General features: G+C 41.0%; 3 protein-coding genes across 3 annotated transcripts; 2 read left to right on the top strand and 1 right to left on the bottom strand.

The window, feature by feature from the left end:
* Nucleotides 1-23056: 23056 nt before the first annotated feature.
* Nucleotides 23057-34215, top strand: LOC124275260 (serine-rich adhesin for platelets-like). Its single transcript, XM_046710741.1, has 9 exons — nucleotides 23057-23101; nucleotides 26285-26454; nucleotides 27392-27506; nucleotides 29454-29617; nucleotides 30485-30684; nucleotides 31584-31886; nucleotides 32604-32684; nucleotides 33230-33580; nucleotides 34208-34215. Exons 1-9 carry the CDS (start codon nucleotides 23057-23059, stop codon nucleotides 34213-34215), a joined length of 1437 nt encoding a protein of 478 aa, XP_046566697.1.
* Nucleotides 34216-45025: 10810 nt separating this feature from the next.
* LOC124275344 (histone acetyltransferase KAT6B-like) lies at nucleotides 45026-72348 on the bottom strand. Its single transcript, XM_046710839.1, has 8 exons — nucleotides 71630-72348; nucleotides 55188-55356; nucleotides 54188-54300; nucleotides 51654-51735; nucleotides 51408-51512; nucleotides 50265-50364; nucleotides 47784-47955; nucleotides 45026-46198 (listed from the first exon to the last, which is right to left on the bottom strand). Exons 1-8 carry the CDS (start codon nucleotides 72227-72229, stop codon nucleotides 46058-46060), a joined length of 1482 nt encoding a protein of 493 aa, XP_046566795.1. The 5' UTR covers nucleotides 72230-72348; the 3' UTR covers nucleotides 45026-46057.
* Nucleotides 72349-86047: 13699 nt separating this feature from the next.
* On the top strand, nucleotides 86048-140745 carry LOC124275343. The gene is made up of 8 exons (XM_046710838.1): nucleotides 86048-86197; nucleotides 131603-131744; nucleotides 133762-133981; nucleotides 136989-137107; nucleotides 137692-137831; nucleotides 138462-139005; nucleotides 139627-139994; nucleotides 140369-140745. Exons 3-8 carry the CDS (start codon nucleotides 133904-133906, stop codon nucleotides 140488-140490), a joined length of 1371 nt encoding a protein of 456 aa, XP_046566794.1. The 5' UTR covers nucleotides 86048-86197; nucleotides 131603-131744; nucleotides 133762-133903; the 3' UTR covers nucleotides 140491-140745.
* The last annotated feature ends 3434 nt before the right edge of the window (nucleotides 140746-144179 follow it).

Here is a 144179-nt window from a genome sequence, read left to right as displayed (position 1 = left end):
AGAGATTTGCAATTGTCGTTTCAGATGACCATAGATTTTGTTGGCCGACTGACCAAAGCCATCTACTGTCCATCACGTCGATTACCATGAGGAGTCACACTCATTTACTCGCCTCTGTTCTCATATAATGTGACAGGTGCCTCCAGAACCCATGGTACTGCCAAGTGACACAACCGTAAATAACATGTACCCGGATACCAGTCATTCCATCTGCTCTGTTGCGCCTGTCAAGGAAGTTCAAAGTAAACCTTGATTCGTCAGAAAATGTTACGTTTGCCCAACGACGATTGGTCCAACGCTGCGGCCCTTGATACTACCTACATCTGGCACATTGCTGTAACGTCCTTCAACCGTGGCACAACACATGGACGTTGGGCTTGCAGGTTCCATCTTTGTAGCCGATTACGAATCGTTTGTCTACACCTGTAGCTCTGTAAAGCTCAACTTTAATCTGAGTGGCTCTTTGTCCACGGTTTCGTACCGCAGACGTTCTGATGAAACGGTCTTCAGGGGCGTAGCTACCGTTTTTTTTTAAAAAGCTCGGGCTTACACATGATTGTTGTAAAAAAGGTTGGACAAGCCCTCAATACTATCTTATTTAGAAGCTTGCAACCTATCGGGCTTACACAAAATATTGGTTTGCTACGCGCCTGGTCTTGCACGCCCGTTGTCGCCATTGGTGGACCAGAATCACATTTATCTTCACCCTTATTTGTCAGTCGATATCGCAATTGTTGTCTGCTAATCACTGACTGTGAAACGTAAACAGCTCGTGCCACAACGTTCTGTTTTGTTCCAAGTTCCAACATGTCAATTGCACGAAGCCGTTCCTAACCCGCCAGAAGCCAGATGTAAAAGTTTCATCGAGTTTAAAGCAATATCAGAACAACTTTCAGACTTCTTATCACTTTACAGTACTGCAACACACTGACACGTGTCACTGTAAATTTCGAATTTGCCCCGAACATGTTTACTTGTACGAAATTGGCGTGTTTGCACGAAATTCATAATATGTTACAAATGGAATAACCATTCTCTAAATCCATTTGCAATTACAACTTGGTTCTCAAATAATATCACCCAAAAATGGAATGTCCCCTACTTTGTTAATTGTTTATTTGCTTTTTTATGTACATGCGTAATTCATCTTCCTGTTTAAACAGGGGCGGTGGGGTAGCCTAGCGGTTAAAGCATTCGCTCGTCACGCTGAAGACCCCGGGTTTGATTCCCCATATGGATAAATGTGTGAAGCTCATTTCTGGTGTCCCCAGCAGTGATATTGCTGGAATATTGCTAAAAGCGGCATAAAACTAAACTCACTCACTCCTTTATATGTCTAAATACATCAGATGATATACTTAATTCAACAGTCGATTAACAGAATGTGCTGATACACCGAAACTAGACGGCTAAAACCATAAACCTGATATTTCACACAAACAGAGCCCTGCGATATTGGACAATTTCCCTAGGAGGGTGTTGTAAGCGGGGTGGGGTGGGTGGGGGTTTGAAGCCCAAATCCGCCATTTTGTTTTTATGACGTAACATAGGTGTGACCCTTGTGTGACCCATCCTCCTTCGGGAGTCCCCTTCCGGTGTGTGTGTGACCTTCAGGTTGACCTCATTTCACAATGAGCTGACCGTGGTACTTTAGAGACAGACAAGACAGAGCTACAGCCAGTGGTAAATTCCAAATGTCCAACATGATGAAGTGCTTAGTAGTCGAGCGTAGCGAGTCCTGGGATATATTATCAAACGAAGTAAAGAGAAAACGATACTTTACCTTATTATATCCATTTCCTGTCAATCTTCAAATTATGCAGAAACAAACAAAGTTTTGATTAGGTGTCGAATGGTGGGTCTATTATCTCCTCAAATCCTGAAGAGATATTTACACGTAGGTACAACTGCTATATACATTAACAAGTTTATGATATCGTTTCGAGGTCATTAAGATTACAATTCACACTAAAAGAATGCCTAGCCAGTAATCACTATCATTAGCAATTCCACCTGTAATCATTCTCATTAGTGATTCCGATTAATACACGACGGTTGATGTGTCAGATAAGACGATAGGAGTGACAATACACAACGCGACGCGGTTTGTTTGCCTTTTCCGGAGAGCACCGGACAGCGCTATCTAGAGTCAACAAGATGACAATACCTCTCGCGACGCGTTTTTTTTGCCTATTCCGGCGAGCGCTATTTTAAGTCAACGAGATAAGATATAAAGAAAGGAAAGAAGGATCAAAGTTGACACCGCCGGCGGAGCTCCCATAGGTTTAACATAGGGCAATTAAAGACAGGAAATAATAAGCAGTTGAGGACTGATGGTCACTGAATATCTCAAGTAGTTTGATTGTACAGTGATGAAATGATTTAGCATTTGTCATATATATTACTGAATAAGAAAACAAACCTGTTCTCCTGTAAAACTTTCACTGTTACTCAACATTTTAAAACTTTACTCTCAAATAGCAAACATAAAAAAACATCTTATGTCCATGTTTATGACACTATTTGACATCATGTGACACATAGGTGACTCACATACCGTTAGCCGCTCTTATTCCACAGACAGTACAATGAAATACTGGTGTAAGCTTCTTGTGACTGTATTGTGTGGGGTATGAAGAGGTTAGGACCTCCTGGTTTTAAGAATTGTATTGTAGCTTAAATGTATTCAGTGACATAGGGAGGATTGTTTATCAGTTGTAAAACAAAGATTTGTACAACGAACAGTTGTACAATCCCCCAGCAATGCATTAAATGAGTGAGTGAGTTTAGGTTTATCTTGCACTCAGTAATATCACAGCTATATGGTCTGTAAGTAATCGAGTCTGGACCAGACAATCCAGTGATCAACAGCATGAGCATCGATCTACCCAACTGGGAAATGATGATGAGATGTGTCAATCATGCCAGCGAGCCTCACCACCCGATCCTGTTAGTCGCCTCTTACGACAAGCATGGGCTACTGAAGGTTCATTCTAACCCGCACATTCACGGGTACAATACATTAGGAAACAAGAAAGATATACAGATTTCATTGTTTATTAGCTCCGTTTCAAATGAGTAGGCTTTAGGATAGGAGCTCTCCCAAATGTCTACTTTACATGTTGTGCTAATTGTAGTATTGCCCTTCCTCAACGTCTTGTCCTTCACTCTCTACATCAGATGTCATGTCTTCATAATCATTATCAATTAAGTCTTCTACCCAAGATTTATATTGGTACAGTTTGGAAAACAGGTCATGATACAGATTATTCGTGTCTTGTACTCGTTTCAGTATTCCTTGTGTCTTTGGACCCAACTGCATATGATACAGATAAGTAATAAATCGAGCATACGTCTCTTTAAACGTGCTCCAGATGAATTTCTTCAGTTTGGCTTGTATCATGTCTTCGTATAACCCTCTTTTCATGTACAGCTGTCGTTCCTCATCCAAAAAGTCTTATTCAGCTCATGCGTCCGTGAATGCATTTGTCTTATACCTTGCTCCTCGAGATCAGCTATGATATTTTTCCTGTTGCCGTGTGTGACATCGTTTAATAATTCATCATCATCATCAGTTTCCATTTCAGGACATTGTTTATCGTGTAAATGTCTTTGTAAGTTGTGGTTATTGCTAAACACTTGACCACAATAGTCACAATCTGACAGAGGACGTGGTCTCTTCACAGCAGAGAAGTTGTCGTCTTCCTCCCACTTCCTTTTAACTTGGGGTATCCCCGGTGGACCCACTGAAGACTTTTCAGGACACCAGTTTCTTCTGTGTTTTTGCAAATCATGCACGTCTTGAAACACGAGTCCACAGTCATCACAAGATGGCATTGTTGGGAGGTTTTCTTCACACGTCTGCTCACTCTGAACGTCTAACTCGGACTGAATTGTCCTAGCTTGGAGGCCTCCTTTTAAACTGAATGCGTTGGGACAAAGTCGCAAATGGGGAGGTGTTTGGGGTTTTAGATCAACCAACAAGTATCCATAAGGTTTCTAGGTAGCCCTTTGAAATGGCTCCATGAAATGGTCTGTGTTACCTGGAAACATTTGCCTCGCCAAAGTCATGATGGGTTGTTGGTCAATAGGGTTGTTGAACAGAAGCAGATAATGACAGTTTCTTCGTTGTGTGGGGTCCTTACTGTAATACAAATTCTGGTTCAAGGCTATGACTGAGAGATTACGATGATGACTCCCTTCGGTAAAAAGATCTGTAATGTGTGGATAATTTGCTGGCAGTAGACGTTAAGTCGTCGAGGATAACCACGTTCACAACACTGGGGTTGTGGTCGCTGCGTTGCTCGTCTGTGTTGATTCCTGAAATGTCTAAGCATGGCATCCCTTCTGGAAAAAGTCTGATTGCACACGGGACACGTTGTTGACTGCATGGTGTTCCGAGTCTAAATGGCAGGGAACCATGTCTACAAGCTGCTTTTATCTAAAAGTCGTCTTCCATTTCTTCATGGGAATCAGGGAGGAACTTCCAGCTTTAGATCCCCCTTTCTTCTGCATCTGAATAGGAGCCTTGGCTTGTTCGACCACTTGTTGAGTAGGGGTAACAAAATTAATCTTAGGTTGCTCTGAAGTTTCTTTTGGTTTATCTTTCTTCCACTCTGGGTCATACAGTTCCAAATATCGATCAACAGACATCATGGCAGATTTTTCTCCTCCACGCATTATAGAATGATAAGGATCTCCTTTCCCTTCAGCCTGGAGCATGTAAAAGCGGGTCCATTTATCGGCATCGGGTACGAAGAGTTTGTATTGTGGATTATTCATGATGAAAACGGGAGCGACTTGAGGTGATGTGTCACTGTCACTAGTCCACTTCTAAATGAAGCTAGATAGCCCTCGTGGCCTGTTATATATAGATATCCACGGTTTGAATTGACCTTTCATGGCTTGGTGTAGCTTTCAACATCGCTGCCAGGATGGTCATACATGCTCTTTCCCCGGACTGACAAACTAAACCTAAGCGGGGTGTACCAGATGTACTAAGCCAATGCTATATCAAACAACCAGGCATTTTGAATGGCCTCATCTCTAAGTGCATTGACAAACTGTGGTTTCAAAACAAATGCGACGATAGGCATGTAACTGGCAAAAAGACTCTTCCACATACTGTCTGTCGTCCACAGGGGGTGAACTAATCTTCGTAACACAGCTAGATAGTTATTTCTATCATTTTTCCTCAGGAAACGACGCCTTTCATATCGAGTTTTTTCACTGGTAATCTTCCCTTTAATAATCTATTGATAATGCCATTAACGGCAAGAATCTGTTCTCTGTTCATTTCTAAGATGTCTTGTCGAATCTCCTCAATGTCTTGAAACATTAACATGAACCTTAAAAATTCGTAATGTTTCAACACGTACCTAGTCATAATAATTCTAGCAAACAAGCTCTTATCGTGGTTGGGATCTCAATGAGATTAGTATTTGAGTAAACCTCTATTTATACATCGACATAAGACTATACATAGACAACCAATGCAGATGTACTCTTAACATTGATTTATTTCTAATATTCACACATTTTACATCACACTCTTGGTTGCAAATCCACATGACTACCCCAGCGGGCCATATTTTTCTGAGGTACTCACACCAGGGCCAAATACGGACAATCTGGAGACCATTTTTCATGTTCGACCCAGGGATCGTCATCTACTTCCCAGTTCTTGAGAACGAGACCACATTGAAAACACTTGCAAGTGTCCCCCTCTGATTAAGTACACAAATCCTGCCTGGGCCATGCGACTAGGACTCTGTTTCATCTGCACTGGCCAGTCCTTAAACGAATAGAAATGAAGTCCATTCAGTGCTGATTGCACAGCAATCGAGTGTCTTGTCGAGTGGGTAGTCCATGATATCCCAGAGCAGTGGTAACACGTCCGCACAGTACAGTGTCTAAACCAAGAATGGCTTTACACCCAGCGACTGTAGTCACTAGGGTTACAGAAGGAACACATGAGGTACCCCATCTGGTTTTGATGATCCTCTTGTCCCATACGATGAACCATTTCTTCAGTTCTGGCACAAAATCTGTCATCACATCACAACAGTCTCTCAGTTTCTGCCATTGCCCACACACGAGTCTAAAAATACCTCTTGGAAAGTACCATGGTCAGCTCATTGTGATATGAGGTCAACCTAAAGGTCACGCACACACACCGGAAGGGGACTCCCGAAGGAGGATGGGTCACACAAAGGTCACACCTATGTTACGTCATAAAAAGAAAATGGCGGATATGAGACAGGAGGGCCTGCTTCGTTTAACCAGGCATTCGTGGCCTTCTGCACACTAAGGATTGACGGGTTGATTCTTTTAGTAATTTGCTCGTATATGAGCTCTTTGCGTGTTTTCCTCATGAATATCCGGATTAGATTTGATCTTAATCAAGTCGTGCTTGGTGTAAGAGACGACTAACGGAATCGAGTCAGGGCCTAGATTTTCGAAGCTCTCTTAGAGCTAAGATAGTCGTAAGTGCCATACATTAACATTATCTTACGACTATCTTAGCTCTCAGAGAGCTTCGAAAATCTAGGCCCAGGCTAAACTGGGTACTGGTACTTCAATGGGTAGCACTATAAAACAAGCAGCAACCACATACACACACACACTCACGCACGTGCGCGCGTGCATGCACTTCACTACTATAGTGAAATAACACAGAACCCGACGATAAACCCAGCTTCCTCTTCAACACACCTGTGAATAGTTATATATTCACACAGGTATATCGACCCGTGAAGGTCCGGGTTAGAAAGAATCTACAGTTACCCATGCTTGTCGTAAGAAGCGGGATCGGGTGGTCATGCTCGCTGGCTTGGTTGACACATGTCATCGGTTCCCAATTGCGCAGATTGATGCTCATGCTGTTGAACACTGAATTGTCTGGTCCGGACTCGATTATTTACAGACCGCCGCCATATAGCAGGAATATTGCTGAGGGTGGCGTAAAACTGAACTCACTCACTCACTCACCCAATTGCGCAGATCGATGCTCATGCTGTTGAACACTGAATTGTCTGGTCCGGACTCGATTATTTACAGACCGCCGCCATATAGCTGGAATATTGCTGAGTGTGGCGCAAAACTATACTCACTCACTCACACAGAAATATCAAATTAACCATACTGTACTTTAAAAAAAAAACCATACCGATTTGCGTACGATGAACGTGGTTACCAGCTACCATGCTTTTGAACAATACCAAAGAATTTCATTACAACAGGACAGGTGAATAACATCCTGGCATTAAGATTCCGAAACCTATCCCAGTTTAAACAAACATTGAACTTTTGAATCTTATCCCGTGACGGGTCACAACATTTTGCAAACATCCTGTCCGGGGAACGTCCGGTAAAACGGGTGGGCATTTTTATTAACGCTCTAGTTGCTGTGGTGACGACATCAGTGCTATGAAGGTAGGGGTCTTCAGACAATGACCGTATGCTCCACGTTGTCCGTTATTTAAAGCGACGCTGACTCTTTGGATGCAAACTTTGTCGTATCAAATCTATCACTAGGCTAGTCAATAAGCTATGGGACATGGAACGTTCTTATTTGGTATGGTGGCTGATTAGGGCCATAGCATTCTCGCCTTAAAATTCGGAGGCGAGAAAGCGAGAAAGCGATATCACGAGACGAGAAAGCGATAACACGAGAAAAAAAAGCGATGGCCCTAATCAGCCACCATAATTTGGTCATAAACGCCTTATCACGTTCGGGGCGGTGGGGTAGCCTAGTGGTTAAAGCGTTCGGTCGTCACGCCAAAGACCCGGGTTCGATTCCCGATATGGGTACAATATATGAAGCCCATTACTGGTGTTTTCCGCAATGATATTGCTGGAATTTTGCCAAAAGCGGCGTAAAACCAAACTCACTCACTCACTTATTACGTTCGTTTTTCAACATGTTAAACTTGTCGAACAAATAAATGTTCGTTTAACAAACCTGTTTATTAGGGAATGTTTTTATGGCAAAAGAATAATAGAACTGATTTGCCTTGTATGTTGATACTACACCTTAGACACATTTAAACAGACATCGAGTTGGCCGGAATCTGATTTATCCCCTTAAAGCTGAAGGTCACGTCGGGTAACAGGAAGCACACCTGTACAGGCATCTAAATCCGCTTGGTATGGCACTCTCTCTGGCGACGGGGACGGCCGTAGTTTAGAAACACCCCCCTGAAGATTTACAACTTCAGTACCATGCATGGGGTAATCCCGTAAGTTAGACCTTTTTAGATCGAGGTAAACATCATTTGATGTTTGATGTTGTGACAACGGTGTTGTTTTAAGGGATTAAGACACTGGGTTTCTACAAAATGTAAAATGTGTTCACTCAGGAAACGAAATAGGACATGTGTACCAGTATGTGAGTGAATCCATGTAAGCGAGTTAACCGAATGACTTTGATTAATAAAATGAGCATTTAGTTCACACAATTCATTAGTAGTGAGTTATTCAATTTCTTACATAAGAAGCATTGGAAGCTGGGTATGCATTGCGTTTAGAAGCTGTGTTTGGTCCGTGTATACCGCTGTATAAGATTCAGATTCAGAGTCTCTCCACATGACTGCATGACAAACAAGATGACTTCACCCTCTCCAAATGTGACCTATTAGCGGCACAAATTATGGAAGATGCACTTCCCTATATTGACTTTATACTTGTTTTGAGACATACACCCGCACACCTTCACACCTTCACACCTTCACACCCGCACACCTTCACACCTGATTGTACCTCTGTGGGCAGCGGACTATTTTGTCACGCATTCGGATGTTTTGCATCGTTATTTACATGCTGAAGTTTAGTCACTCTGGGTTGTAACTCATTTGCAGGGTTTAAGATAGATTAAATCCTGCCGTTCTAAATAAATACCCGTTTTATCACGCACCTCACACAAGGTTAATTAACACGTCGATTGTTATTGATCGTTATATCCACCAATCTGATCAGCTTTATATCGACCAGTTGTATCGAACAACGCTTAATTTGTAACACACTCACTATGATCCGCCTCCAAGTGAAGCCTCGTCATATGAGCGAAATATTCTCGAGCACGACGTAAACCCAATTTCACCAATTTCCAAGTGAAGCCACCCTGATCGGATAACGTCGGACAAACGTCCCAGCATGTACCATTGAGGGCTACTTGAACTGTTGGGGCGGTGGGGTAGCCTAGTGGTTAAAGCGTTGGCTCGTCACGCCGAAGACCCGGGTTCGATTCCCCACATGGGCACAATGTGTTAAGCCCATTTCTGGTGTCCCCCGCCGTGATATTGCTGGAATATTGCTAAAAGCGGCGTAAAACTAAACTCAGTCAGTCAGTCAGACTTGAAATCTTCCATTAAACTTTTCATTCACTGGGGAAACGGGGCACAATTTGTGCCTATTGGGCACCATTATATGCTACACAATACAAATGTCATTTACAATCTATACTATGTTTGTGGTAGAATATATACACTGGACAAACCTCGATTATTTTAGCGTTGACCTGAAATGCAAAATAGCTTAAACCTTACTGACTGTCAAGCCACGTTTTTAATTCCTACCAATACCCATTTCAACAAGAATGAACAATCCATATAACAAGAGATTTTACTTAAATATATTCTCTCATGATAAATATTTCAGCTGCCAAGACAGAGCAAGGAATGACATCAAATGATCGAAACTATGCGTTGTGCCTTAAGACAATCCTCTTTCCCCAGAGACAGGGGGTATAACGCCCCTTCCCACCCGGGATGGGTTTATGTATCCAGCCTGAAATAAATCGACACATGATTGGACGGCTTTGAACCACATGTATGCTGCCCCAACGTAACCTAGATCGTCTGTACCGTAGCCTACTACGTCTTAAGACAGGATCAGTATTGACTCGCCCGGTTCTTATCGGTTCATGACGTAAAGAAAAATTACTCTGATTTGTAATCTTTGATCTTCTGATCTTCTGATCTTCTGGATTGTTACTGTTGTGACTGACGGCGATCAGGTGCTTTGATATTACAGTCGTGGTCATACCAGATGTGTCACTGAATGCTGGGCATACTTTCAGAACATGACAACAGATATATCATAAGAAATGATATACTGCCCACACACTGGAGTGAACGTTCCCGATAAAGGTGAAGGGTGTTCTATTTAACCGTCAAGAAGAAAAACGTACCGCTCACATTGCGCATTGCAGATGTATTGTCATTTGTCAGTTTAAGGTACTGGATCAGCGAACCTAGCGGATTGGTGAAGGGAAGACAGACTGAAAAAGATTGCTCCGTGCATTCATCATGTTCACCTGGTTTATGAATAAAATCGACAAACCGTTTTCATATATATTATAAATTTTTGCTAAAAACCCGTGAAGATCCGGGTTAGAATATTGATCTTCAGTAACCCATGCTTGTCGTAAGAGGCGACTAACGGGATCGGGTGGTCAGGCTCACTGACTTGGTTGACGCATGTCATTGTATCCCACTTGCGCAGATTGATGCACATGCTGTTGATCACTGGATTGTCTGGCCCAGACTCGATTATCTACAGACCGCCGCCATATAGCTGGAATATTGCTGAGTGCGGCGTAAAACTAAACTCACCCACTCTTTGCTAAAAGCTGACTCCATTATACAGTCGCAGTTACAAAAAAAAGAACAGTCCGTTTGAGTCAGAAACGGACCGATGAATTGCAAATTTTATCATTGTACAAAATTGCAAAATAAATATAAATAGTACACATGCTTATCATTTACTAATACCCAACAGTTTTCTTATATTTGAAAATTTTCCGGAATCCACCAAAAAAAGTTGTTTAAGAAACTATCATCATTGAAAACGCAAAAGTTGTGATCTGTCGCGGCGGGGTGAAATCGCAGAAACGGAACAGCCACTATTTCGTCGTGCACGGGATACACATGCCTGATGAAAAAAGAAGTTGAATGCTGACGTGAAACAGTTGATGATTAAAGTGTACGATTTTTTCCGTGCTGAAGCCGAAAGGGGCAAACCATTTTATGAATTCCGTAAGCGGGCAGCAAAAGCTTTAGGAGTATCAGCAAGGGTACTGACAAATGTTCTGGAACACAAACATTGTGAGGGTGATGCGAAGCAGGTAGGGGGTCATGTCAAAATCACACAAATTAAAACATTTGGACAACTTTCAAAAGAACCTTGTAAGGCAGTCTATCAACAAGCTCTATTCTGAAAACAAATACATGTCGCTGAAAATTTTTAAAAAGCAGTTGAAGCAAGAACACAACCTCAGAGTATCAAAGTACACACTCTGGCGACTCTTACACTCTTTCGGGTATCGTTATAAGAAAATTTCGGGGGAGAATTGGTCAGTACTCTGTGAACGCCCTGATATCGTTCGCTTGAGAAATAATTTTCTCAGGGTAATAAAGAAGAAGCGCGAGGAAGGGTTCGAGCCAGTGTACTTGGACGAGACCTGGGCCAATGCCAGCAGTCAGTGGGTACCCGATGGGTCACGTAGAAAGCTGCCTCTAGGGAAAGGAGAGAGACTAATCATTATCCATGCTGGTTGCTCCAGCAAAGGCTTTCTCCCAGGCTGCGACTCGGTATTCAGGGCAAAGTCAACAGATAACAGAGACTACCATTCCGAGATGAATGGTGCGGTTTTCCTCGATTGGGTTAAAAACAAGTTGGTACCAGCTCTACCAGAGAAGTCTTTTATCGTAATGGACAATGCCCCATGCCACAGCGTGCAGGACCCCGACAGTAAAGCCCCGACATCGAACAGTCGAAAAGGTGATATGATATCATGGCTCGACAAATTTCAGATCGCACGGCCTTCAAAGGCAACGAAGCCTCAGCTATATGAGATCATAAAACCTACAAAGTGAACCTTTCTACAAAGTTGACAGTTACATAAAAAGTAAGGGTCACGATATTCTGCGACTTCCACCCTATCACTGTGACCTTAACCCCATTGAAATGATATGGGGTATTGTCAAAGGAGATGTTGCCAGATCAAACACAACTTTTAGATTACGTGACGTAGAGGTTTTGGTTAAGGTCACATGCAACCAAAAAAATCAAACATAATTAAAACACAATTATCACTTCTTCATGACATATAATATGCATTGCTGATTATGAAAAAACAAATAAACAAAATTATAAGCGTATAATCGCAAATCAAAAGTGCAATATTTTGTACTTGGGTTTACCTCCCTCGAAACGAAGCAGCCGGGATACCGAACCCAGTCAGAGCGGGTGGGTGTGCACTCAAGTGTAACGGCTGGTTCATTTGCAGATGCCGCCCTCATGCACGGCTCATTGTGTGTGTATATATAGAGATGTTTGGTTTTGTAAATACATGCTCATTTTTTTGTGTATAACATTTTGCAATCAACAGACATCATAACATGTCATGTGTTCAAGTATCACACCTGCCTGTCTGTGTAATTACATAATGTGACAGAGACCGAACTCGGACCATAAATCAATGCATTTTGTTTATGGTGTATAGCCTGATTGGTGTTAAGTTCAAATTGCATGTGGTCTGTGATCGCAGTTGTGTATTGAATATTGTCATTAGCAGACAGGCAGGCAGACACACAGGTGTCAATAAAACAAGACATTGAGTTTTGTCTGTGACAACGACATATCTATATCACAGTTAGAAATTCTGTCAACGCTAAATAATGACATTGCTTTTAAGTATCGAACTGAGAAAGTGTCTCGGTAAGAAGAACGTGTGGTGAAATAGACAAATGAAATTATATAAACAGTTAATTTACTGTCATAACATATAAAAAGCTCGCGCCTGTGAGATATCAACAAAACATTAGAAAAATAGCTCACACCAAAGCCTTCACCGAGTATTCACCCGACAACCCGCTTCCAAGCTGCGCGAACCTATTTACTTGCGCATGTGCTATGAGCGCAGCCCAGCTGTTGAAACCCGTTTTCCCCAGAAAAGTCGGGGGAAAATTAGTGAAACGTTTGAACTCCGATTTCGCGCGTTTTTTTTCATCGCGTTATTTTTCAACTTTATAAGTTGAATTTGCATTTTTGACGATTTGTTTCGGTAAGTCCATACCGAAAGGTATCGGAATCTGCAAAGTTGTGTTTTACGTTGCATGTGACCTTTAACAAAATCACGACTGAAACTTGGCAAAACTGTGTCAACAAGGTAGCTAACGACATTGAACAAGGTTACTGGTCTCGGGATGGCTTACAACAGGCAACTGTGGCACCACTTGTCATCCCTTTAAGTCGTGACTATGACACTACGACAGACGAGGAACCGAGAGGTCTCCCGGAATAGATTTTGAGATGTCCCCCGCCATGACTGGCTGTTCCGTTTCTGCGGTTTCACTCCGCCGCGACAGATCACAACTTTTGCGTTTTCAATGATGATAGTTTCTTAAACAACTTTTTTGGTGGATTCCGGAAAATTTTCAAATATAAGAAAGCTGTTGGGTATTAGTAAATGATAAGCATGTGTACTATTTATATTTATTTTGCAATTTTGTACAATGATAAAATTTGCAATTCATCGGTCCGTTTCTGACTCAAACGGACTTTATATCATTGTCATGTGATCATGAATCACTGTGGAATAGTGATGATGCTTGTTGTTCGCGGAGAAGTGGGCGTATGCTGCACCACCGGTGCAACCCACCCAAACACATGCACTCTCTCTGTCTGTGGTTTATGGCAAAATAGGGAATTGAATGGGACATAATTTTAGTAACTTTATCAAATTTGGAAATGTTCTAATAGTGAAATGTTCTAATAGCCTGCCGGAAACCGGTGGTTAACAGCTCTACCAGCCTCCCAAACCATCGGGGTCCTTGACATCCAAACAGTCGCGTCGGATCGATACCGGTTCTGATATTCTATACAGAGTGAGTGAGTGTGGTTTTAAGCCGCTTTTAGCAATATTCCAGCAATATCATGGCGGGGGACTCCAGAAATGGGCTTCACACATTGTATCCATATGAAGAATCGAACCCGGACCTTCGGCGTGACGACCGAACGCTTTAACCACTGTTCAACCCCGCCGCCCTTCTTCTATACAGATCATGTAACACACAAGCATGGCACTTTAGTCTGATAGGGTCAAGTACTAGCCTCAAGTGTTATCTCTCTCTACATAGCGGATCTGGACAGTACATCAATATTCACACCCTTGCCATTTATCGATTAGATTTGTCAACTGATCAGATTCCTGTCATAGTTCCTATCTTATCTTATAAAAGGTGATAAGGACACACACACACACACACACACACACACACACACACACACACACACACACACACACACACACACACACACACACACACACACACACACACACACACACACACACACACACACACACACACACACACACACACACACACACACACACACACACGTCTTAAGCAACCTGACTGACTTTTGTGCATAAAAGAAAGTCTATTTTTACTTCAGCTGACGTCTCATCGAACTTACGAGAACAAAACAATTATAATACAATCGATGGCTACCGATGGCTTGAACGTTCTAAGTTTAGAAACGTATTCCTTTAGAAAGGCCATTCCCATCTTTGTAACACACAATCTTGGATTCGACTTCATGAGAGGATCCTGGAAGGACTTATGTAAGCAACACAACACACTTGATTACGTCGCATTAAACAAATCGCCCACCTTTTCTCCGTATGGAACATATTGCTGATCATGCAATTGAGGGCAATACGACGCACGTGGTGGGACAAAAAAGCCCCTCAACCCTTCACTAGCAAATATGGAGCAATGTGAAGAGCCTAAGTATATGTAAGTTGATAACCTGTCATACATATGGGTGAACATAAAAGTTAACTGTCTGTGTTCCTTGGCAACCTTTCACAGATGAACCCGAACGCAATATGGGTGTGCGGCAGGGGTGTGCTCTAACTCAGAATAGTTTTAGTATTCATTATGATCTTGCTGTTGACACAAAAGCCTGAACCTCTTGTGTAATTCAAACACGCCCATAAGTCATAAGACATAGTTCTACAAGACTTATGGGATCGTGAACAGTGCTGACAGGCCGCTTGAAGTAGGAGATGTGTCCTCACATGGGTACCACGTGTGAAGCCCATTTCTGGTGTCCCCCGCCGTGATATTGCTGGAATACTGCTAACAGTGGCGTAAAACCATACTCACTCACTCACTCAGATATGTATTTGGTTGTTGTTTCATTGACATGAAGTGTATTTGTATTGGCGTTAACGGTTCTACCTGTTCCTGTGGAAATAAAACTAGTTGGCTTTGAAATCGGAATATTTCCATACCGTCTGATGACTTAGCGGAAGATGGTGGATTGTGTTTAACATTTATTTATTAAAGCAATAATATGTGTTAACCAAAGTTTAACCATACTATTCCATCTAGGAAACATTAATGAAAAATAGCAGTGTGAAGAAAACAAACAAGGGCGTTGTTGTCCTTTTTCTACCAAATCCGTGAGTTTATGAAACTATGACTAAAGTTGACAATATGTCGACAGAATGCGTATCTACATGGCTTCATCTTGACAGTACTAGTTGTATGTTTTTTACTCTTATCCATTGATCAAGCGAAATTACATTTCTGACACTTTGTCAATAACACTCCTTAAACTCTTAACCCTCGATCAATCAATTAAGTATACATGTTACTGACACCCACACGCCTGATTCTCCAGCAGGAACTTCTTCCAAAGCAGGTTATACTGCGAACCCCTGGTTCATCCGGACACATTTGTTACCGAACCTTGACGACTATGATAGAAATATCTGCATCGTGGAGGATTTGTTACGGACGAATGTAAAACTTACTTTAATAATTTTCAAATTGTAATTTCTTACACTGTCAGAGAAAATTATGTATTAAATATATCAGAGGTACTCATACATGTATGTTTTATAAGAATTGTCACCACCCGGAAAATCTGGTCAAATCAAATCTCCATGCAGTGTCATACTGGCAGGCGTCGCGCCACATCCATATCTTCCCGATTTGCGGAGATGACTTTCTGGAAGAACATATAGTTATATATCGTGTTTGAATAACAGAAAATGTATAATTACCTTGTAATATTAAATCCTAATCGGATAAAGTAACTTTCAATTAGTTCACCATAAATAAGTCTCGGATATGTATCGTTCCTTTGGGCGTAAGAGGCAAAATTGTTGTGGAAATTTTGTCCATGGATTATTGAAATCAGTGGTGACACCAGGTGTCCGCGAAGAATATACTTAACCCGGTTGCAGCCCTCACACTCATTAAATGTATCAGCTTCTTCCACATAAAGAAAAAAACTGACTCGAGTCTTTATATAAGACTCACAGTGTTGATGAAATAAAAGAGATACTTTGAAATACGAAAATTGTCTAGTCGACAATAATAATATCGTATTCAGGTAGTTGGTCAAATACATGTTTCACAGTGATCCCTGTAGGATTTAAAGGGGGACTGCGCCAGGCAAATAGACAGTCTAAGCAAGATTAAATCAAGTCATCAATAGCACGTGTTTTTTCGTGTGGGTTTTTTCTCCTCGCAAAAGTTTTATCATGAATATCAGCCTAACATTTTAAGAAAACCTATTTTACTGAGTGAGTGAGTGAGTTGAGTGTTACGCCGCACTTAGCAATATCCCAGCTATATGGCGGTATTTTACTGAGACAATGTCTGGATCCTAGACATCGCACTGGTCAATCCTAGCCTGGATCCTGGCAATACACTGTGGAACAATCATGTCACCCTCTAAGATAACACGATACCAATGTTGGACAGAACGTTGTAATTATTCCAAGTGCCTCTGTCACCGACAAGGAACAATGTAGTGGTCATAGCTGGTCCGGGCGCTCTCAATATAATCTCCAAACAGGCGTGGTAGTTAAAATGAATAAAGGTGAATAATCTATGCAATATTATGACATGTACTCATCGGAACGTTTCAAATATGGTGTTTATAATGTGACAGGTGCGTGCCGCAAGGGCGTGGCTTTAGTCCCAATTTGTCTACTCTGTATATTAATGAAATTGTTTTTTGGGATTAAAAATAACCACTTCATCAGTGACACATAGTTTAGCTACGCCCAGAAGTAAACCTGCAAATATTTCTCGTAACTATCTGAATAAAAAGATTTTGAGTTTCTTTCGTTGAACCGCAAAGTAAAACTGCACAACGTCATCATGTATACAGATTTATCTATGATTTTCTCTTTTGCTCTTTACAGTGTTTCGCGGACGCCTGGGTTTTAGTGTACAGTTATACTGATTCCAAAAATAGTGTATTGTAGATTTACAGACCGCCTCCATATAGTCATCCTCAATAATCTCTGGGGCATACGTCCCGATAAATATCCAGGAGATTTATCGGAACGTATAGCCTGGAGATTATCGAGGATGCCTTAAAGCTGGAATATTTTGCTGTGTGTGACGTTAAACAACAAACCAACCAACATAAAGTAGTTTTGGTTGATCACTTTGGCGCTTGCATTATATTTAATGAAAAGTGGGTTAAAACTACTAGCATCAATACTGTGTTTTAAATTGCTTAAAGACAGGAATCACTAACTGAAGGCTCAGATCTGTGTATTAGCAGGAGGACATACTACTTAACCAGGTTCGTTCATCTTTGAACGTTCAAAGCTTGGGCGACTCCATGGGGACAGGCCCTAGGATTTAGCTACATGCCTATATGATTGGTGTAACGACTTGTTGGATGACAAGGGAGCCTTGCGCTACTTTCGCCTGCACGAAAATGGACCACGTGATTTCATGGAAGTCGAAACTTAAATGATTTCAAGGGAGGTCATTATGAGTATAAATGTGACTGTAGTAATTCATCGTGATTTATTCGGAATGATTCCAATGAAAATGCTTTCAAAATATTGTTGTTTGTATCATATTATTGTTAACTATTGCACTATCGTGACCAATGATTTCAAATCTTGGCTCGAACGTCAGTTGAACTTTAAAAACGTCATTATTGATCCCAACGTACATGAAATCCATTTCAACTGTATGTCAGCAAACAGAAGGTCCACGGGTCGATAAGGCCGAGATCAGACTGTAGACAGCCAAATGTTCCCCTAAGACAACCCATTTGATAATGACCTAGTGACAGCTGTCAGGTTGTGTACCGCCGCCAATAGCTGCCGGCATGTAGAGGGTGGGGTATTAGCTTGGTAATGGGGTAGTGTCAATATGTCCGAAATATATCAATCCCAGACAACATACGGAGGTCATGGAATGTGGACAGTAAACATCTTCTTCCGCTAGGTGGTGTTACTCTGTTATCGGGGGTAAATACCAACGGATATGGTTTTTAAAACAGACAGTTGGGCGATACAAATGATAAAACCATTACTTGAAATTTCAATTCACTCGCACTATCCTGGGGCTCTTCTTTTTCGATCACGTTAAAGGGAAATTAATAATGACGTGTTCTACATGTTTTGATAAGTCAATCTTATCAATATTTCAGAATCATTTGTTAGTTGAGGTGAAACAATACTGAGTTACTGCAGACAAAACGCAATCTTATATTATATAAACACCGCAAGACATATCGAACAGTAATAGTTCCTCAAAATCAACGTTACCGTTATAGACGAAGTTCGTTATTCAGATGAACAACTACATATGCTACGCCCATTAATTATGGATTACTAACTGTTTCGATATATCCGAAATAATCGAGTATGGAAAAGAATTTCCAGTGGTTGATATTTCAAGTCAGCTCAAGACATAACCAACTCTAACGGTACCTCAAAATCAACGTAACTGTTATGGACCAAGTTCGTAATTCAGATGAACTTCAGCAACAACAACAACATGTTATGGCCCTTTGGATTACTAACTGGTTCGATATAGCCGATATAATCCAGTATGGGAAAGACATTCCAGTGGTTGACAGCATGAACACTTACGTTTTCCTAACCCAACGTTAATCAGCTCAAATGGCAGACAGGGCTACATGTGACCCAGTCTAACCGGAATCCCCATGCAGTGGCGTATGCCGTAGACCTGCTGACACAGGACCCTACCCTCTAGTCTTACCGGGTGTTGTTTTGGCAATATGTTTACACTATACAATGACAAATTGAACAGTTAACAGAAATGGTTGCGATGTTTACATGGTGCTGTTTATGGGCGACTAAGACCGCACTGGAGTTCAGAGCCTCTACTAACTTGTGACACTATACGCCCACATGCATCACATGATACCGACGCCCAAGGCACCAAGAAAGTAATTTCAGATGCAATGTCGTAAGATGGTTGTATGATTTGTTGTTTAACGCCGCACTCAGCAGTATTCCAGATAGATGGTGGCAGTCTGTAAATAATCGAGTCAGGATCAGACAATCCAGTGATTATCAGCATGAGATCTACGCAACTGGGATATGATGACATGTGTCAACCAAGCCAGCGAGCCTGATCATCCGATCCTGTTAGTCGCCTCTTACGAGAAGCATGGGCTACTGAAGACCAGTACCGCCTCCGTGGTGTAGTGGTTAGAGCGTCCGCCCGGAGAGCGGAAGGTCGCGGGTTCGATCCCCGACCGCGTCATACCAAAAGACGTTAAAATATGTTACTTGTTCGTCCCTGTCTGGCGCTCCACAATAATGGGTTCAATAAGGACTGGTCGGCTCGGAGTCAGTATAATATGTCTGAGTGGGGTATTCATGCTTCACTGCGGCATGGTATCTCAGTGAGCTAGCACTATAAAACCAGCTTCAGTCTGGGCTAGTACAAGCAGCCGCACATCACGTCGTCATATGAGTGAAATATTCTCAAGCACGACCTTAAACCCAATTTCACCTCACCTCACCTCACTGAAGATCATTGCTAAATCGGATCTTCACGGGTCAGAGGGTCAAACGATACATGTTTGTTTATTGTTTAACAGTTGAATATGTGGAAGGTAGTTTTAGCGTGCAGAGAAATTGTTGTTCATGATATAGACACACCTTGTGAAGGCACATTTGGTCTTTAAAGAATTCTTTACATAGAGAGGACATTGTTTATTGACTCTGAAGACGTAGATTAGGTTTAACCCATTCAAAAACGTGTGACATGAGAAGAATTGGCCAATAACAGAACATCTGAGACATATGTTTGCATTCACCTCTAACACGGAATAAAGAGTGAGTTTGATTGCACCTGTGATTTATGACACCACGAGGTCGGAAGACGCCAGGAACTTATGGGATTTGCTCATATTGGTTTTCTAGGTAGGTCTGCACCCCGCCCTTGCTCGTGGATTTCAACACACTAATAAACGTCTGATATCATCATCACTTCGGTCTTCCTGCCAGATCAAGCTGAAACGCGGTGATATAACGTGAATACTGTCCAAATACTAAACCAAACATACTGTCACCATGACACCAAGGATCAATTTGTGATCTTGGTGACTTTATTCAAACACCTAAGGAGGGGGAGCGGTTATTTTCTTTTTCGCAAACAAAACGATTGTTTTGTTTCAATGTTATGTTACAAAAATGATTATATGGGAACTGCAACTCAATGTTAGAAGAGGCAGGTTTCAGTTCAGGATGACCGCTGCTGGATCGTCTTGCGAATGTACCACATTATAAATTGCATCATGATGGCTTGTACAAAATTCATAATCTGAAATACGATGCCAAACCCTAGTTTGAATTGGATGTCGTTGGGACTGAACTTTGGTTATTTTAATAAACCCAACAGCACAAGCAACAAATGCTCGGCTTGGCATCGAATATGATGGTCATGTTGAGTACACATATCTTGGTATTATTTACCAATAAAGCCTGAGTAGAGTAAATTAGACAATTTTCCCAGCCTTAATGGTGCAGCAAAAGAACGTATTTACAATATAAGAACATATTTTAATTTTCCTGAGCACCTGCATTGTAATATGTTACTACTTATAGAGATACCAACATCCTTACAGTATTATTTTTCGGAGAGTAAATTATTTCGTATGCTTCGTATGCCAGTTTTTTCGTGTAAGCCCGATAAATTGCAAAGCTTTATATTTAGATAGGATTGAGGGCTTGCCCAACCCTTTTAGCAACAATCATGTGTAAGCCCTGACTGTTTTATAATAGTAGCTACGCCCCTGGGGTTGAAAGCATTCATACAATCATGGCCTTTTGCAAATGCCAGTTATACATGGAAGATGCTGCAGGAAATACGGCGATTGTGGATAAATTAGCGCATAACGGCACTTTTATTGATTATGAATTATTTTGATATTACACGAAACAGTGTTTCCAGCGGCTACAATGAATATTGATCGCCGATAACAAATGCAGTTATAAGCAATGTTGTCTCGACGCTGCTCTGCCTAACTAATAGTTGTTTAACTGTTTTAACTAACTTTAACCGAGAGGAGTTTTGTCCTTCTAAAATATATTGTAGACAAATTAAGTGTTCTTCAGACTCTTGATATTCTCTAAATATGCCTTGATTAATGGAAGATAGCATATATTTATAGACCTGCTACAAATAACATGGTATGAAACTATATTTTCACGTTTACTTTGACCCAATTGATCGTTCAGCTGGGTCGCTTTGAGACATTTTATCAGCGCTTCATTTATCGTTATCACTGTGGGACAGGTTTTATGAGCCTACAAACATTTAGCACCTAAATTTTGGAAATATTCCCGAGTCAAGTATAATAGTATTCATTTCCCTAATGTATAGACTTCTTTAATCCATTTTGTAAAACTGAATGTTGAGGCTTAAACAGTGAGCATTGAGTATCGAACATTGAATATTGATGACATGTAGGCGATAAGCAGTATTTTAATCAATACCAAAGTTTTAAAAAATGTATTCTATTCCCGTTGAACAACAAAAAATAGTGACCTCCCTCGTTACTTTTATTCTCATTTTTATGATTTGTATTCCAAAACGTCATCTCGCATTTGTTTAAAGAAAGATAGTATCGAAAAATTACATTAGAAATTAGTTAACGATCTAAGAGGAATGGGGGTTTGTCAGCCCCGAGTCAAAGACTTAGGGGCCAGGGGATATTCGAGGGATTTACAACATTCCAAACAAACAAGACCAGGAACACAAGACCTTATAATTCCAACTGACCAATCAGAATTGGGAATTACTAAGATGCAACTGTGAAATGTAGATCCGGGTTAGAATTGGTCTTCAGCAACCCAACACGATGATGTCACACTACCCTGCAAGGCATTATGGTGTATATTTATTGATATCACCCGAACGATATATCCTGTGAAAGCCTGTTCTGGGTGTAGCCCTCAACAGAATGGCGACACTATCGAAACTATACTACGCGTTGACGAGCATATCAATGAATCAGTTTGGTCGGTCTGCAGAACAAGAAAGTCAACATGTGCTCTTGATAACTGAATTTACTCTCCCAACTTTCTTTTAAAATGCTTATCTGGACTGTAGAAGGTACATGTTTAGGCAATACCGTAGTTATCAGGTAAAATGACTTTTGATCGGTCAGGGAAAACGACTCGTGTGTATCGGTTTTGTTGTGTTTGGTGATATTTTTGTTGAGAGCTTTGTTGGCATTTATGAAGTCGAATTTACGCAAAGTTTGCAAAACCTTTAGAAATATGTTCTAATAAATAAATAAATTTAGGAAATCATGTTATCACCAGTTGCTTATTGACACACAATGCTATAGATACCAATATGAAATTAGCGACATCTTTCAACGCAAAGATGCAACACAAGCTCCGTCCATTCTATTACCAGTCGCCTAGCCAGTGCACGCTGCCTAACTTGGATTTGGTTTAAGCAAAATATTTAGCGTCCTTAACCAGTCAAATGTCATAGACTCAGTTGCAATGTATATATTTAATATTACTATGGCATTAGTTGTAATCAGGACATACCTAAAGGCGTGAAAGCGCGTTGTTTATAAAATCTGACACAATGTTTCTAAGACAATGTTTTCTATCAGATGTTCTATAAGGTATTTACGGTAAATTGTTCATGCGCTGGGAGAACCTTCCAGGTAGGAAAGGCTTTTCGTGGTCAGACCTGTGACATTAAGTCCGCCTTGTTTGAACATGGCTAAACTGACGTGTCTCCTGGGACTGATGGTGCCTGTGATGGTGAGTAGATGCAGTGTTGCCTTCAATAACAGTAGAGGGGTCGTTTTCGTATAAGGCAGTACAGACCTATTCCGTGGTACATTTCTGTATACAGAACTATATAGTATAACTATACACCAAAATACACAAGAGTACGCGAGCTTTCCAAAATGCGCAAGGTAAGTTCGTGTCGCATGTGGACAAACGGGTCGATTCCGTGTGTTGCAGAAGAGAGCGGATCTGGCGACGTACATTGCCCGGCGTGCGTATACGACGTGTATTTTCACCTCATGACACATTTCAATACATATGGCTGATGTATCACTTCATTCACCTTTTCATTCTTAAAGATTCGGTTTGTGTATTGAAATACTTGACCTGAGGACACGTGTTAACCCCATTTCTCTAGTCCTCAGAGGTTTAGGTGGACACGTTTGAAAATATACAAAACAGTTCAGTATGTGTACATTTCCTTCTGTGTTAACAGGTATACGTGTTTAGTGCCTAAAAGTCGAAAAGACCTTTAAAAATCCACAACATTTCCATTTGACATATCCGCCGTTTAAACTTATGCAGAAGTGTGAATACACAAAGCCATTTAGACAGTGGTCAAATGTAGCATATCTGATATAACTACGTGTATTTCCCAAATACATATGTTATATTATGCAGAAGTGATTTTTTCTGAAAAACCACATTATAATTTTAATGTATTTACATTTTCGCTAGTTGGCAACGGGGACAATGTGACGGTGAGTTTTTACTAGACACGAGCTTTAGTCCCTAAGAACGATATTGGCGGTAGGCGTCGGACATCGCCGGCTGAATGTTGAACGGTTAAACAATATATGATATTCTGTTTACTTCCAATTTAATTCACAATTAATTTTTTTTCTTGAAACACCACCAAAGGTGTTACATGAGAATACAAAATTAGAATATTCATATAAATTAACATGACTTTTGTCAAGATGGCAAACAACAAAGAAGTTAATGTATCTTTGTGGACTTTAATAATGCATTAATAAACTCTGTCAAAAAAGAAACGCAACCCCTGTATTTTAGAGATTTTGATCTGAAGTTTTAAGACGACACAGCATTTTTATTATTTAAGACAGAAGTCTGAAATTTGGCAGAATAATAACCAAGATGGGCATGTTTAAAATTGTCATTTCAAAAGTCATCTCACAGACACCAGTTTGTCACCAGGGGGGCGTCTTTCTCAGTATCTCGTATGAGCACCACGAGCTGCAATCACTGCACGGCATCTCCTTGGACAAGAACGGATAAGACGCCGGATTCTTTCCTGGGGAATGGCTCTCCACTCCTCCTGCAGTGCAACGCCGAGCTGTTGCAGCGTCTGTGGCGGCGGCTGACGTTGACGTACGCGTCGACCCAGAGTATCCCACAGGTGTTCAATAGGGTTGAGGTCTGGTGATTTAGAGGGCTATGGCAAGACATTGACGTTGGAATTCTGCAGAAAGTTCATTGTTGCACGTGCAGTATGAGGCCGGGCGTTGTCTGGTTGAAAAATCTGTGTCTGTTGGTCAATAATCGGGAGAAGGTGAGGCTGTAATACGTGGTTGATGTAACGTTGGGCTGTCAGGTTCCCTTCAACGATCACCAAGTCTGATTTCTGGTTGTATGAGATGGATCCCCAAACCATAACGCTTTCTCCGCCAAATCTGTCCCCTGTCGGACGCAGATGGGCGCAAAACGTTCATGACGTCTCCTATACACACGTTTTCTTCCGTCGTGATGTTGCAAAGAAAACAGGATTCATCAGAAAACCAGATGCGCCTCCAGTTTTGTAAAGTCCATATCCTTACGTTGTTGCACCACCTGAGTCGTCGGCGGAGATGTAGGGGCGTAGTACAGGTCCAACAACTGGTCTACAGGCACGTAAACCCGCTTCTTTCAGACGGTTCCTAATCGTTTGAGCTGACACTCTCCTCAAACCTGGTATTTGTGTGGCAGTCACGGTTGGTAGGGCATGCCGATTACGCAGGTGATGGACCCGGATGTACCGATCTTGAAGGGGGGTCGTGATTCTTGGCCTTCCACTTCTCGGGCGATCGTTGGTCAAATTGAAGTTGTTGTAGCGGCTCCAAAGTCGGGATATCGTTGTTTTGTGAACATTTAGGTGCCGTGCAACAGTTCCAAAACTTTCTCCGGCTTGAACACGACCAATGGCGATATTTCGGTCGGCAGCACTCAATCGTGGCATTTTTCACACAGCTTTTCATGCGACAAATGAATGAATATAATACGAAAGCACATGGGCTTTTTATACACCCCTACATTAACTGCCATTTTCATGATTTGCATGTGTTTTTTTTGTGCGAAGTCACCATGAGGGTCATTTCATGCGTTGTGACGGAATAAGCAATAAAATACACTTATGCGTACAAATGCAGTTGTTTGGATGGTAATCTTCATTAATTACGTGTATAATTTCAATACATTCGAATAACATTTAGTTTGGAAGCAATAACTTCATTCAAACGAATTTTTCATATCTGAGGACAGGGGTTGCGTTTCTTTTTTGACAGAGTTTATATTTAGCAAGATTTTTTTAGATTACGCGTTTGTTTAGACGAGAACAGTTTGACAACTTTCCATAAGGTAATTGAATTCATGTAAGAAGGTAAATATGTTTGTCTATACAGTAGTAAAGTTTCGTATTTGAACAGATAATGGAGTTAATCTCCCACTGTATGGGATTTACATGACTTACATAGACGATATTCTCTAGGAACATTTGCCCAACGACCAACTTCTACAGGTAGGTGGTGATTACCTGTTCCGAATTTTAAAATAGAGGAACAGATATGTTTTGGCAGAAAGAGATATCTCTCAAATTCTATATTGGTATTTAAGATACGGTAAAAATAAGATTTGGAGCACCTACTTCTACCGTTCTTGCTTTGTTTACAAATTATTTGGAAATAATGCCAGACGCAGATCAATTTAAACCAACTGACTATGTGAACGTCCACTTTAAAAATAAGGCTATTCCACCGCTAACGAATTGAGTGGAAAAGACAATATTTCACAATGTCTCCCAGTTGCAATCATATGTATTTAACTGATTTCCATTGTGAAACGTAGCCTTATAAAATGAATTCCGTAGGACTAGTATTTATATATTAATATCATATGTAAGGAACTTGCCTCACGTGGGTTATTTTCTACTGATACAAGATTGATACTGTACTGGGCACCGGCAAGATCGCTGTCAAGGTCACCAGGTTCCTTAACCCAAGTGGGCGAGACAAGAACAACGTCTGCTGTGATGGTTTGAATCTGCCCACCGGGTGTCCAACTGGTAACTGTGACAACAGTTTCCTGCTGTGTGGTTCCAGTGCTGCCAGGTAAGTAAACCAGATATGCTGGTACTATAGACACAAGAGTTGATGCTACTTCGAAAAATATCACTTCCGGGTATCACTTTACATCGCGGTAGGGCGCACCAGAAAAGAGCTTGCCCAAGTTTATACATGTTGGGCATAGAACCCAGGCCTTTGGTCTTGGAGCAAACGCTGTACCACTGGCCTAACCCACCGCCTCTTGATGAATAATGAATCCATTAATGAAAACAGAATGAAAACATGTGTACCCAAAGGTCGTATTGAAAAAGAAAAGGAATTAAAATGCAAAAGTGGTATCGTTGGCATCACATCTTCTAAAAGTCATTTAAGGATATGTCAATACATTTGTCCACCTGTAAATTACAATGATTCGCCTTGGATTGAAGACCAATCGATATCCAAGTGAATTGTTATAAAGTGAGTGAGTGAGTGAGTGAGTAAGCTTTGCGCCGCTTTTGGTAATATTCCAGCAATATCACGACGGGGGACACCAAATATAGGCTTCACACATTGTACACCCCTGTGGACAATCGAACCTGACGAGCGAACGCTTTAACCACTAGGCTACCCCACCGCCCCGAATGGCTATAAAGCCTATATATCACAATCATCGTATAATATTATAATTTAAAAATTACTAGACGTGTGTATGAGTGATAGAGTGAGTGAGTGAGTTTAGTTTTACGCCGCATTCTATCCCAGCTATATGGCGGTGGTCTGTAAATAATCGAGTCTGGACCAGACAATCCAGTGATCAACAGCATGAGCATCGATCTGCGCAAATGGGAACCGATGACATGTGTCAACCAGGTCATCGAGCCTGACCTACGATCCCGTTAGTCGCCTCTTACGACAAGCATGGGTTACTGAAGATCAAAATTCTAACCCGGACCTTCACGGGTATATGAGTGATAGAAATGACAACATGAGACTATTCCAGTATTGCCAGCATCACAGACTGCGACTACGGGATCCACCAGTTTGACGGTCAGAAGGACCAGAATAGCAACAACTTCTCCGACGATGAATCATTGTTCCCCTTCGACACCTGGAAGGTAGGTGAATGGTTTCAGGTAGGCACGATTACATTATTACAATTATGACAAAACCCGAGGAATGGGCAAGTAAAAAAATTTATTACACACCAGTGATACACCAAATAAGCGCAAAGAACACATAAAAGGTGTAACCAGTGAGCCAGATGAATTGTGGATCATTGTACGACCTCTTCAAACAGGGGCAGTCTGTAACGTCTTGGTTAACGACATGCTGCCTAAACCTCGACATAAAACATAGAAATTCGATATACTTGAAAATTAATATTAATTTATATATACTATTTTCTTATGAAACAAGGAATTGGAATTTAGTGTAACCATAGTTGTTTGTAGTGTCTCTTTTCACTTCCACACGAGAAAATTCGGAACGGCTGAAAAGTAGGTCATTGTCTGAATTGGTTAATGAGACTCATGTTTCGGTTTGCCTGGCCCTAAGAGGCGATCTACTATAGATCGGGCAGTCCTGCTGTGCGAAGTTGCTGATAGCTAGTCGGTGGCGTTGATTGATTCTTATGCTACCAATCACTGGTTTGTCTGGTCCAGACAGCTGTCATACAAATACATATGGTGTAAATAACAACCAACCAAGTGATTCGAGACGTATTCCTGGGCAAGACTGGATATATGTTGTCAGACAATACTCTCCCGCGTATCCACGGGGGAGTGAGTTTGTTGGGTTTAACACCGTTTCAATCGTATTCCAGTGACGTTACGGCATGTATGCTTAATGTGGGTCGAATCCAGAAGAGCATCTCCTTCTAGGGGAACAAGGATCAATAATTATTTCACTGAAACCTGTCTCTAAGAATTAACACGGCACAACCTTGCCTTTTATTGGTGGTGCCCAAGAACCAGTTACTATACACCGTGAAACACCGTTAATCCAGACGACAGCGTTCCCATTGAATTTGCCCGGAGTAATTTATGTACGGATAAATAGACTGCGAAAGGGCTTAACGACAGTTCATGGTATTCACCCGAAACGAGTTCCGGATTCACGGGGATCGGGCTGTTCATGTGTGTACCAACCCCATGAAAATCCGGATGACCATTATTTATCAGCAACTCATACTAATAAAGACAGTATATAGGCTATATTGCCCCAGTGCAGTGAGTGAATATGGTTTTCCGCCGCTTTTAGCAATATTCCCACAATATCACGACAGGGGACAACAGAAATGGGCTTCACACATTGTACCTATTTGGGGAATCGAACCAGGGTCTTCGGCGTGACAAGCGAACGCTTAAACCACTAGGCTACCCCACTGCTACCAAGGTACAGATACAATACAATAAGTAGAGTTCCAGGTGACAAGCGGGATCCTTTGGTCATTCTCGCTGACTTGGTGGATGCAGGTCATCATATTGCGTAGGTCAATACTCGTTATGTGAATCACTGGACTCTCTGGTCAAGACTCGATCACTTACAGACCGACGTCATATAAATATGAAATATTGGCGAGAGTGGATGAACTATTGGTCATCTGTACTTACAAGATGATGACTTAATATTGAAGAAAGAAATTGAGCTACATCATCATAAATCAGGCGCGGTAGGGAAGCCCAGTGGTTAAAGCGGGGTACAATGTGTGAAGCCCATTTCTGCTGTCCCCTGTCGCGATAGTGCTGGAATATTGCTAAAAACGGCATTTACTCACAACATTTAGTCATAAATCGGTTACACATAAACCCTCGCAGGCAATCACCATGAACCATTAGTGCAGCAATAATATACTGGTTAGCTTGGAATACTCTAACATTAAGACAGAGTGTGCCCGTTAAAAATAACCGCTTTTGGATTCAGCGCTATGTAATATGTGCACAGACTATCACAGATCGACGAATAAATAGATAACAGTTCTATAGAAGGGAGGGTCTCAGTATAGATCAATAGTGTACTACAGTCAGTCCCTGCTATTGTGAAATGGCTGATGATTGTTTCAGGGCAGCGTGAACCTCGGCATTAACGTCACCGATCTCGACACAGACGGCGTGATGATCATTGACAACTTCTCCGTCAACTTCACATCCACAGTATTCCCTTCCTACAACACCGCCGCCTACAGAACCCTGGACCTAACGGGTGACAGGCCTATCAACCCAACCAGGTAGCTGGGTCTTCACTATACTGACTGAATAGCACTGACAGATAGGCGTCCACGACATGCAAAGCACTTTAGCAATCAACTACACTGATTGATAACACCCTGCGTTCAGAGAAATGCAGGTCAGAGCGTTTTAAAAGGATAAATTGAACCAAACTATTTCTAAGTGCAATATATTTGACATTCGCAGTGGATCTTGATCAAAAAGGCCTTTTCTTTCCTTGACAATGCCATTTGATTTCGACTTCCAGACATTTAAAGCGCTTTGAGCACGACAGTGAACGTAGATATAGCGCTATAGAAATTGACTTTTATTTTTATATTATTTAATATTATTTCTGTGAGCCAGTAATCAAGATACAAGCTTTCAGAAATCTATATCATCTACATTATACAAGCACTGGATGACAGGACACTTAGTCAGTCAGCCACTTTCATCATTTTGATTAATCTGCGTTTGTGATGCATCCTGGTTTACACAGGAGACTGAAGTTCTATTATCCTGGGGCGGTGGGGTAGCCCAGTGGTTAAGGCGTTCGCTCGTCACGCTGAAGACCTGGGCTCGATTCCCCACATGGGCACAATGTGTGAAGCCAATTTCTGGTGTCGTGATATTGCTAAATGCGGCGTAAAACTCAACTCAGTCACTCACTCACTCTATTATCCTGAGTAATCGAGGAGGGAGTTGATGTAACAGTAGGTATTAGGTGGGTAGACCTGAAATACTTGGGCAATTCACCACGTCAAAGGGCCTAAAGATTGTCTAAACCAATTTTCGATTTCACCTGTCCATCCAGAGTGCTGACATGCGCTCAATGAAACGCTTAGCTATGGAAAATATGGGACCTGTATGTGCTGTCTTTGTTTCAGCCTGCGAGTGTTAATGACGGCTTATTGTGACAGATACTACTTCAGGGAAGACTGCTCCAAACGTTGTGTTCCGCAGGACAACTGTGACGGCCACTACGGGTGTGACAGCAGCGGCAACATTGTCTGCAGACAGGGATGGACTGGAGCGCAGTGTCGTCAGTCTGTAGCTGGGTCTATCACAGACTGCGATGTGTATGATGGTATTGAGACAATAGTATGGCATAAACTTCTGCCTAAGAAGGAAACTATAACATATTTTGTTCTGGTAACTTGTATATATGAAATAATGCTAACTCATGAAGGCCGGTTCTTTTAAACGATACGATGCCTGTATGTCAGTGTCAAAATTTGAGGACATCTCGGTCCACAGAAGGTTGCGTCAGGTGAACCCTGCTCATGCTGCTGATCACTGAATTGTCTGGTCCATACTCGATGATTTACAAGCCGCCGCCATATAGCTGGCTTATTGCTGAGTGCGGCGTGAAACAATAAACAAGATACATTTTTCGAAAACAGTTCACCGCCTCCTTCCGGAATCGTCTACATCTGCAAAAAACACTACCACAGAGCACAAACACAACCCATATAGCAATCATTATTGGTGTAAATGCAATGCTGCAACTCATCATTTATTTCGTATAGATGGCCATGAGGCCAACAGTACAACATGTGGAAAACAATTAGACAAAAACATGCATATGCGCCACACTGAGATTATAGATCTTATTACTTCAATAGGTATGACTATGTGCTCATAGAATTTATTTTTTTTGATCGAAGTACAAACACATTTTTAAGAAAGACACAAAGTCTTCAGAGTCTATTCTTATCACTTGTTCTCATCAGTTCAGGAAACATTTGAACATGAGGGTAATTACGACAGTATTCAGGTATCTAACACGATATTGCCGCACGAAGACAATGCATACACATAAAGGTGGGAAAAGGCCAACGTGCTGAGCTGTTTGGGCAATATCACTGCTATATAACGACGTAAAATTATGGTGTACTCATTCCCAGGTTTTAAAAGCCACTAACGTGCTCACGCATTACCACATAAACAAAAAATACGTTATCGAAGTTTCCCTTTCCTGTATAGGTCTGGCAAAAACGTCCTGGGCGGGGAATGTCATGTGCAACTCCACACAAGCCATCACCTTAAACATTGCAAGTCAGGACAACAATGGCGGAGTGTCAGGGTCATTGAAAACCCAAGGGGAGGTAATGCTGATTGGAGGGAGTTTCAACACCACCACAAAGAAACTCATGCTAAATGTCAACAAAGACAATACAAGTAATGTTGACATACAGGTTCTTGCCACGAGGGAAAATGACACCAGACTATCCGGGACTGTTTACAGAGAGAATGAAACATGCAAAATGGAACTTCTCCAGTCCACTGGTAAATATATTTAGGATCATTTAACGTTCACAAAAGATGATTATATTCTATTTATCATCCAAAACTGTGTACCACTGGATATAGTGCTTGTGTGAGATCAAATGGTATCTCCTAGAAGACTGACAGTAGATTTTGTACAATGCCCTGACATCGTAAATTACAATGCTATGACGTCAAACAGTTGACGACGTCACAATGCTATGACATAGCTGCACTGCAAGTCTTAAGCAGTGCCGTGTTCAGAGATGTACATTTTTCATTGAAAACTGATGAAGAGTGATTTTTGGTGATAAATAGAATCTCATCCTCTTGTATTCTGATATCAAATATATCAACACTCATTGATAAAACTAAATAAATGTGTAACTTTATCAACATGTGTTGATATAACTGATATCAGTAGACACTTGGGAGATATTCTCTATTTAAGCAACATAATTACAGCTATTCAGCGCGCCCATTACAAGTCCACTAAAAAATGATTTTGTTGTTATGTACAGAACCATCATAGAACAATTTGGTAAAAGGTACAGAGGTTTTCCGATGATGAAGTTAAACAAGGTCTCCACGGCAACCATTTTAATTCACCAATTTATCGTTTACTGTGACATTTATGTCTGTTGGTTATCGAGTTAAACGTAAAATGTATTATCTATATGGAGCATTATGTCATTATATAACCATTGTTGGCCAAGTGTAATTTGTCTCCTTTCCTAGGCTCGTTCGATGCTTGTGGGCAGGGGACCTGTATTCGCTACGGGCGGAAGCTGGACAACTTCTACTGCTGTTGTGATGACGGTACGTCAGACTGCGATGCTGTGTCATGTATAGTTTGAAGTGTAATTCTTCATATTTCAATCTGACGAGGTGATATTCGTGAAAAGGTGTGGTCGGTTACATCCTTATTATATCACGACAACCTGAAATATGTCATCGGAAATAGATCAGAAAAAACAGGTGTTGTCTGTTTGTTGTTTACCTCAGTAATCAGCGATATTGAAGTATATGACGGCGGTCTTTAAATGATCGAGTCTGGACCAGACAGACCAGTGACTGACATCATGAGCATCGGTCTACGATGACACGTGTCAATCAAGTCAGCGAGCCTAACCACATGATCCTGTTAGTCGTCCCAGAAGACAAACACGGGTTGCTGACGACCAGTTGTTACCCGGATCTGCACGGGTGCTTTCAGGTGTTCTGTCTTTTCTGGCTTTGAATACCGTTTCGCAATTACAAATACACTGTTTACAACCGTCAGAGGCTTGTCTCGACAAGGGCAGGTAATCCGAAACATAAGTATTATGAGAGTGTTTAAAAAAAGGTTCATTCTCTCCTCATAGGCAAAGCGGTAGCCAGCTGTAAAGCATCAGCGACAACGACGTTGACTACACCATCTACAGAAATGACGTCACCAACTACAAGGTCGACCGTCAGCGCAGCTAACACGTCGTTACCTATACCATCTTCCTCCATTGCTACTTCTACTGATACAACTACATCGATTTCTAATGACACTGATACAACTACATCGATTTCTAATGACACTGAAGCAACTACATCGATTTCTACGAACGCATCGACTCCAGTTTCTTCTCCTTCACCTTCACCTTCACCTTCGACTACCACTGATACTACTACGTCAACTACAAATCCAACGACATCCGCAATGTCCTCCCTCATCACACACGCAGGTATTGCCTTTAATATTGTAACGTACATTGTACGAATCAGGGCCCCATTTCACAAAGCGATCACAGCGCTAAGATGATCGAAACTCCCATTTTTTAACATAGACTTACGACAGTCGTAGCGCTACGATCGCTTTGTGAAACGGCTCCCAGGGCCCTTATTCTCGCAATGTTCGTAGCTCTAAGAATTCTTAACTTTAATTGTAGCCAATGTGTTAAGAATGGGCTTAAAGAAGTTCGTAGGGCTACGAATGTTTCAAGAATAGCTAGCCTGGTTCCCGTTCCACAAAACATTCGTAGCGCTACGACATTCGTATGCTTATGATAAACTATAGAGTTACGACAGGTCGTAACGTTACGAACGCTTTGTGGATCGGGACCCAGAATAAGGTTCCTGGTGTGTAGCATCACAGATTTTGTAATCATGATCAACGTGTAGTCTTACGTCATTGAAAAATATCTCTTTTAACACTTTGATTAGATTAACACCTTCACCTGTGTGGGTGTGTAATTATCAATTATCAACCATGAGATATACTGATCGCCTAATAACATATATTGCTTACTTTACTCATATTGTAGACGTAACACTGTTATATAATTATCCATGCCTGCTTTGTTTGTTTTCAGGCAACTAATACACAGTTTTATTCACCGAGAAGTCATGTCATTTCAGTCACGTTCATCCCCTGTAGTCATCGTCACGTCAGTCACGTCCGTCACTATCACAACAATGTTTTCATTTCTATTTTATATTTCATGCTTCACTAATCGTGTATTTTCCATCATAATTTGCTGATATATGGTGTATTTGGAAGAATCATCATTACATCTTTACACATTAAGGGAGACTTACTTATGTCTGTTTTTGCTTGCTTTGCTAGAACTGGTACCAAGAGCGGATTATGTGCTGCCGTGACAGTTTTGAAATATTATTGACTACGGCGTAAAATAACACACACTCATTCATTTAACGCATGGCGTAACATTCTGGTTAAAGTACGGAGTAGACTACTCGATTTTGTTACTAAAGCACTGTTCTCTAAACTCATACTACGATAGCATAGCTGTGTGTATGCATAACTCATAACACTATTTTCTGCGAGACATTTATTTTATTTTGCAGATGTATTGGCACTGAAAACGCGAAGCCCTTGATCTCGAAGTTAGGAGAATAAAGATATTTAAAATAATTGTTCCGTGTCACTTTCTGAGGATGTTCTTCCCACTCCGAGTAAAAATTAAGTCAGTGTTGTTCTCTCTGGACAATTATATTTCTATTCTATTCATTTCATTACTTTGTTTTGAGTTCGATGCTAAGTAGGAAGGCACGTCTACAACTAGCCGGGGACGGTGGGTAGCCAAGTGGTTAAAGTGTTTGCTCGTCACGCGGAAGACCCCGGTTCGATTCAAACACATAATCACAATGAGTAAAACTTATTTCTGGTATCCCTCGCCATGATATTGCTGGAATTATGGCTGATAGCCGTGTTAATCCATAACCACTCACTCACTCACTACAATCAGCCATAGATTCATGTGGTTTGAACAAATAGGAGGCAGGTTTTACGAAGGTTTGCTCTTCCAAACGTTTTTTGTGTGTGTCAGAACTGTTATTTTAGAAATAGTTGTCTATTCACTGACCGGTAACTAATTTCAATTCTTCGTTTCCTGAAAAAACTATCATTTGCCTACCTCTGGGTGAAACGTGCGGTTTGGTCAATACGACATATCCAAACAAACACAACCCAGACAGGCACATTGTAGGTATATCAGCAGATGTTGTTATCGACCAGTGTCCTTGTCGCAATCATCTATTGTTGTAGCAATACAAACGTCAATGCGTCTCTATTTTCCAAAGTAACGTTGAAAATTACATGAATCGATCGCTGAAATCTGCACATAAAGTCGACAATTGCCATTTTGGATCGACAATTAAAGTGTACCTCTGTTCGTCTGAAAGGAATATGAACTCTTAGTGATATCGGCCTACGTCAGCCTAGAGTGATATCAGCCTAGCCTAAGTAATTCTAGAGCGATATCAGCCTAGGTCTAAGTCATTTTAGAGTGATATCAACCTAGGTCTAAGTCATTTTAGAGTGATAAGCCAGCCTAAGTAATTCTAGAGTGATATCAGCCTAGGCCTAAGTAATTCTAGAGCGATATCAGCCTAGGCCTAAGTCATTCTAGAGTGATATCAGCCTAGCCTAAGTAATTCTAGAGCGATATCAGCCTAGGTCTAAGTCATTTTAGAGTGATATCAGCCTAGCCTAAGTAATTCTAGAGCGATATCAGCCTAGGCCTAAGTCATTCTAGAGTGATATCAGCCTAGCCTAAGTAATTCTAGAGCGATATCAGCCTAGGCCTAAGTCATTTTAGAGTGATATCAGCCTAAGTAATTCTAGAGCAAAATCAGCCTAGGCCTAAGTCATTCTAGAGTGATATCAGCCTAGGCCTAAGTAATTCTAGAGCGATATAAGCCTAGGCCTAAGTCATTCTAGAGTGATATCAGCCTAGCCTAAGTAATTCTAGAGCGATATCAGCCTAGGTCTGTCATTTTAGAGTGATATAAGCCTAAGTAATTCTAGAGCGATATCAGCCCAGGTCTAAATCATTCTAGAGTGATATCAGCCTAAGTAATTCTAGAGCGATATCAGCCTAGGCCTAAGTCATTCTAGAGTGATATCAGCCTAGGCCTAAGTATATTTCTAGAGCAATATCAGCCTAGGCCTAAGTCATTCTAGAGCGGTATCAGCCTAGGCCCAAGTCATTCTAGAGTGATATCAGCATAGGCCTAAGTCATTCTAGAGCAATATCAGCCCAGGTCTAAATCATTCTAGAGTGATATCAGCCTAAGTAATTCTAGAGCGATATCAGCCTAGGCCTAAGTCATTCTAGAGTGACATCAGCCTAGGCCTAAGTCATTCTAGAGTGATATCAGCCTAGGCCTAAGTCATTCTAAATCGATATCAGCCTAGCCTTAAGTCATTCTACAGCGATATCAGCCTAGGCCTAAGTCATTCTAGAGTGATATCAGCCTAGGCCTAAGTCACTTAACAGTGATATCAGCCTAGTCCTAAGTCATTCTCGAGCGATATCAGCCCAGCCCTAAGTCATTCTAGACTGAAAACAGCCTAGGCCTAAGTCACTCAAGAGCGATATCAGCCTAGGCCTAGGTCATTCTAGAGCAATACCAGCCTTGGCCTAACTTCATTTACAAAGTGTTTCATAATCAAACGTATGTTTTATAATACGATGGAACTTTATTTTAGAATATGATTCTGGGTCATAATTCCACACTTCGTATTCAATATTTGAATGTATATGCTAGGAAAGAGCACACCCTCATATTTAAACAGTAATGATTTTAAAACTTCGATGGAGTTTTCTGCTCCTATTCTGAGAATTTTACGAATGTGTCAAGTCAGTATTATCTTCTGGTGATAAAATTCTACGCTAAAATGTATTCATCCTGAAAAACATTCATGTCAGATCCATTAAGCAAACATATCAGTCTGGCGAAGTTACGTCATGCAAGGGTCGTCATTCATGATGTGCTTTGATGAATACTTGCACTGGGTCATATCCCTTCCCGCCATGTTAACCAAGAGATGACATTTTAGGGGACAGACATCTATGAATAATTATTCTGTTCACTAGTCATAGATGAGCTGACGAAAATGGAAGATTGTCCCTAACCTTTTTGGTCACAAACTGTCTGTAGCGCACAAAGCAGAAATACGGTCACTGTGCTGAACGACCAATTATTAGTAACTATCTTCGAAATATATTTTTGGTTGTGCAACGTGGCACTCCGCTATATTACAGCTGTATGGCGGCATGTGAGTGAGTGAGTGAGTTTGGTTTTACGCCGCTTTTAGCAATATTCCAGCAATATCACGGCGGGGGACACCAGAAATGAGCTTCACACAATGTACCCATGTGGGGATTCGAACCCGGGTCTTCGGCGTGACGAGCAAACGCTCTAACCACTAGGCTACCCCACCGCTCCGTGTGGCGGCATGTACATAATTGACTTTGGACAGGGCAATCCAGTGACTGACATCATGAGATTCGATCTCTACAAATGGGATACCATGACATGCATTAATCACATCAGTGAGCTTAACCACCCGTTCCAATAGTCATGCGTGGGTTGCTAAGTCCAACTCTAACCAACATCTTCACACGACAGTGAAATAAGAACAACACTGGTTGTAAGTGACAGTTCTAACATTTATTTACAAGCTTTAAGCATTGAAATAAATAAAACAAGTGAAACAGGACTTCATAAGCCTTTCTCTGTTATAATCATGCAACAATCGTAGTTCATTTTCTTGTACAAAAATAAAATCTATTCACATGCCAATAAAAAGTGCCCAATGTTACAGAGAGGGGTTGTGACTGACACCTCTATAATTAACACAGTAGCTAGTTAAGCCAGTAATAAACTACATTACTACATTTCAACAATTACTCTATCCTCATCCAATACATAATATCTCCATTCTATCGCCATATATGCCCTGGACCAATCCACCACCACAGTATCATTTCTAAAAGTGACATCACCTTATTATTCACACACATTATTTTCTCTCTGAGTGAGTGGGTGAGTTTTACGCCGCACTCAGCAATATTTCAGCTATATGGCGGCAATAAGCAAATAATTGAGTCTGCACCAGACAATCCAGTATTCAACAACATCAGCATCGATCAACGCAATTGGGATACAATGACATGTGTCAACCAAGTCAGCGAACCTCTTACGACAGACCAATTCTAAAGATCATCATGGATTTCCTCTTCGTAGGATCTTCATCGAGGTCTAAAGTGTCTGCACAAAGGGTTGGTGTTTTGTTCTCAGCATCATAAAGGACATTCAGAGATGGTACTTGATGTTACCCTGCCTGGTGTCGGGCAATATGTGGATAAAACAAGGTTTGTCGGCTTGTGGCAGTATATTGTATCCAAGTCGGGTATCCATGTTGAACTGTGGGTCAGCACTAAAATCGGCAGTACGCAGGGCTAGTACTTAAATGGTTTTTGTAGCACACACAGAAACCAACAGAACCCCCAACCACCCCCCAAAACACACACGCACATTACATCAGGTATGGATGTATAAGTTCAATAAACTTCAAAGCTACCTTAAACTCCATTTCAACTAAACACTGAAGCGTCCTCAGATTGAGATACTAATATATATCATTGAACTTGATGCCTTTTATGTATTTACTATCATCTGGAAAAGAAATATTTTCAGAGTAAACAAAGACAAGTCCAATTTCTGTAAAACAGGGGATCAAGTCGAGTCTAGAACTCTTGACATTGCAACTTCATTCAATAATGAATAATCAGTGAAATGTGATAGGGTGTCCATTCACACCAGATTCAAAACAGAGGGTACAGTGTCAAATGGGTTCAGGGAACAGTCACCCCCCAAAACGTTGGTGTCAAATGGGTTCAGGGAACAGTCACCCCCCAAAACGTTATGGACCACCCAAATAATTAAGCACTATATAGATCATAATATGAACTATTAAATATTTACACCTTGAAAATCGGGATGATCCTTAACTTTATCTGTTGAGTATATATCCTTCTAGAATGGAGAATAACACACTGGACATACAAGAATGTATAAAGTCAAGCCATCCGTGTCCCCATCTGTATCATCCATAGCCTACTTTCACTTTGTACAGCTTATGTACAAAAACACACAAGAAAATCTCTCAAAACAAATACTATGAAAATTCAGAGGCAATAAACAATCTCTGCATAAATTAAGTCCAAAACTTTTAAAACAAAAACATGAAAATGTGGATTAGTATTTGCCTACATATTAATACCAGCGTCAACTAATTTAAGCATGTTTGTGATATTAGGTAGTATGTGTATTTAAAATGGCAATCTTTTACCTGTGTCAGTTCATATATACAGAATCTGCCTGGATTGGCAGTGTTTTATATTATGGCATCTATTTATATAAGAAATATTTAAATTCAGTCGAATATTCATTCAGAATCACCCCTTGTAATATAGTCTTAGGCCAGACCAATTTTATTTCTTGTTTTACATATTTTTGTCCTCAGAAAACCTAAAGGCAGGAGAGGGAAAAAATATCACCAGTCAAAGCAAAAACCCACATGAGTTTTTCAAAGGCATTATTTTTCAAGTTAACACTCACTAAGGTGCTCAAATCACTGATTTCTGATACAAATATTGTTAGATAATTCAGCTTAAAGTCTCTGAAAACAGATATCAGTGTTTTAGTCTCAGACAAACTGCCTTGTGAAGTCAAAGTCTTGCTCCTGCATATCTTAACATTAGGATTTTATGTTTTAGCGGGGAAAATTCATTTTTATTTATTTTCTTATTCTTGACAAAATATGACCAGCAGATCCATAAAACAAGAAATAAAATTGGTCTGGCCTTATCTATATTTTTCACAAATAGTACAAAGAACAATTAAATAATATGATGAAGAATTATCCATGTTTGGATGAAAAATTCCATCACCTACAGATGTACATATAATAGATTAATATCAGTGCGACTCGATTCTGATAGAAGTCACACTGTCATATCACCAATCTCATTCTAAATACTTAACATTCTCAAGGTCTTTGTTTATTATAGATGGTATGGAAAACCAACTGAAACGAACATGTTACAATTACTTTAGACAAATATCTATTAGAAGATATTTCCTAGGTGTCCCACAAGGAGAGTCTATGCAACATTATTTATTGCTGTTTAGTAGAAAGTATCAGGAAAGTCAATTTTCCTCTACTTTTCCACCAAATGTTTGTGGCTGTGTTCAAAGATGATGAAATATGCTGAAATTCATGTTAAACTGTCCACTACCAACACAAAACTCCTGCCATCAAATCACTGATTAGGAGTTTGTTTGTTTTTCAACTCCTATATTTAATTTTGAGTCATTAACTAAAACGAAAATATGCAACATAAGTTCACACACATAATAATATTTTCTGAAGTAATAGACCGATCCAGTCCCGGCCGATAAGCCCCGCCCACTTCGTTTTTAACGTTAGGGGGGACAACCACGGACTAATCACAATGGCGTCACCGCCGGCGAAACGTACGTGATTGCGAATGTTGTTGATGAATTATGCTTGTTGTACTTTGGTATCCGTCGTTTGTGAATGATATTTTAAAAGGAAAGTTATACGTATTTTATTTTCAATATATTTTAGTTGACAGGTTGTATAATTGGCGAGTGAAAAAGTAGTTAGATCTACATGCCCGATGAAAAATCGTCTCAGCCAGCTGCTGAGACTGGGAAGTTTATTTTCTACCAAATAATCGATCCGCAATTCACGCTAGTCTAACATATTAGCAGGGGAAAGGTAACTGAATTATGTTTGTTGTTCTTTTCTCAAAAATTCCCATCGTAATATTATAAAACCGTGAACACAACCACATGTTCAAGTTACAGATCGTTCCGTATCTATAAAATAAATTGTCAAAACTGCGCGCGTGTACACCTTTATTTATTTATCCGTTGTTCAGCTTTAAGTCTGAGAAAACTTAGGTTTCTACCTTTCAAGGGACAACGAGGAAAGCAGTATCCCGGTCTACTACTTCGTCCATCTTGTTTGTCTGTATATATATTATCTGGAAAACGTTACTTGACCTGTTAACACAGTATGTTTCCATGGATGTATCTGGACATACCAAGAAGCAAATATTCAGCAGATAATCTGCAGCTATTCTCAATAAAATTTTCTCTTCCAAATCTGTACACCATCCTAAAATGACACTGAATATAAGGAAATCCATTTTTAAATAATCCTTTCCAATTTATTTTTCTATGTGTACTTTGTTATGGAATCCTAATCTACAAACCTCCACTATAATGGACTTCATGAACTGCCAGCATTTATCTACAGGTATGTCACACCACCATAAACACAAAGAATCCAAGATACAGTCTGCACCTGTACACTGACACATCTTCCATAAATAGGAAACGTGTGATGCAAAATCTTTGAACAGAGGATCCACAGTTATCCCAGACAATTAACTAGCATTGAAACAGAATGTTACACAACATACAAATATACTGCTTTTTCTTTAGAGATATTTAACTGCTAACTACTATTGTAAACAAGAGGCAAAGAATATATTCAAAGTTTAAAGCTATTTGTCAATAAAATTACATATTGACATTATTGCTTCTTAGACAATGATAATCTTTGTTTTATTAGATCTGAGACCATATCCCTTAGGGAAATAACACTAATTCTGATCTATTTCCTTTCCTGAGATACTTACTAGTGTCATCAAACTATATCATAGTTGCTTAAAAATTTGGTAAAAGTCATAACAAAAGTTTAGGAAAACATACATGAAAATGGCCTGAAGCTTTCACCTCCTGCAATTAAACCAGTGTGCATTTTAATATGAATTTAAGCCTATTTTCCAAATAAGCACCAACAAACCTTGAACAATTTGTCCAAAAACAACATCTTAAAAAACACTACTTTGGCTCAGTCTTCAAATATTGGTAACCTCCTCACAAGCTGATGAATTCTAAGAAGTATTACATGAAATCGGGGTTGAATGTCATGTTTCAATATCCATTCCAGTTACATGAACAGTCAACTTAGAATTCTGTAAGTTACTTGGTTCCATGACTGAATAATGCCTGGGTGTGACCAAAACGTAGCCTTTGTTTTTCTTCAAATTCTCTGGATGTTGAAATAACTTTATTATGAGTCACTCTCTGAATAAACATATTATTTAAAGACCAAATATAACTTAAAACAAACTAGCTATCTTAGTACCAAGTGTTTGTTCAGCCATGATATGTATATAGGGTTTGTTTGCCTAGTTCTGCCTTTAACTTCACATGAATCTGATATGTGAGACAGTTAAGTAATTATTAATAATTGATTGAGTATTATCTATTTTATTACCTTTCCACGCTTCCTGGAGGAGGCAAGATTCTTAAAACATACCTTGCTATCATTTCCAGTGAATAATAATTAAAATGACAGAACTATGTTATTACTCCTAAAGTGTACCAATGTACCCCCACCCCACCCCAAACCCCACCTTACAAGTAAAAAATTATACTGTGACAAAAAAAATCAAAACAAATAATGTTCTCATAGTTAGGAAATAAACTTATATTTCACTCTGTCCGATATTCCAGAAAGTCACTATTCTTCTGACATTTTCGTTTTCGCCTCCGATTCACATTTGAGTAAAGCTAAATCAATTCAAGGTCCCATCTCTTTATAGATATTCTGAAATATTTAAGACATGGTTTTACAGACACTCATGAATTAATTTTGATGTTTGATATTATGCGGATAGGCAACTGCTGACACTGACAATATTTCCGCTTTGGATAAAAAAAATATTACTCTTCGAATATTTTGCACTATCAACAGATACTGTACTGTACATAGGCCTTCAGATTGTGCTTGTGAAACTTTAAAACATCCTAAAATGTGTGACAAATTTCAGAATATCTAATCGCTAATGCAACCATATCCACCACATTGTTCTTAATGTAACAAGTTTTGCTATTTCGGCCTAATTCTAACCAAATCAGCTCGCTGTCAGATTTGTTTACATTGTGTCACGGCTTTCTCACCTGTCTCATTTCAGGTTTATGGTGTACCAACTCAATGCCCAGTAGTGACTAAAACGGAAGCAAAACAATTTTGTAGTTACAAGAATTGTCCGTGTTTATAACACTTGCAAAATCCTAAACTGCTATTTGTTGTCATCAATTGGTAATGATTTTGCACATGTGCAAAAGTGTGTAAATTGCGGTAAATTCGCGATCTGCAGGCAGACGTAGGTTTCGTGAACGATGGTGCAGACATTTACCTTTTCGTTAGGCCTATCGCATTCCTTGATCCGCCTCAATTTTTTTGTCTTGATCGTAATGGTTTTGTTAAAGGGACACATCAAATCACAGCAATATGTAATCGATATAGAAAGTGTAAATGGCATAATTCAAAGCACATCGCTTCCAAGGCATCGTTTGACCCCGGAAATAAGTCTGACAAATCCACACAGCGCGTCCGGCCTGCTGATTGGCCAAAATTGACGCATGCGCCAGTTTTGATTGACAGACTGGATCGGTCTATTGATCTGTAACCACTGAAAGTCAGTTGCACAATGTACATCCCTATATATACACTGTGATTCATTAGTTCAGACCTTGTTAATCTCAACTTTCAGATGATTTCTCCTGAGCTGGTAATATGCATACAAAAGGAAATCACACAATAATTGGAAATAATCTTCCATGATGATTTCAAAGAAGACACAACTGATGAATAACAACTTCCTTAATATACTACTCAAAAGAAGTCAGGGACTGAAATGACAGTGAGTGAGTGAGTGAGTGTCTGGGAACATAAACAAACATCGAGGGTACAGCGGCTCATGTCCCCCTCGAGACCAGTGAACAACTTATAATAGATCACTACACTGTACTTCAGCCCAAACACTGTTGTTTGGAGTAACAAGGTTGATCTGTGTACATAATTCTTCTAAATAGTTATGGTTATCAGCACATTTCTGCTTAGAAAAAGTCATTGATGCCCCTAAACAAGAAATCCATTACTTAAAGATGATCTGAATGCCATTGTTGACAGAAATCAATGTAAAGATAGACATACAAAAATAAATTCATTGTCAATTGAACGATTTCTTAGGAATGCCAGACAGTTGTTTTTCTCATCTATTCTACCGGAATTCTACAAATCTCTTTGAAAGGTCATCTGTTTGACAAAGACTAAGCCTGGGACCAACCATTTGATTTTCTGGGGGAGCCTGGGGTGTTATTGAAAAGTTAACCCATCATATAAAAATGCTGAAAATAGTAAGTACACTTCAGAGTGTTGAAAAAAGACATTGTCAGCCGCAAAAAACATTGTTACCAGATTTTAAAAATAGATCTATGTATTTATTTATGTAAGATACTTCAGCTTCCAGTTTTAATAAAAGAAATATCTTAGCTTTGAGCTGTAGCTGAAAACCTAAGTACCTAGTGTGAATACTAACTCCTTGGTACCCCTTGGTACTCAAATAGTTGGTCCCTAATTAGCAGTCACAGAAGTAAGTGAAGGTTTGATACTGCTTGCATGTCAACTATATATACTACTATAAATCATGAAGTGCACGCATTGATAGAACAAAATCATACATATATTAAATAGCTTCGTGTTCATTTTAAATTTGAATAAAAATATAACAAATAATTTACAGTGGCCTAAAATACTTTCTTCAGCTAGGCAATTGTGGAAATGTTCAACATCATGAAATTCATCCTATGACAACCTGCATTTGGTAGCAAGGTGTCAAATCTAAAGAGTCCCCATCCGTAATGTTACGCTTAGAAATTCTTTTCATGAATCCGGTGTCAGAAATAGTCATAACAACCCCCTACAAAAATGAGTGTCATCAATTGTAATTCTTGAAGTTCCAGAACACATTTCATTCGTAATTAACAAACATAAACAGCTTCCTAATAACTGGTGACTACATCACATTCTATACCTGTAATAATTTTTATAATATCTGGACAAAAAAAACTTCCCAGATATTATCGGGAAAGCATACTAAGTCCCTGAAATATTCCTGACTTCTCTGGAGATAGCTGCTGAGAAGTCCAAAGGAAATCACCTCCCAACCATCGATTACCTGGCCACACTTCACAGGCCCTGCAGCTGCATCTCGAGCACGACTTGATTCAGATGGAAAAGTATTCATCCACGCCTTCTTCACGTATTCCCCTTACATCCACTTGGTCTGGCATCAGTGACCAATTAGGAAGTGGTCTGGCATCAGTGACCAATGAGGAAGTGGTCTGGGGTTAGTGACCAATGAGGAAGTGTTTGCATGCTCTTTCTCAATGTATTCTACATCATTCCTGAATTCTCTGCGTATTATCTCACGATGGGTATTCACAACAAGATCAAGTACCAAAAAAGCGTCTATTATAAGTGGAATGCAGATGAATGAAGTAAGATTATGCAAGATTATATCTGTCAATCACTCAGAAACACCTGAGGAATGTTCACCATAATCCTCCTATACCATAGCACTAACACTTGTTCCATACAAGGTCTCGTCATATCACTGTCTTCACTATACATACCACAAGCACCTGTTCAGTACCTGGTCTGTACACAAAGTCCATTCACCTGTTGAGTACGTGATCTGTTTTTCCATGGTCTGTACATGGTACAAATATTCAGTGGATCATCTAATATTCTCCCAGTCTGTACACACTGTACAAGCACCTGTTCAGTACGTGATCTGTCTTTCCATGGTCTGTACATGGTACAAATATTCAGCGCATCATCTGATACTCTCCCAGTCTGTACACACTGTACAAGCACCTGTTCAGAACATGGTCTCTTCTCCCACTGTCTGTACACTGTACAAAAGTACATAATCGGTACACAATGCACAAGCACCTGCTCAGTGCATGTTCTGATCCTGCCCTGCTGTCTGCAGACACTCTACATGTTTATAGATCTTCAGGGCTGGTCCTAGCTTGATTGACAGACCTGTTAATACATCACTCCTTTTCATCAGGAGCAAAGACTTGCCATCAATCTCCTGAAACGCACAGAAAAAAAGAAGTGTTATGAGTGAGTGAGTGAGTGAGTGAGTGAGTTTAGTATTACGCCGCTCTTAGCAATAATCCAGCCATATCACGACAGGGGACACCAGAAATGGGCTTCACACATTGTACCCATGTGGGGAATCGAACCCAGTCTTCAGCATCACAAGTGAACGCTTTAACCACTAGTCTACCCCACCACGCGAGAGCATGAGTGATGTTTGGCAGTCACAATCAGCAATATACCTGCATTATTATGATGGCCAAAAATTATTTGCAAATGAGTCATCCACACAGTGGTTGATAGATTTAGTATCTGAATATATAAAAATTTCGATCTAAACAAAGCATTCCTCTTAAAATGACTCAGAACCTGATGAAATTTAGACTTGCTTTATTTAGGGCTTTAACATTGCAGAAAGACCAAGGAAGAGGTAAAATAATGGAGTTCAGGGATTGTGAGACAGACTAAGTAGTTGATAACATTAGCAAGAAGTTTCACACAATTTCAGCTAAGTTGACCTTTGTGTTCCCCCTAATCCTCATCCACCCACACATATGAAAGAGTTCGATTTTAAGCCACTCTAGGCAATATTCCATCAATATCACAGCAGGGGTGCACAAGGCATGGGCTTCCTTTATTGTAACCACGTTGGCATTCGAGCCAGGGTCTTGAATATGATGAGCAACACTTCAACTACTAGGTTACAGCGCTTCCAATGAGGATGGGAACAGGTGACCTAACCTGGCCTTGATTCCATACCCTCTACACTGGAATACCTCTGGGTAGAGAATTAGTTTAGTGAGTGAGTTTTATGCCTCTCTCAGCAATATTTCATCTTTATGACGGCGGTCTGTATATAATCGAGTCTGGATCAGACAATCCAGTGATCAACAGCATGAGCATCAATCTACACAATTGGGATACAATGACATGTGCCAACCAAGTCAGCGAGCCTGACCACCCAATCCTGTTAGTCGCCATTTACGACAAGCATGGGTTACTGAAGATCAATTATGACCCGGATCTTCACAGGTTCTATGTTTAGTGAACTGGTACACTGTGTTCCAGTGTGTTTTTATTCAGCTATGACAGAATTTCATTTTTATCAGGGCATTACAGCATAACTAGGGAATAAGTCAATTGTCTTTCAGGGCATTCATATTATCACACAAAAGAAACAAAGATGACTAGTGACAATGAAAACCAGTGGCTTCTGTCACAGTAGGAAGAAGGCATCCATATATACTAGTAAATGATTTGGTGAAACCCAAAAGAAGTTTAAATGTCAAAACCAGCAGGTAATGTCACAGTCAAGGGAGGTAACTGTGGACAGTGAATTGCAGCTGTGTAAGTCGTGGGGCCACTTATGTGAGAATCGGACATGACGCCAACCAATGTCTATAGAAGGCATGTATCATCTTTAACACAATATTTTCTTGGAATGCAACTTCATTTCTCAAATATTGTAGAAAAAAGTAAATTCTTGGATCTGTTCCTGTCATTTCTCGCAGACTGACAACAGTCGTCATATCATTACGTCTGCTTCGTGGACCTGGGCTCAGATCAACTGCCCCTACCTGTTCTCGAAATGCCTCCGCCTGCGCCTCGAAGCCGACAGATACGTAAAAGAGGACCACTTCGTCTATTGTCCAGTCTGAGGCATCTGGATACACGCTGTCAACTAAGCAGGGTTCTTTCGGGAGCGGCTCTGTGGATTTCTTCACTGGTTTTACCTCCTCCTTAAAATAGCTGAGAAGAACAAACCCTTTAGATGTTTTAAGTTGAACAATATGAATACTAGAAAAACTTGTTTTACCAAAATACCAGAACAAAAAGAATACTGCCATATGTATTGTTTGACATGAATATTGCAGTGTGCCAGTAATACCATGCAGCCTTGTATTAAACCACATAAAGAAAGAATGAGGACAATTTTTATGGACATACAACTTCTTTATTCTGTATAGGCGACATTTCGATATAGATTCTAAAGTCGTCAAACAAATGGACGCGACAACATTAGAATCTATGACATTAGTCACCTATACAGAGTCCTCATTCTTTATCTCCTCAACTTCTAGAATGCCAATCAAAGAAACCACATACATAGTTAACTACAAATCATCCTACATTTCTTTATCAATGACATGTAATGCATTGACATAAACTGGCCAATGATTTGTTATCTTCTGAGCATCATTAACATATCTGAACCCATGTTTTCATGTACATCATGACTGAAACAAATTCCCACACATCTGACCTAGTCAGCAGCACTGTTACAGCCAAACAATACACCTTTAGTTCATTCATTGCTTAGTTCTTAACTAATATTCCAGTTAATTCAGAGTGGACTGTAAAAAATCACTTCTGGACCGGACAATCCTGTGACTGACAAAGCAAGCCACACCCCAAGCCTTTAGGTGTAATACCACATAACCAGGAATTCTCTCATGGAGCAGACTGTGAGTTGCTTATTATCACATTGATTATTGCAGACTCTTGTAATAAAGCTCACATGTTGCAACATTGTCATATATCTCACACGTTGCAACATTGTCATGTTATATGTAGTAACCTTGTCATATTAGTTACATGTTGCAACATTGTCATATATCTCACACGTTGCAACATTGTCATGTCATATGTAGTAACCTTGTCATATTAGTTACATGTTGCAACATTGTCATATATCTCACACGTTGCAACATTGTCATGTCATATGTAGTAACCTTGTCATATTAGTTACATGTTGCAACATTGTCATATAGTCTCATATTAGTTACATGTTGCAACATTGTCATATATCTCACACGTTGCAACATTGTCATGTCATATGTAGTAACCTTGTCATATTAGTTACATGTTGCAACCTTGTCATATATCTCACATGTTGCAACATTGTCATATTGGCCACATATAGCAACATTGTCAGAATAGTCACACAGCAACATTGTCATCATTTTTGTCACATACAATGTATTACACCATTGTCATATTGGCCATATTTTACAATAATGTCATTTGGTCATTTGCTACAACACTGCAATATCAGTGACATCGTACAACATTCTAGTACTGGTGATAACATTTTCAAACAACAAAAAAAGGAGACAATAAGCTATGACTGACATAACCTGGCTGTCAGTGAGTGGTACGAGTATGAACTAGTCTATATGACCTACTTTGTGTAATATACAGTTATCACCCTTGGACCAGCTTACTTATATGTAGGTATCCTCATATATAAGTTTCAAAACAGTAGCAGAACACCAATACAAACATAGAAAATAGGAAATCTAAGAAACAAGGGCATATAAGTCATCTCAACTCGCACATGGAATTTAGAAAATCAGACCCAAAACAGAAGCAGTTATTGACAGCATGACTCCCTGCTTACCACAGTGGGGTGAGTGAGTGAGTTTAGTTTCATGCCACACTCGGCAATATTCCAGCTATATGGCGGCGGTCTGTAAATAATCGAGTCTGGACCAGACAATCCACTGATCAACAGCATGAGCATCGATCTGCGCAATTGGGAACCTATGACGTGTCAACCAAGTCAGCAAGTCTGACCAGCTGATCCCGTTAGTCGCCTCTTACGAGAAGCATGGGTTACCGAAGATCAATATTCTAACCCGGACCTTCACAGGTCTGCTAACCACAAGCTATGCATGGAAGAAAAGTAGTGCACTGTATAATACAAGTACATCTCAGGTCCTCATCTAGGTGCCCTTGGCAGCCAAATTAGGAAATATCATTACTTATTAATAATTGTGACTTTTTCTGAGTTCCTATTCTCCTAAATTCAACGTATTTGAACAATGAATTCTAACATTGCATTCAATACATAAAAGTTACATTAAAGACACTTCATCCATGCTTTTCCTGTTATCAGTGGTACACAAGTTACAAAAAAAGCCAAAGCATTTGATATAATAAGGTAACAGCATGTAAAGGGACAGGTTAAATTCCTATTCTGCTAGCAGAGCTTGTGAGATAAAGATGATTGCTGAAGAATGAAAATTTGGAAACTCCCCAGCACTGCCACGACATACCTGCTGTTGTCCACCTCCATATTCTCCACAGGAGAATCGCATGGTGTGTGGAGGAAGGACGGGCCTGGCTCTGACGTACACAACTTGTCAGTTTCATTGTCTGCAACAGATGGGACACTGACTTTACTACATGGAATATCATTCTGTGACCATAATTGGTAGCGCTGAAACGATGCATTGAACTATCGATGGATTGCCATTGTTGAGTCTCCGATGGCAGTTAATCGATGGTAGAAACGAAAAAACTGTCGATGCATCGATAGTATGTGTGACTATCGATAGTTTAGTAATTGACTTCTGTTGAGAAATGGGCAGCGCAAAATACAGGAAGTACCAGATTCGTTCACTTTGATTTACAGTTATCCCCTGTTACCTCTTAAACAAACATGACGGCAAACATGGCATGTGACTCAGGAGTTTGAAATTGTGAGCAAAAACAGTGCTGGATCTCGGTTTCAAGTTTCTTGTCCGTTATTAAAAGAGACTGAAACTACTTGTTTTTATTGCATATAAACTATACATTCATTTGGGAAATGACTTCAAATGAGACAATTCAAGGAGAAAACAAACACTATTGCAATAGCTGGTCGCAATAGAATATCGCTATCGCAATAGTATATTGCAACAGACTATCGTAATAGTTGTTTACCTTCAATAGTCACCCCTACTACATGAGATATCATTCTGTAACAAAGATATCTGCACAACAGATCCTAAACAAGTCAACATGTAGAGGCTTCTTTTCTCAAGCCTGTAGTGATGTGGCAGGAGTCAAGTCAGAGACAAGTACTCCAGGTAGCCCAGGAAGTATGCAGCATGATCAGCAATGATACTACACTACCTCCTACTGGGTACCCATTTATTGCTGAAGGGAAAACACAATAACAGCTCTTGGTTAAGTGCTTGGTCAACAACACAGTGAGTGAGTGAGTGAGTGTGGTCTTACACCGCTTTCAGCAATATTCCAGCAATATCACGGCAGGGGACACCAGAAATGGGCTTCACACATTGTACGCATGTGGGGAATCGAACCCGGGTCTTCAGCGTGACGAGCGGACACTTTAACCATTGGGCTACCCAACCGCCCCACACACTACATGTATTCCTACTGGGTACCCCTGTACTACTAGGGGAATAACTCACCTGTTTTAATAGACAGCTCCTTGCTGGCTGCCTTGGCTGCTTCCTGGGAGTCTAGAGCCTCTGCCGACACTCCATCGGTCTCGCACTCCATACACACCCACTTGCCTACAAACATGGAGTGCCTGTTGTCAACAAACATGTCACCTCTTCTTGCATGTCAGCTCAATAGGAAAATAAATTATTTGGAAAACATTAATATTCGAAATTTTATGACTATAAGAAATAATAATTTGTAATCATAAGTACCTGATGGTTTTTCTTTGACCTGGGGTTCATGACAGTTGGTGTGATAGCCCTTGTCACATCCGTCACAGAACAACATCAAATCCTGCAAATATGACAGGCCAAGTCATTCCATGTGCTACATATGAACATTTAAAAGCTACATTTAGTTACATATTACAGGGTAATTATGGGATATATTATGAGGGAGAAAATAATGATCATGTCAAAGATTAATTTTATCTTTATGAAAGGTCCACTTGTAGTTTGGAAAAAGGAATACACTGAGATTAAGATATCACAATGACCTCTCTCTCTCTTGCAGGTCATGCAGATCAATCCTTACAGACTAACCTGATTCCCACAGACACACAGACTAACCTGATTCCATCACACATAAGACTAACCTGATTCCATCACAGACAAGACAAACCTTATTCCAACAGACACACAGACTAACTTGATTCCATCACACACAAGACTAACCTGATTCCAACAGACACACAGACTAACCTGATTCCATGACACACAAGACTTACATGATTCCAACAGACACACAGACTAACCTCATTCCATCACACATAAGACTAACCTCATTCCAACAGACACACAGACTAACCTAATTCCATCACACACAAGACTAACATGATTCCAAAAGACACACAGACTAACCTGATTCCATCACACACAAGACTAACCTGATTCCATCACACACAAGACTAACATGATTCCAAAAGACACACAGACTAACATGATTCCAACAGACACACAGACTAACCTAATTCCATCACACACAAGACTAACCTGATTCCAAAAGACACACAGACTAACCTGATTCCAACAGACACACAGACTAACCTGATTCCATCACACACAAGACTAACCTGATTCCATCACACACAAGACTTACATGATTCCAAAAGACACACAGACAAACCTGATTCCATCACACACAAGACTAACCTGATTCCAACAGACACACAGACTAACCTGATTCCATCACACACAAGACTAACCTGATTCCAACAGACACACAGACTAACCTGATTTTATCACACACAAGACTAACCTGATTCACACAGACACACAGACTAACCTGATTCCAACAGACACACAGACTAACCTGATTCCAACACAGACATCCTGACTTACCGATCCTAATGGACATATACTGGATCCATAAAGACCTAACAGATCCCTGCAGACACACACTCTTACTGGCTCCCCACAGACATCCTGACTTACCGGATCCTAATGGACATATACTGGATCCGCAAAGACCTAACAGATCCCTACACACACACACTTACCGGCTCCCCACAGACATCCTGACTTACCGGATCCTAATGGACATATCCTGGATCCACAAAGACCTAACAGATCCCTGCGACACACACACTTACCGGCTCCCCACAGACATCCTGACTTACCGGATCCTAATGGACATATCCTGGATCCACAAAGACCTAACAGATCCCTCATGGACACACACATACACTTACCCGGCTCCCCCCACAGACATCCTGACTTACCGGATCCTAATGGACATATACTAGATCCACAAAGACCTAACAGATCCCTGCGGACACACACACTTACCGGCTCCCCACAGACATCCTGACTTACCAGATCCTAATGGACATATACTGGATCCACAAAGACCTAACAGATCCCTACGGACACACATACTTACTGGCTCCCCACAGACATCCTGACTTACCGGATCCTAATGGAGATATACTGGATCCACAAAGACCTAACAGATCCCTGCGGACACACACACTTACCGGCTCCCCACAGACATCCTGACTTACCGGATCCTAATGGACATATACTGGATCCACAAAGACCTAACAGATCCCTACGGACACACACACTTACTGGCTCCCCACAGACATCCTGACTTACCGGATCCTAATGGACATATACTGGATCCACAAAGACCTAACAGATCCCTACGGACACACACACTAACCGGCTCCCCACAGACATCCTGACTTACCAGATCCTAATGGACACATACTGGATCCGCAAAGACCTAACAGATCCCTGCGGACACACACTTACCGGCTCCCCACAGACATCCTGACTTACCGGATCCTAATGGACACATACTGGATCCACAAAGACCTAACAGATCCCTGCGGACACACACACTTACCGGCTCCCCACAGACATCCTGACTTACCGGATCCTAATGGACATATACCGGCTCCCCGACCTAACAGATCCCTACGGACACACACACTTACCGGCTCCCCACAGACATCCTGACTTACCGGATCCTAATGGACATATACCGGCTCCCCGACCTAACAGATCCCTACGGACACACACACTTACCGGCTCCCCACAGACATCCTGACTTACCGGATCCTAATGGACATATACTGGATCCACAAAGACCTAACAGATCCCTACGGACACACACACTTACTGGCTCCCCACAGACATCCTGACTTACCGGATCCTAATGGACATATACTGGATCCACAAAGACCTAACAGATCCCTACGGACACACACACTTACCGGCTCCCCACAGACATCCTGACTTACCGGATCCCCGGCGTCATCACAGATGTAGCAGGTTTTACAGTCAATGCACTGCCAGAGTAACTTGCGAGCCCGCCGGGCCAGGGCCACCGAGTAGTCCATGCATGATGGGTGAGCTGCAACAGACAGTAGACACAACCATCACAGGATGTCAGAGTGAACTAACACTGGTCCACAGGACTATTTCCTTGGTCCTCTGAACTCGTCATGATTAAAGGAGACAAAAAAAATTACAATTTGTGTTTTCCATCAATATTATTCCTTTCTAATGTGTGGTAAATTTAAGCATTGAGAACTGGGCCCCGTTTCACAAAGCTCTCTAGGCCTAATATAGTCAGATCTTTTTTCAGTAGCATCTGCATTCTATGTTACAGTTTAGGATGTACGAATGCTACGAGAAAAGTTACGAGATCTCAGGCTTACGAGAGCTTTGTGAAACGGGGCCCTGGTTCGGAATAACAGTCCACAAATGCTATTAGGACTACCATCATTGAGGTTTCCAAGTCATCTTTGGATTGAGAACTAGCATGAATTTATAAGACTGCTCCACCAACTGTTAAGACTGATGGAATCAAACTCGAGCATTTTGCTGACATTCACCACTGGCCTTAAGCAAATGATTCCACATAAAGATCTTCATCCAAAGACATCAAACTACTTAAAACTCAGTTGCAATTAGGTCATAATTAAACATTAGGAATCCAGCCTTTTCCCAAACCTGGAGATAAATATCTAGAACAGTTTTTTTTTCAATTTTGAGGCTCATATTGCCAGATATTACAAAAAGTTGATAATGTGTTTTGCAAGTGTTTCAGCAAACTCAACTACCTCACCTTTAGAAGGGGAGGTGGGGCAGCCTTATGGCGTTTGTCACGTCGAACGAAGACCCAGGTTTGATTCCCCACATTGGTACAATGTGAAGCCCATTTCTGGCGTCCCCCGCCATGTTATTGATGGAATATTGCTAAAATTGGCGTAAAACTAAACCCACTCACTCACTCACCTTTAGCATTACAGTCCTTGCATATGAGCAGTTTCTCGGGTCGGCCCTTCCGGTTGGTGGAGGCCGTCAGCTGGCAGAAGTCACAACGGTTCTCCAGCACCGGTAGGGTCGTGTTGACTGACTCCGCCACTTCCTCCTCAGACCCATAGCTCTTCTTCACCTTAGGAGGCTGAAATTGGACATGAAATTGGACATAATGGACCAGTCATTACTTAACAGGGAGGGGCTGGAAGATAAAGACATGTATGACAAAATAGACATTTCGTGACAAAATGTGATATGTTTTTGTGGGCTTTTGAGCGATAGAGTCATGATAAAAAGTTCTACCACTTGGAAAGGGTTATTCAAAATATGACAAGCATTACTGTGCTCACATGACCTTATTATTGGTTTGCCAGTTGTGTTGTGTAAATACAGCAAACTGTGGGGGAAATATCAGAGCATAAATGTGGGATGTAAATACAATTATTATATATATATATATCAGAGCTACAGATAACTTTTTGGGTCATTGAGTTATGTACTCGCTTGTGTTCATCTCAATTGGGTATCCCAATTTTCCTTTGAGTAACCAAATAAATTGTACCCACCTCACTCAAACTCAATTTGGTATTTTGCCATTTTCCATTAATTTTAAAAATGTAATAAAGCTTAAATGTTAGTGTTTGTTATTCATATTTGATCTGTAATATGAGAAACGATAAGAAAGACTGCAAGTTGTCAAGTTCATGTCCTGAAATAGAAACTCTCAATATACCTCAGTTATTTTATCTATCCACCAGTACGCAAGCTACACATTTTTGTGTGTACGCATGTAAGATCACATTTATTGAGTATTTACAAAAGGTCAAGTGTACTTGTACGCAATAGACTTAATAGGAATTGAGTTTTCACATAAATATTTGAGTAATTTATGCAGATACACAGCTAATCTGTACCTCTGTATATCCTGCCTATTATTATTATGTGATATATACCCTGCCTACAATATATATATATATATATATATATCCTGCTTACAATTGATATACATCCTGCCTGCAATTATGTATGTCCTGCTTCAAGTACTTTCTCACAGTCCCCTAACTACAATATTTTACGTTCCACCTACGACCCAGCCCTTACTATATTGCCTAAGCCCAGAATTAAGTCCATATTGTACACATCACCCCTGTTCAGTCCCAAGGCCATATTATTCTCCCTTCCACCAAGCCCCTACTGTAATGTTATATTATAACCTATATTTTCACCCACATTCCCTGGATTTGGCTAATACAGCCAGCCCACACTGACGCAAGCACACACACACATGTAAGCACACACGCACATATTGTCAACATGCAGCCACTAGAGATTCTATCATGTATCAACACCCAGCTCACCATGTGGCCTTCAAAACACTTCCTGAATGTTAAACATAAGAGGATTTGCAATAAACTTAAAAAATGGGTTTAACGAAAGTCCTGTTAAACTTTCTAACCACATTTCCAAGCAACATATCCCCACAGTAGTTACTTCCCTTAGAAAAGATCACCAGCCTACCAAAAAACTGTTATATACATTCACCAAAATAACAGTTTTCTGCAAAAACGAATTTCAGTTATTATCAAACACTAAACACATTTTCTGTATGTCCAAACAAACCTCAGCCATGTAAGTTCAACATTACATCTGTTTTGCTCAACCTTCAGCCAAACAAGAATTATCACCAACAAAGCCCTTATCTCTTGAACGAAACGTTAAAGTTCTTGAGTGGCCTCTCACATAACAGCGTCAGTTACCCGTTGGTCAAATCAGCTAAAGGTAAATGCTGGAGTTTTTACTTGTAAACTTTTTTTTTCTCTTCAACTAAAACATAGTGTCTCCCCACAAAACACTGCCCATACTTCAGACAAACTAGACACTAATCTCTCAAATGTCATATGATCAGGCAATTAGTAAAACAACTAGCCAGTCACGTTTCCTTGATAATAACATATTGTGTCCGCACCAACAGGATCTTAAAGTATACAAGGACCTTGGAAGATCTAATTGCACATTGATACAATAATATTCCGTCTCAGTTTCATCATAGTTCTCAAACAAAATCCATACAAGCTCCTGAAGCATAAGCTTAAAACACTGCATACATGTAATACATGTCTCTCTCAAATAAATATCTCTCGCAACAGCCACATAGAGGTATATGTATGTAATACAATGTGTTCATTCACAACAAGACACAAAGCTTAAAGTGCCCCCACCTGTACCCCTCACATCCATCACAGTGTAATGTGCCTCTCACAACAACGCTGAATCTATATGAAACAGTGCACTGAATTTCTTTAAAACCTTCGACTCAATCCTTGCTAAAAGTTGTACGTAGAATGTAAAGAATGTCTACAGAACTATATAGTGAATCGTGACTACAATTTGTACGAAAATTTCTACAAATCTTTGTTCTGAAACCACATGTAACTAACTATGCACTGAACATCTGGTACATTTGTATAAATAATACCTGCTTAACAACGATAGAAGAATCTGTATTGAAACATCGCATTGTCTGAATAAAGAAGCTGTTCATCCATAAAGAATGTCCTTGTCTGTGTCTCCAACTTCTAAAACTGCCACTCAAAGAAGTTATCTGGTAAACTTTACTAAACACTGTACCAAATCTCAACTAGAATCTGATAAGCGAGAGGCCCCATCACAGCCCCAAAGCCACTTCATCTCCTGCCCTGCTTGCATCGGGTATGGCAGTCAAAAGGTCTTACCTTCCTCCTATGGTACAGAGCATCATGGGTCTTCTTTACTGGCATGTTCACACAACTCTACAACACTGACAACATAAGCAAGCTGTACATTACACGCCTTACTTCCTTCATGTCAACTTGTGTTCTTCTGTAGGCCAAACAGGAAGACAATTCATTCCATAGCTATGAACATCCTGCTTTAACACGTTTTTTGTTAAGGATGAGTAATAAAATGTCTAAAAGGAAACAAGATGATTGGGGCCAAGAAAGTTGAAATTTGATGGATATGTTTTGTGTTTCATATTTTTTGGGATTCATTCTAGCAATACACATGCATAGTTTCATCATCCGAAAATAGGAACAACATACTGACTGACTGACTGACTGAGTTTAGCTTTATGCCGCTTTTAGCAATATTCCAGCAATATCACGGCGGGGGACACCAGAAATGGGCTTCACACATTGTGCCCATGTGGGGAATCGAACCCGGGGTCTTCTGCATGACGAGCCAACGCTTGAACCACTAGGCTACCCCGCCGCCCCAAGAACAACATACAGTCTACGTACAGTAAAAGCTACACAAGGTACTTATCAACAGAGGTGTTAAATAACTGTTTGAGTAACTCAGAACTAATTCAAATACATTGCTTCTTTTTTGTGTATTGTATGCAAATATGCACCTAATGTGCACCTCTGTTATCTTCAGCATGAGTGAGTGAGTAAGTTTTACGCCGCACTCAGCAATGTTTCAGCTATATGGCAGCGATCTCTAAATAATCAAGTCTGGATCAGACAATCCAGTGATCAACAGCATGACCATCGATCTGCGCAATTGGGAACCGTTGACATGTGTCAACCAAGCCATCAAGCCATCGAGACTGACCACCTGATCCCGTTAGTCGCCTCTTACAAGCATGGGTTACTGAAGGTTCATTCTAACCTGGATCTTCACGTGGTTTTCAGCATGACAATAAAGTTTCATCAAATAAAGGGTTTCACATTCACAAGACATGGAGTTTGAAATCACAAAACACAGCGTTTCACATTTACAAAACACAGGGTTCCACTTTCACAACAAACAAACACAACACATTCACTAACCATGGAGTTTAAAAGAAAAACACACAGGGTTTCACTTTCACACAGGGTTTTACATTCATAACACAGAGCGGTTTACATTCACACAACAAAGGGGTTTCACATTCATAACACACAGGGGTTTACATTCACACAACACAGTGTTTCACAACATACAGGGGTTTACATTCACATAACAGTGTTTCACATTCACAACACACAGGAGTTTACATTCACATAACAGTGTTCTACATTCACAACACAGGGGTTTACATTCACAACACAGTGTTCCACATTCACAACACGGGTTTACATTCACAACACAGTGTTCCACATTCACAACACGGGTTTACATTCACAACACAGTGTTCCACATTCACAACACGGGTTTACATTCACAACACACAGGTTTATATACACACAATACAGTGTTTCACATTCACAACACACAGGTTTACATTCACACAACACAGCATTGCATATTAAACAATATAGGGTTTTACAGTGAAAAAATACAGGGTTTCACTTTCACAAATTACAATATTTCACACGATGACATTTCCCCCTCAAAACTCCTATTGACAATCTGACTAGTTATAATTAGTGCTGCATACATTCATCAGTCCCTCACAGTTCCAACACGCATCCTACGGACTGCCCCAGAAATGTTAGCATTGATGAGTCATGATGATTCCCAGTTTTCAGACCTGATAATTCCAGATAAGCTTTCGACCTTCCTGCCTTCATTATAAACATTTGGTTTAACAGTACATTACTAGAGAGACTCGTTCAACCTTTGATGTAGCCGACTAGAGTCACCAGAGGCAGCAACTTCTAAAGCTGATTATGTATATTGATGTATGCATTCGAATTCCCCTAAGAACTGACTTTAATATTTATATCCAAACTTATCTTCAGTCTTAAGGTCTAAAAATTCACATATGCAAATACACACTGAAGTCAAATCTTTTAAATTAAAATTTCAAAATGAATAACTTCATAGACTGTTTACTTAACTACAAACTCACACAGAAGAGGTCAGTACAAGACAGTGAGATTGTCCAGCACAGGGGAATACCATCGACTAACATGTAGTCTATGAATATATACAGTACAACCAGAAATTATTGAGAATTTAAGATTGTAATTTGTTTAAAAAATTCACTCATTACTCACGTATTAAATGTGAATATTAGCAGAACATAACTCCAGATTCAAAGACAGGTGAACAGTTAGTATTTTGTCAAGTCACCATGGGCAGCAATGCAGGCTTCAATGCGGCGGGGCATACTACTGATCAAAGAAGTTAGAAAGTCATGGTCGATGATGTCCCAATATCAGACCACCTCTTCTTTCATTTCAGCAATATTTGTCAGATATTTCTTATTGACACTTTCCTTCATAAGTCCCCAAACATTTTCTATTGGATTTAGGTTAGGGCTATAGCTTGGCCAATCTAATAATGTCATATTTTGGGGCTGAAACCAGGTCTGTGAATGCTTTGAACGATGTTTTGGGTCGTTGTCCTGCTGGAAAATCCTAAAAATTTCCATAGAACACATGAGCAGATGGAAGTAAATGTCCCTCGAGAATATCTGTGTACCGCTCACTGTTCATATTCCCTTCAAATACACAGAGGGGCGTTGCCCCTAACACAGATATGCCACCCCACACGTTAAATTTCTGACAATGGTTTTTCAGTTTGTTTGGTCCAAAATTTCAGAGTATTAGAAAACAGCCACACGGAATTTACATCTGAGAAAATCACATTGTCCCAGTTAAAATTATATGCTGTAAGCACCAGTTCAACCTTCGCTCCTTTTGTTCAGGTTTCATGATTGGTGATGGAATTCTTTGACTTTTCTGCCAACCCATTGCATGCAGCTCAGTTCTAATTGTCTCCTTACAGACAGCGACAGTTCCTCTATCAATCATATCCAGCCTTAAGTTTTCTAAACTCCTTAGTTTGTTTTTAGAAACAAGAATACCAAGCCGCTTCCTGTCACCGACAGTCAATTTTCTGGGCCTAGCTGTGCCTCCCTGGTGCTCAGTGCCATATCCATTTGCAATATTTTTCAAAACACGATAAACAGTGGACAAAGGGATGCCTGTTCTACTTAAAATCACTTTAGCTGATCTGATGTCCTTGTTATAATACTCTAAAATCAACTTCCACTTCTCTAAATCATCCATACTGAGGATCACTGAAAATGTCTGCTAGCAAGTAAACAAAGGGGGATAACTCTTCACAAACTAATGAAAACGGACTAAAAGAGTTGTCTCTCTTGAATGAACCAAGCACCTGATAGCTGGTCAAGGTTGTTTATACTAGAAATCCAATTAAACATATTCCTAAAATTCTCAATAATTTCTGGTCATACTATATATTTTGGATAGTAACAAATAAACTCATCTAAATTGAAAAGGAGCCCCAGTAATATGAAAAATTGAGAACCTGAGGAAATCTAGACTTACTTCATTTAAGGCTTTATATCAGTGCAGGGAGGGCTAGGCAGTAGGAAAAATAATGTGGTTCAGGGACTGCGAAACAGACTAAGTAATACCACAGAAATCCCATCTATTACTATCAGCCAGTCAGGACACAGTAGTGTGTGGGCATTGCCAAATTTATTTTTTGTTTTACAGAAAAATAACCGCTCCTCCCAAATATAGTACTGCCTGGTTAGCCAATCAAATGCCACAGAGCCACTTGCAATGTATAGTTTCTGTTACATCATGACGCATGACTCAACAGAATTGAGTGAGTTGAGTTTTAGCAATATTCCAGCAATCTCACAGCAGGGGACTCCAAAAATGGGCAGTCAAAAGAAGGCCAGCAATGTTGGGTTTCAGATCCAAAAAGTCTCACAAACATTGATATAATGGATACTAGTAACTTCCTTCAGGAATAGGAATAACAAAAACTAATGAGCCGTCATTACTAGAAAGTATGTAATAACTTATCCCAAAACTAATATTTTGTGTGTGTCCGTTATGTAACATAACTCCCAGCAATATTCCAGCTATATGACCTGTAAAATCATGTTTTCACCAGTCAGTTCAACAAATTATTTACAGCAGCGTTCCATGCCGTCAAACAAGCCCGGTCACGAGGTCCATTAGGTCACCTCCAGATGTATTTCAAACCAGTTTCTCCACAGGGTCTTTTATGACATACCCTTATTGCATAATGTCTGAACTAGATCTATATCTTTGTAAAGATATAACTCAGGACTTGGAGAGAAACTGAAGTGTTGTGTATATTTGTTTGGTTTACTAAACTCTTTGTATTGCAGAAGTCAAAACTATTTCAAACAATTCAAGAACAATCATGGGATAGAAATGTGTGCAGCGAATTGCAATGTCTTAAACTGTAACATCTTTATCCCCTAATGACAAGAAGCAAAACAACGCCATTATCCTTGTACAAGTGAGTGAGTTAGGTTTTAACCCATTTTCAGCAATAATCAGGGGGACACCAGAAATGGGCTTCACACATTGTACCCAAGTGGGGAATCAAACCCAGGTATTCATTAGGCTACTCCACCACCCACCTTGTACAAAGTATGTGTGACATACAGAACATATGTACCTCATCACGTTTCTGGGTGAATATTTTTATTTGACTGACTGACTGAGTTTGGTTTTACGCCGCTTTTAGCAATATTCCAGCAACATCACGGCGGGGAACACCCGAAATGGGCTTCACACATTGTACCCATGTGGGGATTCGAACCCAGGTCTTCGGCGTGACGAGCCAACGCTTGAACCACTAGGCTACCCCACCGCCCCATTTTTATTTGAACCCTTGTCCAGATGTGTAACTATTGATCCACTTTTGGTGTATGCAACTATCCTTGTGCAACTGACACTCAGCAAAGTTGAATGAAAATATCAATAGGAGTTACCTATACTGGTAGATACATAAAGTACTGCTAGTTCACCTGGTTACCATGACAATAGACACTGGGGCCGCCACTATGAGGCGAGATTTACAAAATATATAGAAACAAATATGAATTTTTAATCATGACTACTTTATGTTTAACATCAAAGAATTAAAATAGCATGTCATGTAATTTCATAGGTTGAAATAATTCAATGACATTTTCTGTAAAGCAAAAAAGCAATACATCAAGAATAATGCGGATAATAGTCTGACGATAATAGCCTGGGAGTGTTAATAGTCTGACGATACTGTTTATAGCCTGACGACAGTGTTTATAGCCTGACGACAGTGTTTATAGCCTGACGACAGTGTTTATAGCCTGACGATACTGTTTATAGCCTGACGACAGTGTTTATAGCCTGACGACAGTGTTTATAGCCTGACGACAGTGTTTATAGCCCTGACAGTGTTTATAGCCTGACGACAGTGTTTATAGCCTGACAACAGTGTTTATAGCCTGACAACAGTGTTTATAGCCTGACAACAGTGTTTATAGCCTGACAACAGTGTTTATAGCCTGACAACAGTGTTTATAGCCTGACAACAGTGTTTATAGCCTGACAACAGTGTTTATAGCCTGACGATACTGTTTATAGCCTGACGACAGTGTTTATAGCCTGACAACAGTGTTTATAGCTTGACAACAGTGCTGTCAGGGGCCTTGGCAAAATGACACAAATGCTACTGCATTTTTTGAATTTATGCCATTTTGCATACAACACTTTATTAGCACCAAACCCGTGAAGGTCCGGGGTTAGAATGAACCTTCAGTAATCCATGCTTGTTGTAAGAGGCGACTAACAGGATCGGGTGGTCAGGCTTGCTGGCTTGGTTGACACATGCCACCGGTTCCCAATTGCGCAGATCGATGCTCATGCTGTTGATCACTGGATTGTCTGGTCCAGACTCAAGTATTTACACACTGCCACCATATAGCTGGAATATTGATGAGTGCAGCGTAAAAACTTACTCACTAGTTAACAACAAACTAGTTCCAAGTAAAAACTACTCTCTTACAACTATTCATAAATGTTCGATTCTAGTGACCACGAATAAGGAATTGAATTCATGAAGAATACAGTTCAATTCACTCGTGAATCGTAACAGCACCAAGGCATACTGTTGAATATGTATCAATATATGCTAGCGAAGTACAGGTACACTGTATCTTCAAGCATAGTTTACGTCTTGTTGGAAACTTTACAACAGTGCCAATTGACAAGTCAAACTGTAATTATGAAACCATTTTAGATAAAGAAATAATGAAGATAATGAATAAAGTGAAGTAAGAATATTTGTGTCTAGTTTGTTGTTTAAAATGTTTCTGATACCTCATCTGTTTAGACCACAACAAAATCCAAATTCAATTATGAAGCTGATAATAATCAGGGCGACAGATAATTTTTCAACATCAGGAGTACGTACTCCCTATTTTTTCAATATAGGAGTACTGGAGTACATTTAGAGTACTAAATGGAAAATAATGGTGTATCAATAATCTTGTGTTTTGTTTTATATATGCACCACAACATTGCTACTCTTGTGTAAACAGGTCAATAAACAATACTTTTTCAGATAAATATGTCTGTAAATGATTTTAAGACCATACACCATTGCTGTGGTGCGTATCTGCTACGTTTTCTAAATTATTTCCTACTGTATCGTGCATATTTTCTATCCGTACATACGTCGATACGGCCCTTATCTGGAGCCCTGATAAAATGTGCAGGGGAGTTTTCTTTTCAATTCAGTTCATCATCAATAACAGATACCATCAATTTATTGTGGTCAATGAATCATTATTGGAATAAGCTGCAATAGGAATTTCAGACCAGTATCCATCACAATCTGTCACAAAGCTTCATGGGTAATAATAATAAAAACAACATGTACAAAACACTGTCAATTATGTTTTACCACATACTGTTTTCCTATTTATTTCTATGGAAACATCTACAAAGACAGACTGGTACCTTTCAACAAATGCTCATTATTTCATGCCAGACAATCAGAGGTACCACGCCTGCTCCTTAGCCTTCCAATAAAATGTTATACCTATCCTGACTTGGGAGATGAGCAAGGAAATCCATGACGTATTTGTTTTCATTATGCATTAATTTTCCTGCTTCTGTATCAGAAAATATTGATACGAGGGTTTTACTGAGATTAGTATGTATGGCTAATGGTTGGTTGGTTGGTTGGTTTGTTGCTAAATGCCACTCTCAGCAACATTCCAGCTATATGGAGGCGGTCTGTAAATAATCAAGTCTGGACCAGACAATCCTGTGATCAACAGCATGAGCATCAATCTATGCAATTGGGATACGATGACATGCGGCAACTGCACGGTATGAAACTCCCCAAAATTTCAGCCAGACCACAGCGCGCTGTCTAAATTTTAACCTGACCATCAGGCAGGTGAATTTGACTGACTGACTGACTGAGTTTGGTTTTACGCTGCTTTTAGCAATATTCCAGCAACATCACGGTGGGGGACACCAGAAATGGGCTTCACACATTGTACCCATGTGGGGATTCGAACCCGGGTCTTCGGCGTGACGAGCGAACGCTTTAACCACTAGGCTACCCCACCGCCCTAGGTGAATGTGAGAATCTGGCAGGCAGGTATTTCGAACACTGGCTAATGCGATGTGTACACTGGTTACATCACATACCAGTAGTATCTATACTGCAAATGTATCCAGAGATATTCACATCTGACCTTTCACTCCTGGAAGCCTCCCTGTATGATCAAGACAATATAACACCAGTGGAGGTTGCAAGCTCATGTGAACCTTGAGCAAAAGTTGACCAACCAATGTAAATCAAGGCTGCATTGTCTGAGCCAATCAGATGTCAGCTGTGTTAACATATTTGGCTTCACTTTACCTCACTGATCAGGAAAACCAAGGAATGTGTTCCGTTAATTCTTGCAATGCACTTGAATTCATCAAGGTGTATAAAATTTCCAAAACAATGTCATGTTGCAGTCTTTATTATTTCCATTATGAACTTCCTGTTATGTTCACTTTCGAGACACAAAAGTAAGAATTGCTGTTTTCTTCTCTTACAGGTTATACTACAACAAATCAGAACATTTTAACAAGCACTTTTCGTGGGGAGCCTTCAGTGCAGACTGAATCACCTGACAGCAGTGATTGGCTAATTTTGTGTAAGAGTGTGTAAGTACCTCCATCCAGTAATGACCATACTTTCTTATATTTAGTGCTGTCTATTCTTATATGATGACTCATACTGAACGTGACCACAGGTATTTTCAAGCGGTTGACATTTTGTGCAGGACTGGGGTTGGCCTGTTTAGCTTCCTGTACTCGGGACAAGGAACTGGCTGAGGTGGACATACTTAAACATTATCATTGCTTCTTTAAGGCCAGATGACTGACTGACAGTATGGTTTTACGACGCTTTTAGCAATATTCCAGCAACATCATGGCAGGGGACACCAGAAATGGGCTTCACGCATTGTACCCATGTGGGGATTCGAACCCGGGTCTTCGGCGTGACGAGCCAACGCTTTAACCACTAGACTACCCCACGGCCCCTTAAAGGCCAGATGATGCACACACATGTAATAGTTGTTGATATTTCAGTTATTTATTAAAAAGTATATCGTTACAATAGAAGTCAATGGGAATGTATTTGCATTTGTGAAACAGAGAATTTAGAAGCTGAGTCACCACCTGGCCAATTTGACCCGACCTGACCTGACCTCCTGGGGTTCGTAAAATCCTCATGCAGAGCTGAACACAAGTGAACAGATCAGGTTCTAATGAGCTGGCAATAGTATCACACAGAGTTCTCACCTGTCACAACAACTCCGAAACATGCCTTTCATCACATAATTAATTATTACCCAGTAATTGAAAGGATACTATCGGACAGTATGTCTCACATGTTTAGATGTCACTAGTTAAGATAACTCGACCACTGGCAACATTTAGTATACTATTTAAGAAATTCATCAGACAATATCAGTCAACTCACCACTGATTAATTACCATGGAATATAACATCTTTACACTAATGTTTATTCTCTGAAATATATACACTTCATGATATTTTGGGCTAACTGACTTTTAAAGATACAACATATTGAAACCACAGAATATCTACAATTTCAGAATTAGAAATATAGACTTGCCAAAGTATAATGGACTTCCTATTAATTATAAAAAAGTTCTGGGTCTGTAAGTCACATTATTAAGTTTTCCATACCACTGTCCGAAATAGCAAGCCTTGTGAGAAGAGGCATAGTTCCTTCCTTTATGCCTTCTACTCTCCAGTAAAAACTTCAATTACTTATTATTGCATTCATTTGAACACTAAGAGTAGATTCACTGTATTAAGAAACCAATTGCTTCAGTACAAATTACAGTTGAATCCCCTGTCGTAATGTAGCCGATGTTTGTGAGCGCTTAAAGTTAGCGTCTCACTGGTTGATCATGGAAAGCACATCATACATGTAAAGTGATAGGAATGATATATTATATTTTTACATAGCTTTTAGCAATATTCCAGCCATATCCCAGCGGGGGACACCAGAAATGGGCTTCACACTTTGTACCCATGTGGGGAATCGAACCCAGGTCTTCAGCATGACGAACTCTTTAACCACCAGACTACCTCAGCACCCCAACAGTAGATACAATGGTAAGTTGTCCCCTTCTGTTCACAATGAAGGATTGCATCTTTTAAGACAAGCTAGTAATATGGAGGAGTCCCAACAACCTGCATGGCTTGTTGGGGCTAAAACTTTTTACACTTACATCCCAAACTGTCAGCCATTTGTTCCGATCAACTTACTTATAGACAACAAATGTCATGTTTTATTCTACATATGTGTTCTAAATCCTACAGCGTTATCTCCTGAGACATCCAGCTCGGAATTGGTTTCCAGTACCTCAAAGTACTTAAAAGAGGTGCTTGAAATTACAGTTTGAGCACTCTATGACTGGGGATTCCTGGTCAGGTCCCCTGCAACCTTAGCTGGTCGTAAAGCCATCCCTTAGTTTTTATAATGTGTTTCTCATCTCCAACCTGAACCAGCAAGAGTGAGTGAGTGAGTGAGTGTGGGAGTTTAGTTTTATGCCACTTTTAGCAACATTCCAGCAATATCACGGCCAGTGACTCCAGAAAAGGGCTTCACACATGGTTTTCATGTGGGAATCGAACCTGGGGCTTCGGTGTGATGAGTGCTTTAACCACTAGACTACCCCACCACCCTCAATCAACCAGATTCGGAGTGGGAAAAAATTTGAAGCAATCCAAAAACATTTAAAAGATTTTTAAACTCATTATTTATCACTTAGTAATAATATTTGATGAAAATCGAATTGCTTTGCTCAGGAAACTTTTCAGTAATGTATTAAGAAAGAGCAAGCTGACCTCTATCTTTATGAATCAGCAAGTGTAAGGATATAACTGTCCACAGCAGCTGGGAAAATTAAGATAAAAAAACTTTTCATTTTTTAACATTGGAATGAAAATTCAGGGCTGGCAGGACAACAGAAGCAAAGAAAACATTAAGGACAGCCTAAGAGGTGACCAAATGAATCAGGTGACCAGGTTTGTTGACCTGGTTCAGTCAGTGTCTTCATACTACAAAGATACATAGTGTCCTCACAATATCACTGGATTGTCCAGTCCAGACTCAAGTATTTACAAACAGTTGTCACATAGCTGAACTGTTGCTCTGAGCGTCGTGAAACACTTGGCTGATTTCATATTCACAGTCCCCATGGTTCGTGCTTATGCAATTAATCACTGGTTCGTGTTGTTCCAGATATTATATTTACATACACAGACTGGAACATTGGCGAGGTCAGCATGAAACAATATTTCATTCCCTCACCTGACTTTCACTTTAATTGTATTTACAACTTAAATAAGTATGGCGAATTCCTATTAGGTATACATCAGGGCTCCAGATAAGAGCCGTATCGGCGTATGTACGGATAAAAAATATGCGCGATACGGTAGGAAATAATTTAGAAAATGTAGCAGATACGCACCACAGCAATGGTGTATGGTCTTAGAATCATTTACAGACGTATTTATCTAAAAAAAAGAATTGTTTTATTGTTTATTGACCTGTTTACACAATGTTGTGGTGCATATATGAAACGAAACACAAGATTACTGATATGCCATTAAATTCCATTCAGTACTCTAAATGTACTCTTAAGATTTTCCAGTACTCCTATATTGAAAAAAGAAGGAGTACGTACTCCTGATGTTGAAAAATTATCTGTCGCCCTGATACATGTGATGTAAGCCTTTTTATCATGACTATAAATAATAAACAATGACTAAGTTGCATCAACTGGTGTCCAAGTAAACCGTATTGGCGAGACAGCTGTGGAACTATTGCCCGGTATTCATGCAATACTGATGTTTCTGCTCAATCTTTAAGCCTTTTGAATAACAATGCATCATCAACAGTCATGATATTTTGAAAATCCAATAAAATTCTCTATGCCTAAAAAAAGGAAGGAATAGCGAATTTAAAAAAAATCCAAATGTAAAAAAATATATATCAATGTCCCCCGACACATTATCATATTCCAACAGATCACAAATACAGGGGAGAAATTTAAGAAACATCTCTATCTTGATAAACACGATGTTTCAGAGTATATTCTTACTCCTTTGTCAGGTGAATTAAAACTATGTGATGAGGAAAATAACAACATACTCCGAAACACTGTGTTCCTCAAAATACAGAAGGTGACATTGATAAATTTCCTCCGTCAATGTGAATCACCTCAAATAATAAATGCAACTGAAAAGATTTTAGATTACAAGGAAGTTATATTATTAAGTTATTTACTAGTGGATCTAGTCATGACTTAATACTTACAGAAATATTTGTTTAAACATGTTCAGAAGTCCAAGATATTTTTTATGGATTAAACTTCCTCTCATAACGTTTCGAGACCATTCCAGGTCCCTTCATCAGGTGAACTGCCAGTTCACCTGATGAAGGGACCTGGAATGGTCTCAAACATTGTGAGAGAAATTAAAAAAGAAGTTTAATCCATAAAAAATATCTTGGACATCAATGTACAACTTCTAAATGCCACTGAAAGACATGTTCAGAAGTGTTTCAAATTTTCATTTTCAGATTGTAATAATATATTAGCCTCATTGCAATATATAGAAGTGTTTGGTTGTACTATATATGAGTAGATAAATATATACTTGATTAAAAGCATGCACAAGATTCATCAGGTATGGCCTGAAGGGGTTCATGGAGCTGAAAGTGTTTATCTTCAAGGGACTAGTTTACTCTAAGTTTTTACACACACAAAAACATATGATTTTAATGAGAATCACATGCCCATCTACCTCCATTCATCTCAGTCCGTACTCACCCCCCCCCCCCCCTATCCAACCAGCATAGCCCCTTGCTCATGTACACCCCTTCCTATCACAATATTACCTGTTCACATGAACAACAGCTAATTGCTGACAGTGCCTATAGTTCCAATGATCTTAAAACACTAGGAAGTACCAGAGAAATGGTCTGCATAAAAAATTAAAATAACAGGTAATTCCGTTGGAAACAGCACAGTTCATTCAAATGAGTTATTGATTTTCAGGAACTGAATATCGCTTGTGTTGTGCGCTGTGGCCGAAATATTCCCAACGTTAACGAAAACACGAAATTAGGACATCCTCGTACTTATATCGGGGCGTGGTCGCCATTGCGGTACTCGCTCGTTCCATTCATTTAGTAATGCTACGAATTTTCCACATTTATCTGTTCACAACTGCAACGAATATTGTCCAAAAATATCAATTTCCGGGACCAACTTTCGTTTTAACATGGAAGTCTATCGGAAATTCATAAATATAACAAATTCTCGAGCCGGTGCAAATAACCCACGAACACGCGCGACAGTGCCGCAGTACTTCGCATCCACGAGAATATCTTCCCGATTGGAATCGGGTTACGCATTCTAGCTCAGCGTCATTTCAATTGTCAGTCCTGACCTACAAATGTACGTGAGAGAATTCACGCTTGCACAGTGTACTCACTGCCATTCACAAGTAAACAGTTATCGATTATTGTTTCAGCGGAGAAAAGGAAAACGATCGACCCATTTAGCGTTAATCAGCTTTGCACACGTGTAAAAAGAAGATGCCCGTCCCGGCGTAGTATGTACATCGGTTTGTTATCAAACAAAGATGTATTTACTTTTCAGAACGCACGGACGACAACTGTTCAGCGTTGAATCTAAGACCATATCATATGATAACGCACGGGATGCCGCTATAATGATAAATTATAACAATACTGCAGCCTGCGCTGAAATTCCACCAGTGAATGAGTGAGGGCCCCGTATCCCAGTCACCGAAACGCATCATGCGATCTGTCCGTCACAAAAAAGCAACAAAGGAAACCGATATTTGTTTGTTTTTTTTGGTGGTTAAAGATGATACTCATATGTGATAATCTGAAAAATGCGTTTACATCATGACGAAATAATACGATCATAATATCGCCAATGTGTAGAATCAAAATCATTAAATGCGCGCAACATCATTTAAAGGAATAATAGAAAAATAAATATCATTCCATCCGATAAAAAGAGAGTAAATATTACAAACTATAATGTAAGAATTAATCATGATAACACGTGGTAAAAAGAACCGACCTTTTTTAAGCCAAGGTTCTTGTTTTTCGGGGGCCGCCCCCTCCTCGACGGAGCGCCGGCGATTTGTTTCACATCCAAAGTTTTAGGCCTGGATACTTTATGCCCAGATGATGGTAAAGAAAAATTCCCATTTGGTAATTTTTCAATCCTTCCTGCATCAATTTCCCTCTGGAGAACAATATTAATTGGGCTTTTCAGCGGCACCTCGTCGTCAAAATTCGACTGCAGCCAGTTTTTAATATCACGTATACTTATCCCGAACCGTTCCGTTTCCTGATTCTGAGTAGGCTGGCTATCACTGAGTTCAGTGATCGCATCGTGAAGTCTTTTGCTAGCCGTGCTGGAATTCAAAACAACCCCTCCTAAATGACTCTTCTTCCATTTGGCCCCATTTCTATAGCTCGTGTTGCCCTTATAGTCAACTTTTATCACTATTTCTGAGTCGACCAGCTTTTCTAGTTGCGCTTCCGTCTCTCGTGAACTCAGCCCATGTTTTCGTTCTACCATGTGGCAAATGCGCTCGAGGTCCGGCCGAGCTTTTCTCTTCCGCAGCTGATCAATCGTCTCTAGAATCCAGTCCCGGTATTTCGGGTTAGCCATACTTGTTTCTTCTACCGTAACACCAGCCCTGTCATGCCTTAGGAGCCGAGTAAACGTCAAAATCCTGCATTGAAGAAAGTTAGGGCCTATCGAGAAATGCGACCTAGGACATCGCTTTCGTCCAGTGCGCATGTGCAGCTGCGCTCAAAGTTGCATTATGGGATAGGTCAGACGCTTTGTCAGAGAAATGCGTCAATGCACAACGCGACTATCCGCACGCCTTTTATGTTCAATATAGCGGTGAAAATGTTACTGCAGGCGCACATTGCTAGGATATATCCTATATTAACACTTGGTATTCTGCATATATCGTTACAGAGTCGGTGGTCGTGTGAGAGACGTGTATTTAATCACGAAACACGTCCGCCTCTTTACCCCACTATACGGGGACCCAGACACTGTATACGTTTTGTAGGTTAAATTGATAAATACTTTAGTATTGATTCGAACTTTCGATTGAAATATACCATACATTACGTACCTTGTGACAAAAGTGGGTTACAAATACAGGTCTATAACATATATATAAAGCGGAGTAGTGATTTGTTGAGCTGGCTCAGCGTCGGGCGTATTGTTAACCAACGCCCAAGCAGTAATCTATTACTCAAGATAAACATGACATACATGCCCTACCCTTGCCTCTTCCCTACCCCTACCATTACCGCTACCCCTACCCCGACTCCTACCCGCGACAGATGGTGAATCTGTAGAAATGCTATAAACGTCTACATAAGCTAAACACGTTTGTATATAAATATATATGTCACAATGAATATTTCATCTTATACAATTATTGCCCTGTGCTGGGATTTCTTTTTGCTCGTTATCCTACACCAACGTTCAAACAAGACTACCGGGCGCAGGGGCGGATACAGCTTTTTGAGAAAGGGGGGGTGCACACTATTGAGAAAAGGAGGGGTGCACACTTCATTTTTACCCGAGTTTCAATGGTCATTTAACAAACTTTCAGCACAAAAGGGGTGCGCAACCCACCCAACCCTCTGGATCCGCCTATGGGGCGGTATCCCACCTTTAACCTCTTGTTTATCTTATTTAATAAAACTGTTTTATTGTGTAATGTCTTAACAGACATTTACTAATTTGTCCTATTCGTTTCAGTCACTCACGGATATTTGTAATAATCATAATATAATAATAATCATTTGATCAATGATAGAATGATAATATTCTAACGGAATTAGATGCATATATCAAAGTACACAAACGTTTGTGGATAAAATTAACTGTGTTGTTTCACATCCGTACCGCGTGTGAAGGATAGTTGTGTACGGATCTACACAATTACCGCAACGGTCGCTATTAGTGTATAGTAAAGGAAATTTTATCTTGAAACTTTAGACTTCTCGTCATCTACCAATTTCTGAAAAATGCCTATTGCGCAGTTCAGTTGTATATATAGAATGGTGATAATTAACCGCGATTACCTGTGATGGGCGTTTATGTTGAGAACGCTTGGGATATTGATAATATACTGGTTGAACACTGCTGCATTGACAGGTGTGGAATTAATATAGCGATCCGACCATTCACTCTCGTGGGGTGGAATTGTAGGGCAAAATACATATCATCATCGTCGTCGTCTTCGTCATCATCATCAGTGAGTGAGTAAGTTGTGGTTAACGCTTATCTGGCTGCATCTGCTATAAATGGGGAAAGAAAGCCCGAATTGGTGCAGATCTTAGATGTTTACCATGTTTTAGTTAAACCAGCGAAAAGTGTTGAAAGAAAAGTGCGTGCCGGGTGATGCATCCATGTACAACGCACTACGGCGCGGTAGACGGCTGGACTAACGTGCGGCACCTAGCTAGGTCGTAAGGCGCGACCAAATGGTGAATAATGTCTTTGGCCCAGTGTGCATTGCGGGAGAGAATATATGCCCCTCAATGCATTTTCGTCACCCCTTGGAGATGCTGGGGAAGAGTACTTCCCCAGTACCCGATGTATGTTCGTGATGTCTTGGGATCCTGCAAGAGGAAGAACACTTCCCCAGTTCCCCATGCATGTTCGTGGCATGTCGGGATCCTGCAAGAGGAAGAACACTTTCCCAGTTCCCCATGCATGTTCGTGACGTGTCGGGATCCTTCAAGAGGAAGAACACTTCCCCAGTTCTCCATGCATGTTCGTGACATGTCGTGATCCTGCAAGAGGAAGAACACTTCCCCAGTTCCCCATGCATGTTCGTGACGTGTCGTGATCCTGCAAGAGGAAGAACACTTCCCCAGTTCCCCATGCATGTTCGTGGCATGTCGTGATCCTGCAAGAGGAAGAACACTTCCCCAGTTCCCCATGCATGTTCGTGGCATGTCGTGATCCTGCAAGAGGAAGAACACTTCCCCAGTTCCCCATGCATGTTCGTGACATGTCGTGATCCTGCAAGAGGAAGAACACTTCCCCAGTTCCCCATGCATGTTCGTGACGTGTCGTGATCCTGCAAGAGGAAGAACACTTCCCCAGTTCCCCATGCATGTTCGTGACGTGTCGGGATCCTGCAAGAGGAAGAACATTCCCCAGTTCCCCATGCATGTTCGTGACGTGTCGTGATCCTGCAAGAGGAAGAACACTTCCCCAGTTCCCCATGCATGTTCGTGACATGTCGTGATCCTGCAAGAGGAAGAACACTTCCCCAGTTCCCCATGCATGTTCGTGACGTGTCGGGATCCTGCAAGAGGAAGAACATTCCCCAGTTCCCCATGCATGTTCGTGACGTGTCGTGATCCTGCAAGAGGAAGAACACTTCCCCAGTCCCCCATGCATGTTCGTGACGTGTCGGGATCCTGCAAGAGGCAGAACACTTCCCAAGTTCCCCATGCATGTTCGTGACGTGTCGTGATCCTGCAAGAGGAAGAACATTCCCCAGTTCCCCATGCATGTTCGTGACGTGTCGTGATCCTGCAAGAGGAAGAACACGTCCCCAGTCCCCCATGCATGTTCGTGACGTGTCGGGATCCTGCAAGAGGCAGAACACTTCCCCAAGTTCCCATGCATGTTCATGTTCGTGACGTGTCGTGATCCTGCAAGAGGAAGAACATTCCCCAGTTCCCCATGCATGTTTGTGGCATGTCGAGATCCTGCAAGAGGAAGAACACTTCCCCAGTTCCCCATGCATGTTCGTGACGTGTCGGGATCCTGCAAGAGGAAGAACATTCCCCAGTTCCCCATGCATGTTCGTGACGTGTCGGGATCCTGCAAGAGGAAGAACATTCCCCAGTTCCCCATGCATGTTCGTGACATGTCGTGATCCTGCAAGAGGAAGAATACGTCACCAGTACCCCATGCATGTTCGTGATGTCTCGGGATCCTGCAAGAGGAAGAATACGTTCCTAGTACCCCATGCATGTTCGTGATGTCTCGGGATCCTGCAAGAGGAAGAACACTTCCCCAGTATCTCATGCATGTTCGTCAACCGTCGCCCTGAGAGCGGAAGGTCGCGGGTTCGATCCCCGGCCGCGTCATACCAAAATGTGGTTCCTGCCAGGCGCTCGGCATTTATGGGTACAACAAGGACTGGTCGGCTCGGAGTCAGTTTACTGTGTCTAAGTGGGTTATTCATGCTTAACTGCGGCATGGTATCTCAGTGAGCTAGCACTATAAAACCAGCGTAAGTCTGGGCTAGTACAAGCAGCCACACATGCACATGCATGCACGTCGTCATATTCTTCAGTCCGACGTTTAACCCCATGTCAACTCAACTCAACTCGTCAATCCTATATTGGCAGAACATGGATATGCCGCCTGTATCCTCAGTATTTGTGAGTATGGTTTTTACGCCGTTTTTAGCAATATTCCAGCAATATCACGGCGGGGGACACCACAAATGGGTTTCACACATTGTGCCCATGTGGGGAATGGAACCCGGGTCTTCGTCGTGACGAGCGAACGCTTTAACCACTAGGCTACCCCACCGCCCCCTGTATCCTCAGTATTTGTCGAAAGTGACTTGATTTGTTGCATGCCATTGAAATAAACCGTTTGCTGAAAGTTTGCATATTTACCTTTGCATGTTGTGTAGATATATTTTAATGAATATTATTTTTGCTGTATGCTGGCTCAGCCCGTGTACGTTCAACTTGTGCCGTTATACGTCAGTACATTCAGACAGAATCTATATTATCTATACTGCATATAATCCATCATCAATATATATGTATATTGTAGCAACAGTACACGCGTCCTACTACATGCATGTGGCAGCTGGGTATGTGTTTTTCGCATCATGAATTAGATGTCCGCCTAGTGTATCGATGTTTTCAAGCTGTGTGTGAGTGAGTTTACTTTTACGCCGCTTTTAGCAATATTCTAGCAATTTCAGGCGGAGATACCAGAAATGGGCTTCACACATTGTACGCATTTGGGGAATCTTTAACCGCTAGGCTACCCGACCCCCTCACAAGGGAGAAAAATACAGATTTCAGAAACATATGATTCAACGGCAAAACGTACAGACCAGGTATGTTGAATGCTCATCAATAACAAAATAGAAGACCTCTTTTTGCCATATATTTTATAACATTTATGTAAACCTGCAACAACAAAAAGTACCGTGGGCTGTCCGAGGTGAAAAAGGTCCTCAGCGGGTTGAGGCTGTAGATAGCGATGGCTGGACTCTAGACTAACAACTAGTCTCTGGAATGAACATATTTTACTGAAAAAAGTTCATAGTAAAAAAAATATATATATATAATGAAAAGGAGCCCTGAGACTTTCTTCATTTTCAGAAGCTGAGGAAATCTAGACTTGCCACATTTTCTAGACTTGCGTGGGCTTTCTTGGATATATTTGCTTCAGGGTCTGTACGACAGACTAACTGGACTCGTGCTGCCTTGGCTGGTGCCATTGTAACACGAGGGCAGGATGGTGAACCCTCCGACAAAGCGAAAAGTCCGCCCATTGTTGATGGTGAAACGAACAAAGCACGGGGTGTATATGGTGCGGGTATCATAGGCGATATTACATGCATGATATGGCTGTTGTAATAATGTGCCAGGTAAGCATATCTCTAATAATATCATTCGTATGCACAGTTGTAATAATATGCATAGTATAACCAGTTCTAATGTAATGTAGATGGGATGCACAGTCGATTAAATGTCTGGTATGCACGGTTGTAATAATGTGCCTCTTATGCAGATGTGATAATGTGCATGGTATGCACAGATGTAATAATGTGTCTGGTATGCACAGATGTAATAATGTGTCTGGTATGCACAGATGGAATAATGTGTCTGGCATGCACAGATGGAATAATGTGTCTGGTATGCACAGATGTAATAATGTGCCTGATATGCACAGACGTAATAATGTGCCTGATATGCACAGATGTAATAATGTGCCTGGTATGCACAGATGTAATAATGTGTCTGGTATGCACAGATGTAATAATGTGCCTGATATGCACAGACGTAATAATGGGCCTGATATGCACAGATGTAATAATGTGCCTAGTATGCACAGATGTAACAATGTGTCTGGTATGCACAGATGTAATAATGTGTCTGGCATGCACAGAAGTAACAATGTGTCTGGTATGCACAAATGTAATAATGTGTCTGGTATGCACAAATGTAATAATGTGCCTGGTATGCACAGATGTAATAATGTGCCTGGTTTGCACAGATGTAATAATGTGTCCGGTATGCACAGATGTAATAATGTGTCTGGTATGCACAGATATAATAATGTCTCTGGTATGCACATACGTAATAATGTGCCTTGTATGCACTGATGTAATTGACATCATATGCACAAATATAATCAAACAAATTACAGATCTACAAAACTAAAACATACATGACTCCCTTGTAGTGTTGGGAATTGGTTGAAATCTCACAATTGATGATTGTTTCATTACCAACGAACAATCATCGAAAAAAATTGGTTAGCATCATTTTTCAGATTTTCCTATCCAGGTTGTTATTGCAGATATTTATAACATGATGCAACTTGTTACTTTAAAGTGATGACTAATATGTCATGAACATAAACTTCCCGGAGTCTTCAAGAAATATTCAGTCATGGCTTTTCAGTTAGTGAAGTGAGTTTTCTAAGAATTAAACACGTTTTCATGCCCTGAAAACTTCAACGATATGTTCCATTGTCAAGTATTTCAAAGACTAAAACAGTAGTTCCAAAATCGTTTATGTTCGATTATGAGAAAATGTGATCGATTGCTTGGTCGTTTGGTCACTGCGATCAATCTTCGATTATTTCAATTAATCGGACCACCACTACTCCCTTACATGTACGGTGCCAGGATCTATACTTCATCGATTATTTCCCTCACGACGTCTAGAAACAACTACAGTAGACACAGAGGGACTACATGTACAATTTATATATCGACCAACGTGTGTCGGGTATACGTGAATAGCCGGATTAGAACTTGTGAGATGCGATTCACACGGTCACTGACTTTTGATTGACACATGTCATCGAATCCCGATTACGTAGACCGGTGCTCATAATGTCAATTACTGGATTGTCTGGTCCGGACTTGATAACTTACATACACGCTATCGACATGTACCTGAATGAGTGAGGTGTTAAACAGCAAAGAAACATTTTGTGAATGCTTGACACTTTTATTGATAACATTGTGTGAGCAAATAGTGGGGTGGGGTAGCCTAGTGGTTAAAGCGTGGCATGTAGGCACCTCTCAACACGTTGGAGACCCGGGTTCGATTCGCCACGTGGGTATACTGTGTGAAGCCCATTTCCTGTCCCCCGCCGTGATATTGCTGGAATATTGCTAAAACCTATCTCACTCACTCACCAATTTGACACGTCATATTTATGTATATAGTAGGCCTACAGCCTAAAGAAATTCTATAAAATGTGGGAAATGTTATATGTTTCACCGAATAATTCCCAGAAAAACGTCGACTACGAAAAGTAATTGAAACCTTATTGTTTCAATGTCCGTTGACCTGAGCTGTTTCTTTGGTCCATGTAATCTTTTCTGGTCATGTATAAACCTTGTGAAAGTCTGATGTTTTAACAGGCTGCTGGGGCGGTAGGGTAGCCCAATGGTTAAAGCGTTCGCTCAACACGCTGAAAACCCGGGTTCGATGCCCCATTGGTACAATGTATGAAGCCAATTTCTGGTGTTCCTCGACGTGATATTGCTGAAATGTTGCAAACATCGGCGTAAATAAAACCTCTCACTCACTCACTCACCCACACTCACTCACTCACTCACTCACTCACCAAAAGGCTGCTTTTAGGTTGAATAATGCCACTGCCGCAAATGCCTATACTGAGACTATATGTAATGCCATTCTGAGGAACATTGCCTGTTCATGCTCGCCCTTCAATTGTGTCTACTGAACACGTACAGTACTTTTTTTGTCGGGGGTAACACACTGCAGGCTAAACGATATTGTGTTCCTTGAAATCCTGTATTCCAGATCACAACATGCATACGAACTTGACGTTGGCCATGATCTTTGAGGTGGGGATATATTGCGTGCTTCTGGTGAGATCCGGTGAGGCGTAACGAGGTTTGACGTTATGTAACGACCTGTTTGTGCGTGTTTGCTTGTACTACTCCTCACAAATACCGGTTTTACAGTGCTACCCCTTGGAGACACAATTGTGCAGTTGACCATAGATGCCTCACTATGAAACAGTAAAGTGCCTCCGAGCCGACGAGTCTGTGTTTTATCCCATAATGTAGAGCGAAGGCAGGATAATAGCAAGTATCGGCTTTCAATGTCGTTTAGTGTGACGCGGTCTTAGATCGAACCACCGGTTCACTCACATTGTGCCTACATGACATTCTGCCTACAGTCCTAAAAACATATACAGGGAGTGTAGGCACACTGGCAATGGAAAGTGAAAACATTCATCATCCGTATGTCTACATGGTATGATCCATGCAGAACCTACAGACTGCAATATGTTGTTTTAAGACTGTAGGCAGAATGGCATGTAGGCACATTGTGAGGACAGCGAACCACCGACCTGCCGCTCTCTGGGGACTAATAGACGGCGGTAGCATAGAACACCTGTTCTCTTCAGGAACAAATCACAATAATTCGATACTAAACTGACGTTCAAAAGAAAGTACACATCTGTGTAGAACGTATATTACAACGTGTTTTGAATGTTACTCACAAACATTGAGTATACGTGTTGCATAAACACCACAGATTTCCATTTAGTGTTATGCGTAGGATACGGAACTGTTTAATCGAACGTGCATGTGCATGACATACACCAACAGTATTAAACACTGTCGATTCAGATTGAGATACAGGAAGTTTACCAGTACAAGGCAGATCGTCATCCTGATGGGACGCAATAACCCGGCTGGCCAGCCATCAGGTTAGTCCAAGAACTAACAGACCAAGAGTGACCATCACCTGTACATTCTCCATCTGCACAACCAGATGCTCACAATGACGTCATCATGTGGGTGGGTGGTGTTGTCAAGGCCTGACCGAGATGATCTCCCTTCTGGCCTTGACAATATAGCCCTCCTGGTCTTGACGGTCTCCCTTCTAGTCTTGACAATATAGCCCTCCTGGTCTTGACGATCTCCCTTCTGGCCATGACAATATAGCCCTCCTGGTCTTGACGATCTCCCTTCTGGCCTTGACAATATAGCCCTCCTGGTCTTGACGATCTCCCTTCTGGCCATGACAATATAGCCCTCCTGGTCTTGACGATCTCCCTTCTGGCCTTGACAATATAGCCCTCCTGGTCTTGACGATCTCCCTTCTGGCCTTGACAATATAGCCCTCCTGGTCTTGACGATCTCCCTTTGGTCTTGACAATATAGCCCTCCTGGTCTTGACGATCTCCCTTCTGGCCTTGGCAATATAGCCCTCCTGGTCTTGACGATCTCCCTTCTGGCCTTGACAATATAGCCCTCCTGGTCTTGACGATCTCCCTTCTGGCCTTGACAATATAGCCCTCCTGGTCTTGACGATCTCCCTTCTGGTCTTGACAATATAGTCCTCCTGGTCTTGACGATCTCCCTTCTGGTCTTGACAATATAGCCCTCCTGGTCTTGACGATCTCCCTTCTGGTCTTGACAATATAATAGCCCTTCTGGTCTTGACGATCTCCCTTCTGGTCTTGACAATATAGCCCTCCTGGTCTTGACGACCTCAATTCTGGCCTTGACAATATAGTCCTCCTGGTCTTGACGATCTCCCTTCTGGCCTTGACAATATAGCCCTCCTGGTCTTGACGACCTCAATTCTGGCCTTGACAATATAGCCCTCCTGGTCTTGACGACCTCCCTTCTGGCCTTGACAATATAGCCCTCCTGGTCTTGACGATCTCCCTACTGGTCTTGACAATATAGCCCTCCTGGTCTTGACGATCCCCCTTCTGGTCTTGACAATATAGCCCTCCTGGTCTTGACGATCCCCCTTCTGGTCTTGACAATATAGCCCTCCTGGTCTTGACGATCTCCCTTTTGGCCTTGACAATATAGCCTTCCTGGTCTTGACGATCTCCCTTCTGGTTTTGACAATATAGTCCTCCTGGTCTTGACGACCTCCCTTCTGGCCATGGCAATATAGCCCCCTGGTCTTGACGATCTCCCTTCTGGCCTTGGCAATATAGCCCCCTGGTCTTGACGATCTCCCTTCTGGCCTTGACAATATAGCCCTCCTGGTCTTGACGACCTCCCTTCTGGCCTTGGCAATATAGCCCCCCTGGTCTTGACGACCTCCCTTCTGGCCTTGACAATATAGCCCTCCTGGTCTTGACGACCTCCCTTCTGGCCTTGACAATCGATGCTCATGCTGCTGATCACTGGATTGTCTGGTCCAGACTCGATTATTTACAGACCGCCGCCATATAGCTGGAATAGTGCTGAGGGTGGCGCAAAACTAAACTCACTCAATCACTCTTGACAATATAGCCATCCTGGTCTTGAAGATCTCCCTTCTTGTCTAGACCATATTCCTTCTAGTCTTGACAATATCCCTACTCGTCTAGCGAATATCACTCTTGGCCATCACAATACCCCCTGGTCTTGACGATATCCCCCCTGGCCTTGACAATAGTCATTCTAGTCTTGACAATATTTTGACTGTTCTTGGGGATATCCCTTGTCTTGACAGTATCCCCACTAGTCTAGCCAATATCCCTCCTGGCGTTGACAGTATCCCCTTCGGTCTTAGAAACACTCCCTCTGGTCTCTATAATATCGCGTCTATATATTGACAATTTCCCTACTGCTCTAGCTAGTAATGTTATCCCTTATAGAATGGCATCATCCAAGCTGCTCTTGTGGCTTGGGATAAGGATACAGTCTGTTGCACTTTCAAGCCCCGGATTCATTGACCGGAAACATGATACGGAGATCGTAAATAGCACGTTTTTGTCATACGAAAATAGCGCTTCATACCTACTTTCAGTCAACTTTAGTAACACTCAGGTGTTCACAGTACGTTAATGAGGGTCGCTTTTAAATTCGTAATGGACAGAACTCTGGCTTATCACAACCAGTGGCCTGACAAAACTGAGAGGCGTAGACTAACATCTAGTCTTTGATGTCAACAGAAAGAAAACAGTTTCTACTTAACATCCATAAAATTTAATAAGAGAGGTGCCCTGAGACTTTCTTCATTTTCAGAGACTAAACAAATCTGCAGAACAATGATTGTTTTGTATTTCATTTGTTTCAGGGTCTGTATTACAGACGAGAGAGGCGCTGACATGCATGGACACGTGATGTGTTATAAAGGTCGTTATACCCTATACTATACACGATGTTCCTTTGACATATATCGCACCCACGCCAGGTCGGACAAGGCATTCGAAACACGCAGTTTTACCGATACAATTAATGTAATGGTTGATATTAGTGTTTCCATACTTCTCACACTGTCACGGCTTGGCGACTCCAGACTGCTTTGACCGGAGGAGCATTAAAAGGGGTATGTGGGGTGTACTCCGGGTGTGTAGGTACCGCGTGACTTATTCTGTAGGTGATGTTGAAGTGAGAGATCATTTGCATTCTGTTGAAGTGGGTAATTTAACACGTTGCATATTACTCTGAAACGTGGCGATTTAGATGTGACAGGGATCAGATTACAAATGCATGTACTTTCTTGAGAGTTTCTGAACTTCGTCCAGGACCTTCGTTTGTTTATTGAATTGCGCGTGCGTGCGTGCGTGCGTGCGTGCGTGCGTGCGTGCGTACTGGTGAATGTTATGCATAACAATATGGTACAACAGTCTGAAAGGTTAGGTTCACGCATTTCTAAAAAGAATCACAATTACAAATTATACTGACATGCATGTACATAATATGCCCAAATAGTGTGTCGAATTTGTCATATCAAGATGTTTTATGAGTCTATTTATATCTAACTAAACCTCTGAAGTATTACATCGCCAGCTTGCTTGCTGATGCACTGTACCTGGCCTAACCCTGATTGACTGTCACAGCACACAGGTACAGGCTATAGGTACACTGGTCTGGGTGGTACAGGTTCTGGAACTAGACTCACACTTAGTCTCTGAATATATTAAATTGTGATAGTTATATCAAATAAATCCATTTAAAATTGAAAAGGAGTCCCAGTGACATGGGAGGTTCAGAACCTTAGGAAATCTAGACGTGTTTCATTTAGGGCTTTAGCATTGCAGAGAGGGCTAGGCAGTAGGGAAAATAATGTGGTTCAGGGACCGTGAGACTATACTGGAACGCTGACGCCGAGTAAGTACTGCTGACTGTAAGACAGCCGACCCGTATAGCCGTGACCTACATTGGGGGATAGTGCTGTGTCACCACTGCAGCCCCGTCGTGTTACATGATGCTGCATCTATTGACGACTTCTGAATCAATTACACACTCAGTAATTCTCAAAATGGAACAATTCTGAAAACAGTTTGAAGCTCAATACATCATGGGACGGGGGCAGGAGGGACGGGGTGGGGAGGTTGTGTGGAACTAATTCTGTGAAGCGAACGTAAAATACGTACCGGGATAGTTCGGGATCAAGTCGTCGGCTGTCAAACGTGTTCTGTTGACCTTTCAGTGATAAACAAGCATAAAGACCTCTCCGGGTCATAAAATGTTTGCGTTCGTTCGACTTTTCGACTGGCATGGCAACCTGACTGAGTTAAAATCAGATATCTCAAGTTTCAGCTATCCTCCAACAATTTATTCTCACATACACTGAGTTTAAACATATGAAACATGAATCAAAAGTGCTCTTGAAATGCGTGCACAAGAGAATAAGGGATTGGTTATATTTGCAAGGAAACGTATCAGGTGAGACAATGTCTAGGGTCAGCGACATTTGCAACATCTTCAGCTCTGTTGGTGTTGGTGTTGTTGTTGTTGCACACAAGTAGCAGCAAACCAAACATGTCGGACTTTGTAACGCACTATGAGTTTCATGAAAGGGGCGTACGTCGCACAATATAAAATCATGATTTAAATTCACACACTTGTCGAATTTTTAATAGCTCGCGTAACCTGGCAACCGCGTTCGTCGAGCAACGATCCCCGCCCACAAACCTTACTCTGTCCGGCAATAGGGTTTCACTTTCGTATCGTCTATTATATGGTCTCTGGTCATGCTTGTATGGAGATACGACTCGGTAATGTATTTGCCACTGTTTATTACAGAGTCGTAGATTGCGTCTATCAACAAATATTTATACAAAATGTTATTAACTTTCCCATAATCCCGAGATGAAAGCGCGCTGCCGGAAGAACGGAATTGAGATAACGACCGAGGTCAAAGGTCGCCGCAAGAGCTTGAAAACGTGATTTGAAAACCAACACGATCATAGGGGCTGCTGTGTATAAAATAAGTTGTTCTGTTTTCATTACCTTTACCAACAGCAGCTGTAAACGTGAATAAAATAACGATAATATCAGATAAAAAATCATTTAAAATGTTTCCATGTGTCATGCATGATCGGTCTCTATTGTATGATGCTTTTGAGAGTGAGTGAGTGAATGAGTGAGTGAGAGGGTATAGTTTTACGCCGCTCATAACAATATTCCAGCAATATCACGCCAATATCACGACGGAGGACACGAGAAATGGGCTTCACACATTGTTCCTATGTGGGAAATCGAACCCGGGTGTTCGGCGTGACGAACGAACGCTTTAACCTCTAGGCTACCCAACCTCACCGCACTTTTGAGAACAGCCGATGTAGGGGCCAGGTGTATGGAAGTACCAACACCTGACTGAACACCGTCGAGATTGATGCACGGGTTGCGGCGACGGTACAGCGGGGTGATGGTGGGGGTGCCTTCGGGTGATTTCCGCATTACCTGTTTCTCAGTAGCGAAACAACAAACATCAGTCATGTTAACACTTAACATGATCGACCGATAGTTGTGCTATCATTTCAACAAAACATTTCTTGAAAATTAAATATTGAAACGCTATACGCCTGAAGCGAACGTTACGTAACTGTTTTCCATCTGAACGATTTCCTGTGAAAACTAAAACTTCACACTAAAAAGCCCATATACGCTTACGAGGTGCCGTTATCATATGTATTAGGGATTTACCGTCGGTTTAATCTTAGTTTGCTGAAGAAATAGGTCCTGAAGTAATCTCTTATTTCAGGATTTATTTCTGCAGCAAACTAAGATTAAACCGACTGCAAATGTTCTGCTAGATGTAATTTTCACTCTTAACATTAAACATCGGAATAAAGTTTGCAAAAAAGGGTTCTGAAACCCTTCATCTTGTTCCTTTAATATCATGGATCAACATAGGCTGGTAAGAAAAAATGCGCTTCAGTCCAAGCTGAATGAACGGCAATAGACCGCGATTACGCCGGACAGAGTTACCTCCCTTGGTAATAAATATCTCTGGTCCAGGAGCTGTAGCAAACAGTCAACTTGCGGTTTTCTATTGGGATATGCTTGTGTGTTGAGTCTGAGAGGTGGAAGTTATCCAGAGCGCTCAGCCATCGACGGATATCTAAAACTTGCAGATCAACAACCATGCAGTAAGTGTTTCAATATTTATCTGAGCATAAATTATCATTGCTGTTCATAATTATATTTGCTTGTATGTATCTCCACAAAACATTAACGTTTGTTCCTTGGAAATATATGACAGCATGACGTTTTGAGCTGCTTCCATTGTTGTAGGAGGGAATATTTATATTGTTTCACATTGTGTTTACAAATTCATGCCAAGGTCTTCATTAACGATGAACGTCTACATTAGATGGACGTATTTCTTCAACAGATTATCTAAATTTTCAAACATAATGTTAAGGTGGACTTTAAGATTATTATATTGATGCTGGTTACAGGTTTATCACTCAGGGAATACATGCAAAAACCCGGCAATTACTTTGAAACAGTAAAAGACAAGACGCTGGGATACAAGTGCACTTGTATTTTGTATTTACACCTTGCGCATGCTCAAAGATAAAGGGGGCGTAGTGGTTAAAGCGTTCGTTCGTCACGCCGAAGACCCATGTTCGATTCGTTACATGGGTACAATGTGTGAAGCCGATTTCTGATTTCCCTCGGCGTGATATTGCTGGAATATTGCTAATAGCGGCGTAAAATTAAACTCACTCACAGATAAAGCTGTCAATTCCTGAGGGCATCTCCCATCAAACCAACCGCTGTGGACAGAGTCGCTCGTCATCCCTCCACATTAACATTATTAAATGCATTAGTTGTACCACAGACAACTTCGAATAAAGCCAGAAATAAATTATTTGTCTTTAACCTACTAATCTGTATACATACCGATGCCTATATTACTACACGCACACATCAGGGACGTTGCCGCATAGATATTCAGACTAAAAAATGTTTTGTCTACACTATTTAATATCTAAGTAGGTCGGCGAAATTTAATTTACCTGACATAGTTCTATCCTGTGCAATGTCAAGAGTCTGACCTGCACTGAAGTAGAAAAAAAACCTACCCGTGACTTGCAAAACTATCATTTATGCATTGGCGTTCTGCTGTTTAATTGTCAACAGAGGTTAAAGCTGTTTTAGAAATCGTTCTTCTTGGGTCATAACATTCAAAATGAAACCCAATTTCAATTACTTTAAGTCTCGTATGTGCCAACGTGAGCTTGACTTACTTGTATATGTTCATACATATTCACTAGAGCATGTAAGAGTTTCAAATATCCATACACATGTATGTTATTTACGTCAGCTGATCGCCTTTGTGATAAGTATTACGTAAACAAACACAGCAGCAATTTCACAGCGTGTGCAGAGTAAGCGTGCACTGCAATAAACGGACGCAATCAACAATACTGAATGCGCAATTCATGCACCATTTGTCAACGGATACTGAAGTGTATGATATATTATGTCCACAGTTTTTGTCCATTTGACATATATCAATGGCCACTGTTGCTATTCAGTTGGTATTGAAACTCCCGGCCACAGTCTAATTCGTTAAGATCCTGTTTGTGTAATTGCTTGTCTGAGTACGTCACACACGTCATTTGTCGTGCATGGCGGTTTAACGAAATCTTGCCATCAATGCAATCGGAAGCGTGGGAATAGCATATGTCAAGGACTACAGTCTTTAACCACAAAGAGCTCTAGATTGTAGTGCCTCAGTAGTCGTAAGTCTATGTTAAGATATGGCAGTTACGATCACCTTAACCGTATGGCCGCTTATGACGTAATTCGCTTATTGTCCACAAAGGTTGTATCGCTACGGTCATCGAAACTCCAATGCTTTTACATCATGCAGTCGTAGTGCTCCGATCTCTCCGAGTACGGTAGACTAAGGCTTAGTCTCTGAATATATATAATTTTGATAGTAACAAACAAGCCCATTTATATTGAAAAGGAGCCCTAGGGAGACCAGAGATTCCTGAACCTGAGGAAATCTATAGACATGCTTCATTTAGGGCTTTAGCACTGCAGAGAGGACTTGGCAGTAGGGAAATTAATGTGGTTCAGGGACTGTGAGACAGTCTACGTGTACGGATACGATGATATGTGTCAACCAAGTCAGCGAGCCTGACCACCCGATCCCGTTAGTGACCTCTTACGAAAAGCATGGGTTACTGAAGATCAATTCTATCCCCGATCTTCACGGGTCATCTAAGAAATGTATCAATAACAGACTAGCTTTCTTAGCTGTCAACTTACTAAACACCCATGGGCTTAGCATTCAGTACAGCCTTGGAGCAAGGCTAACGTTTGATGTCAGTATAAGAGCTTACGAAGGCAAGTGACCAACCAAGTCACGGAGTCTCATCACCAATCTATACTGACGTACCAAAGAAAGTACACAGCTGGTATTTGGGCATTGAACATCGACTGAATCTTTTACGTTGGGCGAGGAACGAGCGGCGCTGGCAACGTACAGCTTAACAAAATGATTATGTTGTGTTTTTTGTAAAATAGTCCCAAAGCTACAGATGTGTAAAGTCAGTTTATTTGGTCTCCTGTTGTTCTAATATAGCCTGTTTGATGTACGTCCGCGGCGTATACCATGCACGGAGTTTCTGTGTAGAGTGGTGTTCATTATTCACACCAGGATCCGCTTGACATATGTCAGTAGCAGATTCGACCAGATTAAAAACCTTGTTCTGTAAACGCTAGGGTTGCGCAATATAACCGGTTTACCGGTTCAGACATGAAAACGATACGTATTGCGATACGCTGATCGAAAACCGGTATTTTGACTTGCATTCGGAAAACGTCGTAACACTCGGAAATCTTCGGATATTTCCTTGTTTCATTTGTGCCAAATAATATTCACATTTTTATTTTATCATGATTAAAAGTTGTTATTGAAGCTTAATCAAGCATAGTGATTTTGTTGTGTTTTTGCTCTATAAATCATGCAGTAACTCGACTATAAGTAGTGTTTTGTTTAAAAATATTTCATGCAATATATTGCAATACATATCGCAATACATGCTTTCGCATCGCAATATGAATATTTGCTGCAATACCCACCCCTAGTAAACACTGTACTCAAGTTAACCCCTTTCATTTAAGAAGTGACTAGTCATAACCTTGGTCAGGTTGGTTACTTTGGTCATTTAGCTCACCCACTCACCCATATGCTAATGTTTGAACTTACGCACTTATGAACTAATGGTTAATTCAAATTATTTATATACTAATTGCATATATCAACCTTCACTTTGTTACATAAGTATGTATATAGTCTTTCTATCCGTTGCACACACTGTATATAGACGTTCGCTGACCAATTGATAGAATGCCGATATTGCGCTTTGAGCTCGCACGACTTAAACCGTTTTTATCGGGCGACGGGGATAGCCTAGTGATTAAGTCATTCGCCTGTCACACCGACGGCCCGACATGGATGCTTAAACATATATCTGGTCATTATATTGCTGAAATATTGCTACAAGCGGGAAAACACCATGCTCACTCTTTTGCATCCTTTTCTTGTAGTGAAACGTGTCTTTCCAACTTCACAGAACAAATACCTACGTCTTTCCAGTGTTCCAGCTTCATATCAGAGGAAAGGTTACTTACATGTCTGTTAAAAGCCGTTCCAAGTCTCTACAATGGAATACAATTACAGACATTTCGTGTATCAATGCTATTTCTTATCGTCAGTCAACTTGGAACTTATAAAGTAATTGCTGTTCATTGTAGAGTGAGTGAGTGAGTGAGTTGGGTTTTACGCCGCTTTTAGCAATATTCCAGCAATATCACGGCGGGGGACACCAGAAATGGGCTTCACATATTGTACCCATGTGTGGAATCGAACCCGGGTCTTCGGCGTGACGAGCGAACGCTTTAACCATTAGGCTACCCCATCGCCCCTGTTCATTATAGATAGGTTGGCGATGTGAAAACAGCAGGGAGGTATAAACGGGTTCACGACTGATTTTGTAGACTGAATTTTGTAAGTAATGGAGCGTGATGCATTGCACACAAAAATCAACTATATAGTTGCGCGAAACTGATGCATGAAATAGAGTGAGTGAGTAAGTTGGGTTTTACGCTGCTTTTAGCAATATTCCAGCAATATCACGGCGGTCTTCGGCGTGACGAGCGATCGGTTGAACCACTAGGCTACCCCACCGCTCCGCATGAAATAGAATATAAACTAGCGGGCAAAAGAAAGTATAGGTCCTCTTTCAGTATCACTAAAAGACAAACGAAAGACGATATCTTGGTGAAGTGAAGGTGATTTTATCCAGTCATCAAAAGACAATAATCAACACAAAGAAACACCATTGGATTGATTCAACATCAGTCCTAACTTTGAATGAAACGTACCGGGGGCAGAATTTGATGAATTCATTTTTACTCTATAGTGACTGTTGGTAACACGGTGCACGACCATGAAGCTCTACCATTGTTAATAACGCGTGTGACCTCCTGCCACGTCAACACAGGCCCGGACACGTCTCCTCATCGACGTGGTCAAAAGTCGAATGACGTCAGCAGGTATGCGGTTCCATTCCTCTCTGAGCGCACGTCCCAGTTCTTGACGGTCATGTGGAATGGGTATGCGACGCCTGCTTTGCCTGTTCAAGTGATCCCATAAGTGCTCAATGGGATTCATATCCGGAGAACAGGCAGGCCACGGCAGAACATGAACGTTGTTTTGCAGCAAGACGTTGATTGGTGCTCTTGCTGTGTGGGGCCTCACGTTATCATGCTGGAATATGACACCCTGTGGCTGAGTTTGCAAGAATGGCAAGACAACGGGCTGCAGAACCTCTTGAATGTACTGATGTGCATTCAGATGTCCATTTATCAGCACCAATGGAGTTTTTTCGTCACCACGCCCCATACCATCACACCACCACCACCGTAAGGATGAACTTCTTGGATGCATAAACGTTCACCACGACGTCGGTACAAACGCTGTCTGCCATCATTACGGTACAGGCTGAAGCGGCTTTCGTCTGTGAATAGGACTCGTCGCCAATTCCGTACTTGCCACCTGTAAACTTGTCGTGCCCACTGCAGTCGATTACGCCGATGGTGAGGGGTCAAGGCCATGCCAAGGAAGGGCGAGTATGCCCCGAATTCCTGCTGCACGCAATCTTCTCGACACTGTACGTGTCGACTGATACCATGACCCAGTGCCGTTTCCGCTGTTGCCGTTGCTGTCACAAAACGGTTGCGCAGGTGAATCGTCCGCATGTAGCGGTCTTCTTGCGGCGTTGTGACACGTGGTCTTCCACTCCGGGGTCTGTCTTGGGTCCGACCGGTCTGCCTGTACCGTTGTAAAAGCCTGGACACTGTCAATGGTGTGCAGCGGAACGTTCGGGCAATATGAGCTTGGGTAGCTCCCATTTCGGCCATTCCAATGGCTCTCTCTCTTTCTTCGTGGGTCAATCGTGGCATTCCTGTTGTGTGTTTTCACTTGCTGTGATACTGCAGAATTGGGCAACCCCATTAAAACCACATTTCTGCACGTGCATTTCAGGGAATTGAACTTAACCACGATTCACACTTTTTCCGCGTTTTAGACCTCCAGCACCACAAGATGCGTTTCTGTGATATGTACAATACTTTTGGAACGTATGCAGTCATGTCTATAACCACTCACATTTGGTTTTCTCAAAAACGCTCACTTCATAAGAATTCGAAAAACCTATACTTTCTTTTGCCCGCTAGTTTAGTTACAGTTGAAACACTCTCACGCCAAAGTGAGCACACAGCCCGTTATGTTTACAATGTTTGCAATCATTAATGGTTCCAAAATCCCCAACTTACTGACCCAAAGGAGTAGAAAATACTTAATACCAAAACAAAACAATTATCCAATGTGAAAGACGTGTGAGCAAATACTCAGTAGCTCAAAATAGTCTCTGTAGTACCTCTGGTATATATCTTGAATGTTATATACTCCGTCGTAAACAACGAAATTCTGACTGAGCACTTTGCGCCCAGTACCAATAAACGGTCCATATAACCTCCACACTCCTTTATGTGTTTTCCACGGGACTTCAACCCCCTGGCATACTCGCGCATAGAAATGGCAAGGTTTTTCCACTACAAACCAGTTTTCTAAGATGTGCCTGTTACGTATCCGTGCATCATATAGGCAAATACATAGAATTGGCGTAATATAAAAATTATCATAACTTACTGTTACCTGGACATACTAAAGTCGATTTGCTGTAGCTCCAGAATTGCCTTACATTGGAATGGAACGGAGGCCTTCAGGCCTGACCATCAGCAGAGAACTATGCACTATACACAGTTTGTATAGATATAGCCACATAAATTGCGAACAAGATACAATGCACGTGATATAATTCTGCTTTGTACGTAATAAAACTCGCAACATTATTAATAGAAGTTAACACAGTAAATCGCGCCTACCGCTAAGAGTGCGCACGCACTCGATTGGATGCGGACGCCATTTAACATGTGACGAGTTTTCATCATGTCGATGCACAATTTATGTGGACTGTACCTTGTTTGGGAATTGTGAGGTTACATGAGCGTGTGTGTGTGTGTGTGTGTGTGTGTGTGTGTGTGTGTGTGTGTGTGTGTGTGTGTGTGTGTGTGTGTGTGTGTGTGTGTGTGTGTGTGTGTGTGTGTGCGCTCATCCTAGTTGTATTACATAGTGTGGGTGCCTTCTGCTAGGTTTGAAAGGTTGTCAAGCTCTGTCTCATGAACGAGGACTTGAATGACTTTGTTGACATCTCTTTCTTCAAACTTACATTAAAGTGTACATGTATTCAGTTTGATATTTCCCCCTCTGATGTTAATGACTGTGAACAAATTAACTTTGGACTTTAAGGAAAGGCGTGTGGTGCAGAAGGATGTTGTTGTTGTTGTTGTTGTTGTCTATGCGGTAGTGGTGGTGGTGGTGGTTATTAATCCAGTTTGATTTAATACAACACATATACACCAAACTACCGGTTCAGAACACACTTAAGGTATATTTCCACATTTTGTTATACAGATTGTTGAAAACAAACAGACGCTGAAATCTTAATGGTTTCCATAACAAAACCTATAAACTGGATGATATCTGATAGTGAATGAACCACAGTCTGATAAATCCATTAGATTCAGGAAAAAGATAACAACATCACAGCGACTCAGGGCAGAGGCCATTAGTTATGTCATTGCCAAAACACGGTAATCGATTTAACAAGCATTAAGGCAGTTCGCTGGCGTTGACGTTTGTCGAGACTGCTGTATACAGAGGATACGTCGCAGTTCATTCATGAAGCGGTTGATCCTGGCCACACACGGAATGATACCTTGAAAAAGATCTTCTCCACAGATATTAACAATAACTTTGGTAAATGAGTTTCTGGCACTGATCTCCTGGGAGACCATAACGATGCCAGTCTCTCGCCCTCTCTGCAAAAACAATTTTTAGGGGTTTGAGATTATATCTAAATGAAAGAACTTTGATAACAGTTTGGGGAGGAATTTTCCGAAGATGAGTTCGAGTTTTTGGATCTTTTGAGGTTAAGGATTCAGTTCATGTGAACTTAACGTTGTTTCTGGTACACGTGTACTTAGGATTAGTGTTTAGGTCTGGGTTGATTTTGTCCATTTTATGTTGTTAATGTTGTATATTTGTTTGGGTATTTCATTTGTCCGTTTCAAACTTAACCTTCGTTTGTTCGGGATAGGAACTGCCCTGCTTGTTATAAGAGCCATCTGAATGTGATATGATTATAGACAATCACTGGTTCGTCTGGTCCAGCCTAACTGCAGGCGCTCACTCACTCACTCAGGACTGGCCTAGCTGTATCATGGCAACTTGTCCTTAATTGAATCTGAACCAGACAGACAGATGACTGGCATCGTCTATGACATTACACTCGTTAGATTATATTAATGGATTTATAAACGGGATAAAAAATATGTATTCCATAAGATGGTCAAAAGCATCCGATAATGTGGTCTGGAGAGTTGTTTCAGTTTATTTTCACATCTATACACTGAAAAAGCATGCACTTGAAAAACAGATTTAACACAAGAATTACAACTTCATCACTTCGAAACTGTAAATAAATTAATCACAACATCATGGACCAGAGAGTGTGTGTCCCCGTTACATGCTTAGAAGGCCACGAGATGCACCGAGAGGGATTCCGATGAGTGCAGGGAGTATCGTTACATGCCGGCGTTACGTCAACATCACTAAATTGGTACTTAAGAAGTTAAAACGTTGTTGCAAATACAAACATATTACACTCACATCAGTTGTAAGTTGTAAGGAAATTGTGTAGCGGCCATAAAATGTCAGAGTCCCGTGCTAGGATTCGAACCACGGACCTTCTGATCCGAAGTCGGACGCCTTGTCCACATGACCAAAGAGGTTAACCCCGTCAGCAAGCTGACAAGGTAAGGATGTCATCTGTGAGATGACTCCACGCCCTGCTACATACTCCCCCGTCAACAGAAGGCACGTCCCGAGCCGCATAGTTGGGTACTGAGACTTATTTTGCTCAAATTTGATATGAACGTGCTCAGCCCCACGTTGGGCCCCAATGTAGCGGCCATAAAATTTCCGAGTCCCGTGCTAGGATTCGAACCACGGACCTTCTGATCCGAAGTCGTGCAACACAATACGTCTATTCCTAGTTTAGAGCTCCCAGTCTGACGTTTATGTCTACATAATAGAGTGATGTGTCAGCAGTTTCATCCCAGCGTTTTAAAGTGTGGAGGAAATGCGCCTAAAAGCGCTACTGCTGCAGGTCACGGGGTCAGTGCAGCATCCGGGATGGCATTTGTACCACTTCCTCGTGACAGCAGCATCAACATCCTCCAACCGACACACGTCTACCTGCACGACACACGAGCCCCTAAAGACAAATATCCCTGTTGTTCTGTCAATGAGCATATATTCGACAATTCGGCGATCCTCAATGGATTCGGGGTATATTGAAAATACCCTTTGGTCATATATATTCTAGCATTTGGATTGCTTCTTTTTCATATTCTTCGTGACCTTAGTTGCCTCTGAGTTTTCACATCTAATGCAGGATAGTTTCAAACATTAAATCAACGGGCGCTAAGAGTACTTGGCCTTGTTCAACAAGCAATAGCAGCTCATGCGTACATTAACAGTGGTGTCGGCACGATTTTCGTCATAATTTATACACTTTTTAACCATGTCTGACACTACTATAGATCGATTGAAATAAACCATCTTCAATAATCCCGACCATACTTAACGGATAGGCGTGTATTTCGAGACTACCTCAACGTCAGAACCCGCCTAACATCAAGAGCACGTGTTACACTGCATCCTGACATTTAATGTGTACAGTTCCCACGCCAATAAAGTGTACAACATGCAGGAATCGGAATGTTTATATTCTGTGCATTTACTAGCGCGTTCTGGCAGCTACCAGCGACGTTGCCGTCCCCATAACAGAAGCCTACGGCATTACTTATGGTCGACCTTGAACCCCGTCAACTCCAATGATACAAAAGACAATGGCGTAATTGTTCTCGTGGCTTATGTCGAGGGTAAACGTGATGAGAATGGCGTGGGTCTGCAAGACTGCACAGGAGAGAGAGGCGTCGTTTCGCCATTGGTTCTGAATCACAATTATTCTGTAAGAAAGGCGACGGGGGAATGACGTCATCGCCATCAAATGTCCCATAAGAAACCTTATCCCTGCAACTGGACACCGTCCATAGTTTTACTGCCCTGTTGACTTCAGTATGAAAGATACCCGTGAAGATCCGGGTTAGAATATTGGTCTTCGGTAACCTATGCTTGTCGTAAGAGGCGACTAACGGGATCGGGTGGTCAGGCTTGCTGACTTGGTTGACACGTCATCGGTTCCCAATTGTGTAGATCGATGCTTATGGTGTTGATCACTGGATTGTCTGGTCCAGACTCTATTATTTACAGACCGCCGCCATATAGCTGGAATATTGCTGAGTGCGGCGTTAAACTAACCTCACTCACTCAGTGTGAAAGAGGGGAGACTAAGGTTCTTGTCAGCTAACATCGGATGATTTACTCCCTTCGCACAGTTGACAAGCACTAGCACAAAAAGAAAGGAATAATTCTTGCATTTCTTGCTCGTCACAATATCTGCCCTGGTCAGGAGTTCGTGAAAAGGTGAGCGTATCCTGCTCCTACCCCGCACCAGTCACAAACACATGCAGAGGCAACTGTTCACCTGAAAACAGAGATAACAACGTACAACAGTACATTGTCTCCCACTGACATAAGTATGAACTGATGGTGGCAAAAATACACAAAAATACGCTGGACGTTTGTACATATGCTGACTTATTTCAAGAATCCATGTGGGTCTAATTTTTTTAAAAATACTTCAAACACTATTTACATGAATACGTCTCTCGATTATCAAACCCTATATACAGGCTATATACAATCCATTTATACTCACGCTACTGTCTGAGCTCACTGGAGGTCCACAGACCTCACATGTGCTCTTTATTGCCATGTGCGTTGTAGCTTACTGGGTAGTTCGGTGTAGTTTCAGTTTGTATGCTGTCAATGGCCGCCAAGTCTGGTCAATGTTGAAACATGTGCAGGAAGATTGTAATTGGAAATTCCGCCATAGATGTTGAAATACTGGTTTATCTTTGTTTCAATGTTTGTATTTAGAATTATTTATATCACAGTTGCAGGATTTTGATATGATGCACTCAGATTCTTGTCCTTCAAATCTATAACTTGATATTGTCAAGCTTTGCATTTGGATATTTAAAAATGGGTTAGAGCTTGAACCTGGAGGTATTTGGGACACATTCCTCGAAGACTGATTACCTTGCATAGTTCTGTACCTCGCCACTCACTTCTGATTAACGTTATGCATGAACGTGTATTAAAAAAGATTGCTCTGAGTTTTATAAGTGGTTCTCACGATATATGGGTGACCGAGTTAATGATCGTCAAGCAGCATGCGCGGAGAACAATGTGTTTTCCGTACAATACCATATGTCGTTGTTCTGACGTCATTGCAGGTGTGTTGTTTGACCCCACAGTATATATGTCCAAGCTGTATTTCTGTAGGCTGTCAATAGTCGAAGATGGACCGGAAAATCCAGTGATTGACATCATGAGCATCGCAATGTGAGCAGCTGGATACGGGACAACTCTGAGATCCTTACAACCCGATCCCGCTAGTCGCCTCTTACGACAAGACCAAGGTACTGTGGTACAAAGCAGTTTTAGTGCTTAGGTGATCGTAACACCCGTACCTTGATATAGACTTACAATAGTCGTTGTCCTAAGGTTACTTTGTACAACCGTGACCAAGTAAGAAACAAGACCGTTACCGCTGCCCGCTGGCTCAACGCGCTGAACCTGGTCCGAAACTGTACCTGTAAGAAGGTTGTATCACATTGACACTGACGTAAACTACCGGACAAAGGAAGTATACACCTATAGTCAGTAGTGAGTACCATGAAACAAACCAGACCTGGTACACGGTGGTGATGTAATTGATGCGGGTATGATTATACGTCAATGTTTACCATGTTTCAGGTGTGGCGTAAAACTAAACTCACTCACTCACCATGTTTCAGCTACTGGTTTCAGCCCTCTAACGTTCAGAAAACGTTTGCAATATTTGGGTCAACAATTCAAATCAGACAGTTTTCCAAGTAATATACCATTTAAAAAAGCAGGGGATATTCCATTTTTCGAGCATACCACTAGTCAATGCCAATGCAAAGGAGAAAAATTAATAGATATATCCATACAGATGAAACATTTACAAAGGAATGGAATAAATTGTCACATTTTCCATTAATTTCTCTTCATCTTCTGTTTCCTCCTTGGCAGCATCATTTGCATTTTATCAATCTTGTAAATCCAATATCCCCTACTTTTTTTTAATGGTATGTATTTTAATTTTGTCTAGCAGTTCTTATGGACATATGCAAATCGATTCAAAAAGTGAATGTCATGGTGTTTTTCGACAAAGTTTTAACTTCATAAGTGATGTTTTAGCATTTTTAAGGCTACAAGTACAATATGCACAGCTCTCATGTAAATCCTTCTCGGTGCCTCGTGCCTCGTAGACGTCTTACCATTAACAGGAATATACACACTCCATGTGCACATGTTCCATGTACATGTCATTAATCTATTTACAGGTACGCAGTAGGCAGAGACTATCACCGCCTCCTATCGTGATGTTATCTAATGAAATTCCCAAACAGAAAAACTTGTATTAAAAAATCAATGCAATTTCATTACAACACATTCTCCTCGTTAATTTTAACAAGGTTGCCTCAAAATATCTCTCACCTTCATGATTCTCTGCTGTTCAGTTTGCACCTGTGTGCATATATATCGTTCCGTCTATCTACAAACCTGCAACTGCTACAATATTGTATTTTCGGAGAATCGGTGGAAAATCGTTATTAAGGGTATTTTTTTGTTGTAAAAGAAACACGTGCTTCATATATACATGCTCGTGATATGATTAGGATCGAATGCTACACAAAATTTGATTAGGACCATGTTTTGTATGGTATAATTTAATACCACAAAGACAGATTGAAATATTCCAATACAAAGTGATTGGGACATCTCCATAGCTTCTCAAAGCTCCCACACTCCCCATCCCTCCCCATTCTCTGATAACTCTGCATGAACTCGGCAATGTCCATACAGAAGAGTGGAACAATCAAACCTTGACACCCATCCAGACACTTATTTGGAGCTTGACACGGCCTCGATCGTTTCACGTGGATCATATACACGCTAGTCAAGGTGTTGTTCTTTTGGGGACAATTAATTGGTTTGGTTATACGTTTATATTTTGGATAAACTCTCTCAGTTTTGTCAAGTGATCTGACTAACTATTGGTCACTTGTTGTTTGTTCTAATTGTGTGGCACGGACATAGATAATACTACACGAGGTCTCATTACATACGAATTATACGAAACGAGTGTCCTTCCTATGTTATTCGACGTTGACTATTGACATTACAGCACATTACACAGTTTGACTTATTTCCTTGAAAGTGGGATCCTTAGCAATTTTTTAGTTGTATACCGACTTAGAAATCAACTTTAAGCAGAGATATCTTATGATTTTGGAGAAAGGGATGTTTTAGTTTCAGATATACAAAACTGAAATGCGCAAATAATTTTACTAGTGATATACTCAGCTGGGAGAAATCAGAATGCTCTCAAACATTTACTCATAATTAACATTTGGCGAAACTCTGAGACGTAATGGCCTCACCCAGGATCCGCTTGCGGCCACGGAATATATTGGGCAACCTTGACACCTTATATAAATCAAGCGCAGACGCAACCTCTGGGAAAGGGAAAGTTCATTTTGAGGTAGTAATACAAAATTAATGCAAGCAATGGGTGTGATCAGAAAGTTTAGGGAGCAATTCGCGTTTGCTAGGATGAATTGCTTTACGTGTTTTGAGAACCTGTCTCCAAATTATCGCGCTGGAATTACTTTTACACCAGGTAAATCCGATCTTCTATACAAATTGCAATGCATAGATGCCACGCATGAATAAAGGTGGCTGAGTAAGTTTAGTATTACTCCGCTTTTAGCAATATTCCAGCAATATCACGGTGGGGACACCAAAAATGGGCTTCACACATTGTACCCATTTGGGGAAACGAACCCGGATCTTCGGCGTGACGTGCGAAAGCTTTAACCACCAGGCTACCCCACCGCCCCGAATAACGACGAGGGGAATGAGGAAGGGCGCAACCAGATGTCCACGATCACAGGTTAAGTCTGAACTTCCGGTTGTTCAGACCTGACGTCAGCCGGCACGGTATGTGTCGCAATAGCTTGGGTTTTTTTCTATAAATTTGAGATAAATATGTTGAGAGTGATACATGAATTCTATTACAACAAGTCAACCATCATATTTTCGGAGACAAAACCTCTATGAATTCATTCGAACCGATCATGGTTAAAACGTTCACTCGTCACGCCAAAGACCCGAGTTCGAGTCCCAACATTGGTACAATGTGTAAAGCCCATTTCTGGTGTCCCCCGCCGTGCCATTGCTAAAACATTGTTAAAGACTGCGTAAAGCTAAAATCACTCACACTTGAACCGATCAACAATATGATCCTCGCGTTTCCTGCTTCTCTGTGTCGAACTATTCGAGCTATGCGAACATAGAGTGTGTTGTGAAGTCCCCAGGGAATACTACCATGTCGTTGTCGACAGGGTAAGTGGTGTTGCGTGCACATGACGTAGCTGCAGGAGAGTTATCAGTGCAGTGTTACAGGACTGGTGTATGTTGTTTGAAAGACTTATCTTCTCGGCACATAAAGCTGTCACATCGCTACTCTTTACGTGAAAGCTTTATCAGGTTGGGTATTTTCAGAAACAGAATGTTGATCTCATTATAACGCCGAGGTTGAGATAAATATTACGTGATATAACTAAACTGTTGTATAAACTCGCGTATGCCATGATGAGTATACGGTTGAATAGGAAATGTTCCATGTGATTGTTTGAAATTCGACTCTTGGAATTTTCGAGTAAAAGGATGATTTTGGTTACAAAATGATATTATGGCATTGAAAAATAGGCATAGGCGACTGCCTAAGCCTAAGATACGGTGGTGTAAGCTCGTGATTATAGCTTTCATGTCGACGATGTACCCCGCCATGATAATGCAGGAATATTGCTAAAATCACTCACTCACTCACTCACCCAACAACCCACTCACTCACTCACTCACCATGAAACAAAATGGAGATTAGTGTTTCAACAATCCATCCTACTAGGCCCTTTACCAGAGCATGTACATATGTATGGTATCACATAAACAAAATATATTCTGCGCAACATAAAAGGTCCGCTTTTTATATATTTTGAAACATCGGCTTTTTGACAAAAATAGTCATTGGATAAATATAATAATATACTGCCGGGTAGAATTAAGCATTGCCAAAAGCTTACAACTTTCTGAAAATTTTATCATTGGGATATTTAAATTTGGGATTCCAAACACAACGTCGATACCCATCAAATTACCTCCCTTGTGCGTTTCCGCAGCCAGCAAACATTGGAGTATACTTTCCTTTGCTCGGCAGTTTTCAAGCATTGTCTGAGAAAGTACGAACACTGGAACCATTGCTTAACTCTCTATATAGAGAGTGGCGTTTGATGATATATAGATTAGGCATACAATATCACCAATTTACTCTAAACTTTTCTGTGACACTAACTACCGTATTATATGCGTGATAAACCAACATTTCATTTAGATTCTGTATGTTAAAGGGCAGCTAATATGTCGCTTAAAGTGCTCTGGTACAGATACATTACGTATGCCGCTATTCCAACATCCAGAGTCCATCTATCATCAGCCTTTTAAATGTTTCACCTGTCATCCGTCCCCTCACTGTATGTCCAGGCGCCTCCAGGGGCCTCACTGTGGAACCATCACGTCACATACATCCGCACTTCAAATTACATCAACATCATCCGTGACCACTCGTGTCTTTCCGGGACAAGCTAGTCGGTCTCATACATTATTTGCCCTTCCGACAATGCTATACAGCCCTCAATGGAGCAAGTCTAGATATCCTCAGGTTCTGAATCTCCCATCTTACTCCTATTAGTTTCCATAAAGACTTGGTCTTCAGTTACCCGTGCTTGTAATAGGCGACTAACGGGATCGGGTGGTCAGGCTCGATGACTTAGTTGACACATGTCATCGTATCCCAATTGCATGTGTAGATCGATGCTCATACTGTTGATCACTGGATTGTCTGGTCCAGACTTGATTGTTTACAGACCGCCGCCATACAGCTGGGGTATTGCTGAGCGCGGCGTTAAACAACACAATATCCAATGTTTCCATCAAAATTGTATACATTCAGATATTAGGCTTAAGTCTAGGTACAATCTGAATGGCAATTGTTTCCATCTTGATTTCGTCAAAAAATCAAGTACGAAAGCATGTTTTGTTCAAATCCGCCTTTGCATTGTAAGGGTAGGCTGATGTCTTCGCTTGTTTTAAGTGTTCCATGCCTAAAATCTTCAGAGTTGCTTTGCCTTTTACAAAGTTCAGTCAGCACATGAGACTATCTCCGGGCTGCTTGAGCTATGTCTAGGTTCACCCTTTGTAATCCAAGCGTTCAGTCACAATGACGCATAGTCAGTTCGCATATCCTTGCGTTACTCTATCAACGTATTCCACGATCTGGCATAGTCTTCATTGCGAGCGGTTCAGAAGTGTCAGATTACAACAATGATTTACTAACGTGGGTAAGCCCAAATAACGTTCGTAACCTTTCAGTGTAAGAAATTGAGTGTGTCATACTCCAATACGCAAACTACAGTAGGTTATAATTAATTCAAAGTTAACACTTGCATGTTTATTCAAGTTTTTTTCCGTACGTAATTCTCGACATTCCTAGGCCCTTCTATGTAACATGTTTAAGCGGCTTATCGTGAACACAACATTCATATGCGGAAAATACATTTAATTACGTGCACATGCATGCACGTGTTTACACATATTCATGTGGAAAATAGCATCTATCAGCGTTAGAAACAGCACTTTCAGTTCATTTCATTACCCGTTTACAAACAGGATGTTCATGTCTGGTGGGGGCGTGGCTCGCCGTGTTGATAAGAGGCATTCACAACACCTTTCTCCACGGAAACACTATCGTTTGTTTCTGTTTACAGATAGTGTAAGATTATAAAACGTTTGCAAGAGTAAATATCCACCGTCATAATTTTCCATCGTGTATCTCGGTTTCGAGCGGACTGCTGACAACTTACATCAACAAGCTATTTGAATGTATCGCCTTAAGAGCGTCAGTACTTCTGGAAGCTCAGAAGTGGTCATTAATATACTTCAGTATCAGAATTTGTCTCAAGTTGTGTTTCCACCTCCTGAAATGCCAGCAATCACTCAGTGCCACACTTACTGATAATGGTGAAATAAACCCATAGTGGTCTTCGTTTGGTTTCCATGAGGATTGGAATCGAAAGTAGGCGCTCGACCTGAATCAAACTTTCATCTACAGAGACGTGCAAAACGTATTCGGACACTTGACGTAATTCCCATAGACTTACATGTTAATTTAGTGTGGCATAAATATTTTCTTGAATTCAATTTTCGTAAGATCCAAGTCAAAAATTTATGCGAGGAATCATCTTACCTACAATCACATAATTTTTGTTTAATTTTCCGTTGCTTATTTATCGAATGGCAACAATTTAATCAACATGTGTTCAGTGCCGCGAACTCCTTTAACATGGCGGCCTATGGGATTGTGCATTGTAGAACCATACGTAAGTTGATAAATGTGATGTCATTAGTTAAATAGTGGTCTGAGAATAGAACTGAAATTATGTGCGCAGAGCAGAGATGATTTCAAATTTGCCTGTCAAATTTGACAAAGATCCATCCTGAACTTACTTCATGAAAATTATTTATGCTACACTGAAATAACATGTATGTCTATGGAAATGACGTCAAGTGTCCGACTACTCTTTGCACGACTCTGTACTTCCATGATTCGCGTGAAACGGAACGGAGAACGTGTTCTGCACGTGATCTAAAATACTTAGTACAACCAGGGAGACTATATGTGTAGAGTATCCCTGGTATAACCTGTGAAGATCCGGGTTGTATATTAGAACTGAACTTCAGCAATCCATGCGTGTCGTAACGGGATCGGGTGGTCAGACTCGCCGACTTGGTCGACGCATGACATCGTGTCCCAATTCCGTAGATCGATACCCATGATGTTGATCACCGGATTGTCTTGTCCAAACCCGAGTATTTACAGACCGCCGTCATATAGCTGGAATCCAGTGTGGCGTTAAGCAATTAACAAACATATCATACCAACAAAACCATACTTAGTCTGCGACACATATTTAGTGTGCATTTTCTTTTCAATGTTTTCTTCTAGAAATCAATATTTGATATAGCCTAAACATTGTACCCATTGCAGCATGCTTTAGTATCAAGTTATTATTTAATAACAGGAGTATATTACATACAAGTGATGGCTCTACATTTTCTGTAACCTGTCTCAGCGTACGTAGTTCTTTAATAACACGTTATGCACGATTTATGTGGGTTTTTTTTAATTTGTCTACTATCTTTCTGTATACGCCAGGATCATGTTCTACACATTTATGTTGAAACTAAAAACAGGTCCATGAAATATTTGATGTTGCATCCCACAAATTCCTGTCATGCAAATAAGTCAACCACGGTCAAACTCCGCAGCCCAAGAAACCTCCTAGGGATCCCCCTGCACGGGAGGTTATACAGAGTTACACCCGTTAACTGACAAGCATCACGGTAGACTTGTGATATACAAATATCAAACCACAGTATATGTCCGTTGTCAATACTCAAATAGCCATTAGGAAAGCATTATCTTGTTTCAACAACGGTCATTTACGATTCGCCCAAACGCAGCCAATGTTAAAACGAATTGCCGGTACAAATGGTTGTTGCTTGAGGCGACACCAGCTCGTTAGTCACTGTCAGAGTAAAGTTTTAGAAGGGTTATTTTCCAGCTGGTATCCCAAAACACAATCTAAACTTACTGCCTCATAACAAAACACATAGTGGCTTGTCTAAATCAAAGTCTCAATTTTCATTTGCAGCTAAAGCGTCTCACACTGGCGCCAAGCGAACTCCGTACCTCATTAAAAATGAAATTCCGCCCTTTTTGCATGATTATGTAAAGCTTTATATTTTAAGACGATGCTCTAAGTTTATCTTCAACTCACAGAAGAGTTGGGATATAAGCAGTAAAATGGTTACAAATAGATACCTCCTTTTTTCTCATGATAGAGAAATAAGGATACTTTGTAATGCAAGTCAATGACCACATAAATCTGCTTTGATGTTTGTATATGCATAGCACTTGATTTAGATACTTCCTATCAAGTCTATCTAATAGTTATTAAACGCATTGTTACGACGTAAATTTACGTCAAGTTTATAATTTACAATTTGCTGCAAGTATTACAATTTGCGTTTTTATTACAATTTACGTCGTAACACGCATAATATATAGTCTGACCTTCAGACAACAACGTCATGGAGACGTGTTGGAAATGAGACAATAACGATGTTATCATCAGTTAATGTTCACAGAACGAATGTTGTGGCTATGATTAACAGATTTATGTTCGTCGTGTTAGTTTTAAGAGGTGTATTTTGGGTATGGCAGTTAAAGGGGTATTTTGCTCCGATAATTGGACTGGATTTGCCTATAACTGACCTCAACGGCTGAAACGCCCTGATTCACGAGAGACAGAGTAGTCATGTTTCGTAATAATGTGATAACCTCCATCGGAAAACCACTGCAGGATATTCTAGCCATACCCTTAATCGTTCATAATGTTAGTGTCATTACTGCGTGTTTCATTTCTTGAGTTTGAGACATGCGTATGGTTCCATCAAACGTCATGAATGTAAATATATACTGATCAAAATATGTTAAGAACATTCCATTCTTTTATAATACTGTGGTTCATCAAACTTACCATAAATTTTCTATAGTACGGGCCTTCATGAACTACTTTGGAGTCAACGCCAGAGAATAACCAGTCTCGATTATCCCCCAAGAAAGATTTGGGCCGCAGTTGTGAAAAATCTATGAATGGATCACAAAAAGTAAGCGGCGACACCAGGTTTACCAGCAGCACCCACCACTCAGACAGTCTGCATAAAAATACGTGGACATGAGAAGCGTACTAAATCTCAAAACCGAGTGAGAGTGTCATTTCATTATTGTCCATCGCAGGTTTGTCTGGTCCCGAGTTAATACATACATACTAACATTTGTATAGCGCCGATATCCAGCTCAGCTCAGCTGCTCAAGGGCGCTTAATACTGCGCAGTACTGCTTAATACTGTAACTATTAACCACTACATTCATCTCGACAACCACGCAACAAAGCTATACATGCATATATATCAAGACAACACGATTTAGGCGTTTAGTTGTTCTGTGTGTATTTTCTTATTTTGTTTTGTTGTGTTTTGGTTGCTTTGTTGTTGTTTTTAGTTGGGTGTGTTGTTTTAAGCATCACTGACAGTTTAAGGGTTAATGTGTTGTCTAATCTTTGTACTGTGCTGTACAATGGTGATGACTGATATGAACGCTTTGAAGGTTTAGCAGAATATATGGTTGATGAAAGGGAGTGATAAAGCGGTATGGTGTTAACTACAGAATAGGATAAATTTAGCAAATCTGCAACAAGTTACTGACATTGTGAAAGAGATACTTGGGATGTTTTAGGTTGGAAATAGACAAAGTGCTAACGGGGTGAAATAGAGCCCATACATCCGACAGCGTTTCTTTCTACATCAACCTTTCCTCAAACCTCGGTGCATTTGCCGCAAGGAATGCCCTTCAAATACTAAATCTTCAGTAAAATTGCCTGGTTCACTCTCCTGAATAAGGATAAAGTTCTGCGTATATTTTGTGTCAAAACATGGACAAGTATTCAAATTACACAGCCAAATTTCGTAATGATCAAACATAATTAATGTGTCAAAGGACAATTGGATGACAACCCCAGTGCACAAATCTATTTCATGACGACAGTGTTCTGTCGGGTCTGGTTTCATTACTGCTAGTTCGAATCCAATTACATGTATATGTGTGGACCAAGGCTTGGCTTCCCACCACCAAACATCGTAAAGAGATTTAAGCCCTGAGTAAATAATGAAACAATGCCCGAGTTGAACAGTATCCTAGCACATCCAACGCGATGAGCCTTAGAGTCAATATTTTGTTCACTCGTTCGCTTGTAAATGTATGTTTCTAATCTGTGTTTATAAATGTCTTGCCATCATCGACCGGATTCCACGGTTACTGACACAGCATCATCACAGACTCCCGTCTCGACTGTTCACATGCGCATGATGATGCATGTTGGAAAGCGCGGATGTAAAGCTACACACAGCATTAAATACCTCCCATTTATATTGCAGGTGCTTAAGTGCTTCTATACTTGCTCGTCTGGCACATGCGCACAGACCATAAAACTGTATTTGTTGTAAACATGGCAACTTTCAATGTCACGCCTGGCGTATGTAACAGGTTTTTTCAAACCACAGTCGAACAAATCTAAACTGCGAAAATCTTGATTTACTCGACACACTCAGAGATGCACACCATTAGCAGATACTCTTATAAAGATAAGGTTTGACAGAATACATTCACTGTGTAAATAGTGTCTTAACATTTGGCAAACCTCGGCTGTTTCCGTACACTAACGTAAAGGTGACGCAGTGGACGGTGTAACATTAGTGATTGTGGTGGTATCAACGTCCCAAGTCAAAACATTGATTACACAACAGTCTCGTTTCCTGCTGACTGGATTCCGTCCTATTGCGCAACTTAGTACAATACCCAGTCCAGGCATTTTGAGACCAACTCGTTCAACTGGATATATAAATATCATCAGTATTATTTCATACATCTAATCACTTGTATATTGCAACACTTTGCCCATTCTAATCCTTGCAAAAACGTCGTGCAGCGTGCTCTGCCGTACAGCGTGCTCTGACAAACAGAAATCTTGAAATCGTGGAAATCTCAAAACGAGGCTCGGTGGCAAGAAAAGTTTGGCGGTCTGGTACGGACTTGATATTATATCAATCACATTGTACGTTACAAAAATACACTTAATAAGGGCAAAGAACACATAACAGGTGTAACCAGTGAGCCAGATGAATTGTGAGAACGACCTCTGCAAACAGGGGCAGTCTGTGACATCTTAGTTAACGACATGCTGCCTAAACCTCGACATAAAATATAGGAATACGATTTTTTTAACCTTTAAAATTAAAATTAATTTGTTAATACAATTTACGTATGCAACAAGGAGTTAGATTTTAGTGTAACCATAGTTGTTTGTAGTGTCTCTTTTCACTTTCACAAGAGAAAATTCGGATCGGCTGAAAAGTAGGGTCATTGTCTGAATTGGTTAATGAGACTCATGCTTCGGTTTGTCTGAACAGTATTCAGTTATAGTACAACAGTCCAGCTTTTGCTGGAGGAAGCACAACATGTTCTAAGAGTTACGTCCCTTAGAAATGCCAGGATTCGATGGTCGGAGGTTCAAATCATGCTTCCCCTCCTTCATCCCCTTTTTATTAATGTTTTACCCCACATAGGTATTATAAACCTAAACAGTTACATCATAGCATCCCACATGCAGTCGTAGTCGAGATTTCCTAACAATGTATCATTCACTTATGTACTGAAACAAAACACAGTAAATACATTAAACTACTCTTATCTCGAACTTATGGATATTACGAAATGGATTTGTTGTCCCGATCTCTTGCAGTATATTTAAATGCGTGGAACGACCAACAAACTGCTAACAAGGAACTTAAATAAGTGGTTGATTATATTTGTAGTTTTATATTTGTGCACATACGCTTTGAGCAGGATATGAAGTCTGGAAAGGCGCGTTATAAATATTCTTCATTATTACATATTTGACAACAAAAATATATCCCAAGTGGTGATGTGAGATGAAATGGGTTTTAACACCCAGGACCTATATTTACGAAAACCGTCGTAAGTGCCATACATTAATATTAACTTACGAGTATCTTGGCTCTAAGAGAGCTTCGAAAATCTAAGCCCTGTTCAAGATTATTGCACTGAGTTGCGTGTGTGCATTTGTGACAGCTTGAATTAGTCGTGTATATGCCGGTTTTATACGCTGGACCACTGTGATATCATGCCGACGGGCTCTTGTTCTATCACCATGAAGTGCAAGGCAGAGCAACAACAAGTACCATATATTACATGGGCGGATCCAGGAACACCCCTTGGCTCCGCCAACGCAATTTATTTTTTTTCAATGCGGTCTTAAGTCATTTTCGGGGTTGAAACCACCCCACCCCACCCCACCCTTTGAAAATGACTTAAGACCACATTGAAAAAAAAAAAACCACCCCACCCCACTTGGATCCGCCACTGTATTAACGTCTTTTACATAACGCGGTCAGGGATCATACCACCCACTTTCCACTCTATAGGCCAGGCTCTATCCTCTTGACCTCAGACACGGTCTGTTCAGACGTGAAATAATCTCTAACAACATATACGTATTATTTCATGACGCAAAGAAACAAGCCATGTTCGTGTTCTTCTTTATAATTAAAAAGTAACTATGAAATCCAGGTGAATATCGGAATTAGTCACAATGTGTTTTATTAATTCACCAATTGACCTTTGACATGACCTACTTAGACGTGCATCCTCACAATACTATCCGTTTTCTAATTGTTTTACACTGACACGCGCAACCGGGGTCATCAAAAGTCAAACTCCCCCAATCGGCACTTACACCAAATCGACAGTTTAGTTCACAAATGTTTGATCAACAAAAGAAACGGAAACGAATGAGGAAATGCGCAGTGACGGAAGAGTACCGCTCTAATGGGTTGCTATAAGGGCAATTAACCTTGAAGTGAGGATATGCTACAACAAATTAGGCGCGACTGTTTCTCTTGGTATGTGCTTGTACAACACTGTATGGCGTCAGGCAACAAACAAACACTTACGTTTGTTATGCAAATTATGTAAATGGCTGAACCATCACTGATTTTCAGTGATCCGCCCACATCACTTTCACTGCTATTTGACGACCAGTGGAATCTGTCAGGGAGTGAGTGAGTTTAGTTTTAGCAATTTTCCAACAATATCACGGCGAGGACACCAGATATGGGCTTCACACATTGTACCCATGCGGGGAATCGAACCCTGCTCTTCGGCGTGACGAGCAAACGCTTTAACCACTAGGCTACGCCACCGCCCCCCTGTCAGGGAGATATCCCCTGTCAGGGAGATATTCAAGACGTTATTCTGACGTTATTACGCTGCTTTTAGCAATAGGCCTATTCCAGCAATATCACGACAGGGCACACCAGAAATAGGCTCCACATATTGTACCCATCTGGGGAATCGAACACGGGACTTCGGCGGGACGAGCAAACGCTTTAACCACTAGGCTACCCCACCGCCCCTGACAATAGTTGAGGGTGACACTTAACTAGTCAGGTTACACATGTTACCCATCGGCCTTCATTAACCAGTTCATGCATGTATATGCTGGTCTGGGCGATATTCCACATTGTCCCCCTGGGACCTACTACAGAAGCAAGAAGACGCCGAACCCAAACGTCGACACAAAAAACACATATAATTATATGGCTTAATTACAAAATAACAATTTAAATTTGTTGACAAAGTTTTGTACAGATACGTTTCGAAACCGCAATTATATGAGCATGATTGCACCATAACAAGAGAGGCCTGTTGTCCGCGTCTTGCAACGTTATAATGAACGCGCTGTTCCGCGTACCGACGTGCCAGCGGCGTGATAAACGACATTCTGATGACCGTAAGACAACGTCGACGGTTTTTTACTCTTTCTCAATAGGCCGTGTAGTGCATCAGCTCTGCGCTAACAGATCCACCAGACGCGGACCGTCAGATGTTTAATGGAGAGTTTTATATGCTCTGTTTTCGTAAACGAACGCTTGCATTTGGATATATAGTTCAAGGTTACCGCTCTTGTGTACGCCAGGCTGCAGGGTACGAGACGGTCATTGAGTTAGGGTAATCTGGGGGTTAATCCTGGCTTTAGTATTATCGAGATCAGCTATGTAAACACACGTGTGTCCGAGTTTGAACTGTACGGTTTGTTTGTTGAATGTTTGTGTGGACCGTCTCTATATATAACTAATATCCCTGTGAGAAATCAGGTCCGGTGAGCATTTTCATGCTCGTGGTAAACAACAGTGACAAAAGCTATTTCCATAATCCTAATGAAAAACGTCAACGCTGGAGAATATCCACTCTCGCCTGTTGCCTGACACATCACAGCAGTACTCCTATCCAGCAACGGCATACTGTAAAACATGGAGTGGAGTCTTGGAGTGGAGCCTTGGAGTGGAGTCTTGGAGTGGAGTCTGGAGTCTGGAGTATATGTGCACTTGCCACTTCAGTAAATACTGATTACTGTTTAGAAATATACCATTAATGGCTCTTCCCAGTTGTCATTAATACCTTTTGAATCACCGGTTTTGAAAAAAGTACTGCAAATTCATATACATGCTGAAATACCTAATTTTTTTACAAATATATATTATATTTGTAGTTTATACAGGATATTGCCACTGTTCCTTCATTGACTGCTATGCAATAAATATGTTATCTAATTCATCTTAGATATTAGTCTTTCTTGCCTTACACATTTGGGAAATTGTCATTGTTCATATCTATACATTGAGATGCAAACCCTAAAGATAATCCAACACATTTACAGTCCAGATAGTTATGTTTTATTTCTGAAATTTGATATTTATGAGGGAAAGTTAATACAAGTATATAAATCATGAATGGGTAGATGGTTTTGTGTTTGTAATTGTGCTATTTGTTATGTAAAACATAAAACCAAACAACAATACTGTATTCACGTTTATATTATGCTGATGGGACTCCTGATGTTATTTCAAATCTTTTCAGTTCAAAATATGTTACATGTGACATATTTATATAACAAACTATCTAAACGATGAACGATATATCCTGCCATACTGAAATTTGTGCTGAATCCCTGGGAAGGCTGTCAAGTGTCATGGGTTGAGGACTGGTCATTCATTCTTGGAAAAGGGTTTGCCTGGAACTTTATCAAGGCATTGACATTGTAGATGTTTATCAGAACTAAACATCCTGTAGTTGGAAAACGGTAATTCCTCGAAAATATTTCATTAATTTCTTTAAAAAAGAAATATTGACAAGAAATAACAATAAAAACGTGAATACAATGTCTACAATACTTTAACTGGAAAATATATTTGCACTTTCAAGGGGAAGACATTTTATGTTGGAAAAAAGATTCTTGGCTATGCAAGGATTCATATTGCAGTATTACTATATTTACTACCATAAGGGTGTTTACACCAGTTTATCCAATTGATAAGGCCACATCAAGAAGGAAAGGTAAATCCAATTCCATATCGTCTGAACTACTTCAATACAGTGGTCACGTGCATTCTGCTAGTCATTCATCTACCCCCACCCAGACTCAGCCATTTCACCTGACATTCATGGCTGGCCTTATTAAGAAATGTTATGGCTGTGGACAACCATTCAATAAAAGACATAAGTCCCCACCTCACGATTTGCTTCTGAAGAGATTTGATCATCGTGTTTACACCAGCCCGAGGAGTAAAGAAAAGAAACAACGGTTAACTTGCAAAACACATATTTCCATCTAAATGTTCACTGTGCAAGGCGATTGGATCCAGGGTTTGAGATGAAGAATATTCTCATACGTAATGAATTAAGGGAACAACTGACTCTTGTTCACAAAGAGAAATTAAAAAAACTTAACGTTTTCACAATGTAATGTTCATTGTATTTGAGGACACTGAATAACAAGTCATGTCTACCAATACTATACTGTGAGACTGATATGGAAAAGATGGGCAGGCCTGAAGTGCATAAGAAGTATGATGTCAAAGATGTTCATATATTTATCTTCAAGATGCAGTGCATGATCAACTAGTAATGTTTGACTTGGTTTTACAAGTACATCGAATGTCTGTTATGTGCCAACTATTAAAATGTCTTTACTATTATTATAACTGTCATAGAAATGTTTGCTATGTCAGTTTTCTCCAAACTCCTTAATAATTTGTCACAAATTCAAACTCTCTGCAATTATGCTTTCACTTGTAGACAGCAACGTAATCAAGAGTGTGAAAATGTTTACATGGCAATCCTCAGCAGCACTGGCTTAGCTTTCTGCCATTCTGAGGGCAGATCGTATCAGTGATGTGTTGCCTGTTATCTGTCACATTCCAATGGACTGCCCATACATAACCTTACAGAAAGTTAAGATTTTCGAAGGCACAGAGAACTGATGAGACTCACTAACAATCAGCTTGCAAAATATTCAACTGTATTTATTTTTGCTTTTTGTTTGTAAGTTCAAGGATGTAGAAAGATAACTATTTTTATAAAAAAAACAAGACAATTATGACATTGCAACAGTTACGTTTGCCATCATTGACAAAAAATTCCTGTTCCTGAATAATATAGTGCTATGTATCTTATGTTATCAATTTCTTTGTTATGTAATATGTCTTAGCATAGACCGTATTTCTGTACCTTTCCCTTACAACGGCTTCCTCTACACAAATGTGCATTTGCATGTGTCAATGTTATGTATGTCCTTCATCGGGCAATAAATAATGCCATTATTAGTATTTGGTTTATAGGTTGTAAATCATTTCCATCCGTACATTCATCTGTTATAGCGCCTAATTCAGGACAGCCATCGTTCAAATATTCCTAAAGATAAAAAACTATGTAGCCAAACCATGTGAAACTTAATTGCAATTATTTAATCCACGAGCAGGATAATGCCGCTCGTAGGAAGCGCCCTTGTGTTGAGCCAGAACTCCACTCACCTCATTCATGTATACTATTACTAATGTTTGCCATGTGTTGTGCAACCAACTAAAGAAGTTTGAACTCAACCTATCCTTCGTCTTTGTCAACTTATTGTACGTATAATTCCAAGCTAGTTCCCCTGTCGATCATATCTACGCGTTGACACATCCATCCTTCCGATCTATTCATACACATTTTTTTCTTGATGTCAACAAAGCCCCAGAACAGGACCCGCAGTTAATACAGTTACAGAATGACATTTCTGGAGTTGACAGGGCTAATTGATAAGTGTATACAAAATGGCTCCTGCCTTCTGATAAAACTGATAACCAGCTACAGATGTTGGAACGAATGCGCTGGTTTAGTTTCCCTTATGATCAAAACAAAACAAACTCGGTCTTCAAAATATTTACATTTAAACTCCATTCCAAGACTCCACTCCAAGACCCCACTCCAAGACTCCACTCCATGTTTTACAGTATGCCTCCAGCAACGGTGGCATGTAAACAAATCCAGCAATTATAAGCAACGTCTTCTGACGTTTAAACAGTGATGATATCGGATGTTTGCGAAAAGTTTGGCATACCTTGTACCAGTGGTGGTGCATGTCACAAACACAGGCAAAGGCAAGGCAATTGTTCATCTGAATGGTATGTTGTCGGGTTCGGAGTATCAATAACTCATCCTTATTTTCGGACAACACTTCATTCATTCGGTATGTCTACATCACATAAACAAATGACTGACTGACTGACTGAGTTTGGTTTTACGCCGCTTTTAGCAATATTCCAGCAACATCACGGCGGGGGACACCAGAAATGGGCTTCACACATTGTGCCCATGTGGGGATTCGAACCCGGGTCTTCGGCGTGACGAGCCAACGCTTTAACCATTAAGCTACCCCACCGCCCCCATAAACAAATGAGTTTACGTCTTCTATAAAGCTTCATGGGGCGGTGGGGTAGCCTAGTGGATACAGCGTCACGCTGAAGACCCGGGTTCGATTCCCCACATGGGTACAGTATGTGAAGCTCATTTCTAGTGTCCGTGGTATTGTTCGAATATTGCTAAAAGCGGCGTAAAACTTAAATCATTCACTCACTGACTGACTATAAAGCTCCATGGTGTAGTAGATATAGAGCAACTACCCGGAGAGTCTGGCGTCGGCGGTTTGATCCCCCCTTGTCATACCAAACGGTCGTACTTGTTGTTTCCGTTCCTGGCGCTCGGTGTAACGGCATAAATTGAACTGGTCGGCTCGGAATCACTCTATTGTGTCTGAGTGGGCTATGCATGTTGAACTTTGGCTTAGTATCTTAGTATCAAGATCGTTGGTAGCTACAACATATCCTGTCATACTGTACGAACGTTAAAGGTTATTTATACATTGTAATACAAATAGTAAGATTAAGGGCTTACGTTGTTTCATGTAAGATACCGAATAATGGAATAAAAACGATTGTTTCCGTCTAAAATATACTCCACTTTCCTCAACGCTCTCATTGACATGCACTGTCTTTGCTCACAGCACGTTTCTTTCTTTCGAGAAGTAAAGTTACGTTTCTAAAATACCTGTATTTTATTTTGTCATCTTGACAAAAGTCAAGACTAAATTCCTCCGTCCATTGTTTCCTGATTTCCCAGAAGTGGGCATGAAGAGCATCATTTACTTTAGTACTCTGCCACACACACGAGTCTTTGTGTCCCAGAATACCAGTCTCAACAGGACGACTTTATGTAGAATAATGAAACCTGTTTGCACAGCAAGAAACAAGAAATTGTGTGTACATTTCCATTCATGCATATTGATGACACGAACACAACAGCTCGAGCCCATCCCACCAACAGAGCGAGCAGTTGTGTCCCTTTGTTGTGTTTAATAGGGCTGAGTTCGAATAGAAACGTCGACGACAAACAGATTTCTGTTCAGACACCGGGCATCTTGTCCAGTTATACTTCAAACCGGCAGTGGTCAGGATCGTAAAAGGGAATACATGCATTGCTATAACCCACAACCTACGGTATACAGCATTCTTGGGTACTTAACATGTGTTTAAGTACATATGCAAATATGAAACGTCTGTGCAAAAATACCCAGCTGACTTTCCTCAGAAATAGATTCTTCAGGGTGTAGGGGGCAAAATAGATGTCAAGCCATACGAATAGACCAGTGATAAATTGGTTATGACAAATGTGTTTGCAAAAATTCAAAGCATGTCCTATTGATTGATTCTGTGCTTGCTGTTGCGATTCATTATCGCGCTCACTGATTTTTTTGAATAACATGGTAATCCACATACCAATCTAAATATCATTTGTTTGATCCAAGTGCAAACAGGTCCTGCATAATTTGTGACGCGTTTCAGTGAGTGAGTTTTGTTTTACGCCGCTTTTAGCAATATTCCAGCAATATCACGACGGGGGACATCAGAAATGGGCTTCACACGTTGTATCCATGTGGGGAATCAAACCCGGGTCTGCAGCGTAACGAGCGAACGCTTTAAATAACCACTTGGCTACGACACCTCCCCAAGTGAGACGTTCCAAATGGTGATTGATTTAACGAAATGGTTATTTAATGTCGAACTAGACTTGAACCTGACCCTTGTAACCTGGGTGGTGAGGTGAGCTCGGCTGTATGGTCCATGTTGATTATGATCTTCTGACTCTCTGCACTATGGCCGTATATTCGTGGGATTCACAACATCGGTACAAGTCATTTGGGAAATCCTCCAAATTTAAACCGTTTAAATTAAATTGAATATCAAATGGGTACCAGCTGCCTGTAGACTGTTTGAACAAATCGCTTGAATTGGGTACAATTTGTTACACCCGAACTCCACTCGAACAGTGCAAGGGTTGTCTTCATGCTGAGCCGGTGCTGAGCACAGGGGGATGGCCACTTCATCAACTCAAGGATAAAGGATCAGGTAGCAATTTCACAACTTAATAAGTGAACAAGGGGGTATTTTTTACACCTGTGATTTCATTGAACAAACGCAGTGTGCGTTTTTACATAAACTAAAAAAATGTGTTTCGGGGTAGGTGACCTGTAGGTTAATCTCGGATTAACAAGAAAACCTGTCGAAAACATTGTAAGTATTTACGATCTATTGTCGGCGTTGAAAATATTTTTTGAATGTTTATATACGATGCTCTTATTAAATCGAATTATAAAAGCACATGTGCTTGAACTTCTGCGCTTAAGACAGCTAATTCCAGAGTTTACAGGTACATGTATTTTTAGCACCTTGACATGGGTCTTTAACTGTGAGGTCAGTGACCTACGGTCAGCAGAAGGATGAGGCTTGATACAGCTATTTAAGGAACTCATTACAATGCAGATCGTCTTTACACTGTAGGCGTGAACCTCATGCTTGGCAGAAATCGTATCATAATACCAACATACGTCACACAATGGATGTACAATGCAGTGTGGCAACGTGTGCACTTTCCGGATACATGCATACAGTCGATTTATCTTGGCTATTATGTATACATCAGCTATACTACCGCAACAATGTACACTTTGAAGGTCAAACAATATATACAGTAAATGTAATTTTCCAAGAATGTATTTACCAATAGTTGCTGCATGAAAGAAACAACACATACGAGTGATGTATATTGTGGCAGTCATGTATACACTGGGTGCATTTATACAACACTGTCTTCACTTGCCACTTGAAAGGAAGCACGCGCACAACTGACAATGCTACAACTTGTGTATATTTGACGTCACAATGCAACAGTGTATTTAGTTACTAAATTGATTATATGCACATGTCACTTAATGTGGCAATCAGTAATACAGTTTCTGTAATGTTGTAACATAGTGTACAGTCGGTATATGCATTTTCAAACGTATGCAGTGGATGTGTTGCTCCAAGTATGTATTCACCTTTCCCAAACGTGTTGTTATCTCCCTTTATAAAATGTTTTAGAATTATCTCCCCTAAACGTTGTCGTCGTAGTGTGGCAAAACTGTGTATACTTTCTACGGTTGCAAAATATATATTTGTCGTAAGTGGGAATAGTTTCATATGTATAAGTACTAGTATATGTTTTGCATGACTTGGTTTTGTTGATGTCACGGTAACAATCTGGAGGTTTTGTAATGACGGTGCATACAATCGGCCTGCTGTGTATCCCAGACTAAAGTTGCTTGCTTGCATGACGCTCTTCAGTTGAAGTATAATGTCAGTGACTGTAATCTGCACACACAGTACAGTTAATGTTTAAGTTGCACTGTACATAGCTAGGTCGTGATGGTGCACGGCTATGGGGGAGTATAATTAGTTATTGAAAATCTGTTGCCACCAGCACTAATGGCCCGATTCTCTCTGCCTTAAGTGACAATGAAGATCTGCATTTGTTATTTGTTGTTTTAACGTTGACATTTGTTGACAAACAAGGTTGCCTGGTACTGTGTGACAGTCCATATATTTCAAACGAAAGAGTTGAATATCGAGACAATGGTATTGCTGCGCGCCTTATTTCCTTTTTGCGAAGTGAAACGTCTGAAAGAAGTATTTTATGGTTTCACAGACACGTAAAACTTGAGCAGCGCGATCTGAAATAATCACATTTATGGAAAGCCTAAAAACACGTTGCCATTTTTTGACACGATAGCCAAATCTACACAGCCTCCGTGATGTGTGAAATGTGTTTATCTGTGAGTCTTTGCGATATATAAGTGGTGATATACAGTTTTTGGTTTACTTGAAAGCTGATAGATTCCTGTCGTTGTGTTTTTCTTACAGCTCTTAATTTTGACAGTGAAATAGGTTGTTTGTTTTTTTCTGAAATTACCTGTGAATGTATTCACGTCAACAGAAGTACCTGTCAATGTGTATCCGAGGTTGTGAGTGAGTGTACTTTTTGTCTCTTGTAGACAATCAATTATCTGTTTCAAAAGGGATTTTGACTCCCACACTTTAACATCAGCTTACGATAGTAGCAACACTAAGATTGATATGTGGACCCGGGCCCCGATCCACAAACGTTCGTAGCGCTACGGCGTTCGTAAACGTATGATAAAGTATTGAGTTAGGAGAGGTCGTAAAGTTACGAACGCTTAGTGGATAGGGATCCTGGACAACAATGCACGCATCCACTTGCGGAATCGAACTGTGTTTTCAGAGCGACGAGCTGACGCTTATACAACCACTGGACTAATCCATCGCCAATTTGTTTTGGACATGTGTAAGATTCGGCGTTACTGCAACAATAACTCTTGCATGTATATTTAAGTACTACTTTTGTCACAGGAAATGTAATGGGTTTTGTGACTGATGTGTGCATAAAGGTCGTGTTTGTTCTCGTTCTAAGTCAAAGGCAGCAGAAGTCGTACTAGTAGTAGTGATAATGATAGTAGTAGTAGTTGTTGTAGTAGTAGTAATAGTAGCAGTTGTTCTAGTTGTAGTAGCACCAGTAGTAGTAGTAGTAGCAGCAGCAGTAGTAGTAGTAGTAGTTGTTGTAGTAGTAGTAATAGTAGCAGTTGTTCTAGTTGTAGTAGCACCAGTAGTAGTAGTAGTAGCAGCAGCAGTAGTAGTAGTAGTAGTTGTTGTAGTAGTAGTAATAGTAGCAGCTGTTCTAGTTGTAGTAGCACCAGTAGTAGTAGTAGTAGCAGCAGCAGTAGTAGTAGTAGTAATAGTAGTAGTTGTAATAGCAGTAGGTGTAGTAGCAGTAGGAGTAGTAATAGCAGTAGTTGTTGTTGTAGTAGTAGTAGCAGCAGCAATAGAAGTAGTTGTTGTAGTTGTAGTAGCAGTAGGTGTAGTAGCAGTAGGAGTAGTAATAGCAGTAGTTGTTGTAGTAGTAGTAGCAGCAGTAGTAGTAGTAGTAGCAATAGTAGTAGCTGTTGTAGTTGTAGTAGCAGTAGTAGTAGTTGTAGTAGTAGTAGTGGTATTGCCAGAGATATATTCAATTTGTAAACGGTTAATACAATCAACAAGTAAAGTATTGTTGTATGTGTAAAAATAGATGGTTAATGTGTCACATATTTCTATGGAGGTCTAATTCATTGTATAGGCGATGCTTTTCACTTTCTAATTATTTCTCTTTCTCGTTGGAAGCCCCGATGGAGTATAGTAAACGCTCGGCGTATGGGAGGTTTGTTTACATTATATTCTGAGCACTTTGTATCTCCTTGGAGAAAATAGTTTGCGGGAGCATCTAGGAAAGACGAGATGTGGCAAGCTTCCATATTAGAATGATTTGGAGATACGAAATCAGTGATTAAATCTCAAACTCTTCACTGCGCGAGGTCTTCACGTCGGATGGGAAATGACTGACTGCGCCAAAAAAGCAGAGGCGTCGCTAACCTTCCGATACATTCCCTGTTAGGAGCAGTGGAGATTGAGATAGGGGAGATAACTTTCAACACGTGAATGGTTAGAACCAGACTGTCTGCCTTTGTCAATCAAATCTTTTCTAACACGTGGGCCTTTTATCATAAAATTGTTTTAAAAAAATTAATATGAAACGCAGATAATGGGACGTGGCATCTGTTGTTATTTCTTATGACGATCAAATCTCTACGTTTATATACATCGTGCGCGTGCGCATGAGCAGGCCTGGTTCCAGCTAGTGGAACCACACAGCTTACCAAATGCCATATGTATCACGCGTATTAATGCGTATTCAAATCATGGCATAAATTAGCAAATATCTGTAAAAAGTACCAAATTTGAGAACAGTATGGGGCCGGATCAATTCGCCTAAATTTGAAGAAAAAAAAACATAACTTTTTGCAACAATGTACTTTTGTCAAGCATAATTATTTTCTTCAAGCATTTTCTGGTACTATGTAAATTTTAGATCAATTCCCTGTATATAATGGTTTACCTCTAATATCGAGGCGGTCACATCTTGGTTCACATTTTCATTAACTGTATTTGAAGTCGAAACTTACCTTGAACTTAATATTACGCGTTGTATGTAATCATAGTCTGTCATATGAACAGATCGGATCAGTTCCTGGAGTGAGTGAGTTTAGTTTTACGCCGCAGTCAGCAATATTCCAGCTATATGACTGCGGTCTTTAAATAATCGAGTCTGGATCTGACAATCCCGTGATCAACAGCATGCGCATCGATCTATGCAATTGGGAACGGATAACACGTGTCAAAACGTCAACGAGCCGGACCACCCGATTCCTTTAGTCGCCTCTTACGACAAGCATGGGTTCATTACTGAAGACCAATTCTAACCCTGATCTTCACGGAATAATGGATACAGGATACACTGCCCGAAATAGATGATCTCATGAATATATACTCCAAACGAGACACAGGTTCGTGAGATAATGTCTGTCAAGTCAATGCATGAATGTCCTGGTTCCTGTACGAAGATTTATTATCTCTCTCTCGACATGTTTCTCGTCGCACATTTACTCACAGCCTCCGTTCAGTTGCCACTGGATGCCTGTCGGACCCTGGTGACGAATGGGTTTTCGGCGTTTTGATAAGAAAACTGAAGCTCTTACAATCCCCAAGCCCAAACTAAAATCTTTTGGCCACAGAGCTTTCAGCTCCTCCTCTCTGGAACCATTCTATCTCACATCTACATCACTATACTCAAATAGACCTTGTCAGAACATACTACTGATTATATAACATACTGAATGTCATTCTTGGACACGTGCTTTTTTACAAATTATCACATTTACAAAATCTGGTCAACAATTCATTATGGGTTTTTTTCACACGGGCTGGCATCGGCAATACTTTGCAAATCTTCACCTTCATAGAAACATATGTATTGTACAAAGATTTCATGAAAGTGGGTGAAAGTTCATATCTACTATAAACGCCAAGAGTGAGTTAAGTTCAAACCCGCTTTGACCCGTATTCGAGTTGCATCCCGTTCAGGTGTTTAGTGAAATCCACGAGTATGGGTTGTGTGCTGATAAACCTTGAAACATTATCAGGGTGAATCGGTATTCGAACCTACTATCGTAAGTATCTGGCGGCGGGCGACCTGTGGCGCCCAAGACGACTGGGCTACCCGTGCGCTCATTCATCAGTAAGTGCAACGTAGACACTCAGAACAATGATGAATCTGAACTAATCTAAGAATGATGTATAAATAGATGATATGAAATCATAGTCAGATCACGTTAGTCATGCATTAATTACATGTGAGTGGTGGATACATAAATAGGGGCATATGAAAAGGTAGGTGCTCACTTCATTTTTCACCCGAGTTTCAATGGTCATTTAATAAATTCAGGACATGCACCCCTGCACACCCTCCCCTCTGATCCGCCATGATGTAAATGAACCACAAAATGTCTTATTTTAATTGGGACTGTGGGTCTTGCTCAGTCTACCGTGCATTCTAACAACTGTTCTTCAGAACTTGGAACAGACACTTGGAGAAGATACTTGTGAAGAGTCCCGATAACATTGGCAAATCCAAATACAAACAGCTGATTTAGCGATAAAAATGCTGGTTCATTGACAAATCGGGGCAACTCTGATTCTACAAGAATTGATTGATTAAAAACGATCGTCAACTCTCGCCCCTGAGGTTTGTCCCGGGATAACACTAGTTGGTCCCAAATGGATTAAAACATCCACGTGTATATGTTGACATATATGTGAAACAAGAATAAGAATAAAACGGAAAATGAATCATGTAAATTTCAATTGTACTCTACAGCTGATGGGTGTCTTCCGTGTGACGGAGAGTAAATGCGGTTTTACATCACTTTCATTTTACCAAAATTCCACGTAGCCAAAGAAAAAAACAGTGATTGAATGTTGTAAGGGCATGGCATGATGCCTTTCAAATATACACTGCTAAAACAAGTCAAGAAGTACAACTATAGTTATTCTTCCCTGGCATGTTAGTAATTCGAAGGAATCAGATGTTCTTTAACTTCTCGGAGTAGAACAATTTCCTGAAAAATATTTGTAATCAAATAGTGAGTGAGTGAGTGAGTTTGGTTTTACGCCGCTTTTAGCAATATTCCAGCAATATCACGGCGGGGGACACCAGAAATGGGCTTCACACATTGTACCCATGCGGGGAATCGAACCCGGGTCTTCCGCTTGACGAGCCAACGCTTTAACCACTAGGCTACCCCACCGCCCTGTAATCAAATAACTGTTAACTATCGATGATTTCGCTAGCAACATGGCGACTTCTGACATTATCATTAATCAAAAACACTGTATGCGGATGGCAAGAATGCACCAGTTCAAATTAAAATCTCAATAATATACTAAGCATATATGTTTAATACAATTTTGTTGCTTATATATCCTGACTTCTGTCAAAGACTTGCTCACATTTAGTTATATCTTTCATCATCATCATCGCTATTATTACAAAAAGAACTAACCAATACCTATAAAAGTGAATGATCGTAAGACGTTATGATTGTTTCGGTTGTTTTTTGTGTTTTTTGTTTGTTTTTTGTTTTTGGTTTTTCACTGTGAATGCTATATCATATACTGTATAGCCCCTTAAAATGCATCATTTTCTAACTGTTCCCGACACAACTTAGTCTGCCGCTGATCGGTCAAAACATCTATATGTGCAAGTGCTTCACTGTAGTGGAAATCCACTCGCACAGTTTTTTGGTGTATACAGCGAGTTGTTTATGTGCGTCCGTAGACGGTATCCTCACAATGTGCCTACATGCCATTGGATCATACCATGTAGACAAGGGGATGATGAATGCATTCACTTTCTATTGTCAATGTGCCTACATTCCCTATATATGTTTTTAGGACTGTAGGCAGAATGTCATGTAGGCACAATGTGAGTGAACCCCGTAGACATGGCAATCTCCGCCAGCCTCTGATACGCCGAGTTGGTACGGAGCTATGCCGGAGATTCACGATGTTATCACAAAGCAATCGGAGCACACAATGGTAACTGCGCGATAACTCTGAACACATTGATAAAGAATGTCACTTGAAGTGATCAATCACTAATAAGCTAAAAGTTCCGTTCATGAACGACATAGCAGCTTTATTATCATGTTTAACTTGTAAAAGATTCTTTTACAGGTCATGTTGCAACGCAGTTGAACCAAAGCGTATAGCGTGAAGGTATATAATTACTCACGTTTGAACCAGTTCACCCCGTTTCAGTGTCAAGTTTAGCTATTTTGGATATTGTTAACGAGATTTACCGAAGTGTGGAACGAAAACGTTCCGAAACAGACTAAAATACACAATTTTGTTTCCGGTCCTTCTGCTATCGCCCATAAATCGAAACATAAAGTGCTTCTTTCACAACCATGCACAGTAAAAATGATTTGTTTTACTTATTGTAAAACTGTAGTTACCTTCGTGCACTGCAGTCGCTAATTCTGAAACCCATATTCTGGCACCTATAACCCGATAGTATTCACACAAGGTGACTCAGGTGGTTTGGAAGGGGGCTGCCGATGAATCACACTAAGGGTACGAGTTCCGCGTGTCAATAGCGAGATGCCCGGGAGTTTACGAGCTGCTTTAACTTTACACAAAGCGGAAGCCAAGTTGTTGTGGATTTACCATTACGAGTACACAACGAGGAACTTTGGTGAAATGAATGGGTGTAAAAAAATTGATCCATCTTGTGCCGCCAGCTGAATCTGAATGTGGTCAATGAGAATCAGTTGTGACGAGGCATGCCGGATAGAGACTAGCCAAGAGATTTAAACAGGATAGAGACTAGCCAATATATCCTTGAACCTGTAAACCTAAAATAATGTACTCTCACTAAAAAGTTGTTACAACATTCAAACCCTCAGTAAAGTGAGTGAGTGAATATGGTTTTACACCGCTTTAAGCAATATTCCAGCAATATCATGGCGGGGAACACCAGAAATGGGCTTCAGATAATGTCCTCAGTAAAGGTGAGGTGAGGTGAAAGTGGGTTTAACGTCGTGCTTGAGAATATTTCGCTCATATGACGACGTGCATGCGTGTGTATGTGTATGTGCGGCTGCTTGTACTAGCCCAGACTGAAGCTGGTTTTATAGTGCTAGCTCACTGAGATACCATGCCGCAGTGAAGCATGAATACCCCACTCAGACACATTATACTGACTCCGAGCCGACCAGTCCTTGTTGTACCCATTAATGCCGAGCGCCAGGCAGGGACCAACAAGTACCATATTTTAACGTCTTTTGGTATGACGCGGCCGGGGATCGAACCCACGACCTTCCGCTCTCCGGGCGGAAGCTCTAACCACTACACCACGGAGGCGGTCTCCTCAGTAAAGCTTACAGTAAGTGATACTGTTGATATGTGAGACAATTTTCTAAAAATAAAGCATCAATGGCCAAACCAATGTCCTAAGCAAATCCCTGTTTTGACTAGAACCACGTGTAGTTCCTTTCAAGGTAAACAATTAACTTGCCTTTGCATGTGTTTGTAATAAGTGCAACCAGTGGGTGAGGTTTTCGTTTTACGCTGCTTTTAGTAATATTCCAGCAATATAACGGCGGGGACACCAGAAATGGGCTTCACATATTGTACCCATATGGGGAATCAAACCCTGGTCTTCGGCGTGACGAGCGGACGCTTTAACCACTAGGCTACCTCACCGCCCCAATAAGTGCAACCAACTGTAGAGGGGCAGGATACGCTCACCCTTTCGCGAACACCTTGTATGATCACTATTTGACTATATTCAATCACGCATGGCATGACACTGTCGGAATCGGATCTCTCTCATGGTATTTCTTATTAATATTATGTAAATGGTTATGTAGCTAGTTCAGTGTTATGATGCACAAGAAGTAAAGAGATCTACTACAATACATTTACAATTACACCTCACAAGGAAGGATGGAGAGGACATTGACACAATCGACCACGTGGTCGTATTATCGTGGGTGGACACAGTGTGAAGATCGTTGACTGCTGATACGGAGCTATAAGGTCAGGGAATGGGGGCATACTGAGAGCACGTCACTTATCTGAAAACACATTATTCAATGTCCGAGAAATAAATTATCTCTAACCGATCTCTGTAATTGAAAACATATTTGTCATGGGACGTTTAGTGGATGGTCCTTTAGTTTTCAAGTGCTCCGAGAAAATACCGCAGTCGTCAGCAATGAGTTAAACACTGTTTATGTAAGACGGAAAGTGTCGGGGTTGAATAATAAATCAGTGTAACCATAAACAGTGTTCTCACAGTGTTATCTTACATGTCGTTTCCTTATTGCTTTCCCTTCTGTTTTCAATGCTTTTGCGATGTTTCCGTCGTCGTGTTTGCTTTGAAGGGGAAGGTTTGATTCATGTGGTAAATGCAGATTAAGGTTGTATATTTGTTTGCTTGTCGTTTCAGCAACATGCCATCTGGATCATTTTTGTTTTTGTTTCTTTGTTGTATAACGTCGCCTTCAGCATGATTCCAGCCACATGGCTGCGGTCTGTAAATCGAATCTGGATCACACGATCCAGTCATTGAAATCAGGAGCATGTATATGCATACGACAACATGGATCAACCAAGTCAGGACGCCCGACACCCGATCTCATGATCCGGCTGCTGAAGACCAGCCCTATCCCGGATGTTTTCGGAGAAAATGGCGTCAGGGTAGCCAAGTGGTTAAAGCGTTCGCTCGTCACCCCGAAGGCCCGGGTTCGATTCCCCATAGGAATAGGCCTATTGCTAAAAGCAGCGTACAACTCCAGTTCGACATGCACGATACTGATGAATCAAAATGTCCACCCCAGACATTCGATTCCCCACATGGGTACAATGTGTGAAGCCCATTTCTGATGTCCCCCGCTGTGATATTGCTTCGTATTCCTGGAATATTGCTTAAAGTTGCGTAAAACTAAACTCACTCACTCACTTGCTCACTCTCCGAGATAAGAGCAGATATTGAGCATCCTGGAAAGTTTCCCCTAAAATGACATGTTCCATTAACCACTTTTAAATCTGGATCGTGCACACATAAAGGGCAGGTCACAGTGCATAGTCACACGAACATCTTCAATCATACCCGTCGTAAACGTCACTGAGCAACAGCAGATCAAACATCCATGGAGTGCGCCCCTCTTGAACGGCCCCTTTCGGTTAACTGGTTTTCAAGGTTCCCCCTTTCAACAAGGCCAAAACATACCGTTTTCAATTGTTCAACGCGCAATCATGAATTCCTGTAAAACATCAACGCGTGCTTGTTCTATTTCGACGCTGTTATGAAATTGGTACATGCTTTGAATCGGTATTCACCTCATTGTGATAGGACTGATGTCAGTTCAAATAATTTTCGTTAATTAAACGGAGTCGATTATGCAATCCTGTGAAATCAAATTCACCATATGCCTTAAAAATAGTGTATCCAATGGGTTAAGGTTTTTATAACTGAAGTAATTGAACTTGGAAGCAAACGTTTTAGCGGACGAGGTGACGATTCAAAATTTTACGCCGCCAATATCCCAGCATTAATACGGCAGTGTACACCAGAAATGAGCTTCACGCATCAGGTGTGTGTGTGTGTGTGTGTGTGTGTGTGCGTGCGTGCGTGTGCGTGCGTGCGTGCGTGCGTGCGTGCGTGCGTGCGTGTGTGTGTGAATTCATGAAAAGTATTGAAAAGCAAAATAAAATTGTAGTTATGGAAAGGTAGATATTAGTTCCTACACCCCTGCGCATTAAACCCATGTGGGGAATCTGACCCGGGTCTTTAACCACTAGGCTACCCCTGTTAAAAGAAAGTGATTTGGGTTTAACGCCACAGTTTTCCATTTCTATCACGGCATATCAGTTTAATGTGGGAAGAAGCTGGCCTGATTCGGTTCTCTGACGCTGATCAGTTTACTGAAACCCACGTGTATGGCGCTGACAAACCTAGCAATACACTCGAGCCGAACCGGGATTCTCGTCGTCATCATCATCATCATCATCATCATCATCATCGCGTGCCAAGGGGCCGCAACTCCGCACAGCAAATAATGAGGCCACAGACGGCAAGGTTACCCGGCCGTGCCCCTTAAGTTTAAGAAACGATCAACGGAATGAAAAAAAAGGTTACGGCAAACAGGAAATTTAACTTGCTGCCACATAGCAAAGCGAGAAGCCAAACTATGTTTATAGCACTGCTTGTGCATAGGCGGGGAATCAAGAAGGGTGGGGTGCGCACGCATCCCCCTTGAAAGTTTATTCAATGACCATTGAAACTCGGGTGAAAATGAAGTGTGCACCCTCCCTTTTCTCAATAGTGTGCACCCCCACCCCTTTCTCAAAAAGCTGTATCCGCCTCTGTTGTGTGCAAAAAGATTGTCACATGTGCACCATGTTGTTTACAACACAGCTACATATCCCATTCTGCATGTAATGCACGTGCAGCACGCAGTCTCGTGATATACGTAGTCCTTTTGATCCAGTGGTGCTATTTCATTGGATATTAACCTTTAGTGTTTTCTGTTACATATCTGCTTTATTTATACAATAAATCTATACTAGGAAAATAAAGATAAACTACTTAATTACTTTACCATCCTGTTACATAACGCAGTGACTACATCGCCGCATCCAACGATTTAATTGGATGCTGCTATCTATCCCATAAAATGCGTGGAGGTACCTTAAGCAAATAAATATCTCGGGCGAAGAAAATCAGACACGGGAGCTTAAAAGAGGCCATTACCCGCGGCATGTAATCTGTCGACTGACGCACATCCCCTGTGGCATCATGGCAGCGTTGTCTTGCACGTGCAGTAGTGGTCCACGTCACTGTCATGGGCATACTGAGAGCACGTCACTTATCTGAAAACACATTATTCAATGTCCGAGAAATAAATTATCTCTAACCGATCTCTGTAATTGAAAACATATTTGTCATGGGACGTTTAGTGGATGGTCCTTTAGTTTTCAAGTGCTCCGAGAAAATACCGCAGTCGTCAGCAATGAGTTAAACACTGTTTATGTAAGACGGAAAGTGTCGGGGTTGAATAATAAATCAGTGTAACCATAAACAGTGTTCTCACAGTGTTATCTTACATGTCGTTTCCTTATTGCTTTCCCTTCTGTTTTCAATGCTTTTGCGATGTTTCCGTCGTCGTGTTTGCTTTGAAGGGGAAGGTTTGATTCATGTGGTAAATGCAGATTAAGGTTGTATATTTGTTTGCTTGTCGTTTCAGCAACATGCCATCTGGATCATTTTTGGTTTTGTTTCTTTGTTGTATAACGTCGCCTTCAGCATGATTCCAGCCACATGGCTGCGGTCTGTAAATCGAATCTGGATCACACACATCCAGTGATTGAAATCAGGAGCATGTATATGCATACGACAACATGGATCAACCAAGTCAGGACGCCCGACACCCGATCTCATGATCCGGCTGCTGAAGACCAGCCCTATCCCGGATGTTTTCGGAGAAAATGGCGTCAGGGTAGCCAAGTGGTTAAAGCGTTCGCTCGTCACCCCGAAGGCCCGGGTTCGATTCCCCATAGGAATAGGCCTATTGCTAAAAGCAGCGTACAACTCCAGTTCGACATGCACGATACTGATGAATCAAAATGTCCACCCCAGACATTCGATTCCCCACATGGGTACAATGTGTGAAGCCCATTTCTGATGTCCCCCGCTGTGATATTGCTTCGTATTCCTGGAATATTGCTTAAAGTTGCGTAAAACTAAACTCACTCACTCACTTGCTCACTCTCCGAGATAAGAGCAGATATTGAGCATCCTGGAAAGTTTCCCCTAAAATGACATGTTCCATTAACCACTTTTAAATCTGGATCGTGCACACATAAAGGGCAGGTCACAGTGCATAGTCACACGAACATCTTCAATCATACCCGTCGTAAACGTCACTGAGCAACAGCAGATCAAACATCCATGGAGTGCGCCCCTCTTGAACGGCCCCTTTCGGTTAACTGGTTTTCAAGGTTCCCCCTTTCAACAAGGCCAAAACATACCGTTTTCAATTGTTCAACGCGCAATCATGAATTCCTGTAAAACATCAACGCGTGCTTGTTCTATTTCGACGCTGTTATGAAATTGGTACATGCTTTGAATCGGTATTCACCTCATTGTGATAGGACTGATGTCAGTTCAAATAATTTTCGTTAATTAAACGGAGTCGATTATGCAATCCTGTGAAATCAAATTCACCATATGCCTTAAAAATAGTGTATCCAATGGGTTAAGGTTTTTATAACTGAAGTAATTGAACTTGGAAGCAAACGTTTTAGCGGACGAGGTGACGATTCAAAATTTTACGCCGCCAATATCCCAGCATTAATACGGCAGTGTACACCAGAAATGAGCTTCACGCATCAGTGTGTCAGGTGTGTGTGTGTGTGTGTGTGTGTGTGCGTGCGTGCGTGCGTGCGTGTGTGTGTGAATTCATGAAAAGTATTGAAAAGCAAAATAAAATTGTAGTTATGGAAAGGTAGATATTAGTTCCTACACCCCTGCGCATTAAACCCATGTGGGGAATCTGACCCGGGTCTTTAACCACTAGGCTACCCCTGTTAAAAGAAAGTGATTTGGGTTTAACGCCACAGTTTTCCATTTCTATCACGGCATATCAGTTTAATGTGGGAAGAAGCTGGCCTGATTCGGTTCTCTGACGCTGATCAGTTTACTGAAACCCACGTGTATGGCGCTGACAAACCTAGCAATACACTCGAGCCGAACCGGGATTCTCGTCGTCATCATCATCATCATCATCATCATCATCATCGCGTGCCAAGGGGCCGCAACTCCGCACAGCAAATAATGAGGCCACAGACGGCAAGGTTACCCGGCCGTGCCCCTTAAGTTTAAGAAACGATCAACGGAATGAAAAAAAAGGTTACGGCAAACAGGAAATTTAACTTGCTGCCACATAGCAAAGCGAGAAGCCAAACTATGTTAATAGCACTGCTTGTGCATAGGCGGGGAATCAAGAAGGGTGGGGGTGCGCACGCTTTCCCTTGAAAGTTTATTCAATGACCATTGAAACTCGGGTGAAAATGAAGTGTGCACCCTCCCTTTTCTCAATAGTGTGCACCCCCACCCCTTTCTCAAAAAGCTGTATCCGCCTCTGTTGTGTGCAAAAAGATTGTCACATGTGCACCATGTTGTTTACAACACAGCTACATATCCCATTCTGCATGTAATGCACGTGCAGCACGCAGTCTCGTGATATACGTAGTCCTTTTGATCCAGTGGTGCTATTTCATTGGATATTAACCTTTAGTGTTTTCTGTTACATATCTGCTTTATTTATACAATAAATCTATACTAGGAAAATAAAGATAAACTACTTAATTACTTTACCATCCTGTTACATAACGCAGTGACTACATCGCCGCATCCAACGATTTAATTGGATGCTGCTATCTATCCCATAAAATGCGTGGAGGTACCTTAAGCAAATAAATATCTCGGGCGAAGAAAATCAAACACGGGAGCTTAAAAGAGGCCATTACCCGCGGCATGTAATCTGTCGACTGACGCACATCCCCTGTGGCATCATGGCAACGTTGTCTTGCACGTGCAGTAGTGGTCCACGTCACTGTCATAAAGTCGCATCGTGCAGTCCTGTTGTAAGACTTTGATTAGTGTTGTTTATTTTACTTCCAGAATGCACGTGTAACACGTGTTTCCGGTTTTCAGTCGAAACTGCATTTTTGTTGTTTGTTTCAGGTTAAAAACTAAAATGAACGACTTTTGGAGTTTATTTATAGTCGTTATGGGTATCTGTGTACATTTCTGTGTTTGTTTGTGTTGTTTAAAGGCGTTGATGAGCGTTGTGTTATTTACCAGAAATTTACTCTATAGGAAATGAGGGAATAAATACGCTTCCCCTCCCTCCTACAAATACTCAGACGGATCTGATTAAGGTAACGAGCCTCAGCATTATAAATAGCACCGGTCATTTCACGCTTCATGTATACAGTAAACACGAATATGTATTTTGGGCATATATGATCCACTGATAGCATGCTTGAGGTGGTTAACACGGCAGCTGTTTTTCTCCTGAAGTGGATAGGTAAGAAATGGTCACAATTTATCACGATTCATAGCAATAATTCATCGTCGATGCTGTTGCAGAAATCTGTGTGTTCTGCTGTCGTTCCTGCTGCCGCTGACGGCGTCCAGTGAGAAGATCAAGCTGGGGTCATTCCGCGACCAGATCCTTGACCAGCACAATGAGTACCGACGGGAGGAGAGGGCGTCCAACATGTATCAAATGGTCTGTTCCACCGCTGTGCTTGGATCCAGTCAATAATATCCACTTTATACCCAATACTATCAGATGTGAATCGTAGCCTGATCATTAAACAATGTCTAGTATCCATCATCGTGTCCACATCAAGAACACCAAGTCAAAACATTGATAACACAGCAGTCTCGTTTCCTACTGACTGGGTTCCGTCCTATTGCGCAACCTAGTACAATAACCAGTCCAGAATTCTGAGACAAATTCATTCAACTGGATACATAAATATTAATCAGTATTGTTTGATACATCAAACCACTTGTATATTGCAACACTACGCTCCTTCTAATCCTTGCAAACACGTCGTGCAGCGTGCTCTGACAAACGGAAATCGTGGAAATCTCAAAACGAGGCTCTGCCGCCAGAAAGGTTTGGCGGTCTGGTACGGACTTGATATTATATCAGTCATATTGTCCGTTACAAAACTACACTGAATAAGCGAAAAAAACACATAACAGGTGTAACCAGTGAGCCAGATGAATTGTGAATCATTTTACGACCTCATCAAACTGGGGCAGTCTGTGACGTATTAGTTAAGGTCATGCTGCCTACACCTCGCCAATAAATACAGAAATACGACGTTATTAAAGTTTAAAATTAAAACTTACTTGTAAAAACCATTTTCTTATGAAACAAGGAATTGGAATTCAGTGTAACCATAGTTGTTTGTTTCTTTTCACTTTCACACATGAAAATTCGGATCGGCTGAAAAGTAGGTCATTGTCTGAATAGGTTAATGAGACTCATGTTTCGGTTTGTGCTTCCGCATTCATGGCCGCATCAACACTACCTGCATCAAACATCACATGCATTAATCACCACGCCCACATCAAGCATCACGTGCATCAATCGCCACGCCCACATCAAACATCACATGCTTCCGTCACCATGCCACATCAAACATCACATGCATCCGTCACCACGCCCACATCAAACATCACATGCATCCGTCACCACGCCCACATCAAGCATCATATGCATCAATCACAGACCCCTGCATCAAACATCACATGCATCCGTCACTTTATCAGGTGGATATTGAGATTGTACGACGACGGCAGAATAGCATGTTTGAATGTCCATGCCACTGACGTAGAAAAGTAGGGCAGGGGCCAAGCAACAATGTCACAAACTCAATATCCACTCAATAATGGATACGCTGAAATCCAGCAATGGTCTGTGCAGTCATCACTGTACATAGTCCTGTCTTGGCGTTGTGACGCGTGAACGTCGTGCACATAGGCAATCGGCAGCTTCCGTATTGTTGATACCGTCTCAACAGGGCTGAAATGGGGTTTCCGTGGCAATGGAAATGCGCAGCCACTAGACGTTGAGACATTCTCCCACGGACCATTCCAGTAGCCCCATGACGTTGTGCAGTCGTGAGTCGTGGCATGATGTGCATATGGTTCAGAGGTCGTTGAATGGTTTTGAACGGTCAAACGTCAAGCGATCAGGCTTCCCAAATCGACAGAATATAAACGACATTTATATGAGCACCGTTTATCGCACCTGCACAAACATATTGCACCACTGACGTCAGCTCACTAACTACTTTGTTTCTCTCTTTGTGTACATATGTAGTTCCCGATATATTTTAATTTCTTATTTGCACAGTTTCTTTCAGTGGCAAGTATATATTCATGTTCACTGTCACATCCACAACACAGCACCCGTGAAGATCCGGGTTAGAATATTGATCTTCAGTAACCAATGCTTGTCGTAAGAGGCGACTAACGGGATCTGGTGGCCAGGCTCGCTGACTTGGTTGACACATGTCATCGTATCCCAATCGATGATCAAGCTGTTGATCACACGATTGTCTCGATTATTTACAGACCGCCACCATATAGCTGGAATACCGCTGAGTGGGGCGTTAAACAACAAACATAAGAAAGAAGTTTGAATGCCTTTGTGTGAAGACACCATACACTTTAGGAATGTAGTAAATTTACACTCATTGTCATAAACACCTTCTTGTTCCTTGCAGAACTGGAATGAAACTTTGGCGGAGCAAGCTGAGCGATGGGCAGACAGGTGCGTATTCAAGCACGAGATGAAGAGCGGAATGGGGGGAGAATCTGGCGTTCGATACCCGGAAGTTCGACACTTCCAAGCTGCTTGACGGCTTAATGAAGGGATGGCATGACGAGAAGAGGACGTGGAAGTACGGAAGTCAGTCGTGCGGCTTCGCTTGTCATTTTACACAGGTAACGTTAAGGTTACATGTAGTTAAGGCAATCTTCAAACCCTCTCCCCACACGTTGCTTAATCCCAAACATATTTTGTCACGTGTTTCATAAGGTCGTCCAGCCTTTGGGCATCGCTCGATGGCTTCCTTTAAGTTCTTCTTTGGCGGGGAAAATAGTTATTGTGGTTTCTCAGCGAATACATATATAATCTCTTTTGACTGCTTTAGGGATATTCGTATCCGTGCCTCTATCACGAAAGGAACAAGGCCTCAAAACAAAAGTGAGTTAGTGAGTAAATATTGCTTTATGCCTCATCAGCAATCCTGCGGCTGCTCGCAGCGATGAATGCGTATTATCGCTCTACGTTAGAAGCGGTGTCATACATCAGAAATATATGTCGGGTTTTGAAACAGTGACAAAATATAAAAGTATTGCGGTTCTGAAATAACATCTACAAGGAGTACATTTAATAACTGAACTTGAACAAAACAAACAATATCAAACGTTACTAGACAGAAGACACTGAACGAACCATTGCACACTTTAGGACCAAAACACAACTGTGATACTGGTACAGTGTACTACAGTGATAACGAATCCAAAGGGACTACTAAGTTCGTTACTTCGTTATAGCTCACCCTTGAAGATCCGGGTTAGAATTGGTCTTCAGTAACCAATGCTTGTCGTAAGAGGCGACTAACGGGATCGGGTGGTCAGGCTCGCTGACTTGGTTGATACACGTCATCGTTTCCCAATTGCGTAGATCGATGCTCATGCTGTTGATCACTGACTTGTCTGGTCCAGACTCGATTATTTACAAACCGCTGCCATATAGCTGGAAAATTGCTTGGTGCGGCGTAAAACTCACTCACCCACTCATTATAGCTGCTCTTCGTTATATTCATTTCGACTAAAATATACAGCAAGTGTACGGTGCCCAAAACTATGGAATCCGAGAAGGGACATTGTCGCTATGTCGCATTTTCGCCCTCTCAAAAACAAGTAAAGTGAGGCAAAATAAACCAAAACGCGACACGCGACAATGCGACAAATGGGCGAAATGTCGCGTTGTCGCGATGTCGCGTGTTGCGTTTTGGTTAATTTTGCTTGTATTTGAGAGGGCGACAACGCGACAATGCGACATAGCGACAATGTCCCTTCCAGGATTCCATACAAAACAATCATCTTATCCGTCATTTCGTTATAAGCTTGTTCGTTATAAACATAGTTTACCATATACAATACATCACCATGGTATAACCATTTCTTGTTTGATTCATTCTTAGGCACCATCATACACTTTCTTTTAGTGTATGGTTTGACATTTCCTTCAGCAGTATTCCTGCTATATCACGGGGTAACATTAATATTACTATGTGATGTGAACTGAACCCTTTTCATTGGTGATTAATTGGTATAATCTGCTGGGTACCCACCGCCCGATGGTTTTCCATTGAAGAAAAAAATGGCTCTTTTACCAGTATAATGTCCCTGGCGACATGCAGGGTGAAATATGTGAACATCGTTCAGCAGCCACCACATGACGTTTGTCATGAATGGCGACTACCCGGGCATGGGGTACATTCAGGGTAGGCAGACATATCGTCTTCGTCTGGTGACGTCATTACGACAATGTGTCGATGTGCGTCGATGTGTGAGGACGCCCGTCAGCCTCGGTCTAGGGTGTGTAAGTCCAGGTACATTGGTTTCACCAACTGAGCGACTGACTGAGTTGGATTTATCGCTGCTGTTAGGAACATTCCAGCTCTACCAAGGCTGTGGGCTTCATGTGAGAGGATAGCCCGGAGTGCTACAGGTCACAAAAATTTACCATTTCGGTGAAACTCAGACCACGTGTATGACGCTTAAAAACGTAGAGGGTGGGATTCGAACTCCATACTATTGGCTTGTCCAGCGGCCGCTACCCTCTACAGCCGTGATCCGGTTTATAGTTCTAAATTATGGTTAAATAATACGTCTGTGTGGTACATTGCCCATCTTATTCCACTCATAATCTACTGTTCGAATCAAGTGGCGATTAAACGAATGGCATCTCGTCTTTATAAAGAACACGTCTACCCAACTAGGTTTTTGGCTGGACACATTTAAGTCTACCCTGTGACTGATCAACCTGAACAGTCAAGCTGAACTATTCTCATAAATGGCGTTTAATCAAACTCAAATGACCTTACCTCTCTTCACCCGACCAGACATTTCTTAAAAGGTTAATTCCGAAATGATGAGAGATGTTTCATTATTTTGATGCAGACTTTGGTAATACATGGGCTACACGCCGACGAGGTGCTTGTTCTATATCGGATGCAGATGTAAGGAGTTATTAATGAGATTTGTTTCTGGATGGTTGGTTCCGGAAGTGCATATATCCTGCACGAAATCGACTTTCCATCCTCCCGCCATGCACGGGTGCTCCCTTCGTTATACAGTGCATAGTTCTCCAACACCAGTTAAGTTAATGTATTCAAACCGTGTTAACTGTTGTCACCTGCCACCGGAAGTGCAGCCATTTGTGGCAGACGATTACCACCAGCGTTGTGTAATTAGGAGAACAAAATATCTTTATACACTCCTGGTTCTAGTACTCCTCGCACTATGTGATTTGAAATATGAACATTTTCTCGATTTTCCTGTTTCCTAGCTTCTAAATGATTTGTTCAGAAATATGCCCCAAATGATTAGTTAGTTGGTGTTAGGTGAAAAAGTGAATGAGTCGTATAATATACCAAAACATCAACGTGTTTGTGTTGATAAGAGAAACGAAGACACCGTTTAATGGAACCTAGTAAGTAAATACTTTGGTGTACACAGCTAATGTAAGCCGGGTCCTACTGTCCATGTAGTTGTTCAAAGAGCTGCGTCCACTGGTAACTAATGAAGGATGTTGTTTTTAAATTGCAATCTACATAATACGGGGCAAACATCCTGATGTTGAACGCAACGTATACAAAGCACAGGGAACAGTATACTTCGTGAGGACATATTACTGACTCCACTGTCTTCTCCCCAGCTTGTCTGGCACTCCACCAATGCTGTTGGGTGCGCGGCTACACGATGCGGGCAACTGGGTGGGCTCATAGGGTCCCAGGTCAGGCACGCCTTCTACCTCGTCTGCTTCTACTACCCCAGGTGCGTACATCAATCTGACAGATCATCTGACCCAGTTTAAATACCTTTATGACTGACTGAGTATGGTCTTACGCCGCTTTTAGCAATATTCCAGCAATATCACGGCGGGGAACACCAGAAATGGGCTTCACACATTGTACCCATGTGGGGAATCGAACCCGAGTCTTCGGCGTGACGAGTGAACGCTTTAACCACTAGGCTACCCCACCGCCCCATACCTTTATGTCTTTGTCAGCTCCAGTACACAATGATTTGGAGGTTATGACCTGTGTGGATTAGTTGTAAGGAAATCGAAAAAACGTCCACTTTGATGAAACGAAAACCGTAATCATATACAGTCAAACCCCGTTGTGTCGAATTCGTCGGGACCAAGGGGAAAGTTTTCCGTATGTTCGACACATCCGTCAGCATAGAAATGACCAAGTACTGTAATTTGATCTCACTTCCAGCTGCTCCTGAAAACTGAAAACACATCATTCAAGTATTAACATTTGCTTTTGACGATGAAATGTATATTCTTTCAAGTCGTTTAGCTTCCTTAAAGGTCGCACACAATGTATGATAATTCCCTATGTATGCTGCAGAGGCAACTGGATGGGCGAGGTGCCTTACATCCCAGGCAGAGCCTGCTCCAAGTGTGAGAAGGGATCCACATGTTCCGAGGAGCTGTGTGAAAGCGGCGGAGATGGCGGGGCTCAGGTAGCGGCAGCTCCAGCTCCGGCAGGTGGGTCAGTAGTCGACAGGTACACCAGGACATTGGTAGTCCAGCCCCGGCAGGTGGGTCAGTAGTCGACAGGTACACCAGGACATTGGTAGTCCAGCCCTGGTAGTACTAGAACCTCGGCAGTTTTGGTATTGGAGCCTCGGTAGTCCTGCCCTGATAGTACTGGAACCTCGGTAGTCCAGACCTGTAGTACATGAACCTCGGTAGTCCTGCCCTGGTAGTACTGGAACCTCGGTAGTCCAGCCCTGTAGTACATGAACCTAGGTAGTACGACCCTGGTACTACATGAATCTCGGTAGTCCGGCCCTGATATTACTGGAACCTCGGTAGTACGACCCTGGTACTAGATGAACCTCGGTAGTACGACCCTGAGTAGATATTTTCTTCCAACCTGATCGGTGTGACCCTTTTCCATGGAAATCTGTAAGACCCTCCTGGAACCGCATTATCTCCACCCGTTTCTGTTGAAACTGGTTGCTCTTGTATCCTCATTCGACTTTTTACCGGTTGTTTTGGAAACTATCCTCTTCGAAATGTATTCATCTTCAATTGGTGGCTAAAGGCCTGTAACTGTTTTTCATCATCTATACATATTTGTTTCCATTACTTTCATGACAATAATTATTCCAGCACTGACCTTAAGGGAGCCATTGCGCAAGTCGAAGAGTCACGTTTCCTTCATCAGAAAATCCAGTCGGTTCGAGACCTTCTCTCATGGGTCGGGAGCCAATCGGAAGACGGTATCTCGTGGTACGAGCACTCTTCACAGATCTGGACCAATCACGCTCGATCGTCTCCGAGGCCCCCTATCTCTTAGAGCGGAAGGTCTCGTATCTGATCAGGGAACGGCTCTGGCTGCTAAACAGCCCCGACAGTTGGCCTACTCTTCCGCCAGAGAAGTGAACTACAAAGTGAGCAAGAAGAACAAACCCAAACGCCGTAGAAACAGATGCAAGGATAGGCTTCCTGCTTGCTGGAAGTGGTCAGACAGATGTAACGGCAACAGAGCTATCAGGATCATGTGCCCCAAGTCATGTGATGCTTGTGAGATGGTGCTTGCTTTGGTTGACGGAAGACTAGACAACAAGAGTCAGGGTTCACACAGCACTGGGGAGAAGAAGCAAGTACGGACTGGTTCCATTGGGCAGCGACGAGGGATCTCTCGCTCTTCCAGGTATACCGTCTACGGCTATCTTCCCGTAGCGATTCTAGTGTTTTCATGGTCCCTGGAGTCATCGTTCCCAGATTCGGAAAATCGTTCTCATGATTTCACTCAATGTGTTTCTGGATTGGCTGTAATTATTTAGTGTCAAGATATGGCATGTATATTGCCGACTTGCATCCAACAATATGTGCTTGACCGAACGTTGACCATTCAATAGTTAATTTATGTGATGAAACAAGGAGTTGGTATATCTGAGTGCATCAATAGTGTGAATCCTGTTACAAGCATAAAAAAGTGGTGTAAGTTCTCTAGTAGTTAATATCTCGGTACATTAAATTATATTCTCACGTTAAATTCGAATTAAGTTGGCGTTGTCTTTGGGTCAGGACATGCCTACCCTTTTAGGGCGAACACCCGATGTCGTTAGACTCCTTACTCATTTGCAGTGTCCATTCATAGTATTTTATCCGCTGCTTTGCAATTCATGAAGCTTGTTTCAGTGTTTGATCGAACTTATTAAACGCTTAGCTATAATGCGATGCTAATAATGTCATGATAAACGAGAATCGTTCTTTGAAGATAGGGTGACAATGGCGACTCATACATTTCTCGGCCTCTTTATAGAAACAGGCACCATCCCAGTGGCCGTCGGCGTCATCAGCCTGAAACAGCTACAACCAACCGACGTCAAACTCCAGCACGAAAACTTGACAACGTCCGTCAAAATGGAGGTCAGATGAGCAGACGACAGAGTTACAACAGCAGAAGACAGATACGTCGTCATCACAGTCAACAGTCGAGTCGGGAAAGTCGCTACGGGCAACGTCACGTCACTGGGCGACGTCATCATCGACCCCGACAACACAACCAGGGAGCCAGCAGGCACACACAACACAGGACCGTTCAGCGGACGAGAGGTCAAGATATTAAAAACAAACATACTGACTCTGCGCAGCACCGGAAGCAGCAAAACGCAGTATTACCTCAGAAGGATAACCGTGAGTGAATTCCCTTGGAGAATAGCCTGTACTAACCAACATTATAAACGATGCTCCGATAATCACTAAAGGTTATTTCTGAAACAGAGCTTTGAGTTCCAGCTCACTATATTTTCACATAAAACTATAGTGTATTTTCATACCCGCCTTCTTCATTCTTGACATTTCATTCTCTTGTTGTTAACCAAAAATGTCTTTGTCAGTTATGAATAGTCTGTTTTCTTCACTAGCGTATCCATTTACAGGCAGCGGAGGCATGTCTGAGTTTAGACCAAGCTGAAAATGACGATAACCAAACTGTCAAAAAAGCATTTTCAACTCAACAAATGTATGATTGTGTACTTACTGCTCTTCTATTTTGTGTCTGGTTTCAGCTTTCTGCACCGACAACGCAAGTTACGCTGCCCGGTGTGTGTACTGGGCGAAGACTGGGTTCTGTCGGGAAAACTACATGATGCGAGACCTCTACTGTAAGAAGAGTTGCGGAAACTGCTAGCCAGTCAATATTTGATAGTTTAGACAATTCAGTTGTGACACTATGGTGTATTGTGACGTCTTTATACAAGACTGGTGAAGTCGTGATGGTATCTGTAACTAAGATAGAAGGTTGTTGCCTCCCCTTATGTTTGAGGTCGAGGGTATAAGTCGAGGGTATAAGGTGTGGTTAGTTTTCAGCTGGAGATATAGCTGTGATGTACACAAAATATGAGTGTTTTGGTTTGTTTGTCAATTTTATAAGACCATTGTCATTAAAAATAAACTATTAAACAAACACAAAATAGAGCCAGAAAATTCAATTGTGGGCTGATAGCTGAAGACTGACTGACTGAGTTTAGTTTTACGCCGCTTTTAGCAATATTCCAGCAACATCACGGCGGGGGAAACCAGAAATGGGCTTCACACATTGTACCCATGTAGGGATTCGAACCCGGGTCTTCGGCGTGACGAGCCAACGTTTTAACCACTAGGCTACCCCACCGCCCTTGATAGCTGAAGACGCTGAAGATGATTTACTGCACGAGTGTAAGCCTCCTGTTCCCAGTAAAGACAACAGAATTACTGGCAGGCTGACTTGTGTCCGATGCAGCTAAATGGAGACGGGGCACTGCGGATTGGATTTATCAAAATAATCTGTCAAAACATTTGAGTTTGACCTGTGGACAGATTAGTTTCATTTGGGAGTGTATCACCCTATACGTTTCAAAATCTAAGCTATGTTATGACATACAGTCCTAATTTCAAATATCTTCTATTGAAGATTTGTTGATTGTGTGTTCACATATAAACATGTACCTATAAATGTTATATGTACATACTGCAGTATTCCTGTGTATTGTGTTGCTATTCAATCTGTGTTTGATTACACTGTATACAAGATGTGTGCATCTCACTAACTTGTCGTTCATATTGATAACCCTAGCTGCGAACTGGTTCATTTATTATTGTTACTCTTTTTCCATGGTTGAAACCAAAGGTCGACACTTAAAAGCAATAGATCATGATGAGTTGCCTCCCTTTATCTGATTTCACCAAGCAGTTGACAACAGCAGCGAAACGGTGGCAGGTATCACTTATTGTCACACAAAAAAAACGGAAAATATTTTGGGCATCACTTATTATTATCATATATTGATTGTCACGTAACACATATTTTAAATTAAAATTAACTGACAAAAAGTAATAACTGCATACATGTACAGTAGCTCTATATAAAGATATGGTTGCATTTGTGATATATTACTTATATCCTTGCATTTTGTATACTCGCGTGCATTGTAGAGACACACATCATCACGTGTCTTTAAGTGTTTAGTGGAACGTGGTTAACATAACCCTACACGCTATAGTGAATATTGTGAAATAAAACGATATTTTGCTATGAACGCAGTCTTATGTTTTGTTTGCGATGTAAGGCTGGGTTCACGCTTTCCCCGTTACTTGTGCGAGATGCAACTGGGTTTGTTTTATCTAGAACTTAACCGGTGGTTATGTAAACTGAGGGGCAAAAACAGGACTTCAAGTGTTGAGGAGAGGCAATGAACACAATCATTTGTCATTTCACATGAGTGAATGAGTGAGTTTAGTTTTACGCCGCACTCAGCAATATTCCATGTATATGGCGCAATTGGGAACCGATGACATGTGTCAACCAAGTCACCGAGCCTGGCCACCCGATCCCGTTAGTCTTAAATGAATGAATAAATGGTTTATTCTCACGAAGATCACATTAGTGACATAGAGAAAAAAAATACAAATGTTCTTACCACAAGCATGGGTTACTGAAGATCAATTCTAGCCCGGTTCTTCACTGGTCCATTTCACATGAAAAAAGAGCCACATACTTCGCGGAAAACATTCAACAAATCGTGTGTTCAACAAAAGCTGAATTGTGACACATGATGTATTACAGCCACCTGGTGTCCTTTAAATGTTGCATTAGTGAGGTTATTATTGCTCAGAACATGAACAACTTCATTTTTTTAATATGCTCCTGAGAAGCACTAGCCTACACTCAGAGCTCCAGATAAGATTTAGCTCATGTGGGTACTGTACCCACTGTATTTTTTTGGAGTGGGTATTATAAATGTTGAGTGGGTATTTCATTTTCCGTTACCCACTGCTTTCAAATATGTGCGTATTTCAGTCATTTTACTCACCTAAGTATTATGTGACTGAGTAAGTTTACTAAGCAGGTATGTTCTGCCTTATGTCATACCTAATCAAAACCAACTTAAATGAAATGGAAATGATTTCATAAAAAATCACTGATCCTATACTGACAGTACAATACTAGTCCTATACTAACAGTACAACTTGATAGCAATCGATGTCTTTTCATTACGCAAGCGATTTTTATAAATATATTCCGTACGCATTTGTTTTAAACTTTTTGCGTATCTAACATTTTAAATGCGTAATTGGTACGCAACAATTATTTTTTCAATGCGTAATTGGAAATTTTATATGCGTATTTTACCCGGATACGCAGCTTATCTGGGCCTCTGGGACTACACTGTAATACACAATAATGACAATCCTGGAATTATAAGTCCATCTATAATTAGGTATTTGTTATTGTTTCAATTGAAAAACTTAGGTGTATGTCAGATCTAAATGTCGATCTGATTAGAAAAAAATCTGTAAGCAAATTCAAATCTTTCCACTGTATCACATTTTCTACAAACAATAGAAACTTAGGTTCGAACCGGCCTTCATCAAGGCGTTATAAGATATACGTATACAAATGGGTGAGTTTTGTTTCATCTGTAATGTCGGAGTCCGCTATGGAGAGTAACCAACGAGTTTCCAGGATTCCCAGCATCCTATGTGATGGAATTGTGTTTTTTCAAGGGACTGAAAGCAGCCATTCACAAATAACAGGTAATCCCTAATTCTAATATGGCATTTTATGTGTAATTTATTCAAGATTCAAGAGAAGACGACGCGTCTGTGGTTGCTGATTCGGGCCCTCGCCGGAGAAATCCAGGCGTGTCAAATGCACAGAGCAATCCATTGAAGACAACCTATTACATGTAGTTAGATGACGTAATATTTACAATTTGTGACGTCAAGGACAATGGATGACGTGATATCATATTTTTCTCAACAATGAGGGATTGTGAGGTTATACGGTTCCAGTTAACCATTCGGCTAAAATGATTGCTAAAATGTAAATGTGCAGAATACAGAGGTTATACCCTTATCGGTAATTTATAGAGGATATTTCATGTGACTTGTAAAATATGATGTATCTGTCATCGAGTGAAGGAAAAATATATGACGTTCTTCACGTCAAAACATTGAATGAGTATAAATATATCATATTTCACTATACATGTTGGATATTCCATTTCTTTATATGCTTCCAAATTTGTTTGATTAAATCTAAGCATTCTTTATCCGAAAAATTAGATTAACAAAATCCAAATTCTTCCAGTAAACTAAAGACTGTTCACTTCCTTGTTCGGGCACACAGACAATACACAGTTCCGTACTCTAAAATAAAACAAACATGTCTGTACCAGTTGCTATCTTAAAATCAGCACTCATACTACTTTCCATCAAACGATCCTTTTGGTCTTAGCGTAAACGTCAAAACGCGGTGCTGGCGCACGAATACATAACAACCATAAACAAACATGGCGGGCCGAGAAAACGGCAAGAGAGCGATTGATAGAAAAAAAT

This window comes from Haliotis rubra, unplaced genomic scaffold, assembly GCF_003918875.1.
Source record: "Haliotis rubra isolate DU_JTF1 unplaced genomic scaffold, ASM391887v1 Scf2, whole genome shotgun sequence".
Taxonomy (NCBI): Eukaryota; Metazoa; Mollusca; class Gastropoda; order Lepetellida; family Haliotidae; genus Haliotis; species Haliotis rubra.
The sequence above is the reverse complement of the archived record's forward strand: the minus strand, read 5'-3'. Positions and strand labels throughout refer to the sequence as shown.

Coding starts and splice junctions, on each gene's coding strand:
- LOC124275260 (XM_046710741.1), top strand. CDS start 23,057: ATGGCTAAACTGACGTGTCTCCTGGGACTGATGGTGCCTGTGATG. Junction 23,102..26,284: donor GACTGATGGTGCCTGTGATG/GTGAGTAGATGC, acceptor TACTGATACAAG/ATTGATACTGTACTGGGCAC. Junction 31,887..32,603: donor GGAACTTCTCCAGTCCACTG/GTAAATATATTT, acceptor CTCCTTTCCTAG/GCTCGTTCGATGCTTGTGGG.
- LOC124275344 (XM_046710839.1), bottom strand. CDS start 72,229: ATGGCTAACCCGAAATACCGGGACTGGATTCTAGAGACGATTGATCAG. Junction 54,301..55,187: donor CAAGGACTGTAATGCTAAAG/GTGAGTGAGTGA, acceptor TGTCTGTTGCAG/CTCACCCATCATGCATGGAC. Junction 46,199..47,783: donor CGGAGGCATTTCGAGAACAG/GTAGGGGCAGTT, acceptor TGTGCGTTTCAG/GAGATTGATGGCAAGTCTTT.
- LOC124275343 (XM_046710838.1), top strand. CDS start 133,904: ATGAAGGGATGGCATGACGAGAAGAGGACGTGGAAGTACGGAAGTCAG. Junction 137,108..137,691: donor GTCTGCTTCTACTACCCCAG/GTGCGTACATCA, acceptor TGTATGCTGCAG/AGGCAACTGGATGGGCGAGG. Junction 139,995..140,368: donor ATTACCTCAGAAGGATAACC/GTGAGTGAATTC, acceptor GTCTGGTTTCAG/CTTTCTGCACCGACAACGCA.